Here is a 144,179-nt window from a genome sequence, read left to right as displayed (position 1 = left end):
CTGTAGACAAATGTTGCAATTATGACAGTGTTTGTAGTAAGTGTTACTGTGGACAAAGGAATAAACCTAAACCAACAGGTGGTGTAACACTTACAGCAAAGGGTCAGATATAGAAAATGCCACAGTTAGGCACAGCTGCATTTAGCCATAACAGTTGTACAATTGAGGCAAGGTATTTGTTAAAGTTCAAAAGGGTCATCATTGGTCATGTGAATGTAACTGTAATTTACAAGTATAGCCAGACATGTACACACCTTCTCTGTACTCCTAAACCTAACCCTATTTTAACTATAAATTCATATGGAAATTATAGGTGAATAGTGAATGGCACAGATTTGCCTGACCCTGGTTATGAGCATAAGTGAAAACACAATTTTACCAATTACTTACATGTAACAGCCTAAAAAATAAAAATCAATACATATTTGCTATCTTTTGTTTAAAAAAAAATTTCTACAGTTACAATGTTGTTTGACATCTCTCTATGTTGCTTTGTTCGTGATTGGTTAATCTGAATGTCATCCAGGAATCTGACCAATGACAGCAGGGCACGCCTCCTCCCGCTCAGATTTGAATATTGAGCTCAGTCGTTACTGCAGCTCTGTTTATCTGCAGTCCTGCTGGTTCAGTGCTCTAGGAATGGATTTTACATGATTGTCTCATATCTGACAGATGAGTTATTATTTTGACCGATTTTGAGTTATGCGGTGTCGATTGAGAACACAGACACAATGGCTATGGACACATAATGGAAACGGCAGAAGGTAAGTACCTTTTATAATTGTTTTTTGTTACTGTTAAAGTGATATGATAATCGCGATGACATAATCTGTTACTGTGTTTTGTTATTATGTTTTAATACTGTCCAGATAAGGCTGTGTGACGATGTCTTGGGCATGATTAAAAGTGACTCGTTGTTGTTGTTTTTATATCGCGAAATGTAAATATATCCGCGTAGCGTTAGTACTACAAGTTCTGGAGGTTTATGTAATAGATACATACACATGAATGACAGAATAAATAGCGGGAGCTGGACCTTAATATGAGTTAAGTACTGAAGGCCGCCTTTTGCTGATCTTATTTTTAATAACAGAATGAAATAGTAAAAATAACGATATTGTTATTTTATTGTAAAATAAAATGTCTCACTCTGGAACATGAACAACTGACATGTGTTCAACAGAGAGATCATGAAACCACCTGAAGAATACTATACAAACCATGCTTTCGGATCCAACTTACTGCTAAGTGTTTGTATAAGTGAGTAGCCAAACTTTTTGTAAGCCTGTCTGTCTCTGTCAGTAAGTCAACAATTACTATTGTTTTATTAAACCTGTTAAATATTCGTGTGTGTGTGTGTGTTTCCCCTCTCATGGTCCAGAGGTTTTGGGATTGAAAATCTTCTGCCATATGATCTGTAAAAGTGAGTATTCATAATACTTTAATGATCATGTGCCGTTATATGTGAACATGGGCAAAGCAGGCAAACTCTGCACCAAGGCACCACTCTGATTCAAACTTAATTCTTGAGTTTAGCTCACTCAAAATCAAAACTCCCTCATCATTTTCTAACCCTCATGTCTTTTTTAATCTTCTTTTGTGTTCCACAGAAAAAAAAAGTCAGTTATGCAGGTTGGAAAAGACATAAGTGAGTAAATGATGACATCATTTTCATCATATCCACCTTATTCTTCACATAAAAATGGCCCATTTATAGATTTTATGGGTCTTGCTTCCAGATATTTTTACTTTTTTAGCTGTACAGAACTACTCGTTTTGCTGCTTGATTTTGCAAATTGGTTTGTCATACCATATTATTTTAGTGTATTATCTTAATTATGAACACACTGGTTTGTAATACAAACAGTTTTACTATTTACTGCATGTTGTTATTGTTATTTAAGGCTAATGAACTTGAAGTCTCGCCCATAGGCTTACTTCTGCGGTTAGGAATAAGGTGGATGAAGTATGAAGATACTGGAGTAATTTAATGATCTCCTCAAGTACATTTGTTAGACATCACCGACGTGTGATAGAAAAGCAGTGTAAACAGATTAATAATTTTATTAGTTATAAATATACAGGTATGAGCATTTTAGCAATTGATAAAAATATTATATTTTTTTTTTAGTGTACTAATTGCCATTTTTTACATCTGGGAAAAGTTGTTATTTGTTGTGAATACTCATTTCTTTATTTGCATTTCCTGTAGCTCAATTAGAGCATGGCGCTAGCAACGCCAAGATCATGGGTTCGATTCCCAGGGAAAGCAAGAGCTGATAAAATGTAGAAACTGTAACTTGAAAGCAATGTAAGCCGCTTTGGATAAAAGTGTCTGCTAAATGTAAATGTATTTATAATTACAAGTAGGGTTAACTTGTAACTTGCTCAAGGGTACCTCAAGCCCTGTTTACACTAGTGGGTTTCCTGCCAGGACTGTGACTCGAACCCATGACCTTCAGGCTACAAGTCTGCCTCTCTAACCATTAGGTCACAGCTAAATAATTAAATTAGCCAGAATATCTCATAATGTCAAATGTTGTTTAAAGAAAAGGTACACAAATGGAATCCTCCTTTTTAAGGACTTTTCAATAAATCTGTCTTTTTTTTTTTTGTTTTGTTTTTTTTAACCCCCAGATGCAGCAAGGATCCAGCTGATTACTTCAGATTTGGAGGACTGCTCTTTATCTACTGTGTCTGTCACTTCTGGTGCAGAATCATGGACCTTTATTTGTATGTTTTGATTTTACTTTTTATTACACTTGTGTAGCTAGTATTCAGGATTAAAATACAATGTAATTTTTGTCCACATATATTATCAGAGCTATATTGGAGCCCAAAAGGGTCAATCGAATATTGATAAAAACACTATAAACCTGATTGGGATAATACAAGCTAAAGTACAGTTCCCTGCACAATCTTTTTCAAAGAAAAAAATTGATACTAACCCTAATTTTTTCAATTGCTTCTCAAGAATTCCTCTTCAGGAAATTTGTTTACACAAATTTACATCTGAATAATGAAACCGTTTTAAAGAGATACTCCACCCCAAAATGAAAATTTTGTCATTAATCAATTACCACCATGTCGTTCCAAACCCATAAAAGCTTTGTTCGTCTTCTGAACACAATTTAAGATATTTTGGATGAAAACTGGGAGGCTTGTCAATGTCCCATTGACTGCCAAGTACATTACACAGTCAAGGTCCAGAAAAGTATGAAACACATCGCCAGAATACTCCGTCTGCCATCAGTGGTTCAATCATTATGTTATGAAGCGACGACAATACTGTTTGTGTCAACGTAGCGCCATTTTGGAGATTATGCCCTGGACACAAAATGTGTACACTCTTCTGTATCAGCCTCGACACAGGGATGCGTCTTCTGCATTGATTTATGCTTTGATTTGAGCGCAAACAGCGCATCCCTGTGTCAAGGCTGATACAGAAGAATGTATGTGTTTTGCGTCCAGGGCATAATCTCCAAAATGGCGCTGTGCTGATGCAGAGGAGACGTTACGGTGCCTAATTGTTGAATAAAGTCATTATTTTTGTTGTATTTCTATATAAAAAATATTCTCATCGCTTCATAACATTACATAACATATTCTGACAATGTGTTTCATACTTTTCTGGACCTTGACAGTGTAATTTACTTGGCAGTCAATGGGACAGACACAAGTCTCCCGGGTTTCATCCAAAATATCTTAAATTGTGTTCCGAAGATGAATTAAGCTTTTACAGGCTTGGAACGACATGGGGGTAAGTGATTAATGACAATTTTCATTTTGGGGTGGAGTATCCCTTTAAGCCTGGAATACACTACACGACTTTTAAAAATCTGAACAGATTTTTAAAACACCAGGCATCATACACTTACTGATTTTGTAAATAATGACAAAGGAAAGCTGGGCATCATATATAATTAGGCCTGGAGTACACTACACGTTTTTTGTCCTGATTTTCCGCCAATTTACAGTCTGGAGAAGTTGACACTAGTTGTCGAAAGTCAGAGCCAGTCTGCAGATTTGATAGTTGACCGATTCAACAGAAAATCGCATAGTGTATGATAGTCACAGACTCCGGTTTTTTAGCTTCAGACTTTCAGCTTTTAGCTTATCCAGTTGGAGGATATCAAAAATGTTTGATATTTTCAGCCGATTTTAGAACGTATATTGTTTCCATTTGTCACGCGTCTCCAAGGCTCATGTTTCTGAGTGAGTTTGTTGTGCTCGGAACAACTTTAAAGTCTGGTAGTGTATGATCCTCGGTCATGTAGTGTATGATGCCCAGTTTTCCTTTGTCACGATTTACAAAGTCAGTATACAGCCAGGTCCATAAATATTGGGACATCGACACAATTCTAACATTTTTGGCTCTATACAGCACCACAATGGATTTCAAATGAAATGAACAAGATGTGCTTTAACTGCAGACTGTCAGCTTTAATTTGAGGCTATTTACATCCAAATCAGGTGAACGGTGTAGGAATTACAACAGTTTGCATATGTGCCTCCCACTTGTTAAGGGACCAAAAGTAATGGGACAGAATAATAATCATAAATCAAACTTTTGGTGATGCTCTGCCAGGCCTCTACTGCAACCGTCTTCAGTTCCTGCTTGTTCAGTTTTGTCTTCAGCAAGTGAAATGAATGCTCAATCGGATTCAGGTCAGGTGATTGACTTGGCCATTGCATAACAGTCCACTTCTTTCCCTTCAAAAACTCTTTGGTTGCTTTTGCAGTATGCTTTGGGTCATTGTCCATCTGCACTGTGAAGCGCCGTCCAGTGAGTTCTGAAGCATTTGGCTGAATATGAGCAGATAATATTGCCCGAAACACTTCAGAATTCATCCTGCTGCTTTTGTCAGCAGTCACATCATCAATAAATACAAGAGAACCAGTTCCACTGGCAGCCATACATGCCCACGCCATGACACAACCACCACCATGCTTCACTGATGAGGTGGTATGCTTAGGATCATGAGCAGATCCTTTCCTTCTACATACTCTTCTCTTCCCATCACTCTGGTACAAGTTGATCTTGGTCTCATCTGTCCATGGGATGTTGTTCCAGAACTGTGAAGGCTTTTTTAGATGTCGTTTGGCAAACTCTAATCTGGCCTTCCTGTTTTTGAGGCTCACCAATGGTTTACATCTTGTGGTGAACCCTCTGTATTCACTCTGGTGAACTCTTCTCTTGATTGTTGACTTTGACACACATACACCTACCTCCTGGAGAGTGTTCTTGATCTGGCCAACTGTTGTGAAGGGTGTTTTCTTCACCAGGGACAGAATTCTTTGGTCATCCACCACAGTTGTTTTCCGTGGTCTTCCGGGTCTTTTGGTGTTGCTGAGCTCACCGGTGCGTTCCTTCTTTTTAAGAATGCTCCAAACAGTTGTTTTGGCCACGCCTAATGTTTTTGCTATCTCTCTGATGGGTTTGTTTTGTTTTTTCAGCCTAATGATGGCTTGCTTCACTGATAGTGACAGCTCTTTGGATCTCATCTTGACAGTTGACAGCAACAGATTCCAAATGCAAATAGCACACTTGAAATGAACTCTGGACCTTTTATCTGCTCATTGTAATTGGGATAGTGAGGGAGTAACACACACCATGGAACAGCTGAGAAGCCAATTGTCCCATTACTTTTGGTCCCTTAACAAGTGGGAGGCACATATGCAAACTGTTGTAATTCCTACACCGTTCACCTGATTTGGATGTAAATACCCTCAAATTAAAGCTGACAGTCTGCAGTTAAAGCACATCTTGTTCGTTTCATTTGAAATCCATTGTGGTGGTGTATAGAGCCAAAAATTTTAGAATTGTATCGATGTCCCAATATTTATGGACCTGACTGTATGTATGATGCCTAGTGTTTTAAAAATCTGTTCAGATTTGAAAAGTCATGTAGTGTAATCCAGCCTTTAGAATTAATAGTCGTTTGAAATTTGTAGATGTTTTGTATTTCTTGTGCTGAGAATATTTCATTCAACTCATTAACTTCTCATCAAACTGTTCTGTTAATTGGTACAGTATTTTAAATGTTGAAATGTATTTGAAATGTATTTCCTTTCAAATTTGCACTGTTTTACTTCAAAAACTGAATGATTGCATTTTCAGTTTTGTACAGTATATGTAGAGACTTTGTATTTTGTCTTTCAAAATAAAACTTTTAATTTACAATTGTCAGCATCCTTTAACACTATAATTTTTTGTTTTTTAATAACCTGTAAAATAAGTGTTTCTCTGTAGAACTTTTAGGCTAGTATTTTACTTTTAGCACTTTATTGAATGCGTTTCATCATAATCTAGGAAAAATCTGTGAAAGGACAGTGTTCCTCTGTACACTGTTCAGTGATATCACTTTTTTTAATTGGTCAGTAAAAAATTCATAAAATAACAGTTTTACACTGTTAAAAAAATAAAGAAACGGTCAAATGACTGGCAGTAACGGCTGCCAAACAAAAACCATAAAACTGAAGTAAATCAAAAATGGGACAAACCACGCTCATATTGACGTAATGTGGAATACCATTCATATGCCTTAAATACGGGATGATTCTATGTTAATGTCAAGCCTTGTTTGCAAATATGTGCTAATATTGCCAACTTACAAGATAATGACAGACTGCTGATATTACTGAACTCATAGTGTGAAATATCCCAAAACATTGCTTTTGGTACCATATAAGAGTCATAATTTGCTCAGTCAGTTGTTTGTTCTCTCACTTTTGTGTACATACAACAGACCCAAGTAAATGTTTAGAGATTTTTCCTCACTGCCTTTTAGAATTAACACAAAATTGTGCAATATCAGTTTTGTCTTCAGAAGATAAAAGCATAGCAATTTGGGTGGGCCCATGATCTTCCATCTAGCACCACAGTAGAACCAATGTGACATCTACATTAGATATGACAAACCTAACACAAACTATAACAAGCGGTTCATAATGTGTTATGTATAATTAATTATTTGGACATTTAACTCCTCTTCCTTTTGTATTCACAGGTTGATAACAAATGTGGTAATGGCCAGTTTCGATAGGGATGTAATGCAATGTTTGTCCACCGTTGGAGGCTGACAAAAATCAGGTTGACATCAGAACTTAATGTAAGATTGACGTCAACCTCTAATGTTGGATAGATGTTGCATTTTTCATTTTCAACCAAAATACAACGTCTGTCCAACGTTGGGTTCTGACGTCAATCTGACGTTGGGTTCTGACATCAATCTGACGTTGGGTTCTGACGTCAACCTGATTTTCATTTTCAACCAAAATACAATGTTGGGTTCTGACGTCAATCTGACGTTGGGTTCTGACGTCAACCCGATTTTCATTTTCAACCAAAATACAACGTCTGTCCAACGTTGGGTTCTGACATCAATCTGACGTTGGGTGCTGACGTCAACCTGATTTTCATTTTCAACCAAAATACAACGTCTGTCCAACGTCGGAGATTGACGTCAATCTGACGTTGGGTTCTGACATCAATCTGACGTTGGGTTCTGACGTCAACCTGATTTTCATTTTCAACCAAAATACAACGTCTGTCCAACGTCGGAGATTGACGTCAATCTGATGTTGGGTTCTGACATCAGCCTGACGTTGGGTTCTGACGTCAACCCGATTTTCATTTTCAACCAAAATACAACGTCTGTCCAACGTCGGAGATTGACGTCAATCTGACGTTGGGTTCTGACGTCAACCCGATTTTCATTTTCAACCAAAATACAACGTCTGTCCAACGTCGGAGATTGACGTCAATCTGACGTTGGGTTCTGACGTCAACCCGATTTTCATTTTCAACCAAAATACAACGTCTGTCCAACGTCGGAGATTGACGTCAATCTGACGTTGGGTTCTGACGTCAACCCGATTTTCATTTTCAACCAAAATACAACGTCTGTCCAACGTTGGAGATTGACGTCAATCTGACGTCGGGTTCTGACGTCAATATGACGTTGGGTTCTGACGTCAACCCGATTTTCATTTTCAACCAAAATGCAACGTCTGTCCAACGTCGGAGATTGACGTCAATCTGACGTTGGGTTCTGACGTCAACCCGATTTTCATTTTCAACCAAAATACAACGTCTGTCCAACGTTGGAGATTGACGTCAATCTGACGTTGGGTTCTGCCGTCAATCTGACGTTGGGTTCTGACGTCAATCTGATGTTGGTTTCTGACGTCAATCTGATGTTGGTTTCTGACGTCAAACTGACGTTGGGTTCTGACGTCAACCCGATTTTCATTTTCAACCAAAATACAACGTCTGTCCAACGTTGGAGATTGACGTCAATCTGACGTTGGGTTCTGCCGTCAATCTGACGTTGGGTTCTGCCGTCAATCTGACGTTGGGTTCTGCCGTCAATCTGACGTTGGTTTCTGACGTCAATCTAACGTTGTTTTCTGACGTCAATATGACGTTGGGTTCTGACGTCAACCCGATTTTCACTTTCAACCAAAATACAACGTCTCTCCGACGTTGGGGTCCAACGTCAATCTGACGTCATATTGACGTCCGGTGCCTGCATACAGTCCCCTCCATAAGTATTGGAACAGTAAAGACAAAATTGCTGTGTTGGCTGTGGAGTAAAGACATTTGCAAATATGATTAAAAGATGAATATGAGACAAAACTACAGAATGTCACATTTTATTATTAGCCATTTCAACACATACATGTTTTACCAAATAAAAAGAACAGCACTTTTAGAGTTCATCCCACTCATTGATGTGAGCATAAGTATTGGGACAGTTGAACATAAGGCAGATATAATAGATTAAAAGCTATTATTTAGTTGCAGATCCCTTGCACACAATCACAGCAGTGAGTCTGTGACCCATAGACATCACCAGACTCTTGGTCTCATCCTTTGAAATACTTTTCCCAGCCTTTAATGCAGCCAATTCCAATTGTTGCTTGTTTTGGGGAGTTTCTGCCTTTACCTCCTCTCCAGCTGGTGAAATTCATGTTCAATCATATTTAAATCTGGAGATTAACTTGGGCAATCTAAGACTTTCCATTTCTTTGCCCTTATAAATTCCTTGACTGAACTGGCAGGGTGTTTTGGGTCATTGTCCTGATTCAATATGAAGCACTTCCCAATAAATCTGGTGGCATTTTCTTGAATATTGGTAGGCAAGATGGTTTTGCACCCTTCCAAATTCATTCTGCTACTGTCATCATACATTAAGTCATCAGTAATGTTGAGAGGGCCTTTTCCAGAGGCAGCCATGCATGCCCATGCCATGACAACACCTCCACCATGCTTTACAGATGAGGCTGTATGCTTGGGATCATTGCAGTTCCCTTTTTTTTTCTCCACATTTTTGCTTTCCCATCACTTAGATAAAGGTTCATCTTTGTCTCATCGGTCCTTAAACACAGTTCCAAAACTCTTCTGGCTCACCTTTGTGCTTTCTTGCAAACTCTAATCTTGCCTTTCCATTTTTGGTGCTGGTCAGAGGTTTGCATCTTGCTGTGTAGCATCTGTAATTCTGTGTCAAAGTCTCCTGAGGACAGTATATTGGCAGAGCATCACCCCAGCTTTCTGGAAGTTGTTGGTGATTTTAAAAACATGTATTTTAGGGTTCATTTTCACAGCTTTTATGATTTGTCTGTCATCAGCTACTGTTGTTTTCTCAGCCGATCAGGTTGCTGGTTGCTGGTGGTTTCCAAACTATTGATTTCTCCATGCCCTTTGTTTTTGCTATAGCTCTAATTGACTTCCTCTTTTCTTTTAGCATACCTATTGCTTGCTTTTGCATAAGTAGGTAGGGGTATGAACTCTAAAAGTGCTGAACTTCTTAGCTGGTAAAACATCTACGTGTTGAATCACCCAATAATAAAATGTGGCATTCTGTAGTTGTGTCTCATATTCATCTTTTAATCATATTTGTAAATGTCTTGACTCCACAGCCAACAGAGCAATTTTGTCATTACTGTTCCAATACTTTTGGAGGGCACTGTATATATATATATATATATATATTTCAATTTCAGCAGGCAACTATTTTTACAGCTACATTATTATTTCAGCCACAGTTAATCATATGAATAAACAATGCATATACAATTACATAAGCATATAAATCGTCAGTTTATTGTTTTACACACATGCACACAGACATTATTTCATACACGACATAGTGAGATGGATAAGAAAGCTTTAGACGTGCCCATAACAACACAAGACAATACTTTAACCTTTTCTGATATGAAGTGTGCGCTGCAAATGAAAGCATTTTTGACGATCATTTCTGTCCAGACCGCTTGTTTCATTTCGTTTCACCACAGCTGTCGTCGGTTTTTTTTGTCTGGCAGTGGTATCAAGTATACCTTAACATTTCAAATTGGAGCCTCTACAATAGGGGTGCTCAACCCTGGTTCTGGAGATCTACCTTCCTGCAAAGTTCAGCTCCAACCCTGATCAAACACAACAGAACCAACTAATTAGCATCTGAAGGAGCACTTGATAATTAAAGACAGGTGTGTTTGATCAGAGTTGGAACTGAACTTTGCAGGAAGGTAGATCTCCAGGAACAGAGTTGGGCACCCCTACAACATTGATTTGGGTACCCAACATCACAACTAGATGATATTTTAAGCTCCTTATGTAGCCAAATCTGTGCTGGTTTGAATTGGGTGCCTCCAATTTTCCCTTTGTTTTGCCTCCAGCTAGCGCTGTGACGTAATTGTGACGTCGGCCCTAAAAGGGTCTATATGGGGTTATTCATATGTTTTATATTTTCGACATGCTCACAGCAGCTTTTTGTGGATGTATTGGCACTTAGACGGCGTTTCAGTACTGCCCCGCCCCTTGCTAAAGCAGCAAGTTCGTCAATATTGCTATATCAATTCAGAACACGAGAATATTGAACAAGAGGATCACGCAGAACCTTTGCACGCACGGATATTGCAAGTCATATTAAAGTGGTAACATTATTGTTGTTTTTTGGGCTAAATCACGTTTTAGATAGGATGTCAACAACAGCTTATAAATAAGTGAATTTACTATGTACAGATAAGTGCAATGGTAATATGTATTATGTTTATTGTTCTTTAATTCTAACATTATAACATGAATTGCAGTGAAACTCTTATACAGCTCAGCTGTTGGAGTGGGAGAGATCCAGGTTTCTCCAGTATCGCTGTACACAAAGCAGAGCTCTGCTCACAAACGCTGCTTTATCAGACATTACATGCAAGATGAAATGAAAATGACATCCAAAATTTTCTGAAGACAGTCTTCCTTCAGAAATACAGTGATATAAAAACAGCCACACCGGGTCTCGATTTTGAAAAGTGCAGTGCTCAACCAAGCGCTCTCCTCACCCGCCAACCTTTTAAATTTCCGTAGGCGGGATTTATTTTTGTGATATCACAAATACAGGAAAACAACTTTGTAGTCCAAACGAGCTGTTCATTGTAGTTCTTGAAAAGGGATTTTTTAAAAACAAAATATCTCCCTTTGGAGTGGACTTTGAGATTTGTAACTTTGTATGTCTTTTTTATGCCCAACATACACACTACACACGGACTAAAATTCAAAAAGTGAAAAAGCATAATAGGACCCCTTTAACATTGTCATGTACATTACCATGCCAATCCGTCCAGGGGTTGTCATGACAGAAATACAGTTAGGTCCATATATTTGGACACTGACACGACTCATTTCAAAATCATAATTTTGGCTCTGTATGCCACCAGAACAGAATTAAAAATAAAACAATCAAGATGAAATTGAAGTGTGCAGACTTTAAGCTTTAATTCAAGGGGTTGAACAAAAATATAATATAAAATTTGTAGGAATTACAACCATTTTTATACACAGTCCCCCCATTTTCAGCGGTTCAAATGTAATTGGACAAATAAATATAATCATAAATATAATGTTCATTTTTTATATTTTGTTGAATCCTTGGTATGCAATGGCTGCCTTAAGTCTGGAACTCATGGACATCACCAGAGACTGGGTTTGCTCCTTTGTGATGTTTTGCCAGGCATTTACTGCAGCTGACTTCAGTTGTTTGTGGGTCTTTCTGCCTTTAGTTTTGTCCTCAGCAAGTAAAATGCATGCTCAATCGGGCTGAAATCAGGAGATTGACTTGGCCATTGCAGAATATTCCACTTTTTACCTTCAAAAACTTCAGGGTTGCTTTTGCTGTATGTTTTGGGTCATCGTCCATTTGTACTGAGGTGCCACCCAATCAACTTTGCTGCATTTGGCTGAATCTGGGCAGACAGTATATCCCTATACACTTCAGAATTCATCCGGCTGCTTCTATCCTCTGTCACGTCATCAATAAACACCAGTAACCCAGTGCCACTGGAACCCATGCATTCTCGTGCAATCACACTGCTCCGCCATGTTTCATAGATGATGTTGTATGCTTTGGATCATGAGCTGCTCCAAGCTTTCTCCATACTTTTTTCTTCCCAGGTTGTTCTTAATTTCAGCCATCCAACAAATGCTTTTCCAGAAGTGGTCTGGCTCTGATATTTTTTGGCAAAGTCTAAAGCCTTTGAGTCAATTGTCCAATTACTCGCAGTCCCTTACGAAAGTATTCATACCCCTTCATTTTTTTCACGTTTTGTTTTGTTGCTGCCTTATGTTAAACTACTTGAAATTACTTTTTTTCCCACATCAGTCTATACTCCATACACCATAATTGTAAAGCAAAAAAATAAAAATAAAATGATTCCATTGCATACATATTCATACTCTCATCTGAGACAGTTGAAATTTAGCTCAGGAGCATACATATTGCTTGTGTATGTTACTACACTTCAAGTGAAGTTAACCTGTGGCAAATTCAATTGAATGGGTATGATTTGGAAAGGCACACACATCTTAATAAAAGATCTAACAGCTGACAATGCATATCAGAGCAAAAACCAAGCCCTGAGGTCAAAAGAACTGCCTGTATAGCTCAGAAACAGGTTTGCGTCAAGCCACTCATCTGGGGAAGAGTTCAGAAACAATTCCGCTTCATTGAAGGTTCACAGAATCCTGTAGTCTCTGTTACCCTTAATGGAAGAAGTTTGAAACAACCAGGACTCTTCCTAGAGCTGGCCTCCTGGCCAAACTGAGCAATTGACAGAGAATGGCTTTGGTTAGTGTGGTGACCAAGAAGCTGATGGTCACTCTAGTTGAGGTCGATGATCATATATGCAGATGGGAGAAATCTACTGAAGGACAAATATCACTGCATCACTCCACCGATCTAGGCTTTGTGGCAGTTTGGCCAATCTCAATCCTCTCTTCAGTTAAGGCACATGAAAACACACTTGGAATTTGCAAAAAAGCACATAAAGGACGCTCAGACTGTGAAAAACAAGATTCTCTGGTCTGATGAACCTCAACTCTAAGCATTATGTTTGAAGGAAACCAGCTCTGCTCACCTGCAGAGTACCATCCCAAAAGTAAAGTGTGCTGGTAGCAGTCTCATGCTGTGTGGCTGTTTTTTGTTTTTTTCAGCGGCAGGGACTGAGGGACTTGTCAGAGTAGAAGAAAAGCTCAATACACCAAACTATTGAGAGAGCCTAAATGAAAACCAAGTCCAGAGCATTCAGAAACTCAGACTGGGCAGAAGGTTAACCTACCAACAGGACAATGACTCTAAGCACACAGCAAGAGTGGCTTATAGACAACTCTGTGAATGTCCTTAAGTGGCCCAGCCACAGCCTGGGATTAAACTCAAATACTTCTGGAGAAACCTGAAAATGTGCATGTGCCCCCATCCAACCTGACAGAGCTTGAGAGGTGAAGAGGTGAGGAGAAGAATGGCAGATAATTGCCAAATGCTGATGAGCAAAGCTTGTCGTATCAAACAAAAAAAGACTTGAGGCTGTGAAGGTGCTTCAGCTAAGTACTGATTTAAGGGTATAAATACTTATGCAATGTACTTATTCCAGTTGTTTATTTTTAATAAATGTATGAAGTTGTGAAAATTCTGTTTTTGCTTTGTCAGTATGGTGTATGGAGTGTAGATTGATGTGGGAAAAAAAGTAATTTAAAGCAGTTTAGCATAAGGCAGTAATATAACTAAATGTGAAAAAATGAATACTTTCGCAAGCCACTGTATATGGTCCCTTGAAAAATCGGGGAGATACATATTAAAGAGTTGTAATTCCTTAACCTTTCCTCCATTTTTTATGAGAATACTCTTAAACTAAAGCTCAGTGTGTGCACTTTATGTTTTCATCAGCAGCTAAAAAAAAAAAAAAATGTGCCTGTGTCCAAGTATTTATGGACTTAACTGTACAATATACACTATTGACTACATACAGTATATACTCCCAAAAAAGTCCGTAAGATTACAAATCTCTCTAATTTACATAATTTAAACCTGTGATGGCAAAGATGATTTTTTTTTGCATCATTACTTCAGTCTTCAGTGTCACATCATCCTTCACATATCTTATTTTTATCAATGGTGAAAATGCTGTTTAATATTTTTGTGGAAACTGTGATTTTTTTTTCAGGATTCATTGATGAATACAAAGTGTGAAGAACATTTAATTGAAATAAAAATGTCTTTACTGTCACTTTTGATAAATTAAATATATCCTTGTTGTTTTAATTTTTCTTTGAAAAAATATTTTAAAAAACATCTCGATTTTTGTGGGGACAAACAGATGGTCATCACTTACATATCTCTCATCTTCACCACTATCTCATTAGTATTCTTATAAATTTTGGTGAGCTAATATTTTGCACACAAAAGTACATATGAGCACAGGCCATGCAGCTGAATAAAAACCAAACATCCATTCATTCTAAAAGGACATTCTCCATCTATCCACTTTAAAACAGCCTGTGGTCTAAAGCAAAGTAAAGGAGAACAACAGCTTTTCTTAAATGTCCTTGGTGCCATTTAAAGATAATGGAAATTGTGTGCTGTGAAGTACGCCAGGTTTCTCTGTGGTAATTCCTCTTTGCGTTATGGGTTGAGGACTCGGCACTTACCCGCCCTACTGCTCTGATCATTATTCATGGCCGTTGAAAGCACACTCACACACAAACACCCTGAACGCAGCTCCACTCTGGAAGTGGGGAGGTGCAACAGAAGAGAGTCTTCCAGAGATCCATAGAATACCACTATCAAAAGAGAGACAGAGAGAGTGTTTGTGTGTGTGGGGGGTATCTGTGTGTGTGTGTGTGTGTGTGTGTGTGGTTGTTGTGCTTCAGTGACCACTAGCTGCTTTTTAGTGGTTTGTTAAAGGAATAGTTCAGCTAAAACAGAAAAATCGGTCCTTATTTACTCACTACCTCCACAAACCAGCATGTTATTTTTCCAGAAATGGAGAATTTTTAAAAAAAGAATCTTTGTGCAACTCTTGTCTATATTACATCAGCTCACTGCTCCTAAAAGGGCCACTAAAACACCATAAAAACTATAAAAGTAGATCACAATACTGCTAAGATTCTTCTAAAGTCATATGGTAAGACTATGAGGATGTTGGGAGGCTAGTAAATACAGAATTGTCTGCTAACTGCATGCACTTAATTTGCTTCATATACACAAAAAAGTGATTAAGTTGTAAATAAACAAGAAAATACTGTTTCAGTCTTTCTACTTCAAATTGTCTTGCTTATTTCAATGTGTTAATTCCCGTTTCTTTGTATTTGTGAAACTCATAATTTACTCAATTTATGAGTTCATTTTTTTCACCACCAATTTTTATTTTTAATTTGTTTTAGTGATGCTAACATAATACATAAATTAAATATAAAAAATAAATAAATCAAAGTAAAACAAACAAGCAAACAAATACATAAATTAATATCAATGTCATTTAGGAATAGCATTTGTCTGGACAGTAATGTCTATATATCAATACCTCCATTTGTATTTGCAACATCATTCTTGTTCTTTGTTTATATTTATCATCATGCTTTTTCCTGTTGGTTTCCTTAGTGTACTAAGGTGTTGTATTTCATTTTGTATGTTTTTGTTTTTTTTAAAGAAAATGTTGGGTCAAATCTCTTCCTCTATCTGCGCCAATGGCATTTTGGCATCAGGTTTAAATCTGGAAGCATGTGTCATCATGCAGTTGTTTAATCTAAGATCTGTGTAAATAGCTTTCACAATGGGGAAGATTGTGAGTAATGAGTACTATTGGTCTGTTACTCACACAGTGCTAGCTTCAGAAGACCTAGGGGCTGTTTCATAAAACTAGTTCACCAAATAAGCCAGGCTTATTTCAGTTATTCTGACTTATTGTCAGTTGATATGGTTTCTGAAAGCAAAATTACCATAGCTCAGTCACTGTGGCAACTTATGCTGGGAAACTAACCTGGTCAGGAGCAGGCTAACTGTCAGCCTATATGAGCTCTTCTAACACGGACCAATTCATAGCTTTCAGTCACGCGACCGGCTCGAAGACCTGGAGGGCAAAACATCCCTGCAGGACAAGCCTGTTAATTTTCCATCTGTTTCACAGCCGCAAGTATTTAAATCACGTCTCAAAAGAATAAAACAAAGGTATGTGAACAAAATGCAAGTTTTGGCCATTTGCAATCCATTTTAAGCACCTGCGGTAATATTTCAATCATTAAACAGTGCGACAAAACATTGTAAAATATATTCAAAACAGTAATATTAAAATATCAAATTCAGTAATCTCTATAGTAAAGGGATACTCCACCCTAAAATGCATATTTTGTCATTAATCACTTACCCCATGTCTTTCCAAACCCGTAAAATCTTCGTTCATCCTTGGAACACAATTTAAGATATTTTGGATGAAAACCAGGAGGCTTGTGACTGTCCCATTGACTGCATAGTAAATTACACTGTCAAGGCACAGAAAAGTATAAAAAACATTAGAGAAGACAAATTGTTGAATAAATGTCGTTATTTTTGTTTTATTTGCGTACAAAAAGTATTCTCGTTGCTTCATAAAATTCAGATTGAACCACTGATGGCAGATGGACTATTTTGACAATGTTTTTTATACTTTTCTGTGCCTTGACAGGGTAATTTACTTGGCAGTCAACGGGACAGTCACAAGCCTCCCGGTTTTCATCCAGAATATCTTAAATTGTGTTCTGAGGACGAACAAAGCTTTTACGTATTTGGAAAGACATGGGGGTAAGTGATTAATGACAAAATTTGCATTTTGGGGTGGAACATCCCTTTAAGTTTAGTATTTAAAATGTTGTCTGCCCTAGATTCCCTTCTCAGATTCGTCTGAGTTGTGCTATGTTAGTGTTCCTGCCTGCTGTTTGTGTTTACCCCACGTCTCCTCACTCCTCGCAGTAGCAGACCCTGACAACCACTATAGTTTCTTTTTTTTTTCTGAGCTTGGGCTATGATTAAACTGTCAATAAATGGGGAAAAATAGAATCTAAATAACAAAAAGTAAGTAAAAGCATTTATATTTTTACAACAGAAAAGTAGAAAATTTCTGGGGGTATGTTGGAATGTTCTTGTGAGCCAAAAAGCTGAACACCTGCTTCATTAACATGTTTGACTCACTATATTGTTGTAGCTGAGGACATACTGTATCATGGCAATGTTCACACATGCTATAATGGATGTCAATAAATGCGCAGAAAAAAATAGTAGCTCATGTGGGAGATCTCTGTACATTTGGCATCTCTAGAAAAAGACGTCACAATGTCTTTTCAACATGTGCTTTTAGAGTATGCCTCTAATTGGTCTCACAGCGTGATAGATCATCATGTAAGTGGGTGTCCTGAAAAAAGCGGTTATACATAATTCAAACATCTCCTCCCAAAACCTCTTTTATCTTTAATTTTCATTTCCTTGGCACACTGCTCTCTCCATATAGCCGATCCATATCAAAAGCGTGAAAGCATCAGAGAATTCTTAATTGGGCTTTAATGTCTGCTAGTAATTAAAAATGAGAGGAACAAAATATAATGGACACTCACAGAGTGGTTGTCATACCCATCTGAGAGCTTGATTAAAATCTGATATGTCTTAAACATATTAAGTCTAATGAAAGAAAATAGTGGATTGGATTGTCCCCTACTGTCCGCACTTTAAAATGTTTTAATCAGTAATTCAGCAACAATGACAGTGTCGCACATCTGTTGAAACTGGACAATGGATCCATTTCAAACTCTACCGTGTCCGAGTGGATGGCAAACGACTACTGAGCTTCTTTTTTTTTTTGTCAACCCAGGCTCATTGGAAATATGTGCCTCTAAATACATTTCTGCAAAACTGGAAGAAAAAAAAAAACGTATCTATGCATACAAATTTCTGCAGTTTCTAGTTGAAACAAACACTAGAGGCAGCAAAACTCCAACAACTTTTATTCCTTTTCACACAAAGTATGATTTGCTGGTCCACAGTTTCAATTAATAAAGCCTAATTTTCGCACAAATACTTCAGGAATATCATGTTATGAATTCAAAACAATTTTAACATGCTACAACATTTGAAAACTGATACTTTTGAATGTTAGCATCACATATCCAGCTTCATATTTATGGGTTTTTATATACAGTAGGTTTGTTCGGTAGCTCATGCAGTATGAAGTTCAACTTAAGAGGTAAAGAGCTCAGGTACGAATCCCATGAAACTATGGTTCCACAAAACTGTTCAAACCTGCATGTAAGTTCAAATGGCACGATTGCATCAGAAAACCCATTTTTATACCAGATTTGCATTTGTTAACACTATCAAGTAGGCTTAGGGTTGGGTTTGGTGTAGGGGATATTTCAAACACGCATTAACTTTTAGCGACACTCACCTCGTTTTTTTAGCGACACTCACCTCATAATTCATTTAAATTATGAACCACCGCAACACGTACCTGAAGAAACGTAATAAAAACACAGCAATTTGTGCCTGCATCAATGTAACAAAAACGTGAAACGTGCCAGGGTCATGTATTGAACCCGCATTTTAGCACCACTTACTGGATGTTTCACTTTAAAACTGCCTCGAAATGTGCAGTAAGGTACGTAACAACAGTGTTGCACAAATGTATTTAGAGGCGCATATTTCCAATCAACTTGGGTTGTTTTTTGTCCAGTTAAATGCAAGTTGCAATGAATTCTCTGCAAAATGGCCAGTCAAAATAGTAAATTTCAGAAGACGGATACCAAAAACAAATTATTGGATCACATCCACAAGCAATTAAACACATAAGCGTAAATTAACCACAATAACAGAACTCAGAGACAGCTGTGAAACTCAAGTATCTAAGTAACGGATGGGCTATCAGATGATTAGGGAATTTGGGAGCACTATGAAAAGACGCAAATGGTCACACTTTGTCGCTCTCATCCCATCATCACCATCTATTCTGTAGCGAAACAATCGTAGTCCACCCACAGACACCTGTCGCTGTTGTTAAAAAGGAGAGTTTTGGCTTCGAAAGATGCATGGGAGGAATATTATGATAAAGTACAAGAGAGAGTTGAGTCATGCTTTTGAAAGCCGACTGACAATCTGCTGTGTGCAACTGTTAAAATAGAGAAGCAATTTGGCTTTGCAATTAACTAGAAGCGTTTCTATGTGTCGTGAGAGGTTAGGTCATGTTTCTGAGTGAAGGAAGGGAGTCATGAGACAGACAGAGAAATTAAAGAGCGCTTTGAGCTTGGAGACAAATTGGCCGTTAACTTGATACGGGCTGTAAAATTTGGTTTCCGAGCAGCCGGACCTTGTAGCCTGAGAGTCGCCGTAGCGACAGAGGAATTGTGCTAATGACTCGGAGTGTTCCAGTAAATGTTATTGGTTAGACGCCCGAGCCATCGGTCTCTTCCCAGTCCAGTGAGCACACATTGTTATTAATCTCTCTCTCGCTCCCTTGCATGCACACACAAATGGATGACAGTCGATAGAATGGAAAGTTTAAAAGACCAAAGATTTCAAGTTTCACATTCATCACTCAGGCCTGCAAACACACCTACACATTCTTGCTCATCTCAACTTTTCCGAAGCTTGCTAATACTGGAATTATCTGTGCTGCGACAGTGATAATGCATCACTATGGGTTTGTTCTGAAACCTAGAGCTGCCACATGGTGTGTGTTCTACTGTAACTCAAATGACACATCATGATTTTGGAACACTCTCCATGTACAATCAAATATCAATTAATCAAATATTTTGTCTTTTGATTTTAAATAAACTAGAACAAAGATTTTCCAATTTCCTTTTTTTTTGTCATCAGCTGTGCACCTTTGACTTAAAAAAAAGTACCCCCTCAGATTTTAAAATGCCCATATTATGCCATTTTTATGATTCCTAATAGGTTTACATGCATGCAAGGTCAACCAATGCTTTAGTTTTCTCAAAATATGCATTTAATATGACCTCATTTTCCAAAGATTCTCAAACGATTTGTTCGAAGCAGTTCTAAGATTCAATCTCTCTAAACCCCTCTTTTTTGTTTTTAGACTACTTTGCTCTGATTGGTCAGATGGCCCAGTCTGTTGTGATTGGTCTACCATGTACATGTCACTGTCACTGCAGAAGACCTGTCTCTACATCTGTTTCCTTGCATCTTTAATCAGTATTTTTATTGATTTCATTAGTTTTTCCCAAAAGATATTGTCCAAGATCTCAAATGACAACAAATATATTTCAGTTTTTTAATCATGAATATCATCAGTTTCTTAGGATTAATCCATTTGGCTTAAGAGAACTTGGCAAAAGATCAAGATATGTAATAATGGGGGGGGGGGGGGGGCACTACGTAAACGTGGTCAAGATGACCTGCTTATGTTCAAGCATCAGAAAAGGGAAGAAACGTGATTTAAGTGACTTCGAACAAGGCATTTTTGTTGATGCCAGACGGGCTATGAGTATTTCAGAAACTGCTGATCTACTAGGATTTTCACACATGACCATCTCAAGGGTTTACAGAGAATGGTGAGCAGCAGTTCTGTGCATCAAAAATGCCTTGTTGATACCAATGGTCAGAGAAGAATGGCCAGACTCGTCCAAGCTTATAGAAGGCAACAGTAAGTCAAATAGCCACTCATTATAATCGAGATATACAGAAGAGCATCTCTGAAGACACAACACATTAAACTTTTAAGCAGATGGGCTATAGCATCAGAAGACCACACTGTGTGCTATTTCTGTGAGCCAATAACAGGAAACTGAGGCTACATTTCGCACAGGCTCACCAATATTCTGACGACTCTGGATTTCTGCTGCAACATTCTGATGGTAGGTTCAGAATTTGGCATAAACAACATGAAAGCATGGATCCATACTGCACTGTATCAATGGAGTGTGGGATATTATCTTGGCACACCTTAGGCCCCTTACTACCAACTGAGCATTGTTTAAACACTAAATTATACACGAGTATTGCTGCTGGCCACAGTGTACCCATATTGTGATGGCTACTTCCAGCAAGATAATTTACAATTTGACAAAGCTCAAATCATACTTGGCACTAGCTAGGTGCACCTAATAATAAAGTGGTCAATGAGTGTATTCTAGCCTTTGCAAGTAGCGTCCAGAGGTAGCAAGACAGCAAGGCATGTCTGAATCCAATGTGTGTGTCATATTCTGCATAGCAAAAACATGAACTTACCAGTCCCAAGGTGTACAATTTAACAAGACAATGTTAATGAGGACAAGAAGTGAAGCTGGAGATGGTGCGATAAAATAAGTTTCCTATCAATGCAATGGAAAATCATATAAAGAGAAGACTTACTTAGAAGGTTAACAGCTCAACAAGACCATTCTAATAAGGATGGGAATTGTGTTAGTTAACTTCAAGAACTAGTTTAGCAGTATCTGATTCCTAAACCGACACGCGGTTTGATTTCGTCCATCGTCCTGGTGAAATGCGCTTAGCTCAGCACAGTGTATTCTGGGACTGCCTGCTAAAAGCACATGCAGATATTGACTCAGTTTGGGAAGGTACAGTAAGGTAAAGCAGCTCGCTAGGTTTTGAAACAGAGATTACCATTAGTATAACAAAGGAAATTATTTAAATGTAATAATTTTTCACAATAATAAATCATCATAACGGCTATAAAATATATTTATGTCAACACTGATTAAACGGTCTGATATTATTTTACCTCTAAATGGAGTTGTTGCACATGATCCATGTGTGGAGTCTGAATAAAATTGCAATAACCGCGACCCTCGTTACGAATTCTACCATTCCACCCACCTTTCTGTAGACAAAATATGATGTAGATAAGTGTGTGTGTGTGTGTGTGTGTCCGCTATTCAGGTAAGGCAGTAGGGGGGTATGTTTAATACATGAAATGCACAGTTGGACACCTACTTGTCCAAATGAATACTTCAAATTATACAATATAATCCTCCTCTCACAATTTCAATTTCTCTTTCCCTCCACTCCATCATGCCCACACATAAACTCGAGCATACAAAATATGTTGTAGTTTTATACTTGTGTACACGTTGTTGCATCATTTTCACCACAAAATTCCCCGATGGGATTGCTTAGACTGGAATTACCTGATCTTAAGAGCAGGAGCTGGCCTTTTTTCCAATTACATCTTGAGAGCATACCTGTGTGCAATAAAAAGTAAAAAAAAAAAAACTCCCCTTCAATAATACCCTGTTGGGACTCTCCATTTGTGTAAAAAGAAGGTGAAAAGTGGCGAGGGAAAATTCTCCATCTAAATTCTGAGGGCTGGAGTCCTTCAGGGTAAGTGCTTCTCGCCAGTATCACATAAAACATGCTGGAAAGCTAGAGAGGCTTTGATGAGAATCTCCTCCAAACAGATGGCAGTGATGGAGAGATGTAAGAAAGTAAGAAATATGTAGAATTGTGTAGAATTAAAAAAAAAATGCAAAAGATGTAAATCATTTGTTCCATGGGAAGACAGGAAGACACATTTATTTATTTCATATGCCAGAAAACAAAAATTATACACATAGCAAAAACAAACATTTTCCAAACAAAATTCCTAAATTGTAAATAAATAAATAAAATGGCAACTGTGAATAAACAAACAATTTCACTGGTAACACTTTAGTATAGGGACCAGTTCTCACTATTAACTAGTTGTTTATTAGCATGCCTATTATTAATATATTGGCTGTTTATTTATACTGTACTTTGTACTGTTTATTTGTACTGTATAAAGCACATACACTACATCCCTAATCCTACCCAATACCTAAACTTAACCACTACCTTACTAACTATTAATAAGCAGCAAACTAGGAGTTTATTGAGGCAAACGTCATTGGTAATGGATGGATATATATATATATATATATATATATATATATCTTCTATCTCTTACTGACCTCAAGTGCTTGCACAGTAGTGCGTCATCTGCCATAAATAAACAAAATCAATCAAAAGCATTTTTTAAGATAACATACGCACACTCCATTTCTGCCTGTGGAGAGTGTTTCAAATCAATTCCATTTCAGTTAGGATGGAGTTTTAGACAGTTGTAACCTATGTAAGCAGTGGACAGGAGTGCAACCCACTAGATTTTGGAACTGGTAAAACAGGTACGCAGCTTTTCAATGCTGTCATCACTACCATCACTCTCCGTTAATACAGACTGACAGAAAAAAGTATTTTTATCAGAAGATGCAGATGTTGTCAAACTAGTCTTTGATAGTTAAACCACATGCCTGCCCCAGTGGTTTTTATTTACTTTTATTTCAGATCAAAATCTCTCACATCATTTCGCATGATTCCTCGCTCTTGCACAAGCCTGGCAAGAAATAAATCACATGCCTCTCATGTCTGTCAAGATCACATGCAGGCCTAAGGCACTGATTAAAACTCAACACCAAGGCTCTGAATCTGACCGCCTGGTGTTGTGGGTTCTGGATGGTGGTGGGGGTGGGGGGTATGTCATACTGCCCTGACAGGTTAGGCTGTTTATAGGAGCCTCATTTAGATTCCCCCTCTAGAGGCAATGCAGCTCTGCCTGTCTGGTCCTGACTGACAGGTAAGTCCTTGTGGTGGCCGCTTGCCCGTGAAGCAAAGGGCAGCGTGATAGAAACAAAACAGTCTGCTAAGGTGGAAATTTCCTCTAATGAGTGCTTAACCTTGATGACATGAGGTCATATAAATATAGCCTTAGGCCTAAATACATTATGTTGACAGTAAGACTGCTCCACATTACCTTGCACCAGTATAGTGGCACTGAAGATTCTATTCTATGCTAAAAAAAAATAAGTTGAAACAATTTTTGCTCCAAAATTGCTAGTAGACTTCACAAATAATTTACAAATAAATTGCAAGTAAAAAGTAAAAAAATTAAATGCTAATGCTAAAATCGTATTTTCTTGTAAGATGCACTCCAATCATTTTTGTTTTATTTACTTACATTTTTTAAAAACAGTGTATTCTATTCTATAAAAAAAAAGCACATGATATTCAATCTCCAGTACAATCTGATTGGACAGTCTAGGTGCAAAAACAATTTGTTCAATAAACAATACATTTAAGGGAACTCTTTCCCACGTAATTCTAAAAGTGCAAATTCTGTCTTCATTCACTTAATCTCATGTTGAATCCAACCTGTATGACTTACTTTCTTCTTAGAAAGATGAATAAATTGATGTTAGCATGCTAAATCTTATTTTACTAAATATAATGCATGGGATGAGGAAGAAAGAAGTGACTTGTCAATGCAATGACGTGTGTAGCCGCCCACAACCTAAGCTCCACTATTCACAATGGTAACCACAAAAACGCATAAAGTGTTATAAATAAATATCCATAAAGTGTTATAAATAAATAAACATAAAGTCTTTCCATTTAGTCAGAAACACATTACAGTTTCAACATGTACTCTCCTGATCTGGCATCATGCAAACCATGCTGGGAACTAGAAATCCACCAGTCTAGTTTTCAACAAAATTGACTCATGTAGTGCCAACACAAAACGGGCATGTTAATTTCTGTTTTACACATTAACAAACAAACAAACAAAAAAGAAATAAATAAATGTTGTGACAAAAAAATCATGTATTTTAGCTCATTTTAATTAAGTAAACTGTAGAAGCAGTAAAAAAAAAAAAAAAAGTGGATTGAACTTTGAACATGCCACAAAACATTTTTAGTAGAGAAGTTGGTGTCGCATAAAGTGAAGTATTGTCAGAGGAAATGAGCAATGTTCTTGAAAAAGAACAAGTGGAATAATAAGCACTATACTGCAAATTGCAAAGTCTCTGCAAATCTCCAAAAGGCAATATATACATATATATATATATCTCATAGCAAAGTCTGAGTCATCTTATCATCTGACTTTATTTTTATCCCTACTAATTCTGTCTTATCATCATCCTAAAATTTAGCAGTGCAGCAAGAGCCATAATGGGACGGTTCCACTAAACAGGGAAAGAGAAGAACTTGCTTACAGATGGTCAAGGTCTAAACACTTTGATCAAATGTTTTGTGTTTGACTCTGGCAACCCAGAATGACCCTCATTATTGGTTTTGGTTCTGCTTTTACAGTTAAAAGCCAATATTGCGTATCAAATGGTTTTATAAAATGACAAACATAATAAGGACTTCCCAGAAGTTCAGTCTATTTTCAAATGATGAGCCAGCAAAATGCATGCCGCACTGACTCCAGGTGCCTTGCGATCCAAGTTTATAATTAAAGTAAATAATGAAGCTAAAGACTCATTCTTAATGAAACTGAAGAAATTGAGGATGCCTGGAAAAGTAATTGATTAAAATATCAAGTAAAACGGTGATCGATCAAGCTATTGATGAATCACTTGTTAAGAAGCCTTGTCAAAGATGCAGAACCTCATCAGGTTTTGTCGAAAAGGCCCAGGCTCCATTGATTAAGCATTATTAAAGGAACACATGCTCTTGTATTGACTGCCTATTAAATGCATATCAGCAAGCAGCGAGTATGACAAATGATCAGGGTGTTTAGAGACTTCATTATTCATAAGCCATTCCAGGAAGATGCTGTAACAATGTAAATAATGCTCCCCTTTCCCTCACCGAACCCCTTGGGATGTGATCTAACAGAGGAAAGTGTAGTGGAAATGATGAGGAACTCTGTGTTTCAGTAGGAAGTAGGTGTTTAAATCCCTTCTATCAATCGCTGAGGCTTAAAGAGACAATCTGGAAATGCTGAACCCAGCAATTAGTGCTGTTTAATCACATGTGGGAGGAATTACATTAAACATTCACATTATGAGAGTGCTGATATTTTGATGTACCACCAGCTGCTGAATGGAAATAAAAACTTGTCACACATAGTGCAAAAAGGATCATGCTGGACCATCTTTTCAAATTGACAAATGTCATTGGTTAAGCCTCATAACTAATAATCATTAATGTTAATAAGTCAAATGTACCTTAATGCAGCATATCTGAATGTATGCATGGTTTTCTGCAAATAACTATTAAAGTTTCAGACAGTTCCTCACTCAAAGCTTTAGTGTGGCTTCAGATGACTTGAATGTGAAAGGGGACAAACAGTGTCTATTACAAACTGTTTTGTTGTTGTTGTTGTTGTTGTTTTAACAGGCAATGCATGAGTTGGCCAAACATATATTTTCAGGGAATATAAAAATGGGAATTTTAGGGTACTGCTCGTGCCCTTCCGTTCTCACAGGTATGTGTTGTTTGGCTAACTAGTTAGTACTAGTACTGGCCTCATGTAACATTCAGTTCATACTTTCATTATAGATAATCGTCATTGTGGTTGGTTGGTGGCTGCCTTTCCCTTTCTCAATGTTCTCCTTCTGTAATCCCATGCTTGATTGGCGTGTTGATGTCATTTTGTGTTCGCGGGTGCATGCGATTGGATTTTACCACAACAACAACTTGAAGGTATTGTATGTAGGATTACCACCATTGATGCATATTCTTTTATGTCGTAAATTATTTTATGGTATTTTTTAGGAAGAACAGTCTGATTTGGGACCCATTGTGTTTAAAAATAAATACTTGTATTCACCAGCCACGCATGCATAAACCTTACTTTCTCAGAAATACAAATTTGTACATACATGCTGATTACCTATTATTGTAGCCTAATTTGTGCTGAATACAGTGTAATCAGACTTTAGACATTTATGACTTTGACTTTTAGACTTTATGTTTATAAGAAACTGAAAAAGGCACAAATGTCAGGGCATGTCAGAATTTCTCCAGGGCCCCAAAACCCCTTCAGACCCCAAATGATTAATGTGGGGCAACATTGCTTTGTACTGCTGCTTTGTCTGCATTTGTTTTTCCTGTATTCGCATTGCTTATCTGATTTCTGTGTTAAAACTGCTCTCCAGCGTGTATTTGTTTAGTTGATTTTGTATTGTTAAATTTGTTCAAATTGTGTTAATTTTGTCTTATGTTTGTTTTCTTGTATAGGCCTACTTGTTTTGCTTAAGCTCGCTAGTGTATTAGTGTCACGAATTCGGTTCATGGTCTTCCGTACACTCACCATCAGAGGTCGCCCTTCCATAATATTGACTCTTTCACCACACTACTGTTGCACTTCACCCACGGACTACAGTTCCCATCATTCATTGCACTGACAACACATATACAGCTGATTGCACAATCAATCTCACACCTGAGAACTATCACACAATCACACACCCTACTTAAACCATGGACTTCCTCTTCCTCTCTGCCGAGTATTGTTCTGCGTTTAGCACTCTCCAAGTGTTAGCTGCCTTACCGAGCCATTCTGTGTCCTCTAAGTTTAGTTTATTTAGTTTATATCGTTTCCTGTTTCCTGCCCTTGTATCGTGGATTAAAGGATTAGTTCACTTTTAAAAAAAACTTTTGCTGATAATTTACTCACCCCCATGTCATCCAAGATGTCCATGTCTTTCTTTCTTCAGTCGAAAAGAAATTAAGGTTTTTGATGAAAACATTTCTCCATATAATGGACATCAATGGGACCCGAACGGTTCAAGGTTACTGTGATGCGCGTTCTTCTGCCTAAGTCAACCGTGACCTTTTCAACGTCATTGCGTATTACGTGACGTCGCGAACGCGCATCACAGAACAGAGCAAGGCGAGCATTTGTGCTTATAAAACTTAAACTTTTTTATTTATTTTTGAAATGACCGATCGTTTCGCTAGAGAAGACCCTTATTCATCGTCTGGTGTCGTTTAAAGCCCTTTGAAGCTGCACTGAAACTGTCATTTTGACCTTGAACCGTTCGGGTCCCATTGATGTCCATTATATGGAGAAATGTTTTCATCAAAAACCTTAATTTCTTTTCGACTGAAGAAAGAAAGACATGGACATCTTGGATGACATGGGGGTGAGTAAATTATCAGCAAAAGTTTTTTTAAAAGTGAACTAATCCTTTAACCCTTGTCTCACCGTTTCGGACTCTGTGTATACCTCGTTTGGATTATTGCTCAGGTTATCGGACTACTCCTCTTCTCAAGCCCTCTGGATATTGTTCGCAGATTGAGGACCGACGCATGCCCTAGGATTACTCTTGTGTCTTGCCCGTGCCATACTCGGTTTCTGGTGTTTTGACCCTGCCTGTTATTTTTCTATGTTTATTAATAAAAGCTTGCAAATGGATCCGCACGTCTCTCATCGCACGTCGGTGCCGTTACATTTAGCTTGTCATAATTGTTTCGCTTTGTGCAATTTTTTTTTTGTTGTTGTTTCTGTTTACTTTATATTTGCTTGCTCTCAGTGCGCTTTTGCTTTATATGTATTTTGCTTTGTTTAAATTTTAGTTTGTATTTGTTTTGTTTGCATTGCTTGTTTTTTACTTGCTTCAAGTAGTATTTAGTTTTTGTTTGTATTTGCTTTGCTCATATGAAGATGTGTGAGTATCTACTTTCATTTAGTGCTAGATTCTTAGCTTCACAGTAGGTGTTTTATGTTTACAGTCTTTCCTGGTTTCATAACTAAATATATTTTGGTTCTTGGTATTTCATTGTTTAGTTGTAAGGACTGTTGTTGTTGTTTTGTTCTGCTTGCTTTTAAACTATTTTGGTTAACTTTGTTTCTTGATGCAGGAGCCAAGGCTTCACAAATTGGCCCTTGTGTGTGTTGGTGGGACTCTTTATGTGTGTGTGACTTTACTTTACATATGTGTGGTGCGAGACTAGTACACTGGGACTGGGTGGTAAAATTTATGTGATATAGGAGCCTTGTGCCCATTAACTAGCTTACCTGCCATTGGTTCTTAGTGTTCTTCGTGCTTGTTCTAGCCCTTGTCCCACTGTTCGTTAATGTTTTTAAAATTAGTGCTTGATTTGTGAAAATAAAGTTTTGTATTTTGCTATCCAAGTCTAAAGACCTCCTTTTTTCAAACCACACTCCTGAGTGTCCTTTGTTGGTGATCAGTATTAATATTTCCCTATTGACAGGATGCCCTAGTCAGTTGTTTCTCCTTTCCAACCATACCCCTCGCTACAAATGCATGACATACTGTGATATTGTGAGGCTCTCTGATCATTCTGGGAGTCTCATCCCTGATGGTGTGAATTGCAAATTGCGAACTCGAACAGAACTGCCTGAGTAGAGATGAAAGAACGCCATTGTAAGTGGCTGCCACGTGCCAAGAAATGTCAAAATACCATTCAGAGATGACTTCAATGCTTTCTCCTGTCCTCCATCATACCTACAACAGATGCAGCCATGTGAATAAATGCTACAACAGATATTATAAATCTCTGATTATTTGCCTCCTGGATTTCCTGGAGACATATAGTGGTTTATAAGTGATTTGCTCAAGGCCAAATAAGGATAGAGGCATGGCATGGGATTTTTAAAAGTGACTCTCACCTTGCTGGAAAATCTCCAGGGGATTTCATTCCCAAGCACATTTCCTGACCTGCAGAACACCATGAGAGCTGCACAGCAGAGCATGTGTCTGCCATAGTGTATCATGCAAGAGACAGCAGTGGTATGTGAAAGGTCTTGAGCTTTAGCTCAACTTCTATGACATGAATGATTGCAAAAAGCCCGCCCTTTTCTTCCTCGCTTCGCTTTGATGTCAAAAGCGCTGCTTTTCTCTCCTTTTTTCAACATTCTGTCCTTGTTTGCTTCAGGTATGTTTATCAGTCTCCCTCTGTTCTCTGCCCAGCTCATCTCTCTAGACACCATGCTAATGAGCCCAGCTGTGTGTGTGGATATCAGGGAACCATTTATGAGCTTACGAGGGTTTTGCAGGAATAGGTGTGCTCGGCTATAATTCAAATTATTCAAACCATCTCTCAAAAGCACTCAGCACTCATTCCCACCTTTCTTTACATCCCCCACCCCCTCTATCACTTCATCCTGCTATCACCGGCTGTCGATCATTGGTTTTTCTTTCTTCCTCTCTGATGGAGCTTCTACTCGGCGTCATCCTAATCTGTAAATCGCATCTGAGATATTTCAAACTGTTGATAGATTTTGAAAACCCCATTTACGAGAACTTCAAACCATCATGAGCAGATGAAAATCTAATAAAAGTCACAGAAGAAAAATGTATATTAGGACGGGAACTACTAATAATTTCATCAGCATGTTCCAGACTCTGTATGTTCAAAGAAAATGGTAGTTATCTCTCTCCATCTTTCGCTTGACGCCAAGTCTGAAAGTTTCCATTTGGCTGAAGCAAATTGAATATTATTTTCTATACATTTGATAATTTCCTTCAAAAATTAAAATTGTAAGATCCAAGTAACAAAAGTGGATCCTGAATAGATCCAAATGTTTTGTATCTCAGACTGAACAAGTTCCCATCCCTTTAAAAAGCATTTAACAGGTGTTTTCATTACGCTTGCTACGTTTCATTATGTTACGGCTGGAGATCACATGGGGTAATGGAAATTTTGGGCAATATTCACGGTTGTCCTTGAAGACAACTTTCTTTTCAAGCTGTTTTCACCTGTTTGAAGAGCAAGGTTCACGCCGAGGTTCACGCCTGTGCTGAAAGCTGAGACAGACAGATGGGTAATTTGTGTCTTGCAAGAGCATATATGTGAAGTTATTCTCCGGTCGGTGCATCAGTAGAAATATGGTGAATCTGTGTAACCTTAATGCATAAACCTTTACAGGAGATCAAATGCTGAACAAAATAAAACAAGTGTTTTACAGCTGCTGGTATACTTACATGCTTAACTTACAAAAGAGGGAAAAGGGAAGGCGTGAGTCAATAAAAAAATAAGTTTATCAGTAACTTTGAGAAGGAATGTGAGACATTCATAGACATAAAACATGCAAGATATCTCCAGTCTCCAGTGTAGAGGTCAGTCTGAATATCAAGGATGCACCTGTGTTTCTCTTGCCAGATCGGGGTTTGTGTGAAAGCTGATCCCCAGTCAGTTGTGGTCGACCACCACAGTATTGGCTTCTCATCTGACATTTGTTCTCAGATCAGATTAGTGAGGAAAAGCGTCCTCCCTTAGGAGCTAATGGGGTTTTTATCTCTGTGGTAAGGTATGTGAAGCTCTCTCCACTGTCAAAGGCACTGCTAACTTGTTATATGACCTATTGCTATCTAATACAAATACCCACTTTCAGATACGAGAAGTAGTACCATGAAAAGTGCTCTTTTCATGGACACACTGGCTTAAATGTCTCACTACGGTCTGATTAGGCTCAAAGATTCTCATCCATTGTCCTTGCTGTTGTAACCATGGTTACATTTTCTACAAGTGTTGTTTGTTCTGTTTCACTCCCTGAATCAAACAAACTACTAGAACTACAGTACTACATCCTGTATGCTAATTTTTTTGAGGGTCACTCAAAAAGTTTCTGTCATCTGTCAAAAAATGTCTATCCTTTATTCATTCCAAACACTTAACCTTCTTCTTTCTATAGGGTGAAACAGAACAAAAATATATAAATATGAAAAACATGGGTTTCCCCCCATACAACCAAATCTAGTAGAATGTAGTTTTTCAAAATGATACTGAATAATTTTTTTGGTCTGTTTCTCACAAATTGTGCTCATTTGTTTCCCATGGAAGAAAGTAATGCCTCATACAGGTTTGGAACTGTAAATAACGTACGTATTGAGCAACTTATCTACACCTGAATATTGCCAAAAAATTTCCTGCTATTAACATTATAAAGGAACAATATGAAATTAAAAGCACGTGTATTATTATCTGCTTTCAATTGTGAGAAATTATTCATTGTGAGATATGAACTATTTCCCTTGTTTCAGGATCCATATCTCACCGTCAGAAAGCATTAAATGTGTCAAGTACTGAATGCATGTGTGATATCTCAGTTCATACTGTCAACACACACAATTAAAGTTATCATCATCATTACATAAAAGTTTTGAAACAATGCTCCATTATAACCCTCTTTATTTCTCCAGTTGCCTATGTACTATTTCATTTTTAGCATCTTTTGTTTCCCACTTTTGTCGAAGTTTTGTGGTCGGTCTCGCTGAATTTGTCATTGATACAGCAGTGTTTGATATTGATCAGCAAAAGCTCAAAAGCCACAAAGAAACAGATGTACAGAAAGATTCCCAAAGCAGCCACACAAGCACAACCATGAACTGTAGCTCTAAAGGATTCATGAAAGCACAGATCCTAATGTGTGTGTTCATACCAATGCAACATGATTTTCTGCATTACTCCAAAAACTGCAACACAAATACTTTAACCTGTTTAAATAATGGATAAAATGAAGCCTAGATGCATCACACTACCAAAACAGATCAATCATGCTGCCTCACTTCAGAGAATGTTAAGTGCCTAGAGATGAAGGCAGTATCAACAGTTGCATTTATTAGTATTGATGAACCAATAAAAATACCTCTAACACATTTCTGACATGTTCATCCCAACAGAGTCCGAAGGAGCCTTTTTGAGCAGATCGCCTGAGCTGTACAAATATCATGTGACTCTGGAGTTGCAGAAAAATTATTTAATGACTGTTTGACACTATAAGAACGTGTCAGGTTCTATTCTATTTTTATTTTATTTATTTACTTATTTATTTATTTATTTGAAAGAACTTATTTTATGAAGGGTGGCTTTACATTGATAAGATGTCAGTAAAGACTTTTGTTACTATTTCAGATAAATGCTGTTCTTTAGAAGTGTCTATACATCCAAGAATCCTGAAGTCTTAAAGTTTACACTACAATATTAAGTAGCACAACTGTTTTTAACATTGATAATAAGAAATTTTATTTGAGAACTATATCAGAATGACTTTTGAAAGATCATGTGACAAGGACTGGATAAAATTGAGCTTTGCTATTACAGACATAAATTATATTTTAAAATATATTCAAATAGAAAACAGTTTTTTTAAATGTTATAATATTTCATAATATTACTGTTTTATGGTGTTTTTGATTATACTGTATAAGGGTCTTCTTTTAATAAATAAAAAATAAAATCAATCTTGAAATCAAATCGATATGCAAACCTAATAGAAAAAGATGCTACTGTAAAAAGTCTAGTAAGGTCATTCTAACCAGCCAAACCAATATGCAAGAAATTCCTAATTTTCATAAAATATATTTCTGTCAAAACTCTCAGAGGGTTTGACATGGTAATGTACATGACCATGTTAATGTGTTTGGTCTTGGTGGAATAGATCTGCTACGCTGCTCTTTCTGCTGCTGCTGTGGCAGAGCAAGTACTGAGACTTGCTACTGCCAATACATCCACAGCATGCTGCTGTGAGCATGTAAGAAATACTGCTGTTGTACATAACATATATGCAATAACCCCCATATAGCATACATCAATCACCCCATAGCAGATCTATGCAGGTGGAGCAGGGGAAGGTGGAGGGTTTCTGAAGCACGCTGCAATTGCTACAGTAAGCACTATAGCCAAGTATTTGAATGTTGAACAGCAAGTTCATTGTCTGCTGATACAAAAAAAGCCGCTGAGCCATGTGATAATGATGTCATTATGTCAGACTGAATTTGACCTATTGGACTGAGCCATCTAGAGTTTCATGCCAGAACACTGGATGTAGAGACTTCTTGGATTGTTGTTTGCCTGTACTTATCATGCTTATTTGATCGAGTCTCGAGCCGGCAGGGATTGTAGGTGGGGGAGTGAATGTACAGTGCTCTCTCCACCCTCAATACCACGACTGAGGTGCCCTTGAGCAAGACACCAAACCCCCAACTGCTCCCCGGGCGCTGCAGCATAAAATGGCTGCCCACTGCTCCGGGTGTGTGTTCATGGTGTGTGTGTGTTCACTGCTGTGTGTGTGCACGTTGGATGGGTTAAATGCAGAGCACGAATTCCGAGTATGGGTCACCATACTTGGCTGAATGTCACTTCAATAAAAACTGCATCACTGGAAAGGGAAAGAACAGGACTGATACTCATGGTTAAAGAGAACATACACTCTCTTGTTCTGGCTTTGGTTCTCTAAATCAGGGCCAAAGCCCTTGGGGGATAGAAGGCAGCATGTCCTCTGGCCTCTCTGGATAAAGTATATAAAGTTTTATCTCTTACCTGTCTCTCTTACCTCTCAAATACTCCAAACTGCCTGGCAGAAATCCAATTAGCACTCTTAAGGCATGAGAGGCAGAAGGAGCTGACCTAATCACAGTGGAGATGCTGTCTAACAGATGGCATTATGGGATGTTGGGAGAACTGGGGGGATTTGTCAGTGTGCTGCTTGTTTTGCTCCTGGCTGATTCCAAAGGTGTTACTTTCAGGAAGCTGATGTACTGTGAGTGTTGGAAAGGAAGAGAGGAGGAGGAGGAGGAAAGAAAGAGAAAGAGAAGAACTATTCATGCTGAAGTATAAAGCATAAAACCCCAGAAATGTCCTTAATTTAATATTGGGTATTAATGAGTATGAACTTATGAGTTAAGTTCAACTGGTGTATCACACTATGAAACAATGGTTTAAAATGTAAGCTCTGGATTTAGATGTTCTGGGTTGTTTCACCCTGTTTTAAAGATCAACCTAGGCCACATTTGCACTGTGAAGCCTAATACTTAGATTTAATATTTTATATGTATATTAAAGTTTTAGGGTGTTTTCACATATAGTGCAATTTAAAGTCTGCATCTATTGTTCCCTACTGTGATGTATATTCAAGTGAAGGGGCTTCTCGAATGAGGGGGGGAAAAAAAGTAGAGCAGGGCTGATGTGTTCTTTTACTGCCATGGACGGAAGAAAGAAGTGCAACGGGTCATACAGATATGGAACTGTAAATTTAATTTTCTGAATATGCATATGCTAAAAGTCTTTGAAGGACCCCTAAATTTAAAACCCCAATTCCAGAAAAGTTGGGACGTTTTGTGAAAAGCCATAAAATCAAGAATACGTTATTTGTTCATTGTCTTTCATATTTATTTAATTGACTAAAGTACAAAGAAATGAATAACCAATGTTTTCACTGATCAACTTAATTTTGTTTTATAAATATAAAGGAATTTTGAATTTGATGTCTACAACACACTCCAAAAAAGTTGGGACAGAGCCATGTTTAACACTGTGAATTCACCTTTCCTTTTAATTACACATTTTAATCATCTGGGAATTATGGATGCTAATTTTTAAATTTTTGCCCAGTCTCACTTGATACAAGACTTCAGCTGCTCAACAGTCCATAGTCATTGTTGTCTGATTCTCGTTTTGATGGTCCACATATTTTCAATAAGAGACAGATCTGCTCACATCCAGTCAGATCCACATGTGTCTACGGAACCACGCTGTTGTAGCACATGCAGAATGAGACCCAGTATTGTCTTAATCTAATTACCATGGACTTCCAATGAAAGATGGCATCTTAGCTGCAGTATATGTCACTTTACAGTCCCAATATATGCCTCCATGTCAATGGTACCTTCGCATACATCACAGTCACCCATGCCGTTTGCACTGATGCGCCCCCATAGCATGACAGACGATTGCTTTTGTATCTGATGAAAGTCTGGAAGGTCCCTTTGGTCTTTGGGACTGAGAACTCAACATCCTTTTTACCCAGAAACAGGATGAAATGTGGACTCATCTGACCACAACACACATTTTCACTGTCTTTTTGAATATCTGAGATCAGCTCTGGCCCAGAGAGCCCCACGGCATCACTGCATAGAATTTATGTATATGTTTCTCCTAGAGTAACAGAGATTCAAGTTGCATTTATTGATGCAGCGGCAGACTGTGTTAAGTACTCCTGAGCCCATGTGGATTTTTGACTTGTTTGGCAATTCTCTCATGAAATTTGGCACAAAGAGATAAGCAATGATCCAGCTTTGCTCGCAAAGACAGAGATGCCCCTTTTATACCCAAACATGATACCCTCACCTATTACCCATTCACCTGCTTACTGTGAACTGTTTCAAAACAGTTTAATTTAGATATTCTGTAACCTTTTCACTTTTATTTTGCCTCTGTTCCAACTTTTTTGGAGTGTGTTACAGCCAACAAAATCAAAATTTGTTTTTATTTACAAAAATACTTTTAAATTGGTCAGCGAAAACATTTGCAATCTTTTCTTTGTACTTTTGTCAATTAAGTAAAAGTTAAAGAGAATTAACAAATCACAGATTCTCGATTTTATTACATTTTACAAAACATCCCAACTTTTCTGGAATTAGGATTGTATGCTAGACCTTGTCCACCACTCATCAAAGACCTTCTGCATCAAACAATACTTCTGCAAAGATCAACCGAAGTGTCAACAAACTGCATCAGGACTCTCGTTCAAATGGACGTGACATACAAATATCATACTTATGGCCGGTTTTACTAAACGGGGCAAATTAGTGCAAGAGTGCAATTCCAAAACAGCACCGTTGGGCATGGAAATTTCTACGGGGGATTTACTAACATAAGGCAAATTAAAGAACACAGACACATCATCTTATTTACATATTGCAAGATACCAATATACCGAGCACCCAGTGCAAATTAGCATTTTCGCAAATAAAGAATAAATAAGACATAGTAAGTTGAAACAGACCGGAGGCCAAAAAATATAGGGTTGCAAGAAGTTTTGATACACCTGGTATTGTGTGACTCCTAGTTGAGGGTTCCAAGCCATCTTTAATTTCCTGAAGCAAATTAAAAATAACATGGCTTGTTCACATCATGTGTTCTTCTGGTATTCCAAATAGATTAATATGTGTGGAAAAAATCCTCTCCCTTCTACCACGTGCTCTCTGTGCCTTCTCCTAGCAACAATAATTGCAGCCATTTCAGGCGCAAAACAGTTTAAGACATGCTTTTTTGGGGTGTTAATGATGCAAATACCAGTAATATGATGAGTGCAAACGTTAGTAAATCTCATTGCGTGATTCAAAGGGAATTGTGTCTATTGTGTCTCAAAGGGAAACTCCTACATCTTTTATAAGGTCAGGCACAAAAATAACTGTGTCCAGCGCTAATTCTTCACTGCGCGTCTTTAGTAAAACCTAACAGTACAATTTTAACGCAAAAAGACGGTTTGTGCTGGCACAAGCGTATAGTAAAACTCATCCTTAGTCTTATTAATTCAAATATTAATCTAATTCTTTTTACAAAGGTGCATTTGAACTAAGAGACTAATGTTTCTTCAGCATCGATAGCCTCGAGGGCTACACATCGACATACAGCACTGTTGCACTTTAGGTGTCCCGAGTTCGATTCCTGGCTCGTGGAACTTTCCTGATCCTGTCTTCTATCTCTCTCTCCCACTTCGCTTCCTGACCTATCAAATTAAAGGCAAAAAAATGGCAAAAATAAATCTTTAAACAAAAAGAAACTAATGTTTCCTTCATCCTGAGGATCTGCTTCATATCAAATATTTCCATAACTTTGTGTTTTTATTATTTTCTCCTTCAGCTTTAAACCTCGTCTTATTTACCAAACTGTTTGTGTGTGTGTGTGTGTGTGTGTTAGAATAGTTTAAGTGGTTTGTGAAGTTAATAATCTTCTTTGTATCTATTCAATAGATAGATAGACAGACAGACAGACAGACAGACAGACAGACAGACAGACAGATAGACAGATAGACAGATAGATAGATAGATAGATAGATAGATAGATAGATAGATAGATAGATAGATAGATAGATAGATCATCTCCTCATGTCCTTCCTGTCTCTTAGAAACATTCTAGGAAGTCAATGAAACATCATAGTACAGCAGAAGGCAGTGAGTTTTTTCTCCTTTTAAAGATAAACACAAAAACAAGTAGTCATGTAACAATGACAAAAAAATATCATGAATAAGAGAAGAATCAGATATGAGTGTTTAGACGTAGCAGGTCAAATGCCAAGATATCAGATACATATTGGATTTAGAACCATTTCTGAAAACGGTCCAAATCGGATGCCAAAAATATATATAATTTCATATGTAACAATATCCATGCAAGATATTGGCGAGGGTAAAAAAAATCGTAATTGATTTACCATGTAAAATGCTGATCAATACACTCAAAAAAAATTAATAAAGGAAGAAAGAAAGAAATGCAGTAATTCACTTGTTTAGCCTGTGTACTACTTCAGATGGTGCTTGATTAAAAATATTGTTTTATGATAAATTGCTTTGTGATATTCCTTACTTCTGAATAACTATAAGCTGCTGCAAAATTAATTAATGTAAATGTTTAAGCTAGTTAGTGCTGGTCTAAATCATCAATAATGACCAAATGTCAACCGTTTTGTGGGAAAGATTACCGTTTAAGCAAGTTGAAAACCTTTAAAGTGGCACCTACAACATGCATCATTTAAAACTCATATGCAAGTCTTTTCAACAGAGAAGTGTTCATTCTTGATCATCTGCCACATCAGCAGCCGTGTATATATCTGCCATTTTCTTTGCCTGACTCCATTAGCGATGGCTGTATATCTTTGACTCCATATTGACTTTCTTTCATCTTCTGCAGGAAACTCTATAGCTGTAGATTACAGACTCAAGAAGAGAGAGAGAAACGTACGCCAACTAAAGGTATAAGACACACACACATAGAAAAGCCTGTGACAGGACGAGAAAATGCTGTCATGTTTCTTATAGTCTGAAAGTGTCTAAAGCATTCACCCAAGCACATGTCCCCTCGCCCACTCAACACCGCCTCTTTCTCGCTCACACACACACACACGCACTCAATTATACACGTGTGTATGATCTCCCAAGAATGAGTAAGTCTCATGAGTAAGTGCTCTCTGGAGATGAGTGGTTTATCGGCTTATCACTGCTGACTGACGCAGCTTTCGTTCCTTCTTTCTATCTCCTTATATTCCAGCACATTCAAACTGACTTATTGTCCTTCCTTTGAAAGACAAGCCTCCTCTAAACACCTGTTTCACAGCGAGCATTGCAGGTGAGCTAAATTCACGTCTCCACCAAAAACACACACCCTAAAGAGACTAACAGGAGGCAGGATTTACACCATAGGATCATTTTCTGTGTCTGAATGCAAAATCGTGTTGTGTGTGTGTGTGAGGTTTTACCGTCTAATTTGGCGCTACCTGGGCTCCATGTCCAGACACCCAATACCACACGCAGCTCAGCCGGGCAGGTAGAAGAGGAAGGGGAACGGATCGATACACTTGTTAAAGATTGCAGATAATGAAAATATGGAAAAAAATATATTCTCAGCCATCAATTTTTGATGAGAAGATAGCCCTTGGATGCAAAAAAGATCCAAAAGACACAAATGTAGAAATAGTATACTGGATAAATAATTGAATGAGTATCCTCATTGATTTATCAGACTTATTTATTTTTCATCGTCTTCAACCCTTTTTTAAAGGCTAAAATCTAAAACAATGGATCTGAAGGTCATAGCTGTGCATCATATGGTCATATTCAGTTATGTTTTATCTTTGTAAAGCAAGCTTTCAACAACATTACAAGGATAGCTCACACTAAAATGAAAATCATGTGATCTTTTACTAACTCCTATGCGGAACACAAATGAAGATGATTGAAAAATGCATCAGTGTTTTTTATCCATACAATGAAAATCAGTGGGGTTCAGAACAACACTGAGACGCACTGACTAACATCATTCTTCAGAATATTTTATTTTGTGTTTTGAAGCCTGAATACAAATTGGCACAAGCAAAAAGCTACAGTTAGGCTATGAACAAACTACACTACAGTCATACAACTTCAGTTCACCCCCATTAATCACAGACAACTCTTTTAATCGTTATTTATAATCTACAAGTTGAAAGTTCAGAATAGTAAACAAAACGAAGCTGTAAAAGTGGACTTAAGTTTACCTGCTCACCTGATGATATCCTCAACAACCTCTGTATTCTTATTTGTTTTTTGTTTTTCAAGACAAAAAATAATAATTACAATTGGGGAAATACTGATGCATTTTCTGTTGTTGGATGAAACATGAAAATATCTTTAGCTTCTTTTAATCATAGTCCTTTGTTCAGGCATTCAACCAAAATCCAATTGAAAAGAAAACATTGACTTTGGGAAATTTAAAAATTCTGACTTGTTTCCAGGGTTTAGGAATCAACAGTCTAAACATATATGATCCATGTTGGATTTCCCATGAACCTCTCAATGAATATTACTTTGAAAACACTTTTTTGTGTTTTTTTATTTTTTTTTTGTGAAAATAGCTTTTTTTTTTTTTTTTTTTTTGATAAATGGTACACTAAGGGTAAATAGCAATGGAATCTATTTACACTAAGTGCAAATATATAAGATTCTATTTACACTACATTAAAATAGCAGGATTTTCTGCTATATATACTACTTATTGCAAATAGTGCAATCATCTGCACCTCAGTATTGTACATTATATTTGAAAAAGTATTCAATAATAACATATTGAGTGTAAATTATAATTTTAATTTTAATTATTAAATGGATGCCACCTTATTGGGACAATAAAGCCTTCCCTACCCTTACCCTACCCGATACTTTATTTTCAACTTTTTTATTATTTTGTTCATTTGTATTGATGTGAAATGAGATTTGAAAAGGCAGAGAAAAAAAAAGTTTGGCAAAAGGCAAATTCGAACTCGGGTCGATCCCATAAAAATCATTAACTTTTCCATCGACTCCACCAGAACTCATGTGCAACAAGTGTCTTTTGTAGTTTAGACTAGCCCAATCACACATTGGTGGGTGGAGTTAGTGTAAATAGCCTCTGCCAACAAGGTGGGCTATTTGCACTTATAGTGTAAATAGACACTTAGCTTTCCTCTTAGTTTGAGTAACTAAGATAAACTGATGTTAGCTTAATCTGAATAACATTTTTCCCCCATTAAGATCTTTTGTGGTATGGAAAGATTCTGTGAATGGTAAAAGGTTCTTCATGGAACCAAAATGCCATCAAAGCACCTTTATTTCTTATAGTGTATGTTTTGAGCGACATGAGGGCGAGTCAATAAAGGCAGAAAAATGCAATTTTTGGGTGAGCTATCCCTTTCAAATTCTTGACATGAGGAATAAAAAATGCCCACTGATCTTGCATTTCATATTTCAGTGCATTATTTGGCAATTATAAGTGCATTTCTAAGCTAGGAAGCATTCTGTATTGTCTAGTTATTGTATAGCCTGAGACATTTTGCAGAGGTAGTTTAATGGTTTGTGCAAGACTGACTAATTTACTTGAGTCTAGTTCTACAAATGCTAGAATAAGATACAAACAAAATACTTCAGACATCAGATCTCATCATTGTACTATAAATGTTTGCTTTGAGATCTCCATGGGAACAGCATAGGAAATATGCCATTAGAATGCACCTGTTTCGCAGGCTTTCATTAGCTCAAGCTTAGTTTAGAAATGCTAAGGGGGTTTAATAATATGCAGACCAGACGATGCTCTGCATGAAGGCACGAATGAGACATGTTGAGACTTTCATGGAGGCGCTGAAAATGTCTGCTGCTCCGTCAAGATAACCTTTACATCAAGCAGAGTAACAGCTGAAACTCCCAGAGAGAGGGAATTTAGTATTCTAGAGAGTTTAAATATATGCAGAAACATCCTACACATTGCTGGGGAGGGAGGGGTAAATATATAATGTGGAATAAAGCAGATTCATTAATATCATAAAAACAGCACTTATTTCCCACTTTAAAGTTAAGCTCACAAAACACACTTTGTAACACTGCAGCATCCCTTCAAATACAATATATGCTCATAATCCATTACAACGTTCCTCAAGTTGACTGAAGGTGAAATAATCAAGCTGAATTTGGAAGAGCTTCACACTGCTTCCATAAAACAAGGTCTATAATATCTGGGGAAAATGGACGTTTGTGATCTTAAATGTGCCATCTTTTCCTCATCATGAGCTGTCATGTGACTCTCTCTGGAGCAGAGGAACATTTACATCATGGCATCGCTGACACTACAAGAGCATACAAAGTCCCAAGCCTTTCACTAGCCACTATCCTGAGCTATGAGGTCAAAGACAGCAGAAACATGCCAAAAATGTCCAAGTCAGTTTCACCCAAGGAAACAACTTCATCTTAAATGTTTTATAAGATCTTGTCAGAATATTACAAAAGCACATTAACTTGCACCAATGCGGACTGCCACAAAAACACAATGATGCAGAGTACAAGTTACAAATGTTCAAAATCAGGCTGTGGTTTAACCTGCTATTATATAAAGGACATTTTGAAAAGCTATAAATTCATAAAAATCCTATTAAGAACTATATAGTATAGTTTCAACATCTACTAGAAGGCACTCAACTGTATTAGGTTAATCAGCAAAACCTCAACCTTTTTTCTTTTAAAGCAGCCAGCAATATATCAAGATCATAGTTTAAGAGACAGTGTGTAATAATCTATTGCTTGCTATCACACACTATCAGTAATAAATGTGTGTTTATATGAGTATATTTAGATATTATATTCTCTGCCCTACTTTCATCACCCCACCATATCTAAAATATATTTTTGCACTTTATTCAATACTTTCTCTATGTGTAACTTCTAAATGTATTATGTAAGTACTTAAATGCTGTAGCAATATTACAGTCCTCTACACTTATTGTGTGTCTCTGTGTTTTAAAAGGACTGGTTGGAGTAAACGATTAACTAAACACTAAAACATCACAATTCCTCTTAAAATTGGTTGATTCGTTCAATTAATTAAACTCCAAACTTGACTGTAAAGTGTTTATTTCTACATTACAAGCCTACTGAAATGCAATGCATAGATATAGAGTGCATGAGTTTTTATTTAAAATAGCTGTTTTCTGTGTTAATATTTTAAAATGTAATTTATTCCTGTTTTCAGTATCATTACTTCAGTATTTAGTGTCACATAATCCATCAGAAATCATTCTAATATGCTGATTCGGTGCTTAAGAAACATTTCTAATTAATGCTGAACATTATGCTGCTTAATATTTCTCTAATATTTATATATTTTCAGGATTCTTTAAACGTTAAAAATACCAGCATTTATTTGAAATTGTGTAAATCATCACTTGCCTTATCACATCAAGCTTTCTGAAAATTAATTGGAGAGGTGGAGGGCGGCAGAGTTCTTGCTTTTTCTCATCAGTGGAAACGATTCCCATGTCCGCCATTGAGTGAAGGGCAGTGGAGATGAGAAGGCAGATTATGCTAAAAAATAAAGGAGAGGAGAGATTGTTTGCAGCTTAAAGGGTACGCTTCATTTCTCTTCATTTACTCTGAATTACCCCAGAGTCCCTCGGGAGACTTGTCTTGCCCAGTGCCCTTCAGTTCATTCTACAGAGCCTTGAGAAGTTCACACTTACTTTACCTTATAGGAAACTGAAGACCCACTGCGGATAGAGGTTATGTAAAGTTAAATGAATTCCATCTCCACACCAGCTGTTAACCTGTGGTAGATAATAGAGAGATCGTGAGGGTGAATATGGTGGTTCAAATACACATTATTTGAACTAGCAGTCATTGTAAACACCACAATTTTGCTGCATGAAATTACTCATACATTTGGTTTCATAACCAGAGGTATAATTGCACTTTTTTAGCTAAATTATTCTCAAATATTGTTCTACCCAGTTCTAATATTTGTCTAAAATGTATAACTTCCTTGTGGCTTATTTACAGAATACATATCTTTTCTTTTCTTTTTCTTTTCTCCAGTCAAGTCAGAAGTGCTGCCATCAACTGTGTGACATCTTAAATGCGTCTCTTTGATCTGATGTGCCTTTGATCTCCTCTTTGCTTTCTTCTTTGAATTGTAGGATATTCACTTTTGATTAGACGCAATACACAAGTTTTATCAAGAGTGCATATGGATTGAAAGGTCAGACAGTGGCATATTTATATAGACTCAATCATTGTAATTCAATGCCTACTTATTCATACACTCTTCTAAAGATACTGTCACCGCAAGCTGTCAGCCAAACCAAACTTCTTCATTAGCAGATCCTACGGTGTTCTTCATCTGTACATCTAATCTTGAATCTTCAGTTCACGCTCAAAAATCAGTAGAGGTGTAGTCAGACTCTGAGCTGTTTATGTATGCGATATGTGTCAGCTGTTTAGTGAGAATGAATGGTCTGTGGGTGTAACTATATCCAACTGGTGAAAAGTGGTCAGTTTAAAAAGCAATATAAACAAAAGATAGACATGTAATAAAGACATGAATCAGGCCTTTCATGTGTCATCAGATTTTATCTACTTAATTTCCTCACTTCTGTTTCTGCAATATTGAAGTGAATTGAACTCCAGCATGGAGTGGATGTCTCATGGCATTTCTCCCACACAGCCAAATCGCCCTCTACTCAAGCTCCTCAGCGGGAGTTCAGTAGGGCAGACCTATTTTAATGAGACACGCAGACAGCATGCGTGAGAAAAAGAAAGACAGAGACAGTGCATTAGAAAGTTGTGTTCATATCCTTGCTGCTCTTTACTCTGGAAAGGATCAAACAAACATGTCCTTCAGATATTTACTCAGTCTGAAGCTCATGTTTTCCCATCACACACACACACAGGGTACTCCCTTGGCGTACCAATATGTCATGGTGATTTCAATTCACTCTCTGACATGAAGGAACTCTCAATATCACTCCAACGATCTGTTAGCACCTGCTCAACACCAGCCAAACAAAGATCTGAACCATAAAAATGGCTTGTATTATAGATATATGAACACTGGATTACAAGTCAAACATTTATAATTACATATTTTATTGTTTTAGGGGGAAAATAACTTGTGCTCTCCAAGGTTGCATTTATTTGATCAAAAATGCAGTAAAATATTGTGAGATATTATTACAATTCAAAGAATTGCTTTCTATTGTAATATATTTTCAAACATTTATTATTGTGATGACATATAGATGATTTAAACCAGTTCATTTAGGGTGAGTTCAATAAAATTCTGACAAATAGGTTTTGTGATTGATTGCCCTTAAATATCTGGAGGCAATCATATGTAACAGTCATTAATAATTGTCATAAGGGTCGTTGCCACTATGAAAATGTTTTGACTTGCCTGACATCCTTGTGGATGCAATCCAGCTTTAGTTAAACATCTGATCTCAGCAAACACAAGGAAAATCCACCAATAAATGAGAATGCTCTTCTTAGACATAGGCCATAAATAATATAAATTGCATACACAGTTGTATTAATCATGGCCTAACTGAATTTTAATGTTTTTTGCTTAAAAGAAATGCAGCCACGAGATAAGGCTTGAGTCCACAACATAAGATTGCCGTTATCTCGACAAAATGTTGTCGTGGCTTCAAAATATCACTTGCATTCAGTAAAACTAGCTGAACAGAATTTGTTCTTTCCTGGACTCTATAGTTCTCTGCCATTGAAATCTGCAGGACTGTAGCTCTCCAGGAGCAGGGTTGGAGGCTCCTGCACTTCAGCTTGTCATACAGGTATCGCTATTTTATCAATTTTGGATTTTTGGACATTCTAGTACTTTGAAGTTGTTCTTTTTGCAATTTATATAGTGGGGAAGTACGTGCATTTGGACACAGTGAAAGAAGATAAAGCTTTTATCTGGGTTTCATTAGGAGGCATGCTACCTAAATCCACATGCCGGTCCAAATTGTAATGATTTTGTGAGGGTCCACCTTCCTAAAATATAAAAGCCATATGCTATCATATACTGTATGTTATATATGATGGGGAGAGTGTGGACGGTTACAACGTGGTTTATTTCTTCAATCAGGAATGAGCTACAGTGATGATAGTATTTTTTTTAATAATTTGATTTTTGATGATTTATATCTGTGCTTTCTTAGCTTCTAATAGACATAGCTAGAATATAGACATAGAATGCTAGAATGAAGATATTGTGTCAAGCTATTATACCGAGTTATCATGGCTGTCAAGGTTAGGGACAGTTGCAACATGCTGTTGCAATCGTCCCAACATGCTGTCCCTTACCACAACATTGATACACTTGGTTAACTGCTAGTTGGTCAAACTAGTCCTTAATACAGTGACTAAGTTCATGCAACTGGACTTTCACAGATGTTAACAGAAGTAGGCTATTATTAAATTTTAGTGTCTTGATTCTGATTAAATTAATATTTTGTAGTTCAAATGTATTGTAATAATTAACCAAGACAAGGTTGTTACTTTTTTTTTCATTTTCTATTCTTTGTTTTTATACAGACAATTTAACTTATTAAAGACTATATCTATGCACAAATAAAATAAAGAAACTGCAAAATGATATTTAAGAATGGTTTTAATTATATTTTAATGAATGTTGCAACTGCCCCTGTGGACTGTTGCAAACGTCCCCTGTTGGGGTCAGTTGCAACATTTTATTGTTTATTCAAGTAAAAATTGTGTATATAATCATATGTGCACGTGTTACAGTAATGTGAGTGAGTAGCCGACTGATGTTGCTTTATTGTATTAAAATTCTGGCTTTCTAATGCAAGCATCTCTGAAAAACTAAAGGAAATGCAAAAAGAGTTGCTATTGTCCTCACTCTCCCCCTATCTTTCCTTTGTGGAGCTCTCCGTGGTCCTGAAATCGAGAGCGTGCCACTTGTATCCTCAAGCCCATAGTAAACTGTGACTGAGATCAGCACTGATCCAGAGAGAGAGAGAGAGAGCGAGAGAGAGAGAGAGAGAGAGAGGGAGAGCATCAAACAGAGCGCGCGCGAGTGTTGGGATCAGTCCTTCAGTCCTTGGATCTGAGGAAACGGCGGGAGGCGCGCGCACATTCGTGGTTGCACCTCATTGTGGCGGGAGTCCAGGTGCTACCTTCACGAGACTTAAGGCGTTTTCCCTAACGGTTTTAACGGTCGGAGGTACCTCAGAAGTGTGGAGCAGAGCACTTTTCCCAATATGAGATTCCACAACGGCATTGGAATTCTTCTCCTCACGACGTTAAGCGCGTTAACTTCAGTTTTATCGGCGAGTAACTGTAAGTCCATTGATTTATTCTGTCAAATACAACTGAGAAACAATATGTCGTTGTATTAAACATAATCTAAAAACGTACAAATATGAGAGACCTGAAGAAATCCAGTCAGGCTGCTCACTGAATTAAAAAGCAGCTTTTAAGCAGCCTATACGAAAATTGCAGTGCCGTTTATTTATTAAGTATTAATTAATTAACATTCATTGTGTCTGTTATGTATTATGATTATGAGTTTTGTATAGCATTAGATAACTTCTCTAAGACCATTGTGGCTTTTTGAAGTGACTCGACATTGTTTGAAATCACGCTTTAAATGCCTTCACTGAAATCTGCAGTTAAAAGTCCCATCTTCGCTAAAACTGTGTATAATTGTATACACAAATAAATATGCTAACTTTAAATGTGGGGTGTGTTTAAGGCCATATATGTTATCACAACTGGTCTATGCTCACACAGAAATGTCGTGAACCCTCTGGAGAGCTGAGTCGGTTATTCAATAAAGATACAGAAATAATCACGTCAAAAGAGAAAAGAAAGAAAACTATTCTTTTGACAGCAAAAACAGATTGTGAAATATACTCGTTTTTCATCTTTGATCTCTCTCGCGCGCGCACACATACACGTGTAAGGCGCTTCTTGAAAAGTCACGCGCTGAGTTTCTTGTTCTCATTTACCATTTCATTTAATCTGTTTGGAAGCAAATACGAGAGATGGGAGGAGTGCTACAGGAAAAAAAAAAAAAAAAAAAAAACCGCTGGCGATGCCTGTGAAGATCTGCCGCGATCGAATAGCCTCAGATACCGAAAGGATGCAGTGAGTGGGTCAGGTGTTGACTAAGTCCTCTCGAGAATATTTAAACCTGAAATCACCTAAACTAGGGAAAACTACCAAATTGTGCATTCTAGTGTGCATGTGAGAGTAAGGACAAAAAATAATATTAGCTCAGTAAACGATAGAATTGCAAGCCTATAGAATAATTGGAAAATTCCCATTATATTAGGGTGAAAAACTAGTAAAAGCTATATTACAAGATGTGTGTGCACAGGTTTTGCTATACCTGTGTTTGTTTGTTTGTTTGTTTGTTATAGAAACCTGTCAAAACTAACTGGGTAAGTTTTTTAGATTTTCCTCACTTGGAAAGGCAAACATCGGAAAGCATTAAGTGTGTTTGATTCGTTTGTGAGTGTTTTGAAGGTTGCAGTATAGGGGTGCAGTATGGGGTGGTGATGGCGCAGTGGATAAGACACATGCCTTTGGTGTAAGAGACCCGGGTTCGAATCCACTGTGAGACACCAGTGTGTCCCTGAGCAAGACACTTAACCCCTAGTTGCTCCAGAGGCGTGCGACCTCTGACATATATAGCAATGTAAGTCGCTTTGGATAAAAGCGTCAGCTAAATGAATAAATGTAAATGTATAGGCTGGAAATTTGAGAGAGAGTTTTAGAATGCACTAATGCAGAGATTTTCAAACTTTCTTCTTTCCAAGTACCACCAGTTATTTTGATTTCATGGAGCTGCTCTCTTAAGCTTCTGGAAATATTTTAATGAACAGGCCCATTAGTGTGTGAGTAAGGCAATATATTTTTATAAATTGTCATTGTACCGTGTGTGTGCGTGCGTGTGTGTGTGTGTGCGCACATATATATATATATATATATATATCAGAGATACTGTAGTGTACTATTAGATGTATAGGGGTTGGATAAAATAATGTGAACAATGTGAACCCCATTGTTAGGGTTTGTATTATTTGTTTAGGCAACAGTTAAAATATATATGGTTCAAAGTTTTGCTTGCCCTGAAAAAAATTTCACTGACCCTGCCACAAAATATTAGATAGTTGTTTTCATTGTTTCTGAGGCATATATATTGTACTCTCTCTATGTGCATGCTGTGCAGACTGTAAACAGTGCGCAAGTGCTGAATTTAATTATTTTGCAACTTTATGCACTTCAATGGTTTAAAATTGCTTGAATGTTTAAACTGGCAAAGCTTAAAAAAAGGATGAAAAATTATCAACTTTAATGAGGACCTTATTTTTGAGCCCTCATATAAGTGTTGCACAAGTTGTGTTTAGCAGGGTTGAGGTAAAATGGGTGATTTGTCAGACTTCCAGAAATGGTAAATTATGGGAGCCAATTTACCACGAGCATCTGTAACCTTAGCAGCCCAATTGTTTGGTGTTTTAAGAACAACAGTCTTTATGATTGTGTGTACACAAAGCTTAGCAAGGCTTCATTAGCGAAGAAGAATGGTGGGCGAAAACTGAAAGTGAATGGTAGGATCCGGGAAGGATTCTGTCCAATCAACAGAACTGCTGCTACAAAGTGACAGCAAACCTCTACCACGAAAATGACCACAGAGAACTTCAGAAAGCTACCATCTATGAAAGAGCTGCAAGTGCTAAAACAGACAGCAATGCTAAAAGGGAGAAAATATGTCATGATCATAAAACCTGGACAGTTGGAGCACCAAAATGAACTTTGTTCATCTGACTTGAATATTATCAAACCACCGTGAGCAGTTTTGGAGAGAGGAGTGAGAAGCCGATTCCCTTCTTCAACAACTGGCAGATGTTCTGACAGACAACACTGGACACTGGAGACTATTCAGAAGTTGTATGAATCTATTATAAGAAGGTTGGAAGCTGTATCAAAGGCAAATGCTGGTAGAATACCTTAATAAAGAAGTATTGCCTATTTTGCAGTTGTTCACATTATTCTGTCCAGCCCCTGTATTTCAGATTTATTTGTGTTGCGCTTTTACAAATTTGGTTCCAAAGCAGTTTTTAATAGAAGCCATAGAAGACTGCAAAACTGCTAAGTGATCAAGCTAAAGGCAACACAAATAAAAACTACAGTACTTTTAAAGTCGAGTGTACAAGTGTGATTGGCGTGGTGTAAGTAGTGCGTGAGAGTGATGAGGTTGTGAGTGTTTTGTTGGAGGAATATGGAAGGCTGCTGTCTGCGAGCAATCAGTACCGCCCATGTCAGGCAGAGGTGCTGCAGCTTCTGAAAGACAGAGAAGTGGCGTTTCACTCACTCCCCGCTGAGAACAAAATCCCTCTGCAGTTTTCAATCTGTCTCTCACAGACTTCAGCGCCCATGAACAGGTGTGTGAGTGATTGAACTCGTGGACCCTTGCCAGGAGAAAATAACTTTCCTTTAAATAAGTTACGCTTTGGAAAAATTGCTCTGAAATAGACAGTAACTGTGAGATCAGGGCTATATGAAGAATCAGAAAAAAAAACCCTGGCCTAGAGTAAACGTAACTGATTATACTGGGAGAATGCTTTTAACAAAACTTTAGACAAAATGGCAGGCAGAAATGGGTTTTAGTCGTTTTTACACCCTTTCAGTTTTCAGTAAATGAAGCAGCAATTATATAAAAGCACTTTCACTTTGTAATGTGACAACGTCTTTCTGGCATCATACCACCCACAGAAAAGCGAATTGCAGTCAGTTGTATGGCAGTGTGGTTTCTTAGGCATTTGCTAGGGGTTTACATGTATTTCAGGCACATGCGTGTTATCATTACACTGGTAGAGCAGCAGAATTGTTTATTTACCTGCACAAAATGTGCTCCCTTTTTGTACACACACACACTTACACTTCTTTAAGAATCAGAAAGCATGCCTACATAGGCTTCCAGCTGTTGATGTAGATTAAGGAATTTAGGCAGTCAAGTCTGCCTGAATTATGCTCTGTCTGTGTGCTTCTGAGTCATGTGTTTACAGTCTTTTCTGCTGAGTGTTACGTGTGTCTTGTGGGTGTTTATTTATGGAGCCGTTTTCAGTTGGTTTTCACCACATTCATGAAATGCTGGAGGGACGTCTTGCTATATTTATAATCAGTTTTGGGCATCACTCCAAATATTGAAGCTAGATGTTAAATCATGTATCTTTTCAGCAGTGAAGCTATTTTATTGATTAGTAGCGGGGCAGAGCTGACAAACTCTACAGCATTACACTTTTTTCAAACAGTATTCAAGCGATCAAGTCATGTTTTTCTCTCAGATGTTTAGAATTGGACCAGACTTTTTTTTAAGTAAGAAAACAAGAAAAACAATTCTTAGTTTATTAGAATTGTATTCATAAGATGAATTGTGAATACAACCCCAGCGATGCCTGATTCTTGAATCACTCTTTTTGAGTCAGGTCTTTTTCAGTAAAACGTCATTTGGACAGTTCACTCATGCACTGAATCATTTGTATTGGTTTCTCTCTCAGTAAAACTTGAACGTAATATATAAGAGCATATACTATAAAGTGATGAACATGCACACAGACACAGGCAGTTGTGAATCCTTTGGGACAGAACAGAGGTTATACTCACCTAATCCTCCATAAGGTATTCAATTAAAAAATGGCTTTCACCCTTAATTCCTGGGCATATATTTGATCCTCCAGCAGATCCAGCTTTAGAAAAGTTCAAGAACAGGCATTCACCTCAAGTCAGAGCAGAGCTGACAAATTAACAATCTCTATGTACTTTACGTTAAGCATGAATGTTAAATATGAATTAAATGAACCACACAAATCCAAAGCAGGTTTGGGCATAAATAATCACAAAATTCCCTGTGTAAGAATTAATTTGTTTGTGAGTGGCACTGATGTCTGAAATAATCCAAATTCAGCTTCCCATGAGATCAGTGTGATTGTTTTCTGCTGACCCCAAATCGGTGGGTCCAGTCAGGGTCATCTGCAGGACGGCCCAGACGTTGCTCAAATCCAGAAGAAATTACTGTAAAACCCAGGATGCATTTCATGTCAGAAAAATTGAATGCAATGACTTTAATTTGACTGTATCCTCTCTGACCATAACTTTATGTTGTTTATTTCTATGTCAAAATATTAGTGTTATTAATCATGCATTATGTTTTAGCCTAATTGGGAGGTGTTACAAATACACTGAGACATGACAAGTAACACATTGAATTAAACATGAAAATTTAAAAGTATAAAGACTGAAATAGCTTTTTCTTGTAAAAGATACTCTAATAATTATAAAAAATGTTATTTACAACTTTACAGTTTAATAAGACTAATCTTATTAAACAAGACTAATCTTGAGATTGCAATCTCCTGAACAATGTATGCACTAGTCATCATCACTAGTACAAACTCATCTCATGTCAGGTCAGTATGCATCATTAAAAATGTGTAGAGCTCAGCCTCCAGATATTAAGATTTAAGCATACATCACACAGAATATAAGGCAGGCATGCTAAGTATGGCTCCCTCCTACTTGATGGCTGGATTACATTTTGATTTCAGAGGAAGTAGCTCAGCCCAGAAACCACAGCTGACAGGCTTGCCTCATTCTGTTAAAATGTCAAGATTACTCAGATATATGTCTCTGAATTCTCTGAAACTTTGATGCCAAATAATGCACTAATAGATAAGAGGGAGGACAGACGAAAATTAAATTTGTATAATTAGATCATCAGGTAAACATGCATTTGAAGGTGAAAACAATTTGTGTGTGCATGCATTTCATGGCCTACATTTTGTGAATAGAGTCAGCATAAACAGCTCACTATTTGCTCATTATAATTTGGCAGTGTATACATATTACATGTTATTTATTTTCTCCAAACACCTTAGACAAGTACAAGCATCTTGTTTTTTCTAAATAAACTTCATTACCTTCACAGTCACTTAAATTGCTCTTCACTGTCAATAACGTCAGTGCTGCATATAGTCTGGGTTGTCCTAATAGCCGCAGAGTGTTTGTGAACTTTTAGAAGATCAGTAAACAAGGTTCTGCATAAAGAGATGTGTTTGGTGTCATATACTGTCTCAGCGAATTGTGCATGTTAATTGTTATTCACTGGGTGGATTCTTGAAGGTTGTTAGATGCTCTTATGTCATTTTTTTTTTTTTTTTTAAATGTTAAAGCACCGCTTCTGTTTTAGAATGTTCACTCTGTTTTGATGCATCCCAGGAATTCTCTCTCTCTCTTTTTTTAAACATGCTTTCTAATTTAGCATATTGCTGGGCCTGTGCAGTTCTTAAAGGGGTCATCGGATGCAAAATTCTCTCAAAGTTGTTTGAACATAAATGTGTGTTGGAAGTGTGTACACATCCATCCTATAATGATAAAAAAAAAAATTTTAAATCCCTATTTTAAAATCCCGTTTCTCAAATCAGGCTGTTCCGAGAGCCCTGTCAGAATGACGTAGTTCTGTACCACTCCCACGATAGTTGATTGACAGACCGTCTTAACTTAGACCCGGCCTGAGTGAGCTGTGAGCTGTCAGCCTCCAATGCAGGGCAAGACCAGATGTCTCCGATTAAGCAATTGAGCCATTTTGTTGTTGGATGTAATAATGAATATAGCAGTCATCATGAGCCGATGAAGATACAGAAGATTAACGTTACTTGCGCTTTGAACTAAATGTGTCTATGTCCGTGATCCAGCTTCATCTACAGAAGAAGTGGGTATAACGTTTTTTTTTTATGAATCTTTGCAAATCACCTTTCCTATTATGTGCTAGTTAGCCATTTTCGCGGCTAAAGTAAACAGTACTGCTCGTCACCCCACAGAAGAGAGGGGCGGGCGAGCAGAGCTCATGAGCATTTAAAGGGACTTGGACTAAAATATGGCTTGCTGAAAACAGAACTGATTTTGACAGGGTAAAGTAGGTGTTTTTACACTACCATTGAGAAATTTTAACCAAAGTATGCCAAAGTATAGACTTTTCATTAAGACCCTAAAGAGTCATATCAACTTGTGGAAAATGGGCATCCGATGACCCCTTCAATTATATTAGGTGAATGAAATGTTTGATTTTAAGGGCATTTAGTTTACCTTTGTGGAAAAAAAAAGCCTTTTAATGCCCTTTGAAGTTTGGTTCTTGGCAGAAAATATCACTGCCCTAGACCCTTTGACATGAAAAAAGGGTAGAAAATATAAATTTACATTTTAAAATGTTGTGTTTTTGTGGTTTTATGCCACTTGTGATTTGGTTTCTGTGCTGCCTTTGCTGTGTAAAGATGCCTTTAGACTTTTTATGCACCTGAATGGACTTTTTTTATCCTCAAATGTGCTCCTAAATTCCTTTTAAAGTTCACACACATCTATTTTTGGTCCCAAATGCTAGTGAAACACTTGCACTGTTGAGCCCTGCTGAGCTGCATGAGGTTTAGATATAAGGATATCATCCTATAGTCTCTTTCTGCTTTCAGTCTATCTTTGTAATCTTAGAGAAACATGATAGATGAGTTATTCTAAGGATCCGGTCGGGTGGGGGAGTTTGGCGAAAGGGCCCTCCCAGTCACTCACAAATATCGAGAGGACCCTCCCACTCACACACAAATGAAGATCAAAGAAGGCAGGCAGGGATTTACAGAGATTAAAGCAAAGTGAAGGACAAACAACATTCTCCCGAGTTTTGATGAGGGGAAATTAAGGCCACGGCTCAGCATCGGATGAATCCAAACAAATAGAGCGCCTGCCAAATGACACATCTCAGGAAAAAAAACAAATGCACATGCAAATAATGTTTTTAACAACGATGCCATTAAATATATAATTAACTATTATGTTAAAAACTGCCATTATACCATTAGGGTCTGTTGTCATAAAAAGGCAGTTTGAACTGTCATGTGGTGCGACATGCTTAATTCCATGTAAAACTTCTTTACAGCATTTTTCAAATTTGATTATAATTCTTATGTATTTTTATTGGCATTAATTGAGAGACCACATGAAATATTTTTCTTTTTAAAAATCCATTTGTCTCATTGCCGGACCATTAAATTGAACTAGTGAGACATTAAAAGTGTTAAAATCTTGAAATCGTCCATGGACCTTTGCCCAAAACCCTCTAGCCATTTTTAGAAAGAGATTTCAGATTCCTTTCCTGTGATTCGAATCTCAAAAAATTCTATCATACATCAGAGAGCTAAAGCTCAAGGGCCAAACTGAGTTATTTGTCAGGCAATCTTATCAAAGCTCCTATTTACACTGCAAGTAGTGCTGTCATTCTGCTGGGAGATGATTTAAACAATGCCTGGCGGAAACACTGAGGAAACCCGTTAATCTGCCATTAATCTCCCACCTTAATCAGCGCTATCGTAGCGGCCCATCAGATGGGTGATCGATCCTGCTAGCTATAAATATCTTAGAGCAGTGTGGGCTAAACAACTCTTTGATGTGATGTACGTTCATTAGACCTGGATGCTCAGGGTGTTTAGCACGTCCTGTCCTCTCAGTGATGATCATAATCATTTCCTCTCTTTTTTTAATCTTTCACTCTATCCAGTCTTGTTTACAGTTGTTAAAAGCTGTCCCATGATTCCTCTACACAGGGTTCGGCAGCTTTTTTTACATGAAGTGCCATGTCAACCTCTGAATTAATTGTACTTTATAATATAGACTGTAATACAATATGCAGTTGACCCAAAAAATACACGGTACACTTTTGCACAAAATGACAAAAACATTTTTTTTTACGTTTTTCACAAAACTTCTCTGAGTCAAGTGTTTTTCAATTAATGCATAAAATCAACTATGAATATGACTCTTTTTGTGACAACCAAAAATTAAGCAATTTAAGCCATTTTTATCATTTGAAACTTAACTCCTTGATGGGAAATGTTTTGCTTAAAAATAGGGACCACTGTAATAATACAATACTATATAGAAGTATTATTGTTTTATTTTTATTTTTTGTGCAAAAAAAACAAAAAAACCGTCAAAACCACAGACCAAAGTGCATCATTGCCGCTGCACTGCTGTGAGTGTGAATAGGACTGCGCACTTCCTGTAGAGCGTTCCAGTTATAGTACAGTGCAGATCATTTTCTGGTTTGAGCTTTCTGTAGGTTGCGCAAATAAATGGAACAGATCTCTGTGCTGTTCAGTGGGCCGTGCAAGTAAACAGATCCGCTCTCCAGTTATTTCGCGCTGCACGATTCAACTGAGTAGTGCAGTTTCATCCCACTTTTGGAGCATTTGGATTCCCAAACAGTTTTATAACTCAATAAAACAGTCTGTGTGATTACAAAGAAGGGTTGCTGAAAGAGTCATGCTGATATGATTGACTTCAGCATTTCTAAAATAAACAACAAAATACAATTATATGCATAATATTCTTCTCGCTCCTCTCTTATTGCCTGCATGCCAGTGATTACAGCTCCGTGTTCCAATGGCGTCAAGCAAGCTTTCCCAAGTTCCTTTGCCTATCCTTTCTTCGTACTCGTTTCTTCACAGCCTTATTACCAGCGTTCCCTTCAATTTTTCCTCTCATTTCTCTCTGCCATTCCTGCTCTCGTTCTCTCTTTTCCATGTCCCTGTGACCACATGATTAAAGCCCTCCTGCCCATGTCACAGTGAGGCAGCACGGTAATAATGTCTGACCATTTGAACAATGACCATGTGAATGCACTCTCAGGCAGGTCAGATTGAAGAGTCCTTTAGAGACACGGGCCTGCCTGAAACATCACTGACTAAGGCCCACCGTTCTTGGGAAAAAAATCCACATAATGTCGGTCATTCAGCTACTAAAATAAAGCTGCTGCTCAAGGGTTATTTTGTGTTGGAAAATCATAATCATGTCCCTGTTGCTAGGCAAACACTTTACTGGCTCTGTGGTCTCTGTCATCGTTATGTTCGGATGTGAGTGTGTCTGCATGCGTATATGGCCAAAAGAGAGTGAGAACGATTTGAAATTGTGGCGATATGCTGTTTTTGTTTTAATTCTGAAAGGTCAATGAGATGCTCCTGATGTAGTTGAAGAGGCTTGAAGAGAGGTGCTTTTGTTGTTTTAACTATGGATGGCCGTAAACCATTTTTTATCAAAGATAAAAGCACACATTTTGATTGGCCAGGGGTCCAGCTGAGGGTACTTATGAAATCACCATCAAAGGTGGACTTTCAACATTGTTTTTGTAGAATAATATTTCATTGTTCTTTTCAGTATAAGTAGTTAATTGCATGAATTGACATCACATAGATCAAATCCACTGAATGCTTAGTTATTAAATTGTCTGTAATGACCGTTGAGGATATTTATAACTAAGATGGGTTATCATTATTTGGCCTGTTCCTGGACATCTGCCGTCCTGTAAAGTTCAGCTCCAAGCCCAGTCAAATACATTTGAATCAGCTAAATAAGATCTTCAAAACACATTTATAATTACAGCCAGTTGTGTTGGAGAAAGGCTGGAACTGTACCCTACAGAATATTTGATCTCCAGAATCGGGACTGGGCACCTCTGAGCTAAACTTTAAGAGAATTCAGTTCTTAAAAGTTGTGATGAAACTGAAGTAGCAACAGATCTTTTCTTCTGTATTCACCAGAGATAAGTTTGTTGTTTCACTGAAATATCAAGTTATTATGTTTTGATTAAGAGTTACAGGGTCACGTTAAAAAAAAGGAAACATTTGCTTATAAGAATTGTTCCAAATAAGATCAACAACATGCACTTAAAAAATAGATTTTTAAGCCAATGGCAGATCCTGCCCACGTTTGCTCTGAAGTTATCTGTCAATACAGTGCCTATGAATAGGTTCGTGTTGATAAAATAGTACAAAAAATACATAAAATGATTTTTTTTTCCCCTGCTGGATTTATGCATGTTCTAATAGCTGTATTTGATAGCTTTCTTGTAAGAAAAGTATTGACAGGAATGAATAGTCATAGTGATTAGTCAATTCTAAAAACTGCAAGAAAACAGTACTCATTAATACAATACCTCTGTAGAGTTTTCAGCCATGTTTTGAAATCTAAAGCCAATTATTTAGTTTTAAATGGGTTGCTTGAATGAGGTTAATGTAAAATTAAAAATATATATGGCAGGACCTGTAAAATATGTATTGAATTTCAACACAAATTCACTCTCTCAGCTTTTGTAGTGTTTGTCAGTTTCTCTCAAAATGGGTCAACAAGCAACTGAAGAAAGCTAGCAGGATCTGTTTCACAGTGTATCATGTCCTATTCTTAGCCCTTGTTTGTTTGTTGCTTCCACATGTAATGTTTCTAAATTTTGAGTGGGATTATTAGTGTGAATATGTCCATCCCTAGTCTGTGTTTATGGTAATTAAACATTAGTCCAATTTTGTGTGCCCTTATCATCCGTAACATCTTTGGGTCTAGACACTCCATTGGGAAATTAACTTTATTTAATGAAAAAATCCTGTTAGAAATATCGCTGGAGTCAACAAGACCTCCAGTGTGTTTATAATCCTGACAGTGCCTGTTTATTAATTTTCCCACGCAGAAAGGGCTTGATTACTTTCAGGACATGCAGAAGTTCAGAAATATGCACTTCAGTGAAATTTATAAGGTCCTTCTTGTGAATTCAGACATGAATTATTTTGTTGTACCCATCAAATGATGCCATACCCTTGAGGGTGTCTCATAAACGTCAGTTATATCATTTGTAATCCCTGAGGTTGTATTTTCAGTGCAAACAAATGAACCTTAGATGAACTTTGCAGAACATTAAGTAGAACATTTCATCACTTTCTTCTGTGAACTTTCTTAAAATGCTACTTATTACAGTAGGAGTATGTCTGAAGGGGCTGCTGTGTGTCATTTGCTTAGCTGAGAGTGAAAGGACGATGCTGCAGCTGTTCTCTCTGATGCAGTGTAGAGCACTGCTGACTCAGATTATAGCTCCCTTATGGTGACAGTAACGCATGTGAGCCCCTTCACAATGGTGAGACTTCTCTCTTTTCTCATTAAGTTGAAGAGAAAGTGGGAGTGCGTATGTGTGCGATGGAGAGCGAGGAGGAGGGAAAATAGAAATTGAAGAGTGGGTGAACAGAAAGATGGACGAGACTGAGGAGGAGAGAACAAAAGAGATGGAGAAATGGCCATAGGGAGCGTCAAAACGGGGAGTAGACAGTTCAATGTCAAATGAGTGATTGGCAGGCAAAATGTTGCCACAAACGCAAAGGCCCTCTAAATAAGGATATATTTTTACCCTGGTCCATGGAGAGTGCTGCAAAGTGCTTACGCTGCTGAAACAGGAGAGCGCTTTAAAATGCTCCCTGGACACAACTAATGGCTCCCTAACCTGCTGTTCATTGTTTTGTTATTCTGACGATACATGCATATTTTGGAGGCTCAATACTAATGCGTTTGGGCTGTCGAGCTTCGGTTCATTAGTTCTTTTGATCTGTGAGTTTCCATGGAAAAGGCCATTGAAGGCTGCAAGAAAAGCAAATTACGCCATGTTATTTACCTTTAAGGCACAATAGTGTTACATCCGGTGCAGCCTCACATGACCTTCATGGCATTTAGTCTTTGCCCGTATAAAAGCAGTTGTGTGCTCGATGGTTGGTTGCATGGTTATCTGTAGCTATAATGTCTTTACATGGGTGATATATGAAAAGCCGTTTTTAATTGGTTGTACATTCCTCGCTTTACAACTGATGGCCATAGAAATGCTTTTTCAGTCTCTTTCATCCCAACTGAAAAGGGCCTTGACCTTTAGCAAATGGGCATTCTTGCCAACCACACTGAATTAAAAAAAAAAATCAAAATCAAAAGACAAATTACCACTGCTGTAATAAACTGACAAGATTTGAATGAACTGTCTGATTCAGCTTGTACTGTCACATAATGTACCGATTTCAAAAATTCTCACATTTGAACCTTCCTTTTCCCAGCTTTGGTTTGAATCCTATTATGAAATTCAAGTTCTTGAAGGAGGATACAATTCCTGACAATGCAGACGTTTTCAAACATGAAACATTGAAATGAATTCTTTAAAAACAGACTGAGGTCAGTGACAGATTGGCACTCACAATGCAGGCGGATGAAAGGCAGGCTACATGTGACAGCTTGCAAGAATCAAGACTTTAATTAACTCTCACAAACTGTCCGTCTTTGCAGAGAGCAGATGTCTTTACATTACACCCTGCAATATGAGACTCCGCCACTAAAATTAAAGGAGAGTTAAAGTTGTTTTGTTTCAGATTTGAACCCCATTAATGAGCTGAAATTATCTTTTTAGTAAACTGTATCCGGCAATAAGCCAGTAAAGAGCACTCCTTTTATAATCACTGAAGCTGTCGGTCAGTTCTGTATGATATAGTATAGAGTAGAATATTTAAAATTGTCCCTGTAAAATAGGTTTTTGCTTAGTACTTGTAAAATGTAATATTATTAGCTCTTTTGTGTTTCAAATAACCAACTAAAGGTTTTTGGTTGTAATGCATGTTTTCGTTATATTTTTTTTATCCAGATTACTGTGAAGAGCCACTGGTGACGACACTACCCCCATCTTCCTTCCAGAACTCATCAAAATTCTCTGACAGAAGGTCACCACACTATGCTAAACTCAACAGAAGAGAAGGTATGTGTTCCTGTCTCGTTGTTCTCCTGCCTTGTTTGTACCAAATAACATCCACAGTTGTCTGTGTTTATGTGACTAGAGAATTAAGCAGAAGGGAAATTTGTCCTTGTCAGAGGAAAGTGTTGACGTAAAGCTTTTTTATGAATACCTAACATAATGTGATTTAACTTCCACAAACACTGCAAAAAAGATTTAGAAGACTTTATACTTTCGTTGAAGGGAATATAACAGTCTGCTGGTGTCCATGAGCAGTACTGATGTGAAAAGCTCTGGTGATTAGCTGTGCCTGAAGCAACATTTTAAGATTTTAAGTCATTTCTCAAGTGTGACAACACATTGACAAATATGCAACATATTTATGCAACATAATATGCAATATCTCTAATGACAATATGCAACAACCATTCAAAATGTAAATTTGGACTCGAAGGAAGGTAAAGGAATTTTAAAAAGTTTTAGTAATCAAATGTCATTTGTCAAGGGAGTTTTTTTTTTTTTTTTACTCCATTAATGCTTGGTGTCAGTTAATATTCAAATCCATGTTTATGTGGTGGGAGAATGAAGGCCCTAGGAATTTTAGCTTTAAGTACAATGGAAAATGAACCAGATACCAGTCTCACTCCGACTACGCCACTATAAGAATTTCACCCAAAGAATTAGAATGAACCACCTTCAGAGGCATGCACAGACCTGTATCACTAATTAGAGTCAGAGACAAGTGTAACAATACAAAAATTATCTCTGTATTGACAAATCGTGTATAAAAACAATGTTAAAACAAAAGCTGAAACTCTGTTTCAGAGTTTTGGCCACTGAGTTTTGAAACATGTCAAGGGCCAGGGACTAGAGCTTACCAGTAGAGGTGGATAATCACGCCTGTTTCACACATACTCCGTGTGCAGTGCGTTTGCAGTGCGTATTTTTTTCCGTACCCATGTTAACAGGTTAGAGCTTTCACACTGCACGCGGTTGCAGTCCGTCGATCCGTTCCAGTTGCGGTGCGTATACAGCTGTGCAGTGATCGTTTCCGCACCGAGTCTATTTTTGCTGTGCTGCACCGCAGTGAATTAAAGTGACAGCGCATTGTTCACATTAAAATAAACAAATAAACAATAAAATTGACAAGAAACTATAATAATTTCATCATATAAGCATTTATAATTGCAGTTAATGTGTTCTACAGTTAATAAATTACAGGGTCAAGAAGTAAAAAAAAGTAAAATCAGTATAGTCCCAAGAGTTGCAAAATGCGATCAGATATTACTATTTTTTTCCCTCAAGAAATACATAATATATATGTTGGGGAGGGGTTTGGGGGGAACACTCGCTGGCAATCACGTGACAGGCTGTCGGACAGAAAAGTACTCAAAAAGAAGGTGATATGGATGACACTCGTCTCATCGTGGAGGTGGAAAAACACAAAATCAAAATTAATTACCCATTTTTGAATTTGTTGCACACAGAAACTGCGGATCAGTAGCGCACTGCAAACGTGTGATGTGTGAAAGCACAATGGCTCGTCATGCTTCCGCACCGCATACGTACTGCAACACGCACCGCATACGTACTGCACACGAAGTATGTGTGAAACGGGCGTCAGGCCACACTACCTGCAGGTGAATCACTGCACTCCACTGTGTACACACACACACACACACACACACACACACACACACACAGACACATTTTAAGACAAGTCACAACACACAGTGAGATGGTCACTGCACACTGTGAGGAAGATACCAGCACCTAGAATAGAATCAGTCCTCTGCCCGTGGTGCTCAGGCCCTGCCACAACAAAGAGGATACACATCAATTAGTCAAAAACAACCAAATAAATCAAATTTGGCAACCAATGACTCAAATAAATAATTATTTGAAACAGTTTATATAGACAGTAACGAGCGGCACGGCAATAAAACTCGTAGTGTCAAGACTAAAGCACTCTAAAAAAAAAATTGACTATTCTTAAACATACGTTAGACAGAGAGTGTACCTCTCGTAACTAAACACATAGCATAACCTAGCAGCACATTCTTCTTACCGTCTTGAGCACTCTCATCCGGTTCCGGGAAGTGACAGAAGCGTGTAAACGACGCAGCAGTTCACCGAGTGACGCAAACAACGATGCAAGAAAACCCGCCCCTCCTGCCACATTTACAAATTCTCATTCAGTGTTTGCAGATTTCCATCCAAAAGCTTTTCCAGGGCTGCCAAAAACATTGTAATCCTAAGCAGATAGTAAAAATCACTGGCACCAATAAACGCAGCCTTGGTCATAGTTTTTTGAATGAGAAGTTTTACACTAAGATATTGTCCTAACATGAACTAAAAGGTAAATGTACTCAAAATGAATATTTTGTTACTATTTGCTCACCCTTGTGTAGTTCCAAAATATATTATTATTATTATTATTATTATTGGTTGAATCTGTTTAAATCAGAAATGCCAGTGGATGCATGTTTCCTGAACAACAGCAGCCCCAAAAACCATCAGGAATCAAATCCAGAAGGAGTATAATGGCTGCTCTTGATTTGCTTAATGATCCTGAAACACTCACTGTCGAACTATTGTGCCAGACTGAGCTTTGGTAAAGCATGGGGTATAACAAGAGGACTGTATAAATTATAACTAAGCAAACGTGTTGTGGTTTTTAATTCAGGGAGGTGGAGAGCAGTTTGATTAATGCAACCTTACAATCAGCAGCTGATTACAGTCTGTAGAAGCACTTGAGAAAGCTCCCCAGCCAATTAAGCAGTTAAGCATAGACATGTCATAAATACCAGCTTACGCCGAGGTCCTCTGAGAGCTTTGTTTTGTGCACTGTAAGATGCTTGACATCATGGCCCACTCCAAAAATGTCCTTATGATGCTTGGTGGCACTCAAATGATCACACTACCAAACTCTGTAGGGGATTTGTAACTTTTTGGATCAACGGTGTCTTCCAGCAGCAATAAGTGGGGCTACGATATGTCGGCTTGTCCCTGTTGCCCCCAAGGCATTTCTTTTTCTCGTCATTCCTCTTGCTTCGTAACAGCAGGAGGTTTCGTTTTGCTCTGAGACACAGATAGGCAGTTCGTTCCCAGTCACTGCCAGCCTGATCCAAACGTGCACAGACACCAAATGTTGTTATCGTTTGATCTACCCATCTATTCATTATCTGCCTCTGATGGTCATTGGAATACAGGATCTGTAAGTTGTAATTTATGTCTGTGCTTATTATTTGTGTCAATTTGTAAATTATTTAATAAATTAAATAAATTGCTCAGGCTAAAAATAAATTTTCTGGATGCACATGCTGTATAAGAATGTTTTATCTTCCTCCTCATGAAGGCTGCAGTGGAATGTAATGAGCTTGGAGTGTTCACCCTGACCTTTTACGAAAATCTTCACAGATTATGTACCCAGTCACTGAACAGCACTGATGAAGCATTTATTATCTGACCATCTTGTTCTAACTTGCCCGAGGCAACCCTGTCACACCTGACCTTGAGGGTTTCCTTTTTCCACCCCAGCTTGATGTCCTCTCGAAAAGCAGCTTTAACTTGAGCACCAAAAAATTCCGCTTGTTAGAACTGGTTAGAACTAATGCCAGTTGTTAGATGTATGCATTATATGTCAATAGCTTAATCCTTACCTAGAGTAATAAAACACTGTTACCAGTTAAATGAAATCTGTATCAACCTAAATCCTTCTTTGCACTGCACAAGTGTCATAAAAACTGCATCTGTAGTAACTTTTAGAACAGACAGTAACTTTTGATGCAGTTCGGAGTTGCTTACAAACATTTACATTGCTTTTAAAATTGCATTAGTAATACTATGAAGTTATTTTTAAAGATACAATACAATAACCATGAAATTATTTTTTTTTAATTATTTTATATTTTCTAAGGTGCATTTATAATCCTAGTATGGACCATCAGAAATGGTCATAATTTAGATATAAATCATTTTTACCCTCAGTTTACCCTTGCACCATGTGTTGCTCAGAGGCACTGTGGTTCCATTTGGAAATATTTGTTTGGCAATGTAAAGCGAAAACAGACAATACTGAAATTGTGTCTAAATTGTAAATCAAAATGTTAACTTGTACTGATTTTATGAAGTAGTTTAATAAACAATGACATTTCACAGTTGTGTTGATATTTGTGAAAAACAGCACTTTTACTTGCGTGATTATTACTTAACTATATAATTTGATATAAACATAAGACAAAACTGAAAATGGCCCTGTATATCTTGAATTCCGTTGGAATTCTAACAGTACTAAAATAGGTTACATCACGCAGTGGAAGCTGACATGTAGTTAAAACAATAATTATGAAATTACTGTAGAAAATACATATTGCACAAATAACGAGAGCCTATTTCTTTGGCAGATTCAAAGGCTGCAGTTTCTGAAGATGTTCTGCATTCATTCCAAAAGTTATTTTAGAAACCAAAAGCAAATTTTGCATTAGAAAACGCGGGCAGTGTTCTTTATCGTTGTTCCAAGGTACATGTCATTTCTTTGCTATCATGGGACCTGCGGAAATCAAACACAGCTCCTTTAATGTACCACTTACTCGATTTATAGATTGTCTTGTCTGTCAGCATAATCCTTCCTGCAGGTACCATTTACTGAATTCTGGAGAAATAAAAAGAAAAGGAGGTGGGTACTCAGTACATCTGCGTGGGTGGACAAATATTTCCAAGAATTCTGTGTGTTGAAAAGTTGTTGTGTGTATATGTGAATGTCTCCTTTCTGAACAATCGATGCAGGAAAAACTACAATAAGACAAGTTTAGAAACATGCTGTGTAATTTCCAAACTGCCTTTTTTAACCGCTGTAATATTATACTGCGCTGAGGTCTGTCTGCTGTCCTCCAGGGATGGACTGGCGATTTCTATCTCAAAAAGAGAGAGGCTGAGCCACAAAACTGCTGGAACAAATTTAATTAATTTTTTCCTCTAACCACTAAGCTTCAGTCCTGTCAGTATGATGAACAAGAGTATGAAATCTTAGTGAGTGCTTGAATCATGGGGAGAGTAACGCCTCAATTCTGTTTCATTCCTCAGTATGTTTTAAGGCATTGGCTCTTAATCTGTGCCTTTAGGTGGTGGGGGATGGTCTCCAAATGGAGAAGACCAACAACCTTGGCTACAGCTGGACCTACGGGACAGGTTGAAGGTCACATCCATTGCGACCCAGGGTCGGTGGGGCAGCTCTGACTGGGTCACTCGCTATCAGCTGCAGTACAGTGACTCTGGACGAACCTGGAGACCATATAGACAAGAGGATGTGATATGGGTGAGTCTAGCTAATTTCCAGAACATATGCAACTTGAGTGTGCCTAGATATTATTAGGCATTGTTTGAATTATAGGACACAATTGGTAAAGAGTGAGAAATAAAATCATCGCTACCATGACTGACAGATAAATCCTCAGATACACACATAAACACTTCTGTAACAGGGCCTGTAATAACTCTAAAATGTCCAAATAGCACTGCAGAGAATTCTATTGATGGTTTCATTTTATATATGAAAACTGAAAATGGTTTTAGTACACTCAGTGCCAACCTGCAGGGCATCAAAAGTCACTGCTGAGACTGGTTCAGGTCCCTTTTATGTTTGTACAGAAATGTTACAGATTAGGAAGAAACAAAAAATGTTGGACTCTGAGAGGAGACCATATGTAAGATATTCTTTGTATCCAAAGCTACAGAAAGTGTATTCTCTGATTTAGTATTATTTATAGTGCTGGGTAGTATACCGGTTCATACCGAATACCGTTTTTTATTTTTGTTATATATGAATTTTTAAAATACTTCAATACAAGTGTATGTCACTTAAACAATGCTCAGAATGCGACACTGTTCTCTTTTCACTGTTGCACTGTGGTGAGGACACAGCTGCATGTGTTACTAAGTGATATGAGGTAGATGTCCTGCAGAGAGGGGAGAGCAGACCCTGAGATGCGCTCAGCTAAGCGCACAACTCTCTGTAGTGCTTTGCAGTCCTGATTGGAGCTGTTTCCATACCACACTGAGATGAGTCAATACACTTTCTGGGTACATATTTAGTTTAAAAAAATAATCAAGGACTCAAATCACCCTGGTAACCGACTATTCACTTTGCTTCCATCTGGTAAGCGCTTCCGTAGTCTGATGGCAAACACTGAGAGACTTAGGAGGAGCTTCTTCCCCCAGGCCATCAGGCTCCTAAACTCTAACTCTGTGTCATAACATCACATGACTCCATGTAAATATCACCATATCAATAGCTATTCATAATTTTTCTCTACCTCATATTGCTGCTATTTAAATACCCTGGACAACTTTTTGCACATTCTTTTTGCACATTCCTCTTATTACTATTTAAGTCAACAACATACTGACCTGCACATTCATATTTATATTTATATGTTTTTATCTTTTATTTTATTTTGTTCTCTTTTTTTTCTACTTTTCTTTTTCTTAATATTTGTATACTTTATAATTGCACTGTCCTTGGAGCAGACCTGACCTACATTTCACTGCTGGTTATACCCTGTATAATTGTGTATGTGACAAATAAAATAAAATCTTGAAATCTTGGGTTGGATTGTAGCGTGGTAGAAGACGAGTTAGGTACACAGGAGTTAAACCATTTAGGGCCTTATAGGCAAGTAATAATATTTTGTAAATGATATGGAACTTAATAGGTAGCCAGTGCAGAGACTGAAAAATTGGGGTAATATGATCATATTTTCTTGACCTGGTAAGAACTCGCTGCATTTTGGATTATCTGTAGCTTGTTTATTGAAGATGCAGGACAACCACCTAGCAGTGCATTGCAATTGTCCAATCTAGAGGTCATGAATGCATGAACTAGCTTTTCTGCATCAGAAACAGGTAGCATGTTTCGAAGCTTGGCAATGTTTCTAAGGGTGCTTTCAGACCTGTAGATCGTTTGCTTTGTTCCGAAACAGGGATTCGTTTGTTACATTGTTGCATTTTCTTCTTGGTTCGGTTCGCTTTCACACGGCAACATTGCAAAGCGTACCAAAATGTGTTTATGCAAGTCACGTGCGAGTAAAGCTGTCCTCTTAATGGTCAGGGTTCACTTGTTTACGTTCCTCTGCGTCATTCATCAAGATGGATTGACAAATTTGCTCTGCGGGCTTATTGCGGCTTTATAGCTGTCCTGGCAAACGCAAAACGAATGTAGCTGTCATTCCACTCTAATATATCTATCTATATATAATTATATTTTCACAGATATATATATATATATATATATACAGTATATAATGCAGTTACAGCCAGCGCGAATCGAGGCTTCGTCAGGACAGCATTCTTGTAATGCGCGGAGAAGAGTAATTAATTACACAGCATTTTAATATGAAGAGGTGCTCTTTGGTTTTCAATTGCAATAACAAATACTCTCACTAACAAAATCAAAGTCAATTCAAGTCACCTTTATTTATATAACGCTTTTTACAATGCAAATTGTGTCAAAGCACTGCACAATATCAAAAAAAGGAAAATAATGTGTCAATAAGTTTAAATAGTGTCTTTGCAATAAGGTCGGCGATATCGCTGGAAATGAAGCGTCCCCAACTAAGCAAGCCAGAGGCGACAGCGGCAAGGAACCAAAACTCCATCGGTGACAGAATGGAGAAAAACCTTGGGAGAAACCAGACTCAGTCGGGGGGCCAATTCTCCTCTGGTCAAACAAACCAGCAGTTCAGTTCCAAACTGCAGCAAGTCAGATTGAATGGGCTCAGCTGGTTCCAGTGGTCTTTTCCGATGGCTGTCTAAGTGGCGGGGTCCTCAATGGGGATCTGTCTCTGGCGTTCATCCAGGTGTTTGGCCTCTGCCTACGATCAGGGACACATACGTCATCTCCCGGCGCTGATCCTCCATCTCAGGTGTTCGGTCATCTCAGATCATGTAATGGTTGGATCCAGACTGAAGTTCTGTAATTCCTGGCTACCACGGGATGTTAATCCCATGGCAGAAACGTAGAGACAAGCAGAGACATGATTAGCGTAGCTGCTGTTCCATCTAAGCAAAAATAAATTGTTCAACCCAAGCTAAAGAATAATAATAATGTACATTTGATCAGATATAACTGCAGTACAAGATTATAAAATGCATTATGTGTATGCTTGGCTAAAGAGATGTGTCTTTAATCTAGATTTAAACAGAGAGAGTGTGTCTGAACCCCGAATGTTATCAGGAAGGCTATTCCAGAGTTTGGGAGCCAAATGTGAAAAAGCTCTACCTCCTTTAGTGGACTTTGCTATCCTAGGTACTACCAAAAGTCCAGAGTTTTGCGACCTTAGGGAGCGGGTTGGATTATAGCGTGGTAGAAGACAAGTTAGGTACGCAGGAGCTAAACATTTAGGGCCTTATAGGCAAGTAATAATAATTTGTAAATGATACGGAACTTAATAGGTAGTCAGTGCAGAGACTGTAAAATTGGAGTAATATGATCATATTTTCTTGATCTGGTAAGAACTCTAGCCGCTGCATTTTGGACTATCTGTAGCTTGTTTATTGAAGATGCAGGACAACCAGCTAGCAGTGCATTACAATAGTCCAGTCTAGAGGTCATGAATGCATGAACTAGCTTTTCTGCATCAGAAACAGGTAGCATGCTTCGAAGCTTAGCAATGTTCCTGAGATGGAAGAATGCTGTTTTTGTAACATGGGAAATATGATTTTCAAAGGACAAGTTGCTGTCTAAAATAACACCCAGTACATCTGTCTAGTTGCAAATTATAATCCACGAGATTCTGTGTACTGTTTTTTGGTCCAATAAGTAATATCTCTGTCTTATCTGAATTTAGTAGGAGGAAATTATTGGTCATCCAATCTTTTACACTTTTTACACAATCTATTAGCTTAGATAGTTGAGAAGTTTCATCTGGTCTTGTTGAGATATATAATTGAGTATCATCAGCATAGCAATGAAAACGTATCCCGTGTTTTCTAATAATATTTCCAAGGGGCAACATGTAAATTGAAAATAGCAGAGGACCTAGGACAGATCCTTGTGGTACTCCATACTTTACTGGTGATAATTGAGATGACTCCCCATTTAAATGAACAAAGTGGTAGCGATCGGACAGGTAGGATCTAAACCATCTTAAAGCTTGTCCTTGAATACCAATATAGTTTTGTAATCGATCTATGAGTATATTATGGTCTATAGTGTCAAACGCAGCACTAAGATCAAGTAATACTAGCAATGAGGTGCAGCCTTGATCTGAAGCAAGTAGTAAGTCATTCGTAATTTTAACAAGTGCAGTTTCTGTACTATGATTGGGCCTGAAACCTGATTGAAATTCTTCATAGAGATCATTTTTTTGCAAAAAGGAGCATAATTGAGTAGACACAACTTTTTCTAAAATTTTTTACATAAACGGAAGATTTGAAATTGAAAACGGAAGATTTGATTTGGTCTGTAATTTGCCAGTTCATTTCATCTAGTTGTGGTTTCTTAATAAGAGGCTTAATAACCGCCACCTTGAATGGTTTTGGGACGTGACCTAAATATAACGATGAGTTAATAATATTGAGAAGCGGTTCTTCTGCTACAGGTAACAACTCTTTCCGTAGTTTAGTGGGTACAGGATCTAATAAACACGTTGTTGGTTTAGATGCACTGATAAGTTTATTTAGCTCTTCCTGTCCTATAGTTGTAAAGCACTGCAGTTTTTCTTTGGGTGCGATGAATGAAGCTGAAATACTAGACGCAGTAGAATCTACATTTGATATTGTATTTCTGATGTTATCTATTTTATCAGAAAAGAAATTCATAAAATCATTACTATTAAACTGTGAGGGAATATTTAGATCGGGTGGTGTCTGTTTATTTGTTAGTCTAGCCACTGTGCTAAATAAGAACCTTGGATTGCTTTGGTTATTATCTATGAGTTTGCGGATATGCTCGACCCTGGCAGCTTTTAGAGCCTGCCTATAGCTGGACATACTGTTTTTCCACGCAATTCTACAAACTTCTAATTTAGTTTTTCTCCATTTGCGCTCAAGAATACGAGTTTCTTTCTTGAGAGAATGGGTATAACTGCTGTACCATGGAGCAGAACGTTTTTCTCTAACCTTTTTCAATTTGAGGGGGGCAACAGCTTCTAATGTATTAGAGAAGATAGTGCCCATGTTGCTAGTCATTTCGTCTAGTTCATGTGTATTTATGGGTACACAGAGCAGTTGAGATACATCAGGCAGGTTATTTGTGAATCTGTCTTTGGTGGCTTGGACAATAGTTCTGCCCGGATGATAACGCGGAGCCATATAACTAATATCAGTAATGCGCAGCATGCACGATACAAGGAAATGATCAGTAACATCATCACTTTGAGGTACCTTATCTTTATCTGTAAGATCAATTCTATGCGATATAATTAAATCTAGCGTATGATTGAAACTATGAGTGGGCCCGGTGACGTTTTGCTTGACTCCAAAAGAGATTATTAGGTCATTAAACGCAAGTCCTAATGCATCATTTGTATTATCAACGTGAATGTTAAAATCTCAGACAATTAGCACTTTATCAATATTAACCAATAGATCTGAGACGAAATCTGCAAATTCTTTTAGGAAATCTGTATATGGCCCTGGCGGTCTATACACAGTAGCCAGAGCAAGAGATAGTAGAGATTTATTTTGCATATCTAACAGTGTAACATTAAGCAGAAGTATTTCGAATGAGTTAAACCTCCTGTATCCTGTTTTCTGAGTAACATTGAGAATATCACTATATATTGTTGCCACACCGCTGCCACGACCAGTCTGACGGGGCTCATGTTTATAACAGTAGCTTGGTGGAGTAGACTCATTTAGACCAAAATATTCATTTGGTTTAAGCCAGGTTTCAGTCAGGCAGAGTACATAAAAATTATTATCTGTGATCATTTCATTTACGATAACTGCTTTGGGTGTGAGTGATCTAATGTTTAGGAGCCCAAGCTTTAAAAAAAAAAATTGTTCATTTATTTTGCGTTTTTCTGGTTTAATCACGATCAGATTTTTTCAAGATCCTGCATTAAATTTATATTTTGACCTCACTATTCAGGGAACAGACAGTCTGTATAGATTGGACAACGCAAGTACTTCTATCTTTTAAGTGGGTAGAACAAAAGTCATCATAGTAGTTATTTGAGAATTGGCTTACTAGTCAGATGGAGCGTAGCGTCCTGGAGATGTTGTCCGACAGGAGTTCCGCTCCGACTCTGCTAGGGTGCAGGCCATCAGCATGGAAAAGCCTAGGACGCTCCCAGAAAATATTCCAATTATTAACAAAGAGCAGTTGCTGTTCTTTACACCATGACAATAACCATTCGTTTAAAGCAAAAAGTCTACTGAACCTTTCGTGTCCTCGTCGATACGTGGGAAGCAGTCCTGACACAATGATCGTCGTCGCGGGCGATGTGCTGCGTACCGTCTCGATCAGGCTCCTGAAGTCCCTCTTCAGTGTCTCCGTCTGCCGCAGCTTGGTGTCGTTAACCCTTGCGTGCAGCACGACAGCACCGATGCTCTCATCGCCCTTCAGGATCGTGGGTATCTGCACAGAAACATAGAGAACACGAGCACTGGGGAAACAGTGAGTGCACTTTACCTTCAGCTAACGTAGCATGGACGTGCCGGACGATGGAGTCTCCGACGATCACAGCGCCGCGTTCCATCTCGCGGAGGGGAGTGAAGCGGTTCCGGGTGGAGATCTCGAAGACCGGAGGTGGCGGACGGGGAGAGGTCGTCGCCCGGGGCCTGGCTCACGTCTTCCGCTGCTGGTGCATCCAGGGTCCGTGGCGTCCCGGCGCCGGAGTGAAGGACATCTGGGAAGATTGTGTCCTGGGTGCACAGGGTCTGTGCAGAGAAACACACTGAGTAGAGGTGGTGGGAGTGTTAGCAGCGTGCTGTATACTTACCCCGGACTTGTGAGCGTTAGCCCGGGATGTTTCCAGCGCGGCTCTCCGCTCTCTCAGCTGGGCCTGCTTCTCCACCAGGTCGCGGATCTGCTTCTCCATGGCCTCCAGCTCCAGCTGCACCGAATGCAGCTCGAATGTGTCCTCACCTGCACTCAAAGGTAGACACAAATCCGCTATTTAAGCAAGTAACAGTGAAACAATGGTAATGTGTGTGAATAGAGTATTAGCAATCTAAGCGAGATTAGCGGCAGCCATGCTGCCGATGCTAATGGGCTATAGGCTAATAGTAGACTAGAGAAATCAAAATAAAACTAGTGATAACAAGGCGCTCTGATTGGTTTTGTTTTAGAATGCTATAGGGGATATATTCACACGTTATAGAAACAAAAATGATAGTGTATAAAATTGTTTTTAAGATAAAAAATAGACGATAAAGAATCAACTTGATGGAGCTAAAACTCAAAACTATTTAGTGTGGAATTTTTCTACAATATTCACTCATCATGACAGTAAAATAGGGCATTCTAAGTCAATCTACTGCAGTATTTCCCCTCTCAATCAGTAGAAAATGTGGTTAACATCCAGTCATGCATAAAAATAAAAAAAAAATACCATCATATTCCATGAAAGCGGTATAATTTTGAAAAATGCTGTGATACAAATTTTTGGTCATACCACCCAGCACTAATTATATATATACCATTATAATATTTACTAATACATTCAATAAGCTTTTATTTCTCTTATTTTTATTTTAAATTGAGTCTAGGTTTTAGTAACTTTTGTCATTTGTATTACTTTATAAAAACACCCGGTATATACAAACCCGATTCCAAAAAAGTTGGGACACTGTACAAATTACGAATAAAAAAGGAATGCAATAATTTACAAATCTCATAAACTTATATTTTATTCACAATAGAATATAAATAACATATCAAATGTTGAAAGTGGGACATTTTGAAATGTCATGCCAAATATTGGCTCATTTTGGATTTCATGAGAGCTACACATTCCAAAAAAGTTGGGACAGGTAGCAATAAGAGGCCGGAAAAGTTAAATGTACATATAAGGAACAGCTGGAGGACCAATTTGCAACTTATTAGGTCAATTGGCAACATGATTGGGTATAAAAAGAGCCTCTCAGAGTGGCAGTGTCTCTCAGAAGTCAAGATGGCAAGAGGATCACCAATTCCCCCAATGCTGTGGTGAAAAATAGTGGAGCAATATCAGAAAGGATTTTCTCAGAGAAAAATTGCAAAGAGTTTGAAGTTATCATCATCTACAGTGCATAATATCATCCAAAGATTCAGAGAATCTGGAAAAATCTCTGTGCGTAAAGGTCAAGGCCGGAAAACCATACTGGATGCCCGTGATCTTCGGGCCCTTAGACGGCACTGCATCACATGCAGGAATGCTACTGTAATGGAAATCACAACATGGGCTCAGGAATACTTCCAGAAAACATTGTCGGTGAACACAATCCACCATGCCATTCGCCGTTGCTGGCTAAAACTCTATAGTTCAAAAAAGAAGCCATATCTAAAAATGATCCAGAAGCGCAGGCTCTACCTCTATCTCTGATGGTATGGGGTTGCATGAGTGCGTGTGGCATGGGCAGCTTACACATCTGGAAAGGCACCATCAATGCTGAAAGGTATATCCAAGTTCTAGAACAACATATGCTCCCATCCAGACGTTGTCTCTTTCAGGGAAGACCTTGCATTTTCCAACATGACAATGCCAGACCACATACTGCATCAATTACAACATCATGGCTGCGTAGAAGGAGGATCCGGGTACTGAAATGGCCAGCCTGCAGTCCAGATCTTTCACCCATAGAAAACATTTGGCGCATCATAAAGAGGAAGATGCGACAAAGAAGACCTAAGACAGTTGAGCAACTAGAAGCCTGTATTAGACAAGAATGGGACAACGTTCCTATTCCTAAACTTCAGCAACTTGTCTCCTCAGTCCCCAGACGTTTGCAGACTATTATAAAAAAAAGAGGGTATGCCACACAGTGGTAAACATGGCCTTGTCCCAACTTTTTTGAGATGTGTTGATGCCATGAAATTGAAAATAAACTTATGTTTCCCTTAAAATTACAAATGTTCTCAGTTTAAACATTTGATATGTCATCTATGTTGTATTCTGAATAAAATATTGAAATTTGAAACTTCCACATCATTGCATTCTGTTTTTATTCACAATTTGTACAGTGTCCCAACTTTTTTGGAATCGGGTTTGTATATATATATCGTATTGACCCGAATATAAAACGACCCTGATTATAAGATGTACCTTTTGGAAAAAGGCTTTTTGAAAACCAAAGTAGAAGTGAAACAGTGGAAGTGAAATTTTATTGTAGTCTTCAAATCTGGGCAGAAGCAGACAGTAGTGGAGTATTTTTACTTTACGCAAGTAAATTTAAAAAGTATCTGTAGTTTATCAGAGTGTTTTTCTTTGTAAAACTTAACTTCACTACATTCCAAAGCATAATGTCATACCTTTTACTGCACTACATTTCATACATTTTAAGTTTTTTTTTTTTTTTTTACCTTTAATACTTAAGAACATTAAAAATGTATTACTTTCTTGCACTCATGTAAATATTTGAATTATTTTTACTTGAGTAAAAGAAAGAAAGCAATAGATTTCTAATATTTAATATGATATTTAATATGAAACGTAGTGCAGTAAAAAGAACAATATTATGCTTTGGAATGTTGTGAAGTAAAGGAGCAAAACAGCCCCAGACCATCAAACTACCACCACCATATTTTACTGCTGGTATGATGTTCTTTTTCGGAAATGCTGTGATACTTTTATGCCAGATGTAATGGGACACACACACACACACCTTCCAAAAAGTTCAACTTTTGTCTCGTCAGTCCACAGAGTATTTCCCCAAAAGTCTTGGGGATCATCAAGATGTTTTCTGGCAAAACTGAGACGAGTCTTTATGTTCTTTTTGCTCAGCAGCAGTTTTCATCTTGGAACTCTGCCATGCAGGGGTAATTTTGGTCGGCCGGCCACTCCTGGGAAGGTTCACCACTGTTCCATGTTGTCGCCATTTGTGGATAATGGCTCTCACTGTGGTTCGCTGGAGTCACAAAGCTTTAGAAATGGCTTTATAACCTTTTCCAGACTGATAGATCTCAATTACTTTCTTTCTCATTTATTCCTGAATTTCTTTGGATCTTACCATGATGTGTAACTTTTGAGGATCTTTTGGTCTACTTCACTTTGTCAGGCAGGTCCTGTTTAAGTGTTTTCTTGATTCAACAGGTCTGGCAGTAATCAGGCCTGGCTGGTTTTCTAAAATAATGTGGTTAATCACAGTTCTTTCATGATTTAACAGGAGGGGGCAATTCATTTTACATGTAAGGCCAGACCATAGAAGCCAGTCCCATTTGTTGTGTCTGACAACTGAATATGCTGGAGTTTGTTTTTGGATGCGCCAGGAGGTTTTTTTTTTTGGAACTTCTTAATTATTGAGCTGATGGTGGAAATGGGGATGTTCAATGCTTTAGCTATTTTCTTACAGCTTTTTTGTTTTGTGAGGCTCAACAATCTTGTTATTCACATCAGAACTGATTTATTTGGTTTTATTCCTTGTGATGGATTATTAAGGGAATTTGGCCTTTGTTTTACTCATATTTATGTATATATCATGGCTGAACAATTTCATGTTCATAATCACCCTGGTGTGCTACTTCAGAGATATTTTACTCGTAAGAATTTCTAGGGGTGCCAATAATGGTAGCCAACATGCATTGGAGAAAAACATTTATTTTATAATGTGAGTTCCCCCCCACTTGCAATTGTTTTACTTCAATGAAAGTTTAGAATTTTGTGAATTTTTTTGAATGAAAGATCAAAAAGATAAATGATGCAGATCTATTTTCACAGCCGCCTTTGCTCTTATTTACAAAGGGTGCCAATATTAGTGGGCGGCACTGTAGTTAGTTTTATTTTTATTTCAGTGATTCAGTTTTAGTAATTTTTTATTATTTTTTTGTCCTAATTATTAACGTTTCTGATACATTTTTCATCTAATAATCCACTTTTTTCAGCTTTATTTCAATGTACTGGAAAATTATTGTGAAATAGATTTAATTTTAGTCACTGATTATAACACTGACTCTCTGTAGAGACACTGTGGGCTTTTCTTATGAGCATAATAATGCAACACTGTGATCTTTGCTACTAAGCAGTTCATGGGTCACCTGCAATATTTTTTTTTTTCTTTTACTCCGTTTGACTGTCAAATATTCCAGCTTGTGTTTTGATTCAAATAACAAGGATCTAAATGCTGCATGTGGCACTGATGCAAGATGCAATGAAGCATGAGGCATTATGATGAACTGCGTTTGGTGATGGAATTTTGTTTGGAATATGTTGATAAATTATTCTCCATGTCTGAGATCAATAAAACACACTTCGGGTCACTTAAGACCTGTCAGTGCATGCGGCACATACAAATGATTCATTAGACTATGTTAATTAATTCTGCAGTTCTCTAGTGGCTTGTTTCGGTGAAATGATTTTCCTCTCTTCAACTCAGAGAAGAAATTAAAATGGACTTCTTCTTTTATTTTGATTACATTTAATTGTCATTCAGACCAAAATGTGAAGTTCAGTGTTAAATTTCCCAGAAATGTCAATCAATCTTGTGTTTTTGTTTATTCCCATGAGGTTATAGTTGCATAAAAACCGCCAAACCCTAATAAACTGATGAGAGAGAGCATTAATTATGAATGTATTCTTAAACATCCAGAGTCCACTGTGACAGTACATGTGACACAGTGACTTGAGCATTCATTATCTTGAAGGACATCTTGCTAATTTGCTTAATTATTTTAGATTATTAATTAATAAGATGAATATTGCCCACTGGTATGATTTAATAGTAATTTGAGCAGGAAGAAACCCTGTGGTGTGGCATGCAACCCCTGTAGAGATACATGTGCACGTGATACTTATGTCAGTGACTTCCAAGATAGATAAAAGAGTTTGCTGACAGAAATTCATCATGGAAATAAAAAAAGAATCAATATATTCAGCGTTCAGTCTAACCATCGGGTTTCTTTTCACCATGAAATATCAAATCTGTCACCAACAGAGATGGTGTGAGCTTTGGTGTGGCCAAAAGGATACACATGTGAAAGCAGAAGCTGAGCTTCTCCTTGCTGTTGGGCACACACTGGCAGTAGGACCTTGAATTTTGCTTGTTTACAGAGGAGCAAACCATCTCACAGAGGTGCCAGTCTGTGCCAAGGTGAGTTGCCATGCCAGCTGGAGCAGATGCCAATGAGTCAGACAGCCAGACAGACAGAATCCAAAGCCATCTGTTTAACGCCAGAATACAGTCACACACTTTGCCTAAACTGAAACATGCTGCCCATTAGATAAGGGTCTCCTCTTCACTACTGCACACTAGATACTAGCTATTAATATAGTTTCCATCAGTTTAAGTGAAGTGACATACTGCCAAGTATGGTGACCCATACTCGGAATTCGTGCTCTGCATTTATCCCATCCAACGTGCACACACACACCGTGAACACACACCCGGAGCATTGGGCAGCCATTTATGCTGCGGCGCCCAGGGAGCAGTTGGGGGTTCGGTGCCTTGCTCAAGGGCACCTCAGTCGTGGTATTGAGGGTGGAGAGAGCACTGGACATTCACTCCCCCCACCTATAATTCCTGCCAGCCCGAGACTCGATCCCGCAACCTTTGGATTACAAGTCCGACTCTCTAACCATTAGGCCACGACTTCACCATTTGGTTTAAATCCAAATGGTGTGATTGTGCTGCTGACTTGATATATATGAAGCCATTCTCGCTTTGCATTTGTGCATTAACATTTTTGGATTGGGGAAATGTCTGTATGTATATGTAGACAGGAAGTATGCACAAAAAATAAATAAATAAATAATCTATAGGCACTGTAGGGTTGAGTCTAATGGATGGAAGAGAGCAGGAAAATACAGTGGTGATCCTGCAAAGAGACAAATGTGTCATGATTCAGTCAGCCTTTCGGAAGGCCTGCTGAACTTTTCCATTTCCAGTTTTTATTTTTTTTTAAATCATGAACTTTTTGTGGAACAGATAACTCTCTCTGTCTCTTTCCCACCATCTGTGTGAGAGCTTTCTGGGGCCTGGGGTACAGCTGAAGTTTTATTCCTGCTGGCACAAAGTGTTTTATTCTCACCACAGAATGAAGGTGGTGCGCTTTGACAATTAAATCCTACATTAGCCACCATCCGCTCCATTTGCCTCCCCCCTTTTTTCACCATCTGTACTGTACCTTTTGCACCTTTCCCTTGTTTTAATCTATGTCTGTACCTTGACATTTGCCTCCTGTGCGCGAGTGAGAGAAAAGATAGAAATTGAGAACCATTATCCAAGTAAATAATTAAAGACACTGGGTTCACTAGTCATTTTAATATTGCTTATTTGCACATACAGAAAAGATACTCAAGCTGATTTTATTCCAAAACAGGTGAGTACACAAAGTTTTCTTTATTCTTATCCTCATTCTAATGTTAATTAATCTGGCTTATTATGAGTGAGGAAGAGCATATCTTTGATGAGTAAAAACAAGCCAAACCATGTATGGGCTTTCTACACCCTTTGAAAGTTTGAAGTCAGAATTAAATAGAATATTCAGAATTAAAATAATAATTCGGATGGTGATTTATTCACAGTGGAGAAGCGAGTTCTGTGATCTTACGAACCTGGGAACACAGGGTTAGAGCTGAACTCTGCAGGAAGGTAGATCTCGAGGAACAGGGTTGGGAACCCCTGCTTTAGAGTGTCGCAGTGACCGTCTATTTGCAGTAAAGGACCTGTCATAGTTTAATGAGTGAGAAGATGACATGAAGTGATGTGAGGTTAGCTGCATTGAAAACAGATGAGCGCACATGTGCATATACAGCTCCCTATCGGGGCGAAGTTCACAAGATTTTGTCCACAGAAGGATAAGAGCACACCTTTTAGCGCTGCAAGCCATGCATACAACGCCAGATATGACAGGTTTTCTGGTGCGCAAGACAAGTACTTTTAAGGAAGTCCTTAGCTTATTGTTACTGTGGCAGCCAACAACAGCACAGCTTAATCCTCTGAACATATTTATAGTTAGTTATATTGAAAAAGTTTCAATTCAGTCAATCTTTTTAACCCGTTTTAACATAGATTTCTATGGAGACTGGCCGTAGATATCAGGCAAGATGGCAGATAGCAGTGGTGGCATAATATATGCATTCTGATTGGTCAGATCACCTGTCAGTCGAGCTCTTTGTGAAAGGTCAATTGCTGCAATAGGTTGACATACCAAATATTAGAGTTAAAAGTGGATAAAAACTCTTCAACTCTATGACTCAGTCTCACTTCATCAATGATTTCTGAAGGATCATGTGACACTGAAGCCTTTAGTAATTGCTGCTGAAAATTCAGCTTTTCCATCACAGAAATAAATTAAATTTTAGCACATTAAAATAGATTAATATATTGTTTTAAATTGCAAAACTAATATGTTACAGTGTTACAGTCATTTTTGCTGTAGTTTGGCTCCAAGAAAAAAATAAAATAAACTTCAGCTTGGTGAGTATAGTCCTATTCGGACTGGATTAGTTTCTCACGAGTAGATGGAGTAATGTTATTTTACCACAGTACGTCTGTAATATTAATGGTCAGTTCATACTGGATAAGAAATCTCAGTAAAACTACCGGAAGAGGGAGGAGTAACTCGATTTACGCACCGCCGTCACCTCCCTGTCGTCATGTGCGTGCTACATCGATCAATTTATTAATTAAATTAAATAAAATTATGATTGGATTCTGTTTGCAATAGACACTTAACTAAAACTAACAGATGTTTCGTGCCTCCAACAAGTGCTCTTGACCTTCTTTTTGATTTGTCAAATGCAGAAAACATTCAAGGTTTGCCACAGACTTTTCCCACTGCATAGAATGCAACTGAATGATTCTTCAAGCGTGCAAAAATGCGGAAAACTAATTTTAAATAGGAAATTACGGAGTATTTACATAAATATTTACAGCTGGTCTATTCGCATGGGATTAGTATTATCTGAGGTAATTCTTCCGGACCTTTTTGTAGAAGGTAAAAGTCATGATGGTCAGTAACGAAGTAAAACTGCTTCGTTACTGTACTTAAGTACATTTTTCAAGTATCTGTACTTTACTGGAGTAGTTTAATTTTGAGTAACTTTTACTTCACTCGATTCCAAAGCATAAGATCGTACATTTTACTTCACTACATTTCATAAAACATATCGTTACTCATAATACATCACGTGCTCCGAGACGCAGAAGCGGTGTCTGATTCATGAACAAACTGATTATTTTCAATGAACCTGTTAAATTGGTTCGCAAATCGCAACAAACGATTAATTCACGAACTGGAATGATCTGATTGCAACTGTTCTCGAGACGACATCTCACTGATTCAAATGATCCGTTTACAGCGAGTCTCGAGTGAACTGCACTCACAAGTAAAAACTGGGAGATCTCGTGAGCACGCGTGGGCTCTGATGCTGCGACAAGTACGTTACTAATGTCAAATTTTAGGATTAATTATTGTAACTGAAAATCATATTTAGGTCAAAACTGTCACTTGTTTTTGAACTAAATCTGCTGTAAATAAACATTCATATCTACTCAGCTAGATGATCTAAACAACATAAGTTATACTGTTCTATTTATACTGATCTATTTAAGCTCACTGAAATGCTTTTTATAAATTTTTATATTGTTTATCAACAGTATACATTTTTATATTGTTTAGATCATTTAGCTGAATAGATATGAATGTTTATTCATAACCATACTGAAAATAAGTAAATATTGTTAGCTGATGCTAACTGTTTAGCTAACAAGCTTGAGGAAATTTTTAGATATAAAGTCCAAATATTTTTTATTCAACCACTTAGATAGATTACATCTGAGGGAAAAATAAAGGATGTGATGTTCAGAACATGGTAACTACAGTAATTATTAAAGTGGGAATTGATGCACTCTGGGGGCATTTGGCCAGGGGTGTTTTTACACCACAGACAAGGTTTGAGAAGAAAAAAAAATCATAAAAATATAATGATATTTTCCTTAAAATGTTCTTCCAAACTTCAGGCTGTATTCTCATGTCATATATAACTGAAGTTCTGCAAAACAACAAGTTTTAAAACACTTTTTTTCTTACTCAGATACATGGCAGTGTAAGCTTCACAGTGAACATTACTACATCACTCTCGTCAGCATATCAACAACAAAATATATATCTTGACTTGATAAATAACCATATAGTGGTTATTTTGGGAAAATTCCAGGTATTTTGGGCTGTAGGATTATAAAAATATGTGCTAATATAAAATTAAATAAAGTAGTCTATATAAAATTGCTAAATAAATCTACCTATAAATACTTTTTACTTTTACTTAAGTACATAAAAAAATGAGTACTTTCACGTATCTTTAATAATACATATCTGTACTTTTCCTCAAGTACTTGATCTGTGTACTTTTTCCACCATCGTCCATAATGATTACTGAGATGGCACATTCAGGCAGGACTAAAATCACTGAGAAGGTCTGGTGAAAATTACTTTACCCCACCTCTCCATGTAAAACTAATCCCATCTGAATAGGGCTTATGAGACATCAGTGTACTTTCCTGTACATCCATTTAAAAAGCAATTGATATACAATAAACACAAATGAATTTTTATGCAGAATTTATTCTAGTCCATCTTATAATATACATGTCTTTTGTTACTCTGAACTAAATATGATTTACTGTAGAGTAATTTAGTTATTTAAATTCTAATCAAAGGATATTTAAATAACAAATCCATGTTTCCAAGTCCACTGGGAGCCTTTCACACGTGGCTTTAAATTCTGTTCTAAATTTAGAATAAATGTAAGGCATTCTTATTTATGAATAATTATTTTGAGCATGAAAATATTAGCGTGCAAATATACACACACAGTTAGTGATTGAGACCCATTGTGTATGTTCTTAATGACAGACTGTGGAAAACTCTCAAGGACGTGTGTGCGTGCGTGCATGCGCGCGCGTGTGTGTGTGTGTGTGTGTGTGTGCGCGTGTTATAGAGTACACTGCTGATACCTTTGCCACTGCTGTAGTGTCAGTGTAATGAGGCATGGCATGAAGCAGCATGACAATACAGGAAGCCACATCCACTCTATATATATATTCAGTATCCTCCTCAGTCCTTAAGCGCACACACAAAGACATATGCACTACATGAGACAACGGCCAAGATATTACTCTCCAGCTTCTCCCTGCTCTAATGGTCATGTTCAGGCAAGAGAGACTGAAGTGACTGTTTGATGGCCATATCCTGTGCACAGCAGCATCCAGGAGAAGTAAACACCACTCTGCCTGATGCACTGTATGTTTGGGTACACAAGATAAAATGTTTCAGTCCAATGTGGAGGCAATACATGATATGTTCCATAATGGGGTGTTCCACATCTTAGACCACAAGCTGATTTCCGTGTTATGTTTCCCACTCGTCGTAATGATGTTATAATGATGAATGCCCAACTCAGAGGTACAAGTTTCCCAGGTGCACTGCAAGGCATCATAAACTCTGCAGGACTGTGGCCTTCCAGGACCAGAATTGGTCATTCCTGGAATAGATGTGCAACTGTTGTAGTTGAGCAAGATGCAAACAATGAGGAATTTATCAGATTTATGCCAGATATGTTTTATGTGATTATTTTTTGTTTGTTTTTAATCCTGTTAACAGATTTATCCAAATGAGAATAATTCAAGCATATGCTATTAATCTAGAACAAATTAACCGCTATAGCTACAGGGGAACAACAAGAGAAAAGGAACAAGGCAAATGAAGATTCATGCCAGCAGACAACAACTTTAATCCCAGACAATACAATGAATAGGGATACGGTAGGGATTTTCACTAAAAATGTAGGTAGATCTCTAGATGTACTTTAAAAAGGGCAGTTGTGAGAGAGATTACTGGTGGGCAAATTTTCACTAGGCTAAATGGAAAATGTTTAGTTTGAATCAGCTTCTCTGTGAGGTACAGAGATGGAATGTTTAAAATGGATAAGCTGTTCAATAAGGGATAGCAGTACAGTGTTGGCAATGGATTGCCAGGTAGATGTTAAAGCAGACTCTCCAGAAAAGAACAAAGCAGCAGTGAAGGGGTCTAGTTTTAAGGGGAAAAAAAACTGCGGTTCTATATTTGATTATTAATTAATTCATTGTTAATTGTTTATTAGAAAACTATGTATATATGCATACAGTACATTTATTAAAATATAATGGAAGCATCTTCATTTGACTAATTATTAAATTATTTTGTCAAATTATTAAAGTGCTATTATATTACTGCTTTATATATGTCCAAAAAAACAGATGAGTTTAATACAGCAGGTCTATTATGCATTAGTCGGCCGCTACACACAAGTTCTGGTTCACACACACTGACAAACTAACCAGGATCTCCTAGGTTTTTATGTCCTGTCTTGCACCTCAGACCTTATTTTTAACTGATTTCATTATTCCAGAAAATGGCTCCACCAGAAAGTATTTTAACTGTAGTCTTAATGGTTTATATTGGATTTATTTGTACTAAATTGCAGGGTAATCATAAAACACAGTGGAGAAAGTTAAAGCAGTGGGGGCATAAAAGACGCAATTTATTTCCTGCCGAATGATTATGTGTTGATTTATGACCAGTTGATGTGGCTCCTGCTCCTTGGGGTTGTGCATTATTTAGAAATACATCAAATGAAAAAGATTTGCTAGTTCATTATTGGAGGAAATGCTCTGTGTAAAACTGATCCCCCCTCCCCCCAAGAGCAATACAGAGGTCACTTTGCTGTCATTTTGTATAGAATGCAAAATTTATTAAAATGTCAAATGAATAGAAAATTACAACTGAGAATTGCTAAAACTCCAATGACCTCTATAATTTAACACTCTTGAATTCTTGTAATGTCACGTTTTGGAGTTGGTGGTTTCAGAGCCCAAAGACCTGATGTTGGCAGATCCAGTTGTCAAGATTTACAGAAAGCATTCTGCAGAGCTATTGTTTGGATTACTGTAGTGCCTCCCATTGACTCTAGTTGTCTTTTCTTTAGTTTGGGCTTATTGCGACATCTTTGAAATCGATTTCCTCTGCTCCTCTCCTCTGCTGCTTTATGTTCACGTGATCCACCAGGTGTAAAGCCCCAGACTTGCACAAACCCACACATGTGTACACCTTCACACAAAATCAATATATTTCATTTCAGAACTCTGTCTTATCTGTTCCTCTGTGCTTGGATTGGTAAAGAAGATTAGCCTACACCTTTTCACTAAAATAATACTATTGCAAAATGGTGTGCCAAATATGAAAGTCCCTTATCTTGTACCATAAAGATCAGCTGTCAGTTTCCTGTTAAGTAGAATCTGTGGTGGTGTTAAAATAGTAAGGCATGTAATTGTTGATATTTTCCTATTGTGAACTGATAATGTTTTTTTTTTCACACAATTAAAACAAGCATTTGAGGTTGGATTGCAAATTTAATCATTTAATAATTTTTCAGCATGAAAAGGTCGGAGCAGCTATGTTGTGTTTTGTGCTTTAACAGTGATCTCCAAAGCTTTTCATAATGTTTCTTTTTCATTTAGCTCTTTGATGCCTTTGCTCTGCAAGCCTCCCACTTTTTATCCTACAGAATAAGATTTTGTTGTCCATTTAAAATCAATGGCAATGACTGGGAGGAGCTTTAGCGTAAGCCGCTAACAGCAGCTAATGTGGCAAGGAGGATTCATCATGTTGTGACAGATTCTATTAAACCACTCTAAAAAGGTCAATCAGTTCAGAAACGGTGTTTATAGATATTTTCTCCTGGCCATTCTGGTATGCTGATCTGTCTCTGTCTGGCTCCAAAGTTGTTTTAGGTGTGGTCCAACATGTCTTTGTATTTCCACACAGCTGGAGGTGACCACTGAAAATATTGATTACATTGAGCTCAAGCTGCTAAAGGCTTAATCAGATCATCTTACTTTTGTGAAGAATCTTTTAGCTGAAAGGGCTATGTTTCTTTTATCTCTTCCTCTCCTTTTTATATTTAAAGGACTAGACTTTTTTGAAGTATTCAAATGCTAAATAAAGAAGTATGACTCAACTAGGATCATGCACAAAAACAATATAAACTCAGAATAAGCCAAATGGGAATTTATAGCTCAAAAATGCACCATCTTCTCAAATTTTATGCCTCTGCTTTCAAACAAGAGTCAATAGCTCGAAGTTAATTGACCTTTCTTCTTGAACTTTCGAAATGACACAAAATGTCAGATGTACCTTTTAAATGCAGAATAATAATGATTATAATTTAAAAATCGATACCTGCCGTCTGTGTATTGACTCTGTATCGGGATGAAAGAGCGTCACAGTGTTATACTATATTGATTAGCTTCCCCCCACTTTAGTTCAGAGCATTCAAATAGCACCACATTGGCCAAATAAAGAAACAAGGAAGTTGCTAGAGAACAATTCAGTTAAAATCCATATAAAAATATTTTGCCATTTTAAGCCTAACTTGGAGATTCTTATGTTGATATATTCTTTGCATACCTTACATTTTCAGGTGTATATAAAACACTCTGAGAGATACTGATATACAGAAGACCTAGAATGTGTATGGCTGGCCTATATTTTGTACTTTTCAAGTTTTATGATAGATTGAGAACAATTTGGGGAACAGCTTATGTAATAATGTAATACAAATTTAAAGGGTTTGTTTGTTTTGTTTTGTACTTCCTATAACACACAAGGCTTTATTAATTTAAAGTTAAACTTATTTCTATGTAAAGGAACTTCACTTTGTTTGCATGTTAAACAAAGTACCATCTTCTTTTTTAATAGCTTTATTCAAAGCTTAAGAATTTAATTTAAGTTTCAATAAGTGATATTTACAGTGTTGCTTAGTCCTCTCTGCTTTGCGTATCTCAATAATGAATGTCTTTGAGAAGCTATTGTCTCTTTCTTTCTTCCTCTCGCTTTACCTACACTAAATGAACACATAAAACTAAGCCTATTGTTCAGTATGAGGATTAAACACCTAGCCCTTCATCCTTGAGTTGAGAAGGTGAATCACTTGAAAATTAAGTTTTCCTGTCGTTGTTTATTTTAGAGGTGAGTGTTAGTTCCCAGCATGCTTTGCATATGGCTGGATATGGAGAGTAAATTTAGAAATTAAATGCTATTTTATGTGAAGGGAAACATCTATTAATGTTCAGTTATGTTTGACATTTGAAAGAGTTTCTGTTACATTGAAGTTTCCATTGTGCAGTGCAATAGTCACCATTGTGCAGAAGAGTAGCGCTTATGGTTAGATTTAGATTTATGCATTTAGCAGACACGACTTACAATTCAAGTTACAGTTTCTACATTTTATCAGCTCTTGCTTTCCCTGGGAATCGAACCCATGATCTTGGCATTGCTAGCACCATGCTCTACTATTTGAGCTACAGATAAGCTAAAGGTTATGGATAGTACTCCAATAGGACATTAAGCCTTGTTCAGTGATCAGTAGCTTTGCTCGTGCTAGTGCAGTACTTTCCAGTATTAATCAAGTATTTTCCTATTTGAGCTGTTAGGCTGTATATAGTGTTTTAAATGTACAAAATAACTCAAAGTCAAATACAAACAGGCCTCACTTAAAATCACAGACTTTTGAGAATCATCTTAAATAAATGAGCACATTTCACTAATTATATTAAATTCATTGTGTCATAGATTAATTAATTTAGGAGGTTTTACATGATTTATTCAGGTAGATTCCATTAAAAAAACAAGCCTTAAAAACTACTCAAAAATATTGAGTGTAATATTGTTACCATATATTTGTTTAAAGCAAATAGCCCGTTCCATTGTTTACAGTGTATTCTTATATTTTATTCAAACGTTTTCTCATGAGTAATACTTTACAAAAAACAAATAACAACAAGAAAAAGAAAGAAAATAATAACAATAAATAAGAAAAGAGAGAAAAAGAAAAATAATAACAATAAATAATTAATAAAAAAGGAAAGGAAAGAAAGAATGAATTACAGGGCACTGATACCATCAATAGAAACGCACATTATGGCTGCATTCACAGTTACTGTTTGGGACTGACAGCAGTTGCTTACAGGTGAGAGACTTGAAATGTTTTATTTATTCAGCAGATTAAAACATCTGCTTGAATACATATCTGTTATGAATGAACAGCTGAAGTCACAACAGAAGTCAGGACACTAGATCAACAGAATAAAAAATGGCGTCATAAGACCGGGAAGTTTGATCACAGTTGACAGCCCGTTTTTAAATAAATGAGCCCAGTCGAGGCTTGTTCTATCCAACACACAGTTAAACAATTAACAATGATTTTAAATGCTTTGTTAGCGAGTGCAGAGAGCGTCTCAGAGCTCGCGCGATCACACTGACGGCAGCTCGGGTGGATCTTAAGATGCACGCAAATCATTTCTCCGTCTCTGTGGGTGAATTAAACCCGTCATAATTATATAGGCAACTCGATGTCCCATGCTGTTCCGTTCATTCAGTGCAGCTTTGAATCCTGACAATGTAAAGGCGTCAGTTCGGCTATATAAATGCGGTTCTGACGGTCGTATAATAACAGAATGCTCTATGATCGCTCTATGAAGTGATGTTGCCATGCTAGCCTTTACTACCTTCTGCTCTAGAGTCTTGTTTGTGTTAAACATGGCAGAAAATCAGTCTTAAGTAGGGATAACTGCAGGCTCGCGCAATGGGCGTGGCTAAAGGTGCCACGAGTCGACGCACTCCATGCTAATCAACCTATTTTTATAATCGACCTAATCGATTATGTCGACGAATCGCTGCAGCCCTAATCCAAAATGATATTAAAGTGAGTAAGAGCGTATGGCTTTTTCCAGAGATTGCTGAGATTTTTTGAAAAGGTGAAATTTTAAAGCTTTTCCTTTGAAGAAAACCCAAGGCTAAACATTCACAGTAAGGTTTAACGAAACAATCCATAATTCTAATGATTAACATTTGATGAACAGCTGACTCCCTTCACCTTTCTGGCAGAGCTGTGGTATTATTCTTGTTTCTGTATTTTAATAATTAAAATTAGACCATTGAATAGGTCAGTTCATATATTCATGATGGAAACTTGTCAGCCATTAGTCAGAGGTTTATTCATCCTCACAGTCTGTGAGTAAGGGCTTAAAATTCACTTGGCAAACATTCCAGTCACTCTCTCCCACAGAAAAAAGAGAGAGAGCTTTCTCTCTATATAAGTTTTCTCATACTTTCCCATTGTTTCATCACACCCTTGATCTTTCATTAACTTTAATGATGCAGACAAGATGAAGGAAATTAGTTTATTCTGGTTTGTATGCTGTCAGCATGCATTAGCTCGGTGAAAGACAAACAGACTGGCCGCCATCTTCCAAAAATCATTTGGCAACTTCCCCCTTACAAGCTCAGAGAGTGATTTATTTTCAAGGATCCTTTAATAAAAATGACAAAACAAAACAGCCCAGCAGAGATGAATCAGCACACAGATGAAAGACTAAGAAGGTCAGAATATCAGAAAATCATTTAGTCTCATTTCATCATCGCTGGGGAGCAAAGAACCAAACTCAGAGTGGATAATTTGTGCTAATATAATGTTTGCATCGTACAAAGCATTGTATGCTAAATGGTGTCTGCAGGGCCTGGTTAGCATGGCAGCTGTTTTGTTGAAGAGCCTTTAATAAACTATCATGAAAACAAACGTATCACTGTTTCCACAGAAATATGAAGCAGTGCAAATATTTTCGACACTGATGATATTAATAAATGTTTCTTGAGCAGCAAATGAGCATATTAGAATGATTTCTGAAGGACTGTGTGATGCTGAAGTCTGTAGTAATGGTAGCTTTAAAAAAAAAAAAAGTATCCCAAACTCAAACTATTAGGAACTGCCTTACCAATTTCACTTTATATGTGTGTTTTTGTGTATCTGTGCTTATATTTACAGACATTTACAGGAAACAGTGACACAGACACAATGGTCCAACACAAACTCCCTCACTCAATCAGAACTCGATATATGCGTCTTCTGCCCCTTGAGGGAAGCCCCAGAGGAGGAATGGGTCTACGGCTAGAAGTCTATGGCTGCACATACAGTGAGTGAAATCTTACATGAACTGAGATGAGAGATGAGATTAGATATTTTTCTATCCCATACCCCTAAACCTCACCATTACATAAAACTTTCCATATTAAGTGTTTTTTTTCTTTATAAAAGTAATTTACTATCCTTTCCACAATGTAGGTAAAACCTGGTGCACACACACCAGAAGAAGCATAAAAAGCATATCAAAAATGTAATTTTGTTGTCCATCAGTTTCTATTAGCATATTTTATACCATATTTAAGATCTGAAGAAGTGAGCTGCATTCAGTGCAGCTTCATTTTCGAATCAACAGGAAGTATCAGAGCACACAGATCTTGGAAGGTCAGAGAAAGTGCAGAGAGCAGAGAATCTTCTCACATTCTCTTTGATCTCCTTTTGCTGTTTTCCTCAGAGTCCGACGTGGCTGACTTCGACGGCCGCAGTGCCTTACTCTACCGGTTCAACCAGAAGTCCACCAGCACAGTGAAAGACGTGATTTCCCTGAGATTCCGGAGCCATCAGGCAGAAGGGGTTCTGGTTCACGGAGAGGGACAGAGAGGAGATTTCCTCACTCTGGAGCTTCAGAAAGGAAGGCTCATTTTGCATCTCAATTTGGGTGAGAGAAAGAGAAGGGCGGGACACAATTCAGTTTGACCTTCTATCATTTTATTCACACTCGTGCACAAGTGTCTCGGTGGATCAGAAAGTGAAATTAGATTTTTTAAAAAAGGACCTGAGATGTAGTGAGTTTAGATGCGTGCCTGAATTCTTTGCTTTTAAAGGGATAGTTCACCCAAAAATTTAAATTATCTCATTTATTACTCACCCTCATGTCATTCCAGATCCGTAAAACCTTCGTTCATCTTCAGAATACAAATTAAGATAATTTTAATGAAATATGACAGTTTTCTGTTGAACATCAGTCTCTCTTATTTCCTTGTCCGTATATACAGCACACATCTTCCTTTGCTTGATTCTAGTTCAGAACGCAGCTAGAATGATACTCATGATACTCTCATGAAAGTGACGTGACATGTGGTAACCCATATTCGGAATTAGTGCATTTAATCCATCCAAAGTGCACACACACAGCAGTGAACACACACTTGGAGCAGTGGGCAGCCATTTATGCTGTTGGGGGTTCGGTGCCTTGCTCAAGGGCACCTCACCTCAGTCGTGGTATTGAGGGTGGAGAGAGCGCTGGACATTCACTCCCCCCACCTACAATCCCTGCCGGACCTGAGCCTTTGGGTTACGAGTCCAACTCTTTAACCATTAGGCCACGACTTCCCCATAGCACGTAGAAGACTGACACAGAAGTGAAGAGATTGTTGAATGAAGTCAATGTTTTTGTTTTCTTTGCGCACAAGAAGTATTCTCGTAGCTTCATAAAATTACAGTTGACTGACGTCACATGGACTATTTTAACGATGTCCTTACTGCCTTTCTGGGCTTTGAACGTATCAGTTGATGTCTATGCAGGGTCAGAAAGCTCTCGGATTTCATCTGTAATATCTTAATTTGTGTTTCGAAGATGAATGAAGGTTTTACGGGTTTGGAACGACATGAGCGTGAGTAATTAATGACAGAAAATTTATTTTTGAGTGAACAAGAACTTTAAGTTCCTAAGTCTATGTTGCTATTCTGTCTTTTACTGTGACTGTACAGATGATGCCAAGCTTCAGTCTACTGGTCGCTCATCTTCTGTGATGTTAGGAAGTCTGCTGGATGACCACCACTGGCACTCAGTTCAAATTGAACGCTTTAACAAGCACGTCAACTTCACTGTGGATGGACACACGCAACACTTCCGCAGTCCTGGACAGGAGGACACACTGGAGATAGACTATGAGGTGAGAGCTGAGTGTAAATTATAATAAATCTGAATATAATTAATTATTTTGATTCTGTAATTTATGTTATGTATTCATACAATACTGAAAATATGATGACAGGCTATCCCTAATACACAATTGACACTGGACACAGCAAAACATTTAAAAATAACTTCTTGTCATAGCAGAACAAGACAATGAGAAGAAAATAATCTATTATATAAATAATCTATAAAAGATCTTTTACTGTGACATGCATACAGATATCCCATTCCCTTGTTATCTGAAACCATGTTTCAAAACATTTTATTCAGTCACTCTCACTGCAAACTTATGAAAGCCTGAAACAAAGTACCACAGAGAACAAAGTCAGTGATTCCAGGAACTTCAGCACAACCAAACAAACACACGCAGACCCTTTGAAACACACTGCCATTCAAAAGTTTGGGTTTGTTAAGATTTATTGTTATGTTTTTGAAAGTCTCCTTTGCTTAAAAATACAGTAATATTGAGAAACATTATTACAATTTAAAATGACAATTTTAATATATTAAAAATTATTGATTCCAGTGATGGGAAAGCTGAACATCATTACTCCAGTCCTCAGTGTCACATGATTCTTCAGAAATCATTCCAGTATTCTGATTAACTGCTTAAGAAACATTTATTATTATTATAATTGCTGGAAACAGCTGTGCTAATTAATATTTTTGTGGAAACCATAATGTATATTTTTAGGATTATTTGATTTATAGAAAAAGTTGAATGGAACAGCATTCATTTGAAATAGAAAACTGAATTTTGTAGCATTATATTTAAACTGTTACTTTTGATTAGTTTAAAGCAGAATTGTTTATTTATTGATAGGAAAATAATTGCTATCAGCCCAAGGGCTTAAGTGTTTGTTTGTTTTTTCTCATTTTCTTCCTCATTTATTTTTTGTTATGCATTTTTCTGTCCTTTTCACCTTCAGTTCTTCATTTCTTTAACCTCCACCCTATCTTCTATCCCTCCGTTTTTTCTTTTGTGTGTATAAGTGAGTATTTCAAATATGAGAGAGCACACATCCCCTGTTTTTTGTATTTTTTTACTCATTCCCGCTTATATGATTAATGGGTTCAATACTGAATGAAAATTGATACCATTTATTATAGATTAACCTCGTTACAAACAGCTGAAATATTTACCACTTCCCTCGCTCTCTATTTTTTTTTCTCTCTTGTTTTTTAAATACCTTCCAATCTTGACAAGGGCAGCAGAGTGTATAATTTTCCCATGGAGATTGTGAGTGCCTGCTTGGTAAGTTGTAGCATTACTATCAGGTTGCAGCACTCAAAATAACAAGCAAAAGTGCACCTACACCTCTATCAAAGCCACACTAGATATATGCTCTGAAAATACAGCAATCAACTTATTGATTTTATTGAAACCTGGGTAAAACAGGCCCCACAAAATAGCCTTTGGAGCTGTTCTTTGCTATTCTTTTTTTATTATGTATTCTTTGTTACTGATCTCTGGGATCTCTGGTTGTTTTGTGTGTGTTTCTGTGTTTGTGTGTGCTTATTCAAGCTCAGTTTCGGAGGAATCCCTTTGCCTGGTAAGCCTGGGACTTTTCTCCATGAAAATTTCCAAGGCTGCATAGAAAACCTCAACTACAATGGTGTCAGTGTTATAGACATGGCAAAAAGACGGAAGCCACAGATATATACAGTGGTAAGTATGAACATTTACAAGTGCTTTTGTAACTGTAAATATTGCTCATAAATTGTGAGAGTCAAATGGCACCTTGTAAGTTTAAAGGCCATCATATCTCACTCTGTCAAGGTTGTGAGTTGAAATCTCTCATTCATTTCACAAAGTAATGTGAGACCACAAAAACATTTTTGCCTTAAAAAGCATGAAGCATAATTTTCTTCACACAACAAGCCTTTATATCTAAAGCAATTTACAACAGCGTCACATGGCAAATTACAGTAGCTCTGTGTGTATCTGAAGTGTGTTTCTGCAGTTGAATCGCACCATAAAAGAGCCCTCTTTCCCTAATTAACAAGCTGTGAAATCTCTTCTCTTGTCCATTTCTCTCTCGCTCTCTCCGGTGGTCTAATACACTTATCACAGAAGGAAAAGAAGAGCAGTGCCACATTGTGATCTTCTTTTTGTCTTTCCCTCCCTCTTGTCAGACGCATTTTAAGATAAAGATCTTACCAGCTTATTACACTATAGTACATGCATAGATTGAGACGTTCCACACGTCACTGACTAAATAATGTTCATGCAGTGCTATAACTATTTATTATTTATACATTAAATTGTTGTAGTACAATATAATTTAGGGCTGTAGGATTTTATAATTATGATTATTAATTGTGATTAACAGGCTGTAGATTGTAGTTTACACTTTCAAACAATCTAAGAACTTCAACTTCACAAAGGTCCTCAAAACAATAGTTAAATTAAACATAGCACTACCACATTCATGCACACAATTTCCTTTAATGTTGTAAATAGGAAACCTTCATCAATAATTTGATGATTTTACAAAATGAAGGTTCCCTTGGGTCCTGAAACTCTTAAATTCAGTTTGATGAAATTTAAGGTCATAAAAATGTACTAAATATCTTAAATGGTGCAACAAAAGTCTTAATTCTAATTTTAAAAGTCTTACATTTGGAGGAAATCCATATACGGCCTAATGTAATTATTAAACTTCAGAAAACTGTTTATTGCCTTTCTTTAAACACATTATTTTGATATGAGAAAAATACAATAGTGAAGTGACATACGGCCATGTATGGTGACCCATACTCGGAATTCGTGCTCTGCACTTAACCCATCCAAAGTGCACACACACAGCAGTGAACACACACACACACACACACAGACAGACACAGACACAGACACACACACACACACACACACAAAAAAAAAAAAAAACGTTTTTTAAAAACGTTTGGTTCAAGGCTTTAAACTCTTTACTGAAGAATTTTTTGGCATGTCTATGATAAATTTTCTTAGAGAGCCTCCGGAAGAACAGTTGCACTCTATCATGTGGTTTGCCATGGTTTTGCAATGAGATTTTTGTTCACTAGATTTACACAAAACCTCTGACTATTTGAGATGCCCCCCCCCCCCCCAAGGGTCCGTAGACCCCAGTTTGAAAAAAATGCTGATCTATCGAGTGTTAAACTGTTTGCTAAGGTAAAAGATAAATGTTTTTTTATGTGTGCTTTTAACTCTTCTACCAGCATACATCTATTGCTTCAGTAATTCACTTACTATGCACCATGTGTCCATGCCCACGTGCATTAATATTATTTAATCCTCCCTTTTCCCTTTCTTTCACTACCGTTTCAATTCTCCTATCCACTTTCTCATACTTTTTTTTTTTCATTATTTTCTTCCCATCTATCTTTCTTACTAAGGGCAATGTGACGTTCTCATGCTCTGAGTCTTCCTCAGTCGCTGTGACATTCCTCAGTTCCACGGGCAGCTTCCTGATGCTCCCTGCAGATTACAGTATGGAGAGTCTCTCTGTACGACTGCAGTTCCGCACTTGGAATCAGGAAGGGCTGCTGTTTTCAGTCCCGCTCTCTTGTGATCCGGACACCATTAACCTGCTTCTGCAGCTCAGCCAGGCTAGGCTGTGCCTCTTGCTCTCTGGAGGGCCACAAAACTCTGCTCAGGTTTTCAGCGGTAAATTGTATATAGGTCTTTATGATTTCCATGCTGTGGAATCCAGTCATAAAACTGGAATTTACTGTATAATGCGGAATGTCATAGAATTCAAATCACAATATGGACTAGTGTCTGTGAATATTAAAGTGATTACTGAAATATGTAGTCTGCATGTTCTGCGTGTCTCAAACACGTGACGCTCATGATGATTTCACTGTCTGTTGTCTCACTATATAAGGACATGAAGACATGAACTTCATCTCCAGCTGCTCTGAGAGTCACTTCACCAGACTTACAACATTTAATTTGATAAAACTATTGTCAGATATAAGCAGAAGCTTAAAGGTCATGGCAATCTGTCAAAAAGTTTGATTTAACTTGAATTGTGACAAATATGTTACTGTTGCACATAAAGTAGATCATAATATAATACTAGCAACAATAATAATAATAATAGCTGATCATTAATAAAACTGTATTTAAAGAATAAAAAAAAATTGAATTTGGGAAAAATAAAACAGAATTCATTGTGGTATTTGTGTAGGAGCAATAATTAATTTGTGGATACATTTTTGAAACTGTATACTAAATAATTGTAGATTTGCATGATTAAGTGATTCGTTCAACCTAGCATTCATTCTGAGGACTACATTGTTATTCTTCCGCTGTGTTTCAGGTCAGAATTTGAGTGACGGACAGTGGCACTCCATAGCTGTCGAGGTCAAGGGTCAGGAGGTGTCATTAACAGTCAACAACCAGAAGCCTGTCACTATGGAAATCGGTGGGCTAATTCAGAACATGCAAAGAACAGTCATCTTCATTGGAGGTATAGCATCAGAAATTGAATTAGCTAGTTTATCCTGATTCTTAGGGTTGTTGGCTATATTCAAATACAGAGATAGTAACTTGTTTTCATCTGTTATCCACAAAACTCAGTGAACTAGCCTGATGGCTGCAGACAAAAAATGGCTATTACCCAAAACATTTTCCTGAATGCAAGGGACAATTTTCTTCAACCTTATTAACTCTAACCTCCATCAACCGAACGTTCCTCATATTCCTGGATAAAATACAGGCTTTGCAAGCTGAGCGCGTTCTTATAGTCCTTTCATTTCACATGCATTGCTGTTATACCCAAATTTCCTGCTTTTTTCTTGAAGGGATTTTTTTTCTATTTAGTTCATTCAGGCAGCTTAAACCACATTCAATTACTGTAGAGGATAAATGCAGTTTCTTTAAAGCTGTTATTGAAATCTTTGACTTAAACTTCCAGTGTCTTAACTAAGACCTCTGAATCTCTCATTTTGCTTACTTCAGGGACAATGCAGTCCTGCTGAGATTTTATAAGCTGCTTTGCATGAATTTCTCAGAACAGAGATTTTTCTTTGTGTGACTTGGTATTAGTTGTGGATGTTGTTTTTGATTTTAAAAGACAGTAAATTGGGATTTTCCATTATTTTAGGCTGCCCTTTATTCCAGAGTGATTTCAACTGTGAAAACCCCAACAGAGGATATCAGGGCTGCCTTCGTCTCCTTTTCATAAACAACCATCAAGTCAGCTTCCTACAGATTCAGCAGGAAAGCCTGAACAACTTTAGCCAGATTAGCTTTGATGTCTGCAACATACAAGACAGGTCAGTTTGTGGTCACCAAGTTTTTTCACCATTTTTTTTTTTTTTGTTCATTCTGAATGCCTTCCAATACTGTATGTAGTGATCAAATATGTAATTTGGCTTATAACCAGGCCCATACGGAATTTGCTGAATTTCTTTGACTTTTTAATTCTCATTTTGGAGGAAAATGTATAGAGTTCTTTGGAATGTGTATAAAATGGGTTAAACAAAACTCAAAGCTCAAACAAAGTGATACACTCTTATTCTTAGCTTGAAGTATAATCAAATCAGTCAAAATATGTAATAATCAAACTTGCAAAAGCAGGGGATGTGTGGAACATCATTCTAATTCTCTGGATCCCATGTGGACCGACTCATAACCTATTTGCATAGTTTTAGTTTTCTATCTACATTTGTTAGGTGACAATTAAATATCTTAAACTACTTATACTCAGAAAAGAGTATGCTCAATAAGCTGCGTTTTGAGGTATTTTTTTCCATGTCTGTAGCACAAACACGCAGGATAAGCTATATACGGTAATAAAACGTTGGGATGAGTGTGAGCAATAATATTAGTTATTAAACAATAGTTAGGCATTCACCATTGTTTAAAAACAGAAATGCAGATCACTGCAGCTGAACATGTTCATCCCAACAGGTGTTTGCCCAATCTGTGCGAACATGGTGGTCAATGCATCCAGTCATGGGACCAATTTTACTGTGACTGTTCTGGAACAGCATACACAGGAGCCACCTGCCACAACTGTGAGTTATGCAAAACCCCAAAACACCCATGCCTGCATGATGTCAGCTTGTTTTCACTGTTTGTTTGTTTGGTTGGTTTTAATTAAAATAATTAAAATTGAAAATAATACATTGTCAATGTTTTCTATGTGATAAAAGTAATTATTAAAAAAGTAGTGTCTAGCAATTTCCATCTACAGCTGCCAACATTGTGCAGGAGTAAGTACCCTACTAAATTTTACAGTAAAATCTTAAATAAATTTTGACTTCAATTAATTTGTTATTATGTTTCAGTAAAGTTGATGAGGTCCATCTGTCTCCATATTGTTTTTATTATTCATATAAACTGTATTAAGAGTGTGCATAATGCATCACTTGACAGCTGCAAGTCTATGTGTCATGTAACGATGATTTGAAACTGCGCACTTACCAATTTATCCATTTCATTTTGGCATCTGTGTCTATGAAAGTAATTATTTTTGGCAGAGATATTTTTACGGTTCCTTGCTGTAATCAAATTTGTTGGATCAATATGTTCTAATCTGCTGCCACATGCACCGTTTTATCATACATGTTCTCTGGAGGAGAGAGAGGCACGACAATGCCATCTGTTAGACTTATTGCTTTAAAAGAGCGAGAAATATGATTTTTACTTTTTACAAGTCCTGCTGTGTGATTCACCGTCAGCAAAACAACATGTGCAGCAAATTAGCTCACTCTACCGCACAGAGCACTTCTCTGTCATGACGAACGGTACCAAGTAAACAATAATTACCTCTGTTTGCTCAACGAACTGTTTGAAATGGTTATGCCATTGTTAGGAATATTAATTTAATATAAATGAAAGAAGACTCGTTTGCATGTCAACACTTTTTATGTGTGACTGATTTAACAGATATCTACTATTAATGGCATTCAAGCAGAGTGCTCTGTCTGAAGGATATTGCTGAATAGCAAAAGTTGACATGTAATTTATCTTATATGATTACACTTTAAACTAAGGCAAGAAAACAATGCTTTTGATCTTACTTTTGTGTTTACCTCTTCCTACAATCACAGTATCCCTGTGCCAAGTATGCAGATGCGCCAAAATGCAAGTGTTCTGTAATTAAGCACAACATAAATACAGTGGCAGATTTATTTCCATCACTTCTATGATTCATCATTTTCAGCAATATATGAGCGATCCTGCGAGGCCTTCAGGAAAACAGGAAGCCAGTCGAGTGTGTTTACAATCGACCTTGATGGGAGCGGACCTCTAGAGCACACTCAAGTCAACTGCACCGTGGCAGGTAACTGACCCAAATACGCATACTCAGCTTTGCACATTTCTATACGTATTATACACTGATGTTAATCATCTTTCACATTATTGAATGATGAAGCTCAAAGCTCAGCACTTCTCATTTACAAACCTGATTCAGCGCATGGACAGGTGTGACCTCAGCATGTGAGGGGGACTGACTGGAGAAATCACACATCTCATTAAGTGAGTTCAGCATCTCATGCGGCTGTCTAGTTCAGCAGGTTGGATCAGGGTTGGCCAACCTTCCTCTCAGGGAGTTTCCGGTGAGGCAGATTTTTTGCTCAGGCACCACACAAACATTCCTGATTCAGCTAGACTGGATCCAATGATGTAGATGATGAGTGTTACCAAGATATTTATATGGCGTGATATTTCTGGGGTTTAGATGTTTTTGTGTGTTATCCCAAGACTGGGGGAATCATTTGCATCTAGAGTTGTTTATTTTCATTGATATATGATGGATTATTGGTTTTCCATCACTTAATCATAATTTAAGCAATGACTCCTGCCATGATTGCTAGACAGTTGAGTGGTTTGGAGGAGGTTAGTGAGAGATGCACGTTTTTGATTGATAATAACAAAGAGAACAGAAGGACTGCACAAGTTCAATGTATTTGACCCTGTACTGTATGTGCTCTTTTTTTGTAGTAACTTCACACTGCAATAAATAAATAAAAATATGTCTACTGTGGTAGTTTCATGTATTACAGAATTATTAGAATTTATTTCGGTAAGTTATATAATGTTTACTATACCAAACTACTTGAACTACCAAAATCGTTTTAATAATAATAATAAATTTTATTTATGGGCGCCTAATCATGCAAATAAAACACATAAACAGTTAACAAGCAACAATAAATTTCAAAGCCCACATTCGGTTCTTTACAACCATTAGGAAATACATAAAAATATCACCAGTATGCCTGCCTAAAAAGATGTTTACCTTAAAATGTACTAATATGAATATCATAAACATACAAGTGGCACAATAATAAGCCACATGATTAATTGGAGTAAATTGTAATTGGCCTGTCCTTAAAACATGCCCAGTACTCATATATAGACATTCACAGGGTCAGACACAAATGAGAGAAAAATAATAAAAAATAATGAAATAAACATTAACTAAAAAACATAAATATAACCTAAAAGACCCTAACATACACTACTGATAACATAAAAAGGAAGAAACAAAAACAATTAAATAAATTAGAATCATATGTGATGTGTCACATACACTTTTAGTGTGAATTATATGGCAATTCAGTTTTTAATCAGAAAAACTATATATTTGACTGTTGGGTTGGGTACCGAAACCCGGTACCAATATGGCACTGGTACCTATGTAACCGGTATGTACTAGAACCGAATCAGAATGCAGATTTCGGTGCCATGCCTGAGAGATCGATTGAAATATTTGTCCTTTGTTTCTCCGAAACGAACGTAAGAAGCATCATCACCGGCACCGCACGTGAAAAATTTCCAGATTGAGAAAATGGACGTGAACTCAAGTCGGAATGCTCTAATAATACAAGTCCAACAAATCTTTGTGGTAACGCAAGTGTGCTGTTTTCACATTCCGACTTAAAAGCACAACTCGGGAAATGAGAGCATCTGAGGAGCGCGTGAATTAAGGATGTTAATTTTTTTAACGGTTAACCGACAGATAAGAATTTTGACCGATTAATACAATCAGTTAAACGGTTTAAAGTCACTTATTTATTTTTCAGTAATTTATCAAAATATTTTAAAAAGTTTGCTGCATGGTTAAAATAAGCTACGTGTATAAAAATAAAAAAAAAGTCTAAGAAAAAAAAAACTTTTTTAGAGAGAGAGAGAGAGAGAAACAAGTCACCTATAAGTTGCATTTTATTATTTTATTCAGAAATAGGCCGACAAACATTACAAACATTATAATTGTAACGTATCTGTTTCTGTTTAGTTTCCCTTTCTGCCCATATTTGGTTCTTCCTGTTTTAGTTTGTGTCCTAGTTTTGTTAATTAATGATCATCATCACCTGTGTTTGATTAATTACCTTGTTTGCTCCTTTGTTCTCTAGTCCTTATAAGTCCTCAGTTTCCCTTAAGTCTCCGTCTAGTCTTGAAGTTACGTGAATGCTGATTACTTGGAGTTTTCTTCTGTTTCTTTTAATAAAGTTGGAGTTTTGTTTTGTATCCTGTGTCCGCCTGTCTGCCGGGGAAAGCATACCGTTACAATAATATAACATTATAATAAACACTGTAAACATAGCTAGGCTACTTTAGTTCCCCTCACTCCACAACAAATCCTTTCAAATAACAGTAGGCTATTTAGAAAAGAACAAGCATTAAAAATGTAAGAAGCTATATAAACGACAAACCAAAACAAATTAATTTAGGCTAAAACAAAACTGAAACCAACGTTGGGTCTCTCGTTCGACACAAAATCAAATGTTTTCGTATTCGCGATGTATTTGAATGCCAAAATAGCCTATTATTCACCTTTTATGTAGGCCTACTTCACTCACGTTCCAATATCCACGTAAAACTAAATGTTTTGCATAACTTCACGGCGGTACGGTGATAACACTTAACGGCACAGATTTTACTACATATTTAAACTGAGCAGTGTTTTTTTTTTTCCCCATATGTTTGACTGATTGTTTTTTTATAATTATAATAAACAGGCTCCATTGTCAATGTAGAATACTTAACTGCGCGTGCATGCGGCGCTGGACCAATCACTTGATTTTTTTCCCCCTTCTAACACATACTCCTTTTAGTCATGAAAATAATCGAAATGGTAAAAGGGTTTCCTTTCGCGCAGCACAAAAATGAATCGAAACTCTGCATAGGCTACTTGTTGCACAGTTTTTTGTTCGTTTTCTTAAATTATTATTTAAGTGAAAATATATTTCTCGTATAGGCCTATTTATTCGTTATAATATCTATACAGAGAGAGAGAGAGGGAGAGAGAGAGGGGGCGCCTAGCTTTATGATGTTTTTCTCCGCTCGCAGAAGCGCTGCAGGTGCGTGATGTGGTAAAAACCCCAAACGATACCCAACCCTATTTGACTGTAATTTTTTATTTTTTTTGGAATTGACATCTAGTGATGAGCTCTTTATAACCAGTTTTGATATGGCAAGATATAGCTCTTTATAACACCTTACCAAGACATGTAGGGGCAAGCAGATGCATCCTCTATCGAACAATGCGTTTTCTCACATCTCCTGTCAGGTTTCATCACCAATTTCACCGACCTTGATTTTTTGCATCTGACATTACTCTCCGCTGCATCAGATGTTGAACTGATTTGTCTCTGAGATAAGACTGTAATACATTATATCATCATGCAGGGAAATTCAAGCCCCACTATGTCAGCAGCAGGGAGGAGCACAGGTGAAGGAAGAAAAAAGTCAAGGAGCATGTCTGCCTGCAGAGACTGGCAGCGCGTACTAGCTGCGACTGATAGCTTCATTTTTCTTAGTTTCATAGGCAGCAGGCTTTGGCTCTGAGGTTATTGGAGCTGCGAGCTGAGCAGAGAAAAGTAAGCACCGGGAAACTGTCATACGCTGTGACCACCTGCTGCATGTTGGTGCGACTAAGCTGCCTTTATTTTACAAAGTTAGCTTTTATTGAGCTTTAGCCAGATTGCAGAGTTAGGTTTGTCACAGTGAATGCATTAAAATATCCAAAGTCCCAATACAAATAGACCTTTTCTCTAAGGCGACGCCAACAAGCACTGGCAAGAAAATCATTTGAAACTGACCTCAATTACAGGAGCTATTAGCCATACTAATTTTGCAAGACATGGCAAACCGCCACATTTGGACATCGCATGCAGCAATTTCAATTTGCATAGGGAAAGGTGCTAGCGTAGACTACCGTACTCTGATCATTTCACACTCTCCTGAATGAGTGACCTTCTGTTCTCTGCTTAATATTCATCAGGTATTTGCATATGACTCCATCACTCCGTTAATCTCTCATTTTCATTCACAAGCACATATGGTCGATTGAGTGCAGACTTGAGAGGGTTGATACACGATCCGAGTCAATGGGGATTTCAGTCTTTGTGTGTGTGTGTGTGTGTGTGTGTTTCTTGCACAGAAGATAAAGTTTGGACCGTAGTGGGGCACGATCACATGAGGCCCATTGACATTCGAGGATCCACTCCACGCAGCCCTTTCGTTCTCATCTTCAACTACACCATCTCGCCGTACCATCTTCGCTCGCTCGTGACCTCCTCGGAGCACTGCCAACAGGAAGTGAGATATCGTTGCAGGAAGTCTCGGCTTTTTGACACCTGGGGTTGGTCTTGCTTTATTACTCTAGTCTATCTTATTGTTTTCGTGCACTGTAGTGCTAAAATGCTGTCTTTCTTATGAAGTGTGTGATTTATGTTACCTCGGGAATTCTAATCCTCTAAATTTGGCTAATATGTTCCTCAGGAACAAAAAAGTACCTCACAGCTAAATGATTCACAACAGTAGGTTATTACCACAGATATTAAAGGGGCTCAAGTGTGACATGACGACGATGCACGGTGAATGATGATGTTCACTTAAAAAGCGGTTAGAATGTAATTCTTGTCATGCAGGGATGATTATGGGACGTGATGAGAGCATTTGAATTGCAAAGGCATGCATAAAGCCTTAAAAAAGATTATACACTGGTACGCTAAATTATTCCATATGTTTTTTCTCACACCACTTTAATACTTTCGACTTTGCGGGGTTGATATGCTTAGGCTTTTAACTGAGTTGGAGTTAACTTATCCTCAAACACTCGGCTCATACTTTGGGTTCATTTCGATTCAACGGAATGAGATCCAGTGAAGCCTTTGAGCAAAAGGTCAACCTTTGATCAAACATCGCTCAAATGGTGAAACTCCAGCACTAGACATCTTGCGTATCTGATTGCCATTTGTCATTGGCTAAGCTCTTGGCCAGATCTCTGCACCGCTGTGATAGCAGATGTCTGGTCACGCACATTGTAGCAATACTATAACGGCTACTTGACTGACAGGAGTCCCATTACTGACCAGCAGGGGCAGGAGCTCTCACCAGATGTCATCATGCATGACTAAATTACATTAGACTACAAACAGTGTTGTCATTATTTGCATAATTATTTACTGCCAGATAAGTAAAAATATTCTTATCCTTGGGGCATTTTGTCCATTTTCAGATGGAACTCCTCTGTCATGGTGGCTGGATAGAGACGGAGTGAAAAGAACATATTGGGGAGGATTTCTTCCTGGGGTCCAGCAGTGCTCTTGTAGTTTGGATGGCAACTGCAGGGACATGAATTATTTCTGCAACTGTGATGCAGACCAAGACACCTGGTAAATCTTAATTTCACAGTGAATCACGGTTGCCAGTTCTGTGTAACAAAACGAGCCCAACGGCCAGTAAAAAATAGCCCAATGACCCTAACCCATATATCAAAAAATACATAATTTCCAGTCACTTTTATGTTATGCACTATGTAATAAACAGTTTGATTTTAATAAAGGACCTCACAAAGGCTACCCATCTCTCAGAAACATAGCACAGTTTTTCCCGCACACGTGGAACTGAATGAGCAGTTTTCCCTACTAAGGTAATTGGATTGTTATTTTTCATGGAACGAAAGAAATCTGAGGCAGATTGCAGAGATTTAGTTGATTAAATTGCTGTATAAAAAGTGAACTTTAACACCCTTTATTAGTTTTTCTGTTAAAGTGTCCAAGACGCAGCAGAAAAAGCTTAATACTCGCCATAGGGCAAGTACTACTGTTTTTTTTAAGCAACAAGTGAGGCACACTCGCTCCTCGGAGGGCAATCTTCTACCTCAGAGAGAGATTAAAACGACTTTCTCCTAGCCTTTCGCTCATTACCTTATCTCTTGCACATTCTCTCGTTCTCTTTCTCCTCCTACAGGGCAAATGATACTGGTGTGCTGTCTTACAAAGACCATTTACCCCTTAGTGAGATCGCCATTGGAGACACAAACCGGACAAACTCGCAGGCCGAGCTCCAAATTGGACTGCTTCGTTGCTATGGCTACCGTGGGTATTTTGTTTACCAAATTTTAAAAGGGGAATGGGGGGTAATATAGCTCTCTACTGAATATATTTTCATATTTCAAAATGCAGACGAGACGGACCTTTTTTATCGAATTCCGTTTTTATCGAATCTGTGCTTTCTTGCCTGTCCCTCTGCTGCAGGATTTTTCTGGAACTCTGCATCTTTTTACCAGGAGTCCTCCTATCTGCATTTCCCCACCCTGCAAGCTGAACTGAGTGTTGATATTTCACTCTTTTTCAAAACTAGTGCTCTCTCAGGAGTCTTCTTGGAGAATCTGGGTGTCAGAGACTTCATAAGGCTGGAACTGAGTTGTGAGTGCTTGTTTAAATATTACTTGTAAAAAAAATGACTGTTTTTCTTATTCTTTTTTTTTTCAAGAAAATATCAAAATTATAAATAAAAATGTAACTGTAGCAAAATTGCATAAGAAAAATAACAGTTTTATATTAAAAAATACCTTTATTTATGTGTCACTTTAATTGGAAAGCAAGAGAGGAACAAATTACATAGTTTATTAGTTCATAATATATTGGGTGCGTCTGACCTGAAAATAAGGGTTTCGGCATGTTTGGTGTGAAGAAGTGCTCAGAGGCCCGTTTAAGAAGTGCATTCAGTGAAGTTTCAATGAACTTCATTGTAATACTTTTGTTTAAACCACACAGTGTGATTTTTTTATTTTTTTTCCTTTCTTTCTCAGCTCCATATACAGTGAACTTCACTTTCGACCTAGGGGACGGACCAGTTATCCTTACCGTTCAGTCACCTGTAGCCTTGAATGATCGTCAGTGGCATTATGTTCGTGCTGAGCGAAATGTGAAAGAAGCTTCTCTACAGGTTGACTCTCTGCCGCCGAAGCTAAATGAAGCACCATCTGAGAGACCTTATCGGCTTCAGCTCAGCAGTCAACTCTTTGTGGGTGCGCAGACATGTAATCGAGCAAATGTCACTAATAATGAAAAAATAACACTAATTGTACTTTAGCTTGAGCTAAGAATACCTCTGGGAACAGAGAAAATTGAGATAATTTAAATAGAAGGAATGTGTGATCATATTTATAAGTCGGCGACCATGGTGTGGATAAATGTTACAGGTTTGAAGATCAGTGCTAAAATATTATTACAGTGCAAGCATTTCACTCGCAATTTTGCAATGACATATAGATGTGTGCAAACTTTCAAATGTATTTAGAATCATGTGTGCAAATAAAAATAAGTCCTTGCAGGTCCTTAAAATATTTTAATTCAGTTTAATCAAATTTAAGGTCATAAAAGGTCATACTTTCCTTAAACTGTATAACACATTAATTATTATAGAGGTCTTAAATTTGGGGATGGCAAAACAGGAATCGCATTACGGCCTATTGTGATGATTAAACTTTGAATTAAGTGAATACCGCACATTTATACTCAGCTATTTCTTACGATCAGCTGATCATGAATTATGACAAAGTGTTTTATATGAACTATAAAACTTTGGTGTTTTATATGTAATATGTTTTTAAGATGCATCTCCATTCTTCATCTGTCCAGATGTATTTTGGGCCTGTGTTATCAAATTGTCCGTATTGCACAATAAACTGCATCTGGCATTTAGTTCAACATTTCAAATTAAAATAATTACATAATTATTTAATAAATGCAGTCCAAAATATTTAAAAACCTAGTGTACTTTTTGTATTCAAATAAATAATTTAGCTTGTAAATGTCTTCTTATATCTCTTAATTAAAATTATTTTATACATTTTCATTGTGTCCATAAAGTTTTGTGGCAAGCCGTCACATCACACCACATTATTTGCAGTCAGTGTGTTTTATGACAAGAACAGTGCTTTTCAGTAAACTTATCTCTGTTAAAAAAAACATGGTCAGGAATGCTATGCTGTCACTCCCTTAAATACAGAAAAATCTGATAATTTTTGGAGTATGATAATAATAATGCCATATTTTAATTATAATTGAATGCCATAAATGCAGGTAAAATTGTAACCGCTAAAACCTATTAAAGTGGTGATGAATAGGAACATGTAAATTAATGTAAAATATGGTTATATATTAATCAAATATAAAAAAAAATATTTACACACTAAAAAGAGTAAAACTATCAAATAATAATATTAAATTCAAGTAATTAAGTCATTAAGCTGGGACACACATAGCACATAAATGGAACAGTTTTTTTTCTGAGAACGACACTATTGTGGACTTCAAAAGCCTTGGCTTTCTAATTTGCCTATGACAATTAATCATTGTACTCTCCCCATTAGGAGGAACTGCTTCTAGGCAGAGGGGCTTTCTGGGCTGCTTACGTGCCATCACCATTAACGGGGTTACCCTTGACTTGTTTGAACGTGCAAAGACCACCCCAGGGGTGAATTCTGGCTGTCCGGGTCACTGCACCAGTGACAGCGTCTGCCATAATGGAGGGAGATGTGTGGAAGAGAGGAGCAGTTACACCTGCGACTGCACGCAGACAGCCTTCGACGGGCCACACTGCAGAACAGGTGAGGTTATGATGGCCTCCGGGCGAGTTCGCTTTCATTGGTCTTGCTGCACCAATCAAAAAGCTGAATGAAACAGGCACTCTAGACTTAAGCACGCCTCAGATGCTTATAGCTCTCAAACGCGATAGTGTTGGCATTCCTGATGGTGGAAGTGTTTTTATTCGATTTACACCGTAAAATCACACAATTAGATCAAAGCCTACAGAGAGAAATCAAATCAGGACTCTATAGGAGTTGATTTAATATCTGTTTAATCCAAGGCTTGCGGTGAGCTGTTGGATGTGGCACGAGTCTCACAGTAGGAGACGTTTGTACCAAAAATGTGTACAACAGGAATGAAAGTCAACCCACTATATACTCTATTGAAATTTCTCGTTTTCATCAGTTTTAGACAACTTTTCATTTTCTATTAGATCAGGAGGGTCGGCCGCCGGTGGATGACAACATGCCCTTGATGGCGTATTCACCTTGAATTCCTTGAGGCTGTGCTGACAGGCCTTGGCAGAACAGCTTTAACTGACAAATGTAATTTAATTACAGGGGCCATTCATCTGCCTCATACCCATCCAACAGCCTGTCAGTCAGATTAGTGATGTAATGGCTTTGTTTCTTTACAATGGGATTTTGTGACGGGTCCGTTCAAGCCACGGTTGTTTACTGCTAACTAGAATAGATGACCAGAAAATGAGAAGAGACAGACAGAATCAGTAGGACACCTCTCCGCCACGGTCTCAGCTGTGTTTGGGGAGGAAACCATGCTAATGTTGTTGTTTTTTATAGCTCTAATAATGACAGATGAGACATAGAGTTCATTGCCTTTGCACGCAATCTGAATTTGCATAGAGATGATGATGATGTTCTCAGTGAAGTTCACCAGGGACTGCTTTGTCTCTCTGTGTCCATCACAGCTCTAGCAGCTTCCTTCGAAAGTGGATCTTCAGTCCTGTACACTCTCCAGGAGCCATTTTCCGGAATACTGAATGAGGAGGCCAGAAGATCCCCGGACGGTTTCCATGATGCTGAAGTTACCAAATCTCTAGAGAAAGTGTCGTTTGGGTTCTTGACGCATCATATGCCAGCCTTGATCCTGACAGCACACACTGTGGACCAGCACTATATGGCTGTTATGCTAACATCAAACGGTACCAAGTCATACATTACTCTAAACCTTGGGGAATAATCATAATTTGCTTGTCCTGTTACAAACCTATATCAAAAGGACAATTTCATTAATTCCTTCATTCATTTTTCCTTTGTTTAGCTTAGTCATTATCTTATCTTACTGAGTAGAAAAGAACAGCCACAATACTACAGGTTAAAAATCATGCAGGTTTGGAGGGATATGAGAATAAGTAATATGTATGTATGTATGTATGTATGTGTGTGTGTGTGTGTGTGCGTGTGTGTGTGTGTGTGTGTGTGTGTACATCTTTGGTGTGCGGTGGTGTTCTGAAATGAGGAGGCAAAGTTCTCAAAGCTTTTTTTTTTTTTTATCAAATGTAAATTCATGACCCAGTCACATTTTCTTGTTTAAATAAGCATTACTTTCACTATCAGAAGAAATAAACAATTCCATTTTATACTTTTACATTAACAATCAGGGCTCCAAACTGCGACTAAAATGGTCGCATTTGCGACCAAAAATATTAATTTGCGAGTGAAGTTTTTGCTGAGGTCGCCACTGGCGACTATATATAATTTGCATGAAAGGACTTTTTTCCCGATTGTTTTGCGCTCACATCTTTTGTTATGTTCACGTATTAAACTTACATAAGACGATGCGCATCAAAGTTTTACTGAAAAGAGTTTCAAACAGTCCTCGTCTCTGCCGCACACAGTCTGCTGAACGCAGTGAGAGAGACCTGAAAGGGCCTGTTTACACCTGGTCACTTCATGCATTTTCTCTGATCGGATATCTATATGATTTGTTAAAACGTTTCCCCATTTACACTTGGCCACATAAATGTGTCTTCGCAAAACGGATATAAATCCGTTCTTCAATTCCCGCTTCATATGCAAATATAACGGAGTTCACGTCAATGAAAGCAATGGATAATTTTATTAATTATCAGCTAATTTCAATATCAAGAGAGCGCGCGGCATCAGCACTGGAAAGATAGGCTAGTCTCGCTACTTTTAATGAAGAAGATTGTGTGTTGAGCGTCTGCGACTTACTTTCAGGTTCATTCAGTTTGCGCGTCGCTTGCTGAAGAAATACTCCGCTACTCATCCGTGGTGATGCTTGTTGCATTGCGCTGTCATATCTGACTATAACATGCCATATAGCCTATAAAACGCTCTCACACGTCTATTATTTTAATATTATGGGAGGAGTAAAATTACCATATGTGGTTTCAACAACCAGATGCATTTACACTTGTCCGGTCGATCTTCTTATCCAGATCTTAGTCTATATGCTTTGTTCTGTTAATGCATGGACTTCCTGTTATTTGAAGCGCACTTGCCATCCAGTAATCGCAAAAAGCTTTGTGCTGTCTTACTTTTTAATAAACAAAGTATCAGCTTTAAAATGCTACGAAATTCAAATGATGCGGTTTGGGTGCTCTTTAATGCGGACGACAAGCGCACACTTTCGGTAATATAAACACCAGTACCCCGCGTCCACACGGTCCGTGTATGCGTCCGGATCGCGCGAGCGGAGAGTATCGCACTTAATGCTCAGGCGCGATCTCTTTAGCACCTCAGTTAAAGCAGCAAGTGAACCCATTATATATTTCGATTTACTACTATGAAATGAACATGATCAAAAGGTAGGCAATAAGAAAGCCTATAGTACAACTTACTGAAATGTTTTATGTAAAAGCTCATTCAGTGTTTCAAACTGAGGAAATGTATAAAGCTTGTAAACATTGCATTGTAATACATTTACCTCAGAATAACCACTCAGTGTCCATGAACTCATCAGTCAGCTAGAAAAATAACTATAAAGAGGAGCGTTTTGCTATATTTATGCGCTGTTGCATATTAATATTTTTACTTATTCTGTTGTACATGATTCAACTCCTCCTATAAAATTGCATTTTACTAATGAAGAAAAACAGACTGAATGTGTGAAAGACATGACAACATTTATAGGTTGCACTGCACTCAGTTCCCAAGTGATGCTTATGGTCCATGATATTGGTACAGATTCTGTGTAACGAACAATTCTTTGTGACTGTACATTTCAAGTTGTAAAAGACATTTAATTCACACTTTAAGTGAACCTTAGTCCCCCGGTCGACCTGATCATCTACAAGATGGATTAAAATGCTGATAAAGCCTAGAAAAGATAAGACATAAACACATGACAAAATGATTGAAATGTTAAAATAGGGGGGAAAAATAAAATGATAATAATAAAATAAACCACTTTTATTCTGTGGCACCTAAAAAAATAATTTGGCGCCTAAGTTTTTCTTTTATAGGAGCCAATGGCTCCTTACTCGATTTTTTTGTCTGGAGCCCTGACAATGTAATCAATATTCTATTTATTAAAGCTAAGTATGAATCTCATAAAGTTGGTGTCATTTTACAATTATTCCAAAATAATAACTCAAGGCAGTAATAATATAAACAATATATTTTATTTGTTAACTTATGTTCGGCTTTTCTTTTTAATAGTTTAACTATTTTTGAATTTTTCGGATCATCAGTCATCACAGCTCAGTAAATATTGGTCACAGATTCGGAGATTTACTTTAAATTTTACCAAGCTGATTACTCACTAAAAGCTCCCACAGATCATGTTTTCAGGCCATTTTAAGTCTTATTTTGATGTAACGGAGTGGTTATATCTAACACCAGTTCACACTGCACGCGTAAGCAGCGCAGAAGTGGTGTGTATGCAGAGCAGGTGAACCGCGGCTTGTACTGCAATACAGACAATTATCATTATTTCTGTCGTATTCTCCAGCGTTCTCCTCCGAAGACTGTGTGACATGTGCCTTGATGTATGATATGTCCAGCATACTCTGTCATGTGACCGTGTCCCCCTTCCCTCTGTGCCACACACATATGTAAATAACATACAGTATATTATATATAGGTACTAACTTGAGCCAAGTTTTCAAGATGTGTATACGAAAGAATTGCCGACCCTGTCTGGAAAAATTATGTCTGACCCTTCTCACATTTTGTATGAGGAATATTCATTTTTGCCATCTAACAGAAGGCTTAGAGTTGCATATGCTAGATTGAATTGGCTATGGTACGTAAATCTTTTGTGTATCAGTCTGTAAAATTAATAAATCAGAATTGGGGGTTCAAATGGGCCTCTGGGCTCTGGAAAATAGAAAGGACTCACTATTCTAATGCACTGTAGCCATGTGTCTATTGTATTGTTTAGTAATTATCGATGTGAATTGATGTGAGACACATGCTGTGAGATCCAAGACCAATTTTGGAAAGCCGCCTCTGCATGCGGTGTGAATACTCTAATCTGTTAACATGGGCGCAGAAAAAAATATGAGCTGCTTATGCGCTGCTTATGCTCTGCTTACGCGTGCAGTGTGAAACCGGCGTAAGTGTGTGAGTTGCTTACTTGTTTTTTTAAATTCCCATTTTCCCATTAATGCCATTATTCCATTCAGACTGGTTCGCGAATGCACACGAACACAGACAAGTACACAGATTTATCACATGAACCAATCACAGCCGAACATAACCAGTCATATCCAATCATATCGCGATGGAGGCATTGCCTCCTCTTATGTGACTTACCCCCATTCATTCTCAATTACCCCCCACCCCCAGACTCATGACATTTGATCAAAAATGCAGTAAAGCCTATAATATTGTTACATGTTAATTTAAAAGAACTGTTTTCTATTTCAGTATATTTTAGTCATTCTTTATTCTTCAATGTCGCATGATTCTTCAGAAATCCTTCTAATACACTGATTTGATCAACCATTTCTTATCATTATCAACATGCTGCTTAATAATTGTTTTTTTCCAGAATTTCTTGATTAATAGAACAGAATATATTTAAAAAATAATAATTTAATTAATCTTTTGTAATTCTATAAATGTCTCTACTTTCACTCTTGATTAAAGTAATGGATCCCTGGCTAATAAAAGTTTTAATTCCTTAAAAAAAAAAAAGTACTGAGCCCAAACTTCTAAACGGCAATATATGCAATATCTCTCTTCCTTTGAGCTCTAAAAATGAAATTATAGCTATACAGATTAGGTTTTTACAGAGCGGTAAACTAATAAAACTAATAAAAGTTTTCAATTAAGGGAAAAAAAACTCTTGATGTATTTTTGCTTGAAAATCACACATATCCATTAAAGCGCATCATATGCACAAATGCTCTATTTCTCTTTGTGCAACACCCTCACCGTTTACCTAAAGAGCACAAGGCGTCTAAATGGAAGGCTCCATTTACAGCACCCTTTCACACCTCTATTTTTTCCTGTACTTTTAAGGAAACCCAGGAAGCAAGCAAATACTATAAAAATAAATATAGACATTTTTGTCAATTTAAGTTGACAGAGAATAGTAGCATTATTCAGCTCAAGTCCAATGTTGATTCAATTCAGCTCAATAACAGAAGACAATATAGTGTCATTATTCAGCTCAACTCAGTTCAAGTTTTGTTCTCATCTGATAGAGTCAGTGCAGTCAAACCAATATTATTACTAAATGTCAATTGTCTTTTAAACCCCAAATGAGAAAAGGGAGGGCTCGTAGATGGAGTTAGTCATGTTACACCTACAAGGGGAGTAATAATTCACATGAGAACTCTTCAAGTGCAGAGGTGATTGCAAAGACCTGTGTTTTTTCTTCCATTCAAAAGCTTAAGAGCTTTTTTTTGTTTTTTGAAGAAGTGAAATAAGTCTCTTATGTTCATCATTATGTGACATTTATTTGATCAAAAATACAATGAAACAGTAATATTATGAAATATTATCACCATTTAAAATAACTGTTTTTGTATTATTTTAATATATTTTAAAATGTAATGCATTCTTGTGAATTTTTAGCATCATTACTCCAGTCCTCAGTGTTACATGATTTCATTTCTTATCATTATTAATGTTAAAATACTTGTGCTGCTGATTTTATACATTTATTTGATTAAAATACTGTAAAATATTTCATATTTAATGTCAAGTCACATTAATGTATATAGTGCTGTAAGATTGTTTCAAAGCACTTTCACAGTAATAAAGAGGAAAATAAGAGTGGATGTTGCTAAATTAATTATGAAATAAGTTCAATTCAGCTATAAGCAGCTCTACAGAACCCAATTAGAGTGTCATTATTCAGCTCAAGACATTTCAACGCTGACTCGTTTTAACTCAGTGAAGATGTTGCAAAGTTCATCAATTATGAAACAAATTCCATTCAGCTATAAAGCAGCTGCACAGAAGACAGTAGTGTCATTATCCAGCTCAATTCAGTTCAATTTGTGCTCTCATGAAAGTCTCAAATCACTGATATTACTGAATATTAATTGTCTTTTAAACCCCAACTGAGCAAGCTATAGGTGACAATGACTAAGAACCAAAACTCCATCAGGTGTCCTTGCTGGATAAAAATATTCATTTCTTATTTAACAAAATAAAAAAATAAAAAACGTACTGACCCTACATTTTTGAACATTAAGTCCTCATCTTATATTTATAAAAGGTGCTTCACTTCTTAAACGTAAAAATGAGTTTTAATGAGTGCACTTTTAAGTAAATGGACTTCTTATATGGCTTTCTGGAATAGTTGATTCTAACTGCAGCATTCTGTGGTCATATTTTTATATTATTGCATTTATAATTCGTCATTTAGCAGACACTTTTATCCAAAGCGACTTACAAATGAGGACAACAGAAGCAATCCAACAAAGGAGTAATGTTTTTTTATACAATAAATAAAAGGAAAACAAGTAGATAGAATTGAAAAATTATTTAATAAATAACAAATAAATAAAAAGAAAACAAGTAGAAAATAATATAGAACACTAGTGTTAGAGGGCCAATTTTTTTATAAATAAAAAATAAAAAAGTCAAAAGAATAGAAAAAGAATAGAGAATGCTGTTAGAGGGTCATTCTTTATAATAAATAAAAAGAAAGCTAGAACAGAAAAATAATAGAGAACGCTAAGTTAGAGGGCCATTTTTTAATAATAAAAAGAACAGAAATAGAATAGACAACGCTAGTGTTAGAAGATCTTTTTTTAGTAATTAAAAAGAAAACAAGTAAAAAAAAAAGAAAATTAATAGAAAACGCTAGTATTAGAGGGTCATTAAAAAGAAAACAAGTAGAATAGAAAAAGAATAGAGAACGCTAGTGTGGGAGTCTTTTTTATATTTATCAATATTATTTTATGATCACTAAACATAATCAAACATTGTCCTATGCAGACAATTTCCTACATATTTATTCTAGTGCATATTTCTTGTATAAACGTACCATCACTTATTCTTACTCAATTTGGTTAGCAGCCATGAAAAAGATTATAATTATCACAAATCCCGTCACGGTGATACAAAAACACTTTACACTGGAGTCTTGATCATCTGCAACCCATTACTATGTAAATTTTAAAAAATTATTTCTGCTTGTCACGTTACAACTTTGCATTTATTGTATCGAACAAATACCTTATGACTTTAAGTCAATAGCTTTTACTCTGATTTCCCAGGCAGCCTGCAAATACGATACTTGTTGAACAAAGAAAAACAAACAGAAATGTTCAGCCCAGTGTCACCCAGTCTAGCAGACGGACGGTTCCACTGGGTCAAAATCAATCGAAAGGGACAGGAGCTTTTTGTCCAGGTGAGTCTTTGTCTCCATTGCAACAGGTTTTAACACAGTGGCTCCTATTTGATTTCTAAAGGGGTGTTACTTGACTTCCTATACTCAACTCTCTACAGGAACGAGAACGGATGACTATGATTGTCTGATAACATTTCTGAAATTTTAAAGATCTTGTAACATAAAAATGATATTTCTAAAAGCATGTCATACCAACCTAAAATGTTTTTTGTTTTTTTGTTTTTTTCCTGTGACCAATTCAAATCTATTACTGGTATCAATCTTCCCATGTTATCTGCCATTATCTGTCCCCTTCCAGATTGACAACACAATAACCCAGCAGTACAGCCTGTCTCCTGGCTCTGCTCTCAGCCCGGCGAGGTCAGTGATTCTGGGGAGAATCCAAGGTGAGTTTCTGACAGGCTTTTGAAGAGGACTCCATTTCTTCATGTTCCTTGTGTGCTGTTTCACACATTTCTATTTCACTGATGTGGCATCAGGTGTTTGAATCCAGGCAAGTTAGGACAGGGTGGGTGGTTGTCTGGGTAGGGAGGCACACTTTTGACAGCGCCGTCACAGGTGAGTTGCCAAGTCGAAGCCAAATGGAATGTCTCAGTGTTGCCTAGGAGACTGTTTCTTTTCACCTGATAGCTAATAAGCAGGGTCTAAAAGTGGCACGAACCCCAGTGCTTTGATAGAGGCGAGTGAACATTTAATACAAATTAGCAATAAAGCACTCACACAACTACAACAAGCTGCTTTTAGACTCATTAGTCAATACAGATGCAAAATAGAAAAGGAACCAGCTTCTGTTTTAGAAAGGCTTTGTAGACACTAAAAAAGGAGCTAGAGTAATATAATAATGACGCTTGTTAAAAAGGTTATTAAGCAGATTAGAGGTTACTTGTGTGATTGCGCAGTCGGCTCCTTTTAAAATGAAAGCTGTGGAGTGGTTACATAAACAGTTTAACAGCTGACTTTGACTTCATTTAAAGGTGAAATGCATAATTACTCTCAAATTACTCTCCTCGTCTCCCATTAGTCAAACAGCTAAAAGTTTCACTCCAAACTCATGCCATTTGTTGAGCCAAAGTCACTAACAGAGCCTTGTTTTGGTTACTCTTTTTCTCAGAAGAGTAAACATAGAAATGGTTTATTTATGCAGTAAATTACGTTCAAATTTAGTTTTTAAAGAAATTAATACTTTTATTCAGCAAGATTGCATTAAATTGATTAAAAGTGACAGTAAATACTTTTTTTGTTTAAAATCATCAAAATCAATTTCTGAAGGATCATGTGACACAGAAAACTTGAGTAAAATGGATGCTTAAAATTCAGCTTTGCCATCATATAAATAAATTACATTTTATATGACATTAGAAACAGTTATTTTAAATTATAGTAACATTTTTACTTTATTTTTCATCAAATAAATGCAGCTCTGGTGAGCATAAGAGACTTCTTTCAAAAACACCCTACTGAAAAAAAAAAATATTACACACATCACATTTAAGTTCAGTTGCTCAATTCTTTTTCCTCTTTCAGGTATTGACATTAATGATAAGGAACTGGATCAGGCTGGATTGAGAGGGTTTGTTGGCTGCTTGTCCTCCGTGCAGTTTAATCAGGCTACCCCTCTGAAGACAGCCCTGCAAAACAGCCAAAGCCCGTTAGTTACTGTTATCGGCCGCCTGGAAGCATCAAGTTGTGGGACGATATCCAGCGCAAACACTTTGAGCGTCACACACACACGGTCAGGTAAATGATCCTTTTTAATAGTTTCCACACTGCAGTGAGTCTCAAAAATGACAATGTTTTTCAGCCTGCTGAAAAGAATAACAAAAGCCAGTTCATTGTCTTCCTTTCGCTCTCGTTCTCTGCTTGCAGATGACTCAGCAAAAACAGACCGAGGCAAAGATCCACTGAAAAAGGCTGAACAAAATGACTTGGCACTAATTGGAGGTATAGATCCCCATGATACTGTGCTCTGGGAAAAACTTTTCAAAATAATACTCAGATCCGACAAGTAATAAACCGTCCTTAGAAATGAAACTGTACAGCCTCATTCATCTTTAGTTATATCAGAAGTTTTATTTCATGCTGTTCTCATTTGTTCCACTGCAGCACTGCATTGTAGAATGATCAAGTTACATTTATGAAGCCGCACCATTGCATTCAAAGTAGTGAACCAGTGTAATTTATTAATATTTAGCATGTTTTCATTTCTATTTTGTTTATCTAATGAACAGGAGTAGTGGCTGCAGTGGTGTTCATCACCCTCTGTGCGTTGGCCTTCATCATCCGCTTCCTGTATCGTCACCGACGGACTCCAGCGCCCCCCGTAATCACCGGGAAGATGCACCGACCCAGCATGGAGCACCCTCCGTACCGGGCTGCACTGGACCGGCACAAACCCAGCCACGACAGCAAAGAATACTACATCTGACCTCGCCATCTCGTGCCTGGCCTTTAATCGAACAGCCTGTTGCCAGTGTACATGCTAACAACCCCACCGCACTGTATTATCTACACTGCAAGCTGAGCAGCCAATCAGAGGCCAACAATGACCCAACAGGCACAAGGCATTTTATTTGTTTTCTTATTTTCTACGAAGAGAGTCAAGCTTATGTGAATGTAAGCGTGCGCTGGCCTCCTGGATGATGACAGCTGTATATTGTTATTTTACAAGCATAATAATAGGTTATACATGCACAGCACACACACACACACTTTCCAAGCAAACAGCACAGCAGGAGGACTGAAGCATCACTCTGGATTGTCTTTATCCAGTGTGCCTGCTCAAACCTGTCTGTCTCAGAGCCTGCATATAGAGTGGTCTTAAGCTAATGGACTGAAACCCCAGCGGAGAGGGTTCTGAGAGAATGGTTTTGTGGCAGAGTGGCAGACCTTCCCAGATGTTGTTTTTAAAGGATCAATCATCGCTCAACATGTCCAAAAAAAACAAAAGGTTAAAGACATCCGCATCCGACAACCCCGCATTTGATGTCGAAACTATTGACTGGTGCAAGGAGCCGCTAAAGGCAGGGATTAACCACCAAAGGACTATAAGAATATATCAGCGGCGGCTGAGGGATGGAATATGAGTCATTTGTGTGTATCCCAATTCCCATGGGCTGGGCAGATTGAAGCAGTTTAAATCTCTTTCCCACTGTAATCGAGCTGGTCTCGCAACTGAGCGTACCCAGCGTGCCACAGGAACGAAATTTCGTCCTTATTGAAGTGCATTATATCTCCTGACACACACACACACACACACACAAAAAAAAGAAAAAACATTTGCTTTCTATTGAGAATTAATTCTATGGCTGTTTTTTTTATATATATGACTACTGTAAATGAATGGTGTACATACATTTCATAATTATATTTAATAAACTGAGCTTTCTAGGAGCTTATGAGTGCAGATGACCTATTGAAATGGTTTTGGTATATTTATGCAGAAATGAAAGTGTGTATGGAATACTGTGCTTAGGCTCAACAGTAGGGATTGTTTCTGCTTGATTGTTTTGGGCCAAAATTTTCACTAGCTACAACACATAAAATTATAAACTTCAAATTTTTATCCATTTAAATTGAGACTTTAATATTGTATTTTTAATATAATTTGTATAATTTCAGGTTTGCAAAGCACAAAGATGCATGTATGCTACCGTTCAAGAGTTTGGTGTCCGTAAAAATGTAAAAAATATTTTTCAAAGAACTCTCTTTCATCCATCAAAAATGCGACACAAACAATATTTTGAAATATTATTACAATTTATGATGTTGATTTTAAATAATTAAATTTAAATTCATTTAAAAAGAAATTTACTCCTGTGATCAGAAATCATTCTAATATGCTGATTTGATGCTCAAGAAACATTTCTTCTTATTATCGGTGTTGAAAACAGTTGTTGCTTAATATTTTTGATCAAAAATTGCTTAGTAAATATGTCCATGTTCAAAAAATGTTACAGATATAGTCTAAGAAATGTGACCCTGGACCACAAAATATCTCTAGGTTACGTGTGTAACCCTAGTTGCTCGAGGGAATGAGACGCTGCGTCCTAGAACGCATTGGGGAACGCCTCCAGCGTGAGCGGCTCTGAATATCATGTGCAATCTATCCAATGGATGGGCGAGATGTCATGGACGGGATGACGTAATGACCAGCTGGTATAAAAGCACGTGTGGTGAAACCGGCGTCAGCTTCTAGGAATGAAGCAAGCACTGACAGAGATGCTGAAAGTGTGGCTTTGAGACGCAGCCTCTCGTTCCCTCAAGGAACTAGGGTTACATACGTAACCTAGAGACGTTTCTCTTCAGGAACTCGAGCTGCATCCGAGAACGCATTGGGGACGAGATGCCCACCCTGCCAGACTTTCAAGTCCCTGCCCAATGTGTATCCCTGCGGAGCACATCTAGGGCGAGAGAACGGAAGAGCCTGGAGTGGCCCGCATGTCAAGGCCATAAAACCTGACGAAGGTCAAGGGCGTGGACCAACCCGCAGCATTGCAGATGTCATGTATTGGGACACCTGCGAGAAAGGCCTTGGAGGCCACCACACTCCGAGTTTAATGAGGTCTGACTCCCATCGACGAGGGGAGCTGAGAGGACTCATAGGTAGAGTTGATAGCATCCACAATCCACTGACTGAGGGTCTACTTTGTAGCAGGCAGACCCCTCTTAGGGGGACCGTAGCATGCTAGCAATTGGTCCGCCCTTCTCCACTTGGCAGCTCTGTGGGCGTATGCGTCCAGTGCTTGCACTGGACACATACAGTTATGCTTTTGCTGGTCAGGCTCCCTAAAAGGAGGAGGACAGAAAGCCTGCAGTACTATAGGCTGTGGTGCTGAGGAGGGGACCTTCGGAACATGGAACCCTGTTCTAGGGTATAGAAAGACTTTGGCCATGCCGGGCACAAAGTCCAAATGAGTAGGGGCCACTGAGAGGGCCTGAAGATCCCCCACTCTCTTTAGAGAAGATATCGCCAGAAGGAAAGTGACCTTCAGAGTGAGATGGCGATCAGAAATCTCCTCAATAGGCTTGAAGGGAGGCCTACAGAGAGCTTCTAGCACTACAGCCAGGTCCCAAGGTGGAACACAGGACCGTGCTGGAGGCCTCAGCGCACCGCGGAGGAAACGTGTAACTAGGGGGTTTCTGCCCACTGACTGACCACCAAGAGAGGTGTGGTAGGCCAAAATTGCTGCCATGTTAACCTTCAAGGTGGAGTGGGTCAACCCCCCGGCAGAGATAGGCCTGCAGGAACTCCAGAGCTGTACCAATTGGGCAGTTGGCTGGGTCAAACTGGCAGTCTCTGCACCATGAATTGAAAAGTTTCCACTTCAAGGCGTACAGTTTCCTCGTTGAGGAAGCTCTGGATTGGAGGATGGTCTCAACAACCTCGGTTGAGAGACCGGAAGCTATGAGTTGTGCCCCCTCAGGGGCCACACCCACAACTTCCATACCTCCGGGCGTGGGTGATAGAACCCCGCTTGTGAGGTGAGATAACTCCTGATGGGAATCTCCCATGGAGAGCCGTCGAGGAGAGAAATCATGTCCGAGAACCATACTCGGCCCAGCCAGAACGGTGCTACCAGAAGTAGACTGACCTCGTCCCCCACTCTCGCCAGAACTCCCGGGAGCAGAGCGATTGGGGGAAAGGCAGTGCATCCAGCCCCAGTGGAGCTGGATGAGTTAGAGAGTACCAGATCTGCTTCACCACCTCGGGGTGAAGCATCCATTCCCCAGGCCTCGGCCCCCATATTGAGATGCCCAGGAATGTGAACTGCTCTCAGCGAGGATTTTGTGCGCCAGCCTGTACAGGGGGTGCGAACGCAGACCTCCTTGGTGGTTTATATAAGAAACCACCGCTGTGTTGTCTGTGCGCACCAACACATGGTGATCTCTCAGGTCCGGGAGAAAGTGTTTCAGAGCTCGAAACACGGCCAGCATCTCCAGACAATTGATATGCCAAGTTAGATGGCGACCACTCCACAGACCGCGGGCAGGGTGGCCATCCATGACCGCTCCCCAACCGGTGAGGGATGCGTCCGTCGCTAGTGTTACGCAGCGACAAGGAGCTCCCAACACCGGCCCCTGAGACAAAAACCAAGGACGTCTCCACATGTCTAAGGCACGTAGGCATCGCCGCGTGACCTTGATCATGCGAACTGGGTTTCCTCTAAGGGAGAACCCCTTGGTTCTGAGCCACCACTGTAGGGGTCTCATGGACGCAGCTGCCATCAGACCCAGCAGTCTCTGAAACTGCTTCACAGTGAGTGACCGGCCTTCTTTCACCCTCGTGACCGCGGTGAGGATCGACTCGATCCGAGCAGGTGTCAAACGAGCCTGCATCGTGAACGAATCCCACACCACGCCCAGATAAGTGGTTCTCTGAGCCAGAGAAAGCACACTTTTCTTGGCGTTCAGTCTTAGCCCCAGCACTTCCATATGAGCGAGAACAACATCTCGATGTCGAACTTCCATCTGCTTTTTTTTATGCCAAAAATCATTAGGATATTAAGTAAAGATCATGTTACATAAATATATTTTGTAAATTTCTTACTGTAAATATATCAAAACTTCATTTTTGATGAGTAATATGCATCAGTAAGAACTTCATTTGGAAAACTTTAAAGGCGATTTTCTCAATATTTAGATTTGTTTGCATCCTCAGATTCCAGATATTTAAATAGTTGTATCTCGGCCAAATATTGTCCTATCCTAACAAAGCTTATTTATTCAGCTTTCAGATGTTGTTTAAATCTCAATTTCGAAAAATTTACCCTTAAGACTGATTTTGTGGTACAGGGACACAAATGCGTAGCATGTGACACTTCTGTCAACTGTCAAAAAAATGTCTCATAATGGCCCCAGGCCACCAGACTATCCATACTTTTGAGCCCTAGTGGATTGCCATACTGCTCTTATTATTTCTGCAGTGCATATAGTCTAGATTATGTGCATAGTGTGCTATGTTTCTGTTTCCATGTAATACAACCTTGCGAAATGTGCAGTATACATCAGAGCACATTGGCTGGGTATTCTATTCTACAATGCAGTCTGTTTGACCTTCTATTTCCTGAGTGTCAAATTAACTCCTAGTAATATAAGCCAAGATGGAGAAGGAAAAAGAGAGAGCAAATCGATTGCAACCCCTTAGGATATAGTGGTAATGAAACAACTTCTCTTGGCCATCTGCTGTAACAGGTAGGCTGTAGACAAAGCCAAACAACACCTCTCGAGGCGGGATGCACCTGATTGTCTGATAGTCACCATGATCGCAAAACAAGCCCTTTGTTATAGGCGGCTTCACAACATGTGAACGCACTTGACTGAAGTTAGACTACCAGTCAAAGTGTGGACAGGATTCCTTGTGATCTTAAAAACTTTGAATTTGCTGGCTTGCAGTATGCTTTGCTTTGTAGGCCTATATTGTTGTTGCAGAAATAGAAACTTTGCGTGTCGCTGTTACGGCAGGTTAGGACAAAAACTCTGATTAACATGGAAAAGATTGTGTGTCGTGGTGTCGTGTTTAGTTAGGACTCTGTGTAATATTCGGATTTGCTGCGGAAGAAACATTTCTTATTATCAATATTGAAAACCATTGAGCTGCAGTGTTTATATTTTGGGCTATCCTTTAAGGTTATCGACACTAACCTAATCCGTTAAATTTTCTATTCATTTTCTAAGAAGCATTATTATTAAAATATTACCTTTTTACAGTTTTTTTTTTTTTTTTTTTATCAAATAAATACAGCCTTGGTAAGCATAAGAGACTTTGTCCAAAAACATTTAAAAATCTTAAAATATGTTGTGATTCTTTAACATTTGTGGCCAGTACATAATTTAACATTTGTATGGTTTCATGTTTTTTTTACATTAAAATGTACAAAATTGTATTAAAGAAAACTACAAATGCTCAAGAGACATGCTACGCAGGCTAATGTTTCACATGACTAACTTGTTTTGCTATTTTCTCTGAGCCAGATAAAAGGAAATCAGAGTGTGTGGAGAAAAAAAAAACTATGAAGATTGAATTATCGATGAGCCCAAATTCAATTCACCCCCAATATGAGTGGATATCTTGGAGAAAAGTCTAAACCTGAAAATGTAGCATTTAAAAAAATGCAGCCGCGCTAACCCGAGAGTGGGTTTTCAGATGCGTTTTTAATCAACGCCTCAAGCTTTAAAGCAAGAAGAAAGGAAGATAAAGATAGTGAAAGGGAGATAAGAAGAAATAAATTGCTCTCTCTTCTCTGCGTGGATATTTGGCTTGAAAAGAAGCTGAAAGATAGACAGAATACCTACACCTAAATGAATTTCTACGAGAGTTAAACTATAATAGTTCAATTGTGTGTCATATTCATTTTTAATGCATTCACAGATGCATTGTGTCAAAAGTACATTTGCTATTATAGGTGAGGTGGATGAAAGCTTTAGGCACGCAATATAAGTCCCAGTCTGTTGATTGAATATGTTTGAACCACCCAATTACTATAAAATACAATTATAGTTCGCATTGATTTTAATTGGATGCACAGTGGACAGTCGAACGCCAGGAGCGGAGACTAAATCACTGCTGGTGACTAAATCTCTTTTATTTAATGCCTTGATTAAACTCATCACCCTCTGCACTTAACAAAAGCAAAACAATTTTGATACCGTCTATCAGCCTCTGGGGAGTCCAGGGAAGCAAATTAACCTTGGCTGCCATTTACTTTGGGATGAGATCTGAGGGAACTCTAACCCAGTGTGTCATCTGTTATCTGCTACGTGATCTCATGGGGAAAAGCTGGCATAAACCTCGTAATTAATTTTTCTGGAACTGGCAGCATTTTTAAAAAGTCAGCTGGACCAGTGGACTTGGGGGTGGCTGGTATGAGTTCTGGCCAGAGGTCGTGAAGAACAGGAACTTTAAACGTACTTATGTGTTTTTAACAAGATTAATTGGTGGAGTTGGCAGCTTCATCTGCATTGGCTTGAACGAGTGGTCCAAGTGAACCTTTAATGGCATTGCAAGATAATATCACTCACATACGCGATGAAGAAAGTCTAGAGCAAACTCCAGAAATTGGATAATGCCTATATAAATATGCAAAGAGAAAACTGAGGGGAAAATGTTTTTTATTTATTTAGCTTTATTTATTCATATCACTATACTTTACAAATGTGTGTCTGCTTAGTTGACCACCCGCTGATTTTGCACAATTTGAAGCTGAATTAAGAATACTAATTGAAGTAGTTGACAGATATAGAAATGTAATTATTCATTTATAAATACAAATAAAATATATAGTTCAAAATGTTTGTTGCCAGTAAGATTTTTATTTTATTTTATTTATTTTTATACGGAGGATAGAATTAATACTCCCTGAGACAGAAGACATTAATTTATATCCAGTGTAGTTTTATAATATTTAATATATAGGTCAAATTTTGAATTGTAAATGTATGTATTTATTTTCCTAAATTTTGGGGTCACTAAGATTATTTATTTAGTTAGTTTTATTTTTTTAAATGCCAAATATTTTTATTAAGCATGGATGCATTAAATGTAAATTCAAAAGTGAATTTACAATATTTCTTGAGCAGCAATCAGCATTTTAAAATGATTTCTGAAGGATCATGTGACACTGAAGACTGGAGTACTGATGCTAATATTTCAGTTTTGCATCACAGGAATAAATTATTTTAAATATCTTAAAATAGAAAACAATATTTTCCATCATCATGAAAATTTTCACAGTCCGTTGTGATGCACATTGGTGGGCACAAGAAATTTCAAACAGTATATACATATATATTTTTTGTTTTTATTTATTGCAAAATTTGTGTTGGACTAATCCTCTACATTTACTGTGTCTCCATTCATTAATTGAATGCGTTTCAACAAATCACTTTCCCATGGTACCAGTCACATGTGCAGTTGTCTGAACACATGACACTGTTTTGTATTCTCAAGGCTGCTAATAAATCTCAAATTGCAGCAATATTACCTGAGCCTCCGCACACTTCAATTTGCAAACTTGGCAGGGTATGGGAAATGAGGCTCCACTGTAGCACGGAGGGGTACAGTCACACCTGTTCACACACACACACATACACACAGACTTTACATCTGGCGGCCAACACTTTTTTTCTGCCAGCTACGAGAGTCATTGATTACTCAAGCAGGATAATTGTGTAAATTTTCTGCAAAATTGCCTCTCTGCCCATACAGTTGAGTTACTGGAGCTTTATTTACTGGAGCTTTTCAGTTGAGTTACTGGAGCTGGATTTGTTTTTTTTTGTTTTTTTTAAATGTTGTTGCTGACAAGCTACAGGCTCGGTGCTCAGCACGTCTCTGAAACGGCTGGATGTGCCGGGCAACATCTTTTCCCATCAGGCATTCCCGCTGATCGGCCCCGCAGGCGTACACAGATGAACCCCTCCACGATGTGTTTTCTCCCGCCTCTGCTGCGCTGGGAAGCATATTTATCTAACACGTTTGTTAGAGCTTAGAGTTTAGGGTGTAAATATTCATGAGCTACAGTATCAGACTGTTGCCTGAGAGCAATGCACCATCAGGGAGGTCAAATGGGTTCTGCTGTATGTGGAGTTTGCTGTTTATTTGTGCCAAGCAACATTGTGAGAAATGTTCTGGGTTCAGGTTAAGCTCAATCGGCAGCATTTCTTGCACATTTTTCATTAAAACAAAAATAACTTATACTCATCCTCTAGTTTTTTGTTTGTTTTTAAAGGCAAATGTCATGATTAAAATAAGGTGCTTCCAGTACAGCATCTGGAAAGTTACAATGCCAACATATTAATCCCATTTCTGATAAAGGTCCAAGAATGAGAATTTGCAGAAAATGTGCTCACCCTCAGGCCATCTAAGATGTAGACGAGTTTGTTTTCTTATTTGGAAGTTTTTTGTAGATATTTAGCATTACATCACTTGTTCACCAATGGATCCTCTGCAGTGAATGGGTGCCGTCAGAGCAAGTGATGTAATGCAACCAAACATTTCTAGTGAGTGTGGAACTACACGATGGCTTGGAGAAATTTTGACCACAACTCTGCTTCAACTCAGTGATGTGAACTTTTTAGGTTGTCCCTTGACTTATCTTTTGTGCTAAAATCAGGAACATAACTTGGCCTTTCCAAACATTACATTTCTTATGCTTTAACCTCTCAGTGTTAAACTTGTGTTTGGGGTTGCAGGTTCTACTTTCTGTTGAGCTTCAGTTCACAGAATGAACCTTGACATTCTTCTCTAGAATAAAGCAGAATTTATTTTGACTAAAGCATGATGAACTTCTACTTATGGAAGACCGTTTCCACCAATTAATAAAAAATAGAACAAGGTAATTGCAACTTTTTATCTCAGAATTCTGAGATATAAACTCACAATTCTGACTTTTTTCTTGCAATTCTGATTTTTTTTCTCGCAATTCTGACTTTTTATCTCACAATTCTGACTTTTTATCTCACAATTCTGACTTTTTTCTCGCAATTCTGACTTTTTTTCTCAGAATTCTGACTTTTTATCTCGCAATTCGGACTTTTCTTCTCGCAATTGCGAGTTTATATCTCACAATTCTGACTTTCTCGCACCATAGCAAACCACTAACAGACATAAAAATGACTCATTACTAATTTTTGAACAAACATAAAAATGACTCATTATTCTTTATTTCTGTGTTTTGCGCTCACGGTTTGGACAGTACCATTACCGCTGGGCTTTCAGACACAAAATTCTTCATTTCTTTATAGTTCTGAGTTTGAGGCAGCTTCTATCGCGTTATTTTAATAACAGCTGTCAAGTAAAGAGTGTATTATTGTAACACGAGAGTGGATATATATGAATGCATGCAGGTGGATTTCATCTCTATGTTCTTGCTATAGAATTATCTTATCTTCTGTATTTAATGTTGTAAGATATCAACCAAGCAAGACATCCCCGATGAAAATTATAACTAAATTAAGGATTCATTATTTTTAAATAAGTTTTTTATTATTATTATTTAGTCAATTATATATGAAGAGTTCTGATGCAAAAGCTTAAATGCCATCTGAAATTTTCTTCTAAAATTAGCATTTTTCGTTTGTGTTCAGTTATTTCACTTTAATGACAATGAAAAGAACCTGTACCTGAGAAAAATGCTCATTTTAGAAGAAAATTTCAGATGGCACTTAGAGGCTTTTGCATCTGAACTATATAATATATATACTTCTGTGATTAAATTATCATTGCTATAGACAATAATAATATAAGTTGGTCTCGTTCTGGTTGCAGTTCTGGCTGTAAACTAGGTAGTGTAAAATCTAAGAAGCATATTCAGGAAAACGTTTATGAAAATGTCCAAACACAGGAAGCCTATATTCCAGATAAATGCCATCTAATTTAGGGGTGCAAAATTCAGTTGCTTGAGGAACACAGCCCTGAAGAATTTAGTTCCAACCCTGCTCAAAAACAGTTGTTTTTTTGTTTTTGTTTTTTTTATTCAGATTTATAGCTGAATCGTGTGTATTTGGGTTGATGCTAAACTTTGCAGAATAAATGAAGTATGAATGAAGTATTATGCTCTTGAAGGACAGTCGGATTCTGCTGTACCAGCACATAAAGGGATTTGTGGAAATAAAGCTGCCGATGAGCTATCAATAATAGTGTTACAATAATACGCTCTTTACTTGACAGCTGCATCAAGCTCAGAACTATAAAGAAATGAAAAATGTTGTGTCTGAAAGCCCGGCGGTAATGGTACTGTCCAACCGCAAGTGCAAAACACAGAAATAAAGAATAATGAGTCATTTTTATGTTTGTTCAAAAATCATATTCGGACGCAACATTCATCTAGTTCAATATATAGTTCATCTATAGCAAATTGAACAAAACACTGCAAAGCCTTACACGGAGAGTGGTTTGCTATGGTGCGAGAAAGTCAGAGTTGTGAGATATAAACTCGCAATTGCGAGAAGAAAAGTCTGAATTCTGAGAAAAAAAGGCAGAATTGCGAGAAAAAAGTCAGAATTGTGAGATAAAAAAGTCAGAATTGCGAGAAAAAAAGTCAGAATTGTGAGAAAAAAAAGTCAGAATTGCGAGAAAAAAAGTCAGAATTGCGAGAAAAAAGTCCGAATTGTGAGATAAAAAAGTCAGAATTGCGAGAAAAAAAGTCAGAATTGTGAGAAAAAAAAGTCAGAATTGCGAGAAAAAAAGTCAGAATTGCGAGAAAAAAGTCCGAATTGCGAGAAAAAAAGTCCGAATTGCGAGAAAAAAAAGTCAGAATTGCGAGAAAAAAAGTCAGAATTGCGAGAAAAAAAAATCTGAATTGCGAGAAAAAAGGCAGAATTGCGAGAAAAAAAAGTCAGAATTGTGAGAAAAAAGTCAGAATTGCGAGAAAAAAAGTCTGAATTGCGAGAAAAAAAAGTCTGAATTGCGAGAAAAAAAGTCTGAATTGCGAGAAAAAAAAGTCTGAATTGCGAGAAAAAAAGTCAGAATTGCGAGAAAAAAAAGTCAGAATTGTGAGAAAAAAAGTCAGAATTGCGAGAAAAAAAAGTCAGAATTGTGAGAAAAAAAGTCAGAATTGCGAGAAAAAAAAGTCAGAATTGTGAGAAAAAAAGTCAGAATTGCGAGAAAAAAAGTCTGAATTGCGAGAAAAAAAGTCTGAATTGCGAGAAAAAAAAGTCTGAATTGTGAGATAAAAAGTTGTAATTACCTTGTTTTATTTTTTATTCATTGGCGGAAACGGGCTTCCATATCTACTAACCTACACATACTGTTCAAAAGTTTAGGGTTACAAAGATATTTCTTGTTTTCTTCTCCTTTTTAGAAATAAATAAATAAATTGTCTTCAGCAAGGACATTTATCAAAAGTGACAGTAAAGACATTAATATCACAAAAGTTTTGTCAACTTTCTCAAAAATGCTGAAAGATAAATCAGTTTCCCCAAAAATATTAAGCAGGTGTTTTCAATACTGATAATAAAATTGTTATTAAGCACCAAATTAGCGTATTAAAATGATTTCTGAAGGATCATGTGACACTGAAGACTAGAGTAATCTTCAACTTTGAAGCTTTCAGCTTTGCCATGGCAATTACATTTTTTATTTATTTTTCAAATTGCAAATTACATTTATTTCATTTATTGAAACACCTGACTCAACATTTACCTCTTTAAATGAACTGATAATCTAGAAATGAGAGAATTATGCTGCTTCAAACTAAACATATGCTGCTGCTTCAAAACAACAATGTAGCAAACTCTCCTTGTGTGTGTGTGTGTGTGTGTGTGTGTGTGTGTGTGTGTGTGTGTGTGTGTGTGTGTGTGTGCACGCTCGCCTTTTTGTGACAAATGAGGACATAAATTTGTATAATGACATGGGTATGACATAGGCATTACAAGGAGAAGGTGACTTATGAGGACATTGCCCCATGTCCCCACTTTTCAAAACGCTCATAAATCATACAGAGTGAGTTTTTTGGGGGGAAAGTAGAAATGCACAGTCTCCGGTGAGGGCTAAGTTTAGGTGTAGGGCAATAGCACATACAGTTTATACATTATAAAAACCATTACGCCTATGGTATGTCCCCACTTTACACAAAAACAAATGTTTGTGTGTTTACAATACACAGCAAAATGAGAGTTGATCAATAGGCTTGATTTCAAAAAGGTTTATAATTTATTGTAGCATGTTCTACTAGAGTGTTAATCACTCACTAAAAGCATGAAAGGGTAGCGAGCTTCCATCTTGTACTATACTTTTCCTGAGTCAGTCAAGCTGTGTGAAGGACATTCATTTTACAATAAGGTAGTTGTGAACTTGCTTTTTTAAGGCACAAGCAGCAGATTTAGACGTTCATAAAGACATGAATTTCCAAAACATCAGGAGACTATGTGCTTTTAGCATAAAATGATCAAATAGCTCAATTTAACTGAAATTTCCTGTTTCGATAAAAGAGAAGAAGTGCTTCCTTTGGTTAGATGGTTTCCTCAAAAAACTAGAGGCAAGTGCATTTCTCTGACCTGTCACAAGCCACTCGTGCCAGTAAAGAAGAGATCAGTGAACAGGATGAGGCTCAGTCCTCTTAGAGGTGGAAAAATGTGTACTTCAAAGTCCATTGAACAAAGCCATCAGTGAGGGGTCTAATAGTGCTTTCACACAAAGCAGCATTTCCAGACGCTCCTCAGCTGGAAGTGTTCCCAGAATGCATTGCCAGCCTCATGCTCTGTTTAAAAAAGTCCCAGTAATATAACATGTATTGACTGCCATGACAATTACAGGTGTCAAAATTATTTAGAGACATTTTGTGCAATTTTCATAAGCAATTGGAAACTAATCTCACAACAGATCGATAATTCGCTTTTTTTCAAAGATTTCAGAGTGTTTTCAGTTGCATTAGTACAAATCACAAAATATACTTTCACAACACAAAATGTTTAATCCAGTAAATGTTTCATTCACAGTGCTTGCCTTTCTATGGTGTATGATTTAAACCAAATAATCTTAATGGTTAATCAGTGAATCATTTGGAAAATCCACACATTTCTATAGATGTAAATGAAAGACTAGAAAGTTAAAAAGAACAGCATTTATTTGAAAAATATTTAATTTAGCTATAATGTAATGTCCTTACTTATTCATTTGATGTGTCCTTGATGGGGGGGGGGGATTTTTTAAGAAAAAATCTTAATTTTTATAAAATAAAATTTTATTTTTTTTTAAAAACAGTATATACAGTTAAAAGTCTACATTAACATTTAATATTGCAGTATTTTAAATGGATTGAAAATTCTGTCATTAATTACTCACCCTCATGTCATTCCGAACCGGTGCCTAACCCTGTTCCTGGTGATCGACTGTCCTGCAAAGTTCAGCTCCAGCTCTAATCAAACACACCTGAAGCAACTAATTAAGGTCTTCAGGATCGCGTCAAAATTAAAGGCAGGTGTGTTTGATTAGAGTTGGAGCTAAACTTTGCAGGACAGTCGATTGCCAGGAACAGGGTAGGACACCCCTGCTGTAAGACCTAAAGAGCTAGAATTAAAAAAGAGCTTTCTGACAATAGACAGCAAGGGTCCTGCCATGTTCAAGGCACAGAAAGGTACCAAGAACATCAACAAAACTGTCCATGTGACATCAGTGTTTCAACCATAATTTTATGAATCTTCGAGAATATTTTTGTGTGCTAAAAAACTAAATAATGACTTTATTCAACAATTCTTCACCTTGAGGGTGAGTAAATCATGGGCTAGTTTTTATTTTTGGGTGAACTCACCCTTTAAAGGGGGTCAAATGATGTGATTTCAAGTTTTCCTTTGTCTTTGGAGTATTACAAGCTGTTTGTGCATATATATATATATATATAAGATCTGTAAAATCCCAAAGACTGAAGTCTCAAACCCAAAGAGATATTCTTTATACAAGTTAAGACTCATCCACGCCTTCCTAAAACGCTTCATTTAAACATGCCCCCACAAATCTATGTCACTGTGTTGGAAGATTTGCATAACACCACCCAAATGTTTACGCAAAGAAAGGCGTAGCTTTTATTCTTGATGTAGTATTGTTGCCGCCGCCATGTCGTGGAGACCCCTTTCATTTGTGTTCCGAAGATTAATTAAGGTCTTGCGGGTTTGGAACGACATGAAGGTGAATAATTATTGACATAATTTTCATGATTGGGTGAACTATCCCTTTAATATTATAGCTCAAAGGTTTTTAGTCAGAGAGAATTGACACGAAGTAAAAAGTGTTTGATGTAGCCTAGTGGAACACAAACTTCTGCATATATTAATACTTGCTATGCTACAAAAATAAGTGCTACTTAGATTTTGATCACTCTGTTCCCTTGATCAAAGTGTCATGAAAATATAATGATCGGGGTGCAGAGAGAAATGTCTGAGAGCACAGGGACTCATATTAGAGACATTTATACATTTACATTTATTCATTAAGCAGACGATTTTATCCATGAGACGAGAACAGACAGTTCCTTCAGGAAATTTAGAGGATGACGGTATATGCAAGGCTGTGGGCTTTTTTTTCTTTTACCTCACATTGCATGGAGAGGTGTGCTCTGAATAAAAATAGTGTTTTTTACTTACATAAGAACAATAAAAGGAGTGAAAAATTGCATAGACTTGCATTGAAAGAAGGAGCTGGGAAAGTAACAGTTACTACTCAAAGTTAATACTTGGAATTGCTCAAAATTAGCCACTTAAGCTTCGATGGGGTCCCCACATCTCTGTAAACTGCTGATTGGGAGTCTCTAAGGCTTGTATTTGATATAATGGGTTTCTGGGAATATAGGCCATTTCAAAAGCGTGGTTATGCCTCTGGGGAAATAAAATCGATACACAATTAAAGTATTTCAGGAAATGGAAACTCCATTAAAGTGTACTTTGAACCTGAAACTGCAGCACTGGTATTTTTTAAATGACCAGAACATAGTTTTGGCAGGCTGTTTTATGTATATGTCAGACCGCCTGCTCTGGTTAACACCATCACCAGCAGTGAGTTTAGTTACTGTAATAGATCTGTTTAATTCTATTGTATTAAGAGAAAGCTTTACTTGTTTTATTTTATTAGCATTTGTTTGCTTGCTTGCTTGTTTGTTAGTCTCAGGCAGAGCTGGGTAGTATCTGATTTCATGAAATCTGGATTACATGATTAGATTCCAAAAATCAAGTACTTGTAATTAGAACATATTACATTTTAAAATGTTCATAACCAGATTACAGTTTATGAATTACATGATTACAGATTATTCACACAATGGCAGTAAATCATTCATAATTTGAGAATTTAAAATTTCCCTCTCTAAAAATCCTACTGTGTAATACCATTTAGCTTTTTCACAATATAGAATGGCCATTTTAATGCCATTTAAATGAATTTGCAAACCATGCCTCTGAATTTGAGTGAAAAAAGCACCTCTCAAACAATTAGACCGTGTATGAAACTAATAATTATACAAGTTTCTAAACACCGGTGATGCATAGCTGTGAAACTGTATGTCTTCATCATTGATTCTGGAAATCTGAAATATTTCAAACCTGCTGGGTGTGTAATGTCATATTTATTAATGTGTGTTCAATGCAAGTATTCCCAAACGTTTTTGTCAGCCAAACCCCTTTGACGTGAAATGCTTACTTGAAAAATCTATGAGGAAGCTACATTTCAGTAATGTATCAATACATTTGCACATTATTAGCCTTTTTATTACCAACGCCCAGTTTGGGAAACACTGGTGTGCTGTAATGTTTAATACATTTTATCAAAAAATGGGATATATTTTCTTTTTACTTTTTTTTTTTTTAATGGTATGGCACGTTTAATGGTAACTGTAAACCAAGTTAAATAAAAAAGTAATCATAGAACACATTATCTAAAATGAGTAACCTACTATGTTACTACCTACAGTTTTCCTCATGTAATCTGGAATCAGTAATGGACTACAATTTGTAAGTAATTTACCCAGATCTGGTCCCAGCAGGTGACTTTAAAGTAATTTAATTATATTGTATCAAGACAAACAGATTCAGATGTTTTGGAGCTTGACAGTCCTAGGCATCATTTACTTTTACATATGAAAAAGTTTAGGCATAATATTCTTGAAAAACTATGTTCCAATGAAGACAGAAAGTCATACAGGATTTAGGCTAAACAATATGAGAGCAAGAAAATAATTATAGTATTTTAATTTGTGTTGAACTGCTTTACTTTTTTATTGAAGGTAATATATATATATATATATATATTACACATTATTGTACCTTTAAATTTGCAATAGAAACAGATGATTATCATATCATCAAGAGCTATTTGATGAACATCCAGTCATTTACTGCCAATTCAGTTTAAATGCTTTTTTTTATTCTATGTGCTTTGTGTGAGTGTACGTGTGTAGCATGAAGACAAACTACCCACACTCCACTACCTGAAATGGCACACCACATAATCAGCCCGTAACCTCTCATCATGACACCATTAAAGCTTCAATCAACATTTTCAAATAACCCTCAACCTTTTCCATCAAACACACACTCTGTAGACTATTATGCTACTGCAGCAGATGCTTTTCGTACAAATGAACATTCACTAATTTCAGATAAATTCTTTCCAATGCAAAGGAGCAATGGCTATGGAGCAAGACCGGTGTTTCATTTAATCTTCAGTTCATAGGTTTTACTGATTTGAGAATGGACATGCAACATTTGTGTGACCAGCCCGAATCTATAGCCATTACACATCAGGTAATGTGCGAATTTACGAGAAGAATCATAGCAAAACATGCTTAACCTTTAGAAAGAGCAAACTGAATTTGTATTTACATTTTAAGTTTTTATAAACACTCACCAAAGCAACTTTGGTAAGAAAAAATTAGTAATTAAATCACATTTTTAATGCCAGTTCCCTGGACAGATAGCTGAGTTCACATAATTAAGCAAAGACACAAATGGCAAGAAGAACCACATGTAAATTCAAGGGTCTTTTAATTATATTACTTCCAAACAGAGCAACTGAAAGTAGCAGCGTAACTAACCCAACTCTATTTTAGTTTAGCTACTTATTTTAGTGTAGTTTTTTCAAGCTTTCCCAACACTGTGACCAAAGTAAATCAGCCCAAAAGAGTCTTTAAATAATCAATAACAAGAAGCAAAGTCATTTGAAGTGCACTAAAGTGTGTTAAAAAAAAAATTAGACATGTTGATTATAAGAGAGGGGGGGGGGGGGGGGGGGGGTTAAGAAGTAGATGTGTTAGTTTAGGCCAAGAGTTAAAACACTTTTGAAGAGACATTTGCTTTAGTATTAGAAAATGGGGAGTCTTCCTTTGAATCTGGGGTAATAATAAAAAAATGGGAACAAGATTATAGAACTTTGTATGCTGAAAGTAGTTCTGTTACATTTGATGACTCATTTTTGGAAGAAATTCGAGTAAGGATATTGGAGATGGAGGTGGGGAGGAAATATTATACCTGTGCAAAATTATATGTTAAACAGGGATATTGCGTTAAATGAGGTAATTCAGGTGTTGAATAAAGCTAAAGAAAGCAAGGCTGTGGGCATTAACGATCTCCCTAATGAAGTACTCAAAAACTCTAATTTGACGAATGTTCTTTATTGCTTATGTTATGTATGCTTTGAGAATAGTATTAGTCCATCTGTATGGAGCAAATCTGCTAAAGTCTGCTAATGATGATCCAAGAGTTCCGTTGAATTACCGGGGAATTAGTCTAATTAGTACAGTTTATAAAATTTATTCAGGAATCCTCAATAATAGGCTGAACTTTTTTTTGGAGTCTTGTGGGGGCTTGATGGATGAGCAAAACGGATTTAGGAAAAATCGATCCTGTATTGATCATATTTATGTGCTATCTTCGGTGGTGAGAGCTCGTTTGGACAAGGGCTTGAGCACTTTTGCCTGCTTTGTGGATTTTAAAAAAGCTTTTGATTGCATTAATCGAGAATTATTGTTATTTAAACTGTTGTCTTTTGGTATTGATGGAAAATTCTATAATGCTATAAAAGCACTATATAGAAATTCAACTGCTTGCATACAAATTAATAATTTAAGAACGGAGTGGTTTTCGACACCCTTCGGTGTGAAACAGGGGGACTTGCTTTCTCCTTCTTTATTTGCGCTTTATATAAATGATCTGGCCCAAGAAATTAAGCAATCTAAAATGGGTATCTGGTATCATGGAAAATCATGATAATTTGCAGAATACGTTAGATATCATGTACTCTTGGTGTAAAAGGTGGCGCCTTGCTATTAATAATAAAAAAACCCAGGTTATTCACTTTAGGAGGAAGAGGGTTCCTCTGAGTAGTTTCACTTTTCATTTTGGTAGCGATTACTTAAAGTTTACCTCATCCTATAAATACTTAGGTTTTGTTCTGGATGAGAATATGAGGTTTCAGGAAGGAAGGAAATTATTAGCAGATTCTGCCGGAAGAGCATTAGGTGGTTTGTTAAGTAAAATGAAATCATGTCCAGATCTTAGTTTTTCCATATTTACACAACTTTATGAATCGTTGGTTGACCCAGTTTTGTTTTATGCTGCAGGAGTTTGGGGTTCCAGAGAAGTGTCTGAATGTAACTCAGTTCAATACCGAGCACTAAGATGCTTCCTTGGTGTGCATAAATTTGCTACAAAGTTAGCTGTGGAGGGGGACGCAGGATGGGTTCCGTGCATTGTTAAAGAAAGCTGTGAAATGGTGCGATTATGGAACCGTCTTGTTAGTCTGCCTGAGGAAAGGTTAACAAAGAAAATTTTTAACTGGGATAAAACTAATTTTCATCCATGGTTTAGAGATATTTCCGTTATTTTAGCAAATTCAGATATGAATATAATGTTACAAAATAACCTAAACTGTAATATTAATCATGTCAAACAGCAGTTGGGTGTAAAATACAAGGAACAATGGAAGAAGGATATTTGGAATAAGCCAAAACTTAGAAATTATGTACAATTTAAAATGGATTATAAAACAGAATTATATCTCTTGTGTAATTTAACGAGAAGACAAAGATCTCTCTGTGCCCAACTAAGAACTGGCACCCTGCCTTTGGCAGTGGAAGTGGGGCGATTTAAAGGAATACCTCAGTATTCACGATTATGTGAATTTTGTGACACTAATGTGGTTGAGGATGATTTCCATTTTATCTTTCATTGCTCCTTGTATTGTGATTTGAGAGAATCATTATTTGAATTAATCCAGTTGGAAAATTCTGATTTATTTTGGAAGCAGGAAGCTGAAATTATGTATTGGTTATTTGAAAATAAGGTCTTCGCTTTAGTTAAATTTGTGGAAAAGGCCTGGCATAGACGTCAAAGTATTCTATACCCCGTATGAGGAGTATATAGATATATTTGTGTTTGTCTGGTATGTTGTCTTTTACTTTGTATTGTGTCACGTGGCTATGATTTGTTATATGTTGCAGTGTCTAATAAGCCCTTGTGGGCTGGGCATCCATTATGATGTATGACACTTAAATAAATCAAATCAATCAATCAATCAATCAGTAAAAAGAAGCACATCTATTAAAATATCCAGCTAATTAGCAGGAAAATACGTGACTGCCAAAAAGCAATACGGGGATTTGTTCAGAGCTAGTAAAACTATAGTGTGGTAAGTTTTCAGACTTCGCTCTAATGAGGATATTTGCAAATTCTTATGAATTTTTAGTCTTGTTAACAACCTTACAAGTTAAGAATTATGGGATTTTTTTCTTCAAGAAAAGCATAGGAAAGTGCTGCTTGTTTTACCCATTGGCTAAATGTAACTCTTAAATGTAGTTTAACTAAACAGGCAATTCATGATATATTACTGCAAGTACAAATTCTACCCTCACTGACCTAAAGAGCCCAAGGGGCACGTAACACTTTTTTTTCTGTTATAGTAGGAACTTTTTAGTAAACGAACAGTTCACTCAACAAAAATGTATTTATTGACTCTCGTGCCATTCAAGATGTAGGTGAGTTTGTTTCTTCATCAGAATAGATCACTTGTTCACCTCTTGGATCCTCTGCAATGGGTGCCTAAAAACATCAGAATAATCCAAAAGCAATCCACACAACAGTCCATCAGTTAATGTCTAGTGAAGTGAAAAGCTGTGCATCTGCAAAAGTCCATTATTGTGATGTTTTTATCAGCTCTTTCATTCTGATGACACCCATTCAATGCAGAGGGTTTTTATTTTTTAGAAACCATTTTCCTCATGGGGTCTGTTGGCTTGTCCCCTCAATGTAGATAATTTCAGGTTTTACTATTCTTTGGGGCACATCCTTTCCCCAAAATGTAGGCAAAACCACACGCTCTTGCACATTATTTTGGCAGTGCTCTCTGCAAAATTAATTTAAAATGACCAAAGCTGCCAAACACACACACAAAAAAGACAAATTTCCTAGTTTGGTTTAAATATAGCTCTTTGTTACACAGCATTTGGTTGAGGAAAATGTGTTCTGTTGGGAGCAGGCCAGAGGGGAAAGAGATCCAATTTGGTATTCTAGTCGATTCCCCTGTATATTTGTCTGGAACAATCAGGTGATTACGGCAGCGGAGTTGGATAGCAAATCAATGGCATGCCTTTCCCTGTTGTTTCTCTCGTTCTTTCTCGCCATCTCATCAGGAAGGCCAGATTCAGTTCAGACACACAGAACATGCAATGCAATATGCTAAAGGTTAACAGAGCACAGGTCAGCCTTAATCAGATCGCTTGAAAATGTCAACAGAGGGCAGAATCCTTAAAACTGCAAGAGCGCATTAAAGGAATAGCTCACCCAAAAATGACAATCAAGTAATTTTCTCATCCATTGTATTGTTTTCATAAAAAAAGGAGATCTATTATACCAGTATCTGTTAGAAATGCGTAAGTATTCATCTGTTTGTGTATGTGAAGAACGTATCGGTTACGTACATAACCCTTGTTCCCTGATGGAGGGAACGGAGACGTTATGTTGTTACGACATTAGGGGATTCACCTGGGAGCCCCAATCACCTCTGATAAGAGAAAACGCCAATGAAATTGGCTAGTGGATTTTGCATACCTGAGCCACTCCCCGTGCATACGGGTATAAAAGAGCGACAGGTGCATCCACTCATCAGGTTTTCCGCTGAGGAGCCGAGAACATGTCCCTGGCAACCAGCGATGATTCAAGATTGTGGCATGGGGACATAACATCTCCGTTCCCTCGATTAGGGAACGAGGGTTACGTACGTAACCGAGATGTTCCCTATCTGTCGGTCACTACGAGTTATGTCATTACGACATTAGGGGTCTATGAAAAGCACCACAACTTGAACCCCATCACAACCTTGTGGCATGCAGATGTTGACAAGCTAGCGCGTGCCAGAAAAATGCCATACAAAAGGTCGCAACCTTCCCATCGCCCCAGCGCAAATTCGTTGACCTTGGGACCACAGGTAAGTACATCGCTGCTGTAGATAACCAAGCCGCTGTTCCTTTCCCAAAAGAATTTTTGAAAGGATTTCGACCTTCAAAAAAGAATACTGCAAGTCTTTCCTATTTGTTGTTACAGCTTTTTTTTTTTATATATATGACGTATTGTCAAGTATGGTGACCCATACTCGAAATTGGTGCTCTGCGTTTAACCCATCCAAGTGCACACACACAGCAGTGAGTAGTGAACAAATGCACACACACACACACACACACACACCGTGAACACACACCCGGAGCAGTGGGCAGCCATGCTGCAGCGCCCGGGGAGCAGTTGGGGGTTCGGTGCCTTGCTCAAGGGCACCTCAGTCGTGGTATTGAGGGTGGAGAGAGCGCTGTACATTCACTCCCCCCACCTACAATCCCTGCCGGCCGGGGACTCGAACCCGCAACCTTTCGATTACGAGTCCGACTCTCTAACCATTAGGCCACGACTTCCCCTTGGCAGTAACGGCAGGGAAGCGAGCCTTCCAGAGAAGGGTGCTACAGAGGCCACATCCTGCCCGAAGGGAGGTAACATGTGGAGACACTGATATGGACTGACCCAGCTTGGGGCAGTACTACATACGACTGGACTCTGGGGTAAAAGTATCAAGCCATACGGACACCTAGCCCAGTACAAAGGCTGACCAGAGACCAGGGCAAGCTAACACCAGTACTGGGCCTGGCGTCAGACTGCTCTGCCCAGTCTGACTGCCGAGGGTGCTGGAGGAACCCCACCAGGGTTCACCGTCCAGGGAACTTACTGGAGGAGGAAAAAGGCGCTCGCATCCCCGGGTGAGGGGGAATGGCGCAGCAAGCGTGACACCAGCCAGCTCTTCTCGCCACCCTCGAATGCAAACTGAAGGAACGGTCTGTGTCGAGGAAGGATCGAGACATGAAAGTAAGCGTGCTTCAGGTCAATCACTGCAAATCAATCCCGGGGCTGGATGCATTTGATAATGCGCTTCTGCGTCAACATCTTGAACAGAAGCTTGTGCAGGGCCCGATACAAGACTCGCAGATCCAGGATTGGTCGAAGGCCACCGACTTTCTTGGGTACGATGAAGTAGGGGCTGTAAAACCCCTGCCTCATCTTGGCTGGAGGGACCGGCTCGATTGCATCCTTTGCAAGGAGGACAGCAATCTCCTTGCGTAAGACAGGTGCGTCTCGGACTGCCACCGAAGTCTCGAGAATGGCACTGAACCTGGGAGGTCACCTGGCGAACTGAATCTTGTAGCCGAGTCGAATTGTACGAATGAGCCAGCGAGACGGGTTGGGCAGCGCAAGCCACACCCCCAGATACCATGCAAGTGGCACCAAAGGAACAATCGACGTACCCGCAGTGGTGCAGCGAATGGGAGCAAGGCGGGATGGTACAGAAGGCTCTGTGTTCTGACTCATCTTGGTATATTAGAAACAAGAGAAACACAGGATTCTCCACCCGGCCCTCGTCCGGGGGAAGGAGCGACGCTGTCCTCGCCACCTCCTGGGAAAGAGCAAAATTCCACATCTCCGGGTTGCCCGCGAGAGCGGCCGTCAGCTTACAGGCTTTGGATAGGAGACGTAGACGGTTTCTCCAAGTGGCGGCGTTTTGTGGACACATTTTTAGGTGAACTATCCCTTTATTGTTTGATGTCAATGGCAAGACACAAGAGGACCATTGACGTTTGATCCATATTTGAACTATACTGATATCGGTTTATAAAATCATGAAATTTATCTTTTACTCTCTGCAGAGTGTTGAGACAGTTGAGAATGTGAGTTTGCAGTCTGAAATGAATGTTGTGTACTAAAAACACAGTATGCTGCAAAATAATGGTAAGAAATATATTTTTGTTGGCCAAGTGCAAAAATAATGATACAACCCAACAAGTGTTATTCGATTCACTACCAAATGACTCCAATGAGTTGATTTTTGTGAATCAGAAATATACATCACCTCCTGTGTAGACTGATTCCCTAAAATAAATAACTTTGTTTTGTTGAATCAAAAACATATAGTGCCACCACTGCAGCTGAATACTGAAACAAATGCAACTTATGAGCCAGTTATTTTCAGTAAATGTTTTAGTAAAAGACAAGTTAGAGGTTTGAATCAGTCTAAAACACTGCCATGTGTAATTCATAGTATTAGCAGAGAATTTCTTTCATAAAAAACACGAACAGCAGGCTATAGCTGAAATATAAACCTAATTTAATTGAAATGGAGAATCGAATTGAAAAGCTTCTGAATCAAATCTGTTATAGCCATGTAGAAACGTTATTGTGCATGTGTTTGCATATGTATGGGCTATTTATTTGTCATTCAAATATTTTCTGTAAATTGTGTCATGTCTAGTAGATGTTTGAATGGACTTTGATTTAAAAAAAACCTGAAGGTCTGTATGCTCGTCTTCATTTCTCACTTCACAGCTCTAACCTAACGCCCGCTAATATACCAAGACATTACGTAAATGGCAGACTAGAGATGTTTAATAACTTCATCTAAATACAGCGAGGCAGGGAGTCTTCAATCAGGAGGCTGGCGATGACATTTAAACAGGCACCTGAGCAAATTAAACCCGGAGAAGGTTAAGCTCTGTTAACACCATTGCAATGTCAAAAAAATCCTGCATAAAGTTACTTTTCCATGCCTCTTTTATTTGAGGTGGGATTCAGTGTGATGGCTCACAAAGCCAGGAGAGCTCTCATACTGTGCTCTGTCTGAAACTAATTATCTGCTTTTAGCTTACTAGGATTTGTAGACAGAGAGTTCAGCGAGAGAAATGGGATACTGTCAGTGTGACCCCTTGGGGAGGGTTGTGAATTTGGTGCACCGTCGTCCCTTTATGTTCCTCAGAAGGCCTAGATGCAATGAAGACTTTACTTTATAGATGTTTTTGACAAGGTAATGGTGCAGCAAAGTTATCCCATTCTAGATGGAGCAAAGTTATAGGTTGTTTTAGGTGGAGCAGTCCTGTCAGATCTTTAAGCAACCCATTCACATGTGAAATTTATAACTCTGGGTTATCATTTTTAACCTCAGGTTATCTTGTTCCATGTACATTTTAGGCATTTGGCAGATGTTTTACAGTGACTTCAAGCTATTTTTCCAGTATGTGCATTCCCTGAAACAGAACCTTATTTGAGCTATAGGAATGTTTCACTCTGTTCTTACAGTACTGGGTGGTTATTAATCCCTGGGGTGGTCAGGTTGTGAGATTAAATACTGCACATTTGAAAACCATGAGTTAACATTCTTATTTGCATTTTTAATTATAACTTTAATTGGACAAATACAGAATACAACAAGCACACAATCTGTATAACTCCATCTGTGTAAATGTTTCCACATAAATCCAGTGGTTGTCTTGTGAATTAACGAAATGAAGAGTTGTATGACACTTTATTTATTGCAGAGGAGCATGTTTTACTTATTGCAACTAAGAATTAGCATTACGCATTTAATTATTGCAGAAGAGCATGTTAATTGATTGAACAATTGATTGATTGATATTTCCCTCAGATGTTAAAAACTAAACATAGCACATTAAAAGTTTTTGCACGCTTGGTTGTTTTTGCCACATACGTTCTTGTAGTTCAAATAGTAGCACATCGGCATCAGTCTGATTAACACAGAATGTATGAACTCATAAAATGTATACTCTGAATGCAGAGTGTACGTTGCTTTGGTTAAAAGCATCTTTCAAATGCATAAATGTAAAATTTGAACATTCATGCTCTGCACGCTGTATACATTGAAAAGGGCTTTATAACCCATTAATTAAATGTCACCAACCTTCGAGCAAAAGCCTTGTAATTGTTAAATGTTGCATAACCCCCTCTGGTTTAAAATCTGGGGTTAAAAAAGATGTTAAGATTCACAAGAATAACCAAAATTAGTTGAGACATTCTTCACTAGAATCAGCTGAGTCATTAATTTTTACCTCCATGCTCAGACATATCCATTTCCATGAGATTTCAATGCAGTGTTTGTTTTTTTAATGACAAACAACTAGTTGATCTTTACATCCCAGATGACGTCCTGGTATAAGAAACTGCTTGTTGAAAATTGGGAAGAAAAAGAAAAATATATTTAGGCAATATAATCTCCTTCATGTGCACAAAACAGATGCTTTATCATTATGTTACTAGGAACTTCCTCAGACCAAATTTGCCCAAAAGTGAGCAAAACTTGCTGTCACACAGATGAATGATGCAATTAAACATTTGCATCTCAAACTCACAACATCTAATTCACCCCCCACATTTCACAAGTTTATTACATGCTGTAGATTTAATGCCATTCTTAACTAAGATATCCGTGAAATCATTTCCTTTCTGCCGTGTTCCTAAATCGTAAGAAAATTAGCCCGAAAAATCAATAGGTAAAGTAATTTCACTTTAGTGACTTCCAATCAAACACCAACCCAAACAAAAACACTCAAACACACTTTTTTCCCTGATGCACAAGCCATGATATCACTTGTCTCCTGAATAAAACATGCGTCCCATTTAGATTCACTTGGCTTCATCTTGGGGAGAGAGAGAGAGAGAGAGATCTGGCCTGATGGGACGTAGAAAAGAAGCAACGTCTAGAAATAGTGTTGGCACAAAGAATCGACTTATTCGCAGATGATTATGTCAATTATACAACTCTGAAATCCTGCTTCCTCTTTACCTCAATAGCTTGCGATGAAGATGTCTGGTTGCGTTCCAAAATCTCCACTTGAGAAAGTAAGTTAACCAGAAACCAGCAGCTCAGAGCACCTGCCGTGATGGTACTCCTCTCAATATGCTAATTAAGGAGACAAAAAGTAGAAGATTTGACAAGTACAAGATGTCGAGAACACTTCTCAGTCACATATGCTGGAGCATATATAGAAGAGACACCATTAATGCAAGCCCACACATCCTGGCTGCACTTCCCCAGACGTTTCCCTCTCTAAACTTTAGTGAAGAGAAAAGCAACTTTGATATGGGCTGTGTTTATATCGGATGAGTGGGCTACCATAATTTTCCTCGCCGGATCAATAATATTAATCAAAAAAATGAACTGGGCTATGTTTGGACAACCAGAAACCCGATAAGCACGGCTGCACCTGCGTTTCCGCACACAGATCCCCGGCTCTCCACTTGTCACTTTCCTTTATCCACCCGGAAGGTTTTCTGTGTGTGACACATATC

General features: G+C 37.6%; 1 protein-coding gene across 1 annotated transcript; it reads left to right on the top strand.

The window, feature by feature from the left end:
* Window positions 1-47,082: 47,082 nt before the first annotated feature.
* Window positions 47,083-117,519, top strand: LOC306856688 (contactin-associated protein-like 5; the record flags this gene model as incomplete). Its single annotated transcript, XM_079396085.1, has 24 exons — window positions 47,083-47,161; window positions 60,360-60,470; window positions 65,570-65,763; window positions 89,450-89,597; window positions 90,000-90,203; window positions 91,256-91,440; window positions 92,992-93,135; window positions 94,845-95,115; window positions 95,774-95,923; window positions 96,560-96,731; window positions 97,369-97,475; window positions 98,627-98,746; window positions 102,854-103,054; window positions 103,934-104,090; window positions 104,668-104,795; window positions 104,955-105,125; window positions 105,512-105,730; window positions 107,078-107,314; window positions 108,223-108,456; window positions 114,961-115,094; window positions 115,393-115,480; window positions 116,619-116,831; window positions 116,961-117,035; window positions 117,323-117,519. The coding sequence occupies 24 exons, from the start codon at window positions 47,083-47,085 to the stop codon at window positions 117,517-117,519; spliced, it is 3,939 nt and encodes a 1,312-aa protein (XP_079252211.1).
* Between the last annotated feature and the right edge of the window lie 26,660 nt (window positions 117,520-144,179).

This window comes from Barbus barbus, assembly GCF_936440315.1.
Source record: "Barbus barbus genome assembly, chromosome: 37".
Classification (NCBI taxonomy): domain Eukaryota; kingdom Metazoa; phylum Chordata; class Actinopteri; order Cypriniformes; family Cyprinidae; genus Barbus; species Barbus barbus.
Note: the sequence above shows the minus strand (reverse complement) of the source record. Positions and strands in the feature narration are given on the sequence as shown.